Source organism: Schistocerca serialis, chromosome 4 (assembly GCF_023864345.2).
Source record: "Schistocerca serialis cubense isolate TAMUIC-IGC-003099 chromosome 4, iqSchSeri2.2, whole genome shotgun sequence".
In the NCBI taxonomy this organism is placed as follows: Eukaryota; Metazoa; Arthropoda; class Insecta; order Orthoptera; family Acrididae; genus Schistocerca; species Schistocerca serialis.
In genome coordinates this window covers 140,249,694-140,377,141 of record NC_064641.1, presented here as the reverse complement: position 1 = coordinate 140,377,141, position 127,448 = coordinate 140,249,694, and the positions used below count along the sequence as shown (strand labels likewise).

The 127,448-nt window shown below is 40.6% G+C and overlaps 1 protein-coding gene across 1 annotated transcript; it reads right to left on the bottom strand.

Annotated features, from left to right (window-relative positions):
• Positions 1-12,154: 12,154 nt before the first annotated feature.
• LOC126474182 (nucleotide exchange factor SIL1) lies at positions 12,155-125,178 on the bottom strand. The gene is made up of 6 exons (XM_050101644.1): positions 124,253-125,178; positions 81,851-82,074; positions 66,938-67,173; positions 64,790-65,105; positions 29,174-29,374; positions 12,155-12,490 (listed from the first exon to the last, which is right to left on the bottom strand). The coding sequence occupies exons 1-6, from the start codon at positions 124,401-124,403 to the stop codon at positions 12,194-12,196; spliced, it is 1,425 nt and encodes a 474-aa protein (XP_049957601.1). The 5' UTR covers positions 124,404-125,178; the 3' UTR covers positions 12,155-12,193.
• Between the last annotated feature and the right edge of the window lie 2,270 nt (positions 125,179-127,448).

Below are 127,448 nucleotides of genomic sequence, written 5' to 3'. Positions count from 1 at the left end.
TGGGCTTGTACAATGATATTGAATGCAATCTGGCAACATTCATTCTCCTAGAAGCCTCCAGACAGACAGATACATCCTTGATGATCTGTACATAGAATTGGGACTCATCTGAAAAATGACATAGTGTCAATCCTGTATTCATTGTTGTCTTTGGGCACAGTTTCCTGTGGGACCATGTCAAGAGAAATATATTTGGTCTCCTAGCTGACAGCCTGTGGTGTTCCAATCGTCTTGCTGCAAACAAGAATTTTCTGACTCTTGTAAATGATGCAGCTGTAAGATTCTGCGTGGTCAAGCAAATAACATGTGTGTCTTCTTGGACACTATTCACTCTGGCAGTTGAGATCCTGGATGACTATGGCCCCATGAATCTATCAGTTGCATACTTGAATAACAGTCATGGGATCCCATAGTGGAACTATACATCAGTCTTGATAAGCCATGATCCTCCTGCTGTTGAATTCTGATGTGTGCTAGTAGATAGTGTATCTGCAAAGTCATTCCACAGAGGTGAGCTCTGCATGTCTTGCCTTGCTGGACGTGTAAGGTTGGCAGTACATTCATGTCACTATACAGGGTGTTACAAAAAGGTGCAGCCAAACTTTCAGGAAACATTCCTCACACACAAAGAAAGAAAATATGTTATGTGGACATGTGTCTGGAAACGCTTACTTTCCATGTTAGAGCTCATTTTATTACTTCTCTTCAAATCACATTAATCATGGAATGGAAACACACAGCAACAGAACGTACCAGTGTGACTTCAAACACTTTGCTACAGGAAATGTTCAAAATGTCCTCCGTTAGCGAGGATACATGCATCCACCCTCCATCGCATGGAATCCCTGATGCGCTGATGCAGCCCTGGAGAATGGCGTATTGTATCACAGCCGTCCACAATACGAGCACGAAGAGTCTCTACATTTGGTACCGGGATTGCGTAGACAAGAGCTTTCAAATGCCCCCATAAATGAAAGTCAAGAGGGTTGAGGTCAGGAGAGCGTGGAGGCCATGGAATTGGTCCGCCTCTACCAATCCGTCGGTCACAGAATCTGTTGTTGAGAAGCGTACGAACACTTCGACTGAAATGTGCAGGAGCTCCATTGTGCATGAACCACATGTTGTGTAGTACTTGTAAAGGCACATGTTCTAGCAGCACAGGTAGAGTATCCCGTATGAAATCATGATAACGTGCTCCATTGAGCGTAGGTGGAAGAACATACTGACGAAACTAAAATGAGCTCCAACATGGAAATTAAGTGTTTCCGGACACATGTCCTCATAACATCTTTTCTTTATTCGTGTGTGAGGAATGTTTCCTGAAAGTTTGGCTGTACCTTTTTGTAACACCCTGTATAAACTAGGGGCCAGGTTTCATTGCTAGTGGCTGCAGTTATGTTGGGAGATGGGAGTGAAAATTATTACAATTAAAGCAATGAAATTAATTATTTTAATGACAAATACTCTGTCTCACCAATATCACAGTAGGTGCTGAATATGTTTTCCTCTTTCTTAAGGCTTAGTTCAGCACGTTACATTTATTTGTGAACACCTTTACCAGTGTTTAACATGCACTTGAATACAGCAGATAATCAGTTATTGCTTTCTTTAGTTCATCTATTTATTGTCTTTGGTTGGTTATGATGCACAAATCTGGTGAGCATGGGGGCCAGAGTTCCTTCATAATTACTGTGTCTCCAAAGATTCAATCTAAAAGTCATAGGGACTGGTGTGCCATAAGAACAGTAGTGTTGTCTTGTAAAAATGAATGATCTATCTCATTTTTATTCAACAGCATAATAAATGGATAAATTATCTGGGAATACTTTAACATTAGAAGTGACAGTAGTGCTGAAAGAAAATGGCTTTATAATTCACACTCTCAATCTGTATATTGAGCAAGCAGTGAAGGAAACAAAAGAAAAAATTGGAGTAGGTATTAAAATCCATGGAGAAGAAATAAAACTTTGAGGTTCGCCGATGACACTTTAATTCTGTCAGAGACAGCAAAGGACTTGGAAGAGCAGTTGAATGGAATGGATAGTGTCTTGAAAGGAGGATATAAGATGAACATCAACAAAAGCAAAACGAGGATAATGGAATGTAGTTGAATTAAGTCGGGTGATGCTGAGGGAATTAGATTAGGAAATGAGACACTTAAAGTAGTAAAGGAGTTTTGCTATTTGGGGAGCAAAATAAGTGATGATGGTCTAAATAGAGAAGATACAAAATGTAGACTGGCAATGGCAAGGAAAGCGTTTCTGAAGAAGAGAAATTTGTTAACATCGAGTATAGATTTAAGTGTCTGGAAGTCGTTTCTGAAAGTATTTGCATGGAGCGTAGCCATGTATGGAAGTGAAACATGGACGATAACTAGTTTGGACAAGAAGAGAATAGAAGCTTTCGAAATGTGGTGCTACAGAAGAATACTGAAGATTAGATGGGCAGATCATATAACTAATGAGGAGGTATTGAATAGGATTGGGGAGAAGAGAAGTTTGTGGCACAACTTGACTAGAAGAAGGGATTGGTTGGTAGGACATGTTCTGAGGCATCAAGGGATCACCAATATAGTATTGGAGGGAAGCTTGGAGGGTAAAAATTGTAGAGGGAGACCAAGAGATGAATACACTAAACAGATTCAGAAGGATGTAGGTTGCAGTAGGTACTGGGAGATGAAGGAGCTTGCACAGGATAGAGTAGCATGGAGAGCTGCATCAAACCAGTCTCAGGACTGAAGACCACAACAACAACAGTTCGCACTCATGTTATGGCAACCCACATTCCAATTTTCTCTGCATGCAATGATGTTTCCCTTAAGGCATATTGATTTTCTGGTGACCAAATCCGTGAATTTTGGGCGTTGATGTAACCAGATAGGTGAAACCAAGCCTCAAGTGTAAAAGGCTCAATCTAAAACAGCAACTCCATGTAGGTTAACAAATTGCTGAAACCTTTCAAAATACCTGTATGCCATTCATTCTCCATTGTCCATACAATGTAATTATTGTACAGCAGTAATTTTATATGGATACATCCCTAGTTCTATGGTTATGGTCTTATGTGCTGTCATAGAAGAGACTTAGCCTCTTGCGATAATCTCCTCTCTGATTTCGTTGGACCCTGTGATGTCAAAAATGTCAAGCTTCCCCTCTGTTAAAATTGTGGGTCTACCAGTTCGTGGTGCATCATGAACTGAACCTGTTGTCTGAAATCTGTGAATTAAACCATGTACAGTGTCACGATGTGGACACCTCAAAGCAGGAAAACGCAAATGTAAATTGTCGTCTCAAATGCTCTTTAAAGTTTCCTTCTGGACAGAAAACTTCGTCCATTATAAATGCTCTCTCTACAATAGTAAGCATTCTCGCTGAACTGAGCTTGCAGAAGAACTAGACAAAAGCTGCAATGCACACTCATCACTACTACGCCCACCCTACCACTGCAGGTCCATGGAACATGTGCAGTTGAGGGTTGTGTGTGTTGTCACCTTTATGTGGCCCACAAGGTGAGACATTGGAGGGTCTTGCCACTGCGGAGAGACTTTGCAGACACACGGTATTTCTTCTCTTTTACATGACATATAACACGATTTTCTCGCAAACAAATAACATTTATACACAATTTCTGAATGAGAAATTCACTACATAATCATTCCTTATTTATAGATATATTTGTAAATCACGTTACTCATACTTATTTGTGTAGATGCACAGAAACGTTAATCCTGAGCATATCTAAGAAGGCCAGTTTGGCTTTTTTTGCATGCCACTGCAATGGAACTGATGGGCAGCTGTGTAGTTTTGTAATGAACATTAGAGTTCTGTAATTGCTGAACAGTGCAACATATTTCCAATTAGTAATTTCAAACACAGTAAAACTCAATATTCTTGGGTCCAGAATGAATTGTCCTTTTGTGGTTTTAAACTTGTCAGTGTAAGACACACAGAAGTCAGATTTCTGAATTATGAGTATTACCTGAGACAGGAAGGTAAATCTATCATCATCTTTCATTCTCATGGAATACATGCAGAAACAAGCCATTGTTGGTAACTGTGGTAGAGACACATCTCAACTATGGGATACATAGATACTGAAAACATACTGCCAAATAATAATTGTTTTGTATCTTATCAGCTTATCCTTTTTTTTTTAGTCAAGCTGTGTCCTGAAGTTCTATTCTCTCCAATTTGATTCAGTGCCCCTTCATTAGACAAGGCAAACTTGTGATGAAGCAAGCTGGGATCTTCTTACTTCCTCTCTTGTTTTGCCATCTGCCTCCTGAAATTCATTTTATTTTCATTTTTCTCTAATTACCATTGACATACCTAAGTATTATATGCATTTTCTTAAAAGAGAAAGGTTGGCCATCAGTCTTAAGGACTTGAAGACCAGGTCTAATTTTGTGCATGTCATCAATTTCCTAATTTATTTTGACTATTCCTAGTTAACATCTTTTGTTATAGGGTGAAATCAGTAATTGTTTAGTGACTTAGATTTTATTGTTGACTAACAAACAAATATAAATTATGTACTAATTATAAACATTTTGGAGAAGAAGTACTATGATTCTTAAAGTATTTATTTGTCTACATTTGAAAACTTATTAGCATAGCCAGCCATTAATTATTTCCAAAATAATTACCAGGTTTGTCAAAAGTCTTGTTTGTATAACTATAGCTGTTAATTTTATCATTTAAACAAATAATTTGGCCTAACCCTTGTAGTAGAAGAAACTGTTAAAAAGAAGGAATTTTTCTATATATTCAGTTAATTGAATGAATTATGTTTTAATGGTAATTTCTTTAAGTTAAACATTGAACAGTGTATAGTTTCAGTACCTATTATAATGTGGATGTATAAAGGTCCGATTTTTTATCCCGACAGTCAGTCCATGGCCGATTTTCAGACAAGAAACTGTATTGGTTACGTCAACAACAATGCATGAATTTAACCGTGAAATAAGTGTAACACAAATAGGCCATGTGTTAAAATAATGGCAATGTGTTCAGTAGTGCCACACGTACCCTATTATTCTGCAAGAACTGTGTGGTTACGTTTTTACTGCTCATAGATGTTCAACGGTAAACTACTGTAGCAGTATGCTGATGTTTGCCTGCAAACTATTAATGAGGCTTATCAAAAGTTAACCAGTAGTGAACTGGCCATATTAACTGTGTAATATTGGGGGGTTGTGAACTGTGAAAGTAAATAACTGTGAAAGTAAATAACTGTGAAACACAACTGTGCAACTGTCGGCTACGTCATTTACAATAGTCAGTGTTGAACTTCCACCCCCATTCCCCATTTTTCAGCCAGTATAAAAATGCAGTATGTTGACACCAAGGACTATCAACAAATAAAGCAGGTAAACGTCACAAACTGAGTAATATTCAGCATTTTTCTGTTTCAAAAACTTCTACATTCTTCTTGTCTGTTCTGTTTATTGTCCATGTTCAACTTGACTGTAAAGCTACACTCCATACAAATATTTTCAGAGAATATTACATAACACTTACAACTTATATTTGATACTAGCTTCACTTGGTATTCTCCATTTGTTTCCTGAAAAGTGCACCTACCATATCAGTTGCATACCATCTAACTTATTCAGAGTATACTGTTATAAACTACAATTGGCGTTTTGATTTGGGCTATACAGTATACAGTTGTCTGTATGAGAAATACTGTTCTTTTAAATTTACTCTGCAACAATGGAATGTTTGCCCTTTTGTTTTATTGGTAGTTGTACACTAATCTTACCAAAAAGTTGAGCCTTTCAAAGTTGAATGTGAAGTTAATTGATATGAGTGAAATTTGTGGTACGAGTATGAACTTGCCGCCTTTTTCTTTTCCAGTTAGTATTTCCACTTAAGAACTTTTTTGGGTGGGTGTATCAGGAACCATGAGCAAATTTTGCATCCTTTTGGAAAGAAACTTCCTGGCACATTGCAATTGTGTGCCGGACTGGTCGCAATTTGCGCCCCCCCCCCCCCCCCCCCCCCCCCCCCCCACACACACACACACCTTATGCACACAAGACTTGTCTCCAGCTGCTCTAGTCTATAACACAAAAAATATCGTTAGGATAATTTTGAATAAAAAGCAGACTCGTGCAGAACTGCCTTGTGTGATCTAAAAATACTGACTTTTCCCGTCCATTTACAAGGTCTGTTCAAAAAATTCTGGAACATGCATAATTTCACACCAATGGTGTATTGCAGCGAAATGCGGTTCACATCCCTGCACATGTCTGTGTTTAATGTGTAACTGCTAGAAATTTCATTGTCATATGCCTGTTAGTTATTGTTCAGTGCTGTATTGAATAGAACATTGTGTCACACAGTTTGCAAATTTCGAGATAGCTGTGGTAGAGGAAAACATGTCTACAGTAAATTTTGTGGAAACTCATGGAAACCTTTACAGAGAGATGCCAGACAATGAAGTAAGCCTATGGTAATGACTGCTTCAGCCATACTCAGTGCTGCGAATGGTTTACACAGTTTAAAAATGACCAGATGGGAGCTAAAGATAACCCTCGTTCAGGATGCCCTTGGACATCTGCCAACAAAATTGTGTTTGCCAGTCAAACACTGACTGTCTGAGAGAGTGCAGAAGAATTTAACATCTCTGTTGGATCATGTCATGAAATTCTGCCACAGTATCTTGGAATGCATCAAGTTGATGCCGAGTTGGTCCCACAGCTCATTACTCACGACCAGAAAGTCTGTGAAGAGCTTTTGGATTGTGCAAATGAGAACGAGGCGTTCCTTATGAGAATCATAACTGGTGATGAGTCTTCACAATGATTTAGGAAAAGTTCTCCAAGACTAAAAAAGAGCTCATCAGGTCAGGTCAAATGTCAAATCTACGCTGATAGTTTTCTTTGACTTCGAAGGATTAGTTAATACGAAATTTGTGCCACAGGGGTAAACTGTTAATAGCGAGATGTGTTTGCGACACCTGCGAGGAGGAAACATCCTATAATGTGGTGAGACAATTCATGGCTCTTGCATCATAACAACACACCTGCACATTCATCCCTGTTGTAACTCTCATTGATTTCATTTTCTGTAGCTACTTGAATTTCTTCCTAGAATCTTCTATCAAATATGATATCTGTTTTGAGCTGCTCATCTAATGCACTGAAACCTATATTGCACAAGAAAAATGCTGTGACTATAATAGCTGCCACACAATTTAGTGTCACTCTGAGTACTAAATGTAAACAGCTTGGCATTTTGTGCATTAGCAATCAATGAAAGAGATGAAGGAAGTGGCAAATTGGAAAATAAAAATTCAGAGAACCGACATGGATCGAACCTGAGAGATCCTCTGTACTATGCTTCAGGATGCAACAACTGAGCCACCGCGACAATTTTCTTCACTTGTTCATGAATATCACTTTAATTGATTTAATTATGTTTACTAATATTATGTTTGTCAACATATGTGCATTTGTCACAGCAGCATAAGTACATATTCAGTACTTAAAAATGTAATACAAATTGTGTAGTTACTGTTATTGAGTCATTTCTGTAAGAGGTTTTCATTATTGGTAGCGGAAACAAAAAATGTGTTTTGTAATGTCAATAGGGCATGAATTCACAATTGCAGTTGAACTTGACTTGAGCCATAAATTTTGGCAGTGAAAGATGATCTTAACTTTCGATGATTTAGTCTGACATTAACATTTATGCAAGACAGATTTCAGAGTTCAGCTTGATTCAAGTTCATTTTCTGTGCTAATCTACAATCAACTGCTTTAAACAGCTAGCCTTTCGTGTGCAGCTTTGTTTATCACACCTTCAACAATGGGAATCAACAATATAAGGAAAAGACAGATTGCTACTCACCGTAAATATGACACATTGATTTGCAGACAGGCACAGTATAAAAAAACACACATTGTCTTTCGGCCAAAACCTTCTTTGGAAGAGGAAACACACACACAGACACAGACAGGACAGATACATTCATCCACAGAAGCAAGCACACCTCAGACACATAAGACCCCCATCTCCAGCAGCTCGGGCTGGGATGAAACTGTCACGTAATTCTATGTGAAAATTGCCTTCCAGTCCAGGTGCATGAGGTGTGCTTGTTTGTGTGAATAAATGTTTGTGTTTCCTTTTCTGAAGAAGGCTTTGGCAGAAAGATAATGTGAAAGTGTCTTTTTGTTGTGCCTTTCTGCAACTCAGCATTTCATGTTTATGATGAATAGCAATCTATCTTTTCCTCATGTTGTTGTTTATATCTCGTCTTACATTTTCTTCTATCCCTTTCCCATTTGCAGTGTTAGTAGATACTTATCCTTGTATTACTATTGTGGGTCTTAACTTTGTGTCTTGTCTTGACTATGATAAGCTACTCACTATACTGTCTGTAGTACTTCAATGGCATTCCTAGTTTGTTGTTGATTATTAGTCCTAGTCCTACACTGTCCATATTAATTGCATGTTGATAACCATGTACTCAACAGCTCAAAAATCCTCTTAAGCCTGCCATAGCAATTGACTCCTTCCCACTATATGTAACTTCAACCTGTCCACTGCCCTTTTAGTTCTCCAACATTCAGGGTGCAGCGGCATTCATAGTAGGATATTAAAAACAAACCATCAGGCAGTAACTGTAATTTATTTATTAGCTCTTATGTCAATTAATAGTTAAAGGTATGCCATTTACTAATGTGTAAGTCATTATCCATTGCATGGATTACTTTTTGAATATGACTCCTGTCAAATGATGCCCCCTCTGCACAACGGCAAGTTACAGCCAAACTGCTGTCATCCTCAAAGAAGTAAGGGCCAATAATCCCAAAGGAAGCAACTCCACATTACACTGTGACATGAGAACTGTGCAAGGGCTTGATGTGCATTTCATGCAGGTTTACATCGCTCCATAACACATATTCTGTTTATTCACTGAACCACATAATTCGAAATGAGCTTCATCTGACATCAGGCTGGTGTGCAACATTTGTGGATTTTGGCGTAGGAGATCATGCATGGTTAAGCAGAATGTTTCACGTGAAACCCAATTGCAAGGCCTAATTTCCAGATCTGCATGCAATATTCTCCTGAATGACAGCTCAGACATATTCACAGTTTGTGTATGACAACGAGCAGATCATTTTGGGCTACGCAATAGTGCAGCACGAACATTTTCCATGACTTTTGGTGTCCGCACAGTTCTTTCACTTCTCCCCCATTTGCCATTGCAAACAGAACCTGTTGTAAGAAAGGCATGTACCCGCTTCGCAATGGTCCATCCATCTGGAACTTTCCCATGACGTCCCAGGTTGAAATGTTGCCGAAATAGACGCTGGGTTGCAATAACAGAGTCAGTATTCTTTAAATAACTTTCAACAGCAAAGGCACGATGCTGTGCACTCGACCACTCCATATCACTGTCACTCTCGAAATGGCAGCTCAGTAGTACACGAATGCAGCTCGAGCTGGCATGCAGGCCTACAGTACATCATTGTACTACGCAAGTCAAATCATGCTATGAATGCAGCCGCACCCTGTACTTACATGATTAAGGCATCTAACATTTCACACTGAGGCTTATAAAATGTCAGTTTTTTTTCTAATGACATCCTCCTGAGTAGTCCCCACTCAAGACGTCAGAATACCAGGTGTACCTGAATGAAATGAGCGTTTTTTTGTGAAGATGAAACACTAATTTTGAATTGAAAAGTAAAAACATTTTATTCAAAGTACTGGCCATTGCTTTCTATACATTTTGACCACCTTTCTGGCAATTTGTGGACACCACACCAATAGAAATGTTCGTCTTTTGAAGCAAACCAATCAGACACCCAATTTTCGACTTCTTCGTAGGAATGGAAGTGTTCCTCAGCCAATGCGTGTTCCATTGATGAAAACAAATGGTAGTAAGAAGGGACCAAGTCTTGTGAATACAGCGGGTGGGGTAGCAGCTGCCGGCCAAGTGTTTTGATTGTATCCTGAACCAGTTTTGCTTTGTGTGCAGGTGCATTGTCGTGTAGAAAAATTACTTTGCCATGTCCTCTGGCCTATTATGGTATTTTTTTCGGTCAATGCATAGTTCAAATTGATCATTTGTTGTCTGTAGCAATTAGTATTCACAGTTTCACCGGGTTTTAGAAGCTCATGATACAACACACATTTCTGATCCCACCAAACACAGAGTATTGTCTTCTTGCCGAATCGATTTGGTTTTGCAGTCGATGTTGATGGTTGTCCCAGATTAACCCATGATTTTTCCCGTAGGATTCTTAAAATAAATCCATTTTTCATCGCTAGTAACAATTCGATGCAAAATTGATTTTCTTTCATGTCTTTGATGCAAAATTTGACAAACAGTTTTTTGGTTTTCCATCTGTCTTTCATGCAATTCATGTGGCACCCATTTTCCACACTTTTGGATCTTCCCATAGCTTTCAAACGGTCAGATAATGTTTGTTGTGCAACATTTAGCATTGATGCCATTTGCTTCTGACTTAAAGTATCATCTTCATCCAATATTGCTTGCAATTCGGCATCTTCGAACTTTTTTGGTGGTCTTCTATGTTCTTCATTTCTTACATCAAAATCATTATTTCTGAACCGTTGAAACCATCTTTTGCATGTTGCTTCTGATAGAGCACGATCACCATATGCCTCGACAGCACTTTTTTTCAAATGAAAACAAAAAATTAATGCTTTCCGTAAATCATCACGTTCTGATACACAATTCGACATTGTTAACATGATGAAAACATATGTTGTTTGTTACATGACTTGATGTATAGTGAATATCTTTGACAGATGTCATACCAACCAAACAAAAAAAAAAAAAAAAATTAAGGCTCATTCACAACAAATGTTCCCTATTGACACATTTGTATCTTAACACTCATTTCATATGGTACACCTGGTAGAGGACAATTTTACCTTTCGAATATTTTACACAGGAGGATGCTGTCATCATCAGACCATACAGCAGAGCTCCATATACTCAGGAAATACAACATTTATAGTTTTCACTTGCTTTTAACTGCACCACAGCAATATTTATTTACATGGTCATTAACATTGTTCTTAATTCAAAATTGGCCAAAGAATGAACTCAAAATGAGCAGATATGTGAATGACATACAATAGGAAATTCACGCAAATATCAAGGAAAAGTATCATATTACCTGGATCTGCACCCACTGTATGCCAATGGAGTTTGGGCATAATGATAGGGAAGTATGAGAGAGTCTCTCTCTCTCTCTCTCTCTCTCTCTCTCTCTCTCTCTCTCTCTCTCCACATCCCTCGTATTTCCTGGGATGCAACAAAGTCTCATAATTTTGCATATATTACTGGCATCGAACCCTTGAAGTGTTTTGTCTTGTTTCCAATACAGCAATAACACTTCAAAGCACTCATTGCAGGGAAACGTGAGGGAACCTAATTCACGGACTGGATTTCACTGAGCTACTACAATCACACACTAAGACTTGGGACTTTCTTGAGAGTGGAGGAATCTGTGGAAGCTGGATGACTTCAGACCAATACAGATCATTCCGAAACAATGCAGTGCACTACAGCAGTGTAACAGGCATTGTGTATGCAATATTGGATGCAGTGTGTTGCTTATCCTGTGATGTAGAGGCAGGTCCTGTTCCTCCCTCATCTCTCCTTCTCTGCAGCAGCCCATGAGGTAGGAAACAATCACCTGGTTACACTACAGACATTTCTCATGAAAACTTTTCTTGAGTGTGCTTTATATTTCTGTTGTGATAAAAAAAATAACAAATATGGACTCAGGATTTAAACTTGCTCATAATTGGTTCTACCCATTCTCTCAAAACTGCCTGTTCTCTGTCTTTTTTCAATGAATGCAGTATTCCAAATGAAAAGTCCTCAAAATGAAAAAGCTTAGTTCTCCCTTCAAAAATAAATTTAAAATTATTAGCTGCACAAGCTACAAAAAATAAATACATCTCAAATTTTAATAAAAAATGAATTCAACATACTTCCATAAATACTATTTCCATCCAAAACAATCTCCACTTAGCAGAGTGTCCCTTTGTTGTTTTGTATGCGGATCAAGTCTCAAATTTAATTGCAAAAGTCCACGTACTATTTATACAAACACATACACAAAAAATCATAAGACTATGAACCATGTCCTAGGAACTTTCATATAATGCACAATTTATTTCACACTCAATCACAGTCAAAGTTCATCTTTAGTTCCAGTTTTGATTCCAACTTCAATACTAAGTTGATCAAAAAGCTCAAAAAGACCAGAGAAGTACTGTCCATCTGGCTGTGTCTCTCGTGATGCTAGTTCACTGTACCACACACGGAGTTCATTAATTACTGAAATTAGCCGACTGTTTCCGCGATATTCTTTCTGACATGGTCCTCGTGCCAATGCAAGCACTGCGCCTGCGGCCTTCTCTACAGCATCATGGTGTGTTAAAACAGGCACTTCCTGGGATACTGCAGAACTGAAGTCATCCCGTCGAACCTGCACAGATAATACTGCAGTTGAAAACACTGAAAAAAAAATTGTGAAAGAAATATACTACGTTGAGTAGGCTTCATTGCGTAAATAATAACTGACTGACTGGGGAGATAAACAGGACCAGCCTCCATTTTTTTTTATCAAATAAGAAAATTACTAGTCTGAATTTCTTTATAAATTACAAAGAAAGCCATATACTTCATCAAGTCCCATTACAGAAATATGTCATATCTCTAATGAAGAGAGCAACCCATTTCTATTGCAATTGCTAGTGACTGCAAGTGTGGGAGGTTCGCTGTTTAATCATGTTGTCTCCAGGGCTTCTATTACTTACCATTATGGCTGGAAACAAAAAATATCCTATCTACAGTTCTTCTCACTCCTCCCATAGTGTTATTCTACTGCCCACCAAATCTATGAAATATCCTAGTCCACTCTCCCATCACACTACCCTCTGGAAGACCAAGGTGCAATTAGTGTTGGGAGCAATCGAAAGAAAATAATCGATTCAGTCGGTTGTCGGAAAACAACTGACTCATTCGGTTGTAGCTTTACGTATCAGTTGAATTATTCATTCGTTCTTTTGAGTGAAACAAGTCCACTGGAGCTACTGAATGAAAACAGTCGACACAATCCTGCGGTGTTTTGCGCACTGACTGAGTTATTCATTCTTTCTTTTCCAGTGAAACCAATCAGTTGTTTTAGTTGTATCTGAGCGTCCTGCACCCTCCACATCAGCATCCTACTGCTGCTGGCACGGGTTCTAGTAGTGCTACGCTTGCACCAGCCACTGCGCTACTTTCTCAGCAGCAGGAGGCAGCCATGGCAGCGGCACCATGTGCCCACCCCCCGAAAGACCCCCCCCCCCCCCACCCTGGGAAATGGCGAGAAAGTATGGGAGTGAATTACTCAAACCCAGAGACTGAGTGAAAACATGTATATAACTGATGTAACTGACAGATACTTATCTTAGTCAGTTGTCTCGCTTTGAATGAAACCACTCAAACCAGGCGTGTGAGTGAAAACATTCATATAACAGCCACAGCTGATGGAGTCTTGTTTCAGTCGACTGTCTCACATTGAGTGAAACCACTTGACCCAAGTGAGTGAGTGAAAACATTCATATAGCTGACATGGCCACGGAGACTAGTTTCATTTAGTTTTTTTTATTTGACTGGGGGAAAAAAAAAAAAAAAAACTGGATGGAGGAAACGACGATCGACTGACCAGTTGGTTGTTGAAAACAGTTGGTTGTCCCACCACTAGGCACAAAGCCTGTCTGATGGACCCATTCAGCAAATCATATTTCAGTTCATCACAGACCCATCATATCCTATTAAAGGCAGAACAATCTGCAAAAACACTCTTATCATATACCAGCTCTGCTGTTAACTTCTGCACAGCGCATTTTATGCTGACAATTACCAATCAGGAATAGACCAAAATGAATTACCATTGCCAAGTTGTGGCCAAGAGTGGAGTTGACCACACAGTCACAGAAATAACTAGCACAATTTCAATGGCTGCTCCACACGTGTGTAACTCCTCCTGCCTCATTCCTATTCTGTGAGTCTTCTGTGCCTCGCTCCCAGCCATCAGCCACGCTTCCCCAACCTTCCCTCCTAGTTTCTTTGTCCCCTTGCCCACTCTGCTGATACAACCAACTACAGTGCAAGCACAATGTAGTCAGCCAGGACAACATAGTCATGCAGCTGTATGAATATCTGTATGTGCATTCTATTATCTCTGAAGAAGGATTTTCCAGAAAACTTGTAACACTCTTGGTCTTTTTTATGTGCATATTGATCACCCAGTGTTTCATCTATGCAACAATGTTTTACATTTAATCCCATTATTCAAATTATCAATCACAATGGGCAGCAATTGGACCATGTTGTCTTGGTCGAATGTCTGATACTCGACATGCCTCCTCTTTTTTTTGTAGGAGATAAAAAAAATTAAAAAAAATAAAAATGTTTCAATGGAGAAAAAACAGATTTTCAGTACAACACATTATTAATATCAATGATATTTTTACAAACTGTTATTTACAAGGGTTATTCAATAATTAAACAGACAAATTGGTCTGGAGAAAAAAGCGTTTATTTTTCCAAAACAAAACTTTTTCTACTTTGCAACATAATCCCCTTGAACATTTAGACATTTGTTCGAATGGGCTACAAGCTTTTTTATTCCGGCTGCAAAGAACTCTTTATCTTGATGTTTGAACCAATTTCCCACAAACTTTTTCACGTCCTCATCCTGGAACCTCTTCCCACGTAATGCCTCCTTCAGTGCACCAAACAAGTGGAAAACACTAGGTGCTAGATCAGGACATTAAGGGGGATAAGGCAGTACTCCAGAGCCTAGTTTGTCAAAGGGTTCACGGGTTTGTTGAGCAATATGAGGATGTACATTGTCTTATTAGAGAATCACAGCTCACCTGTGAGATGTACGTCGTCTCTCTTACATGGCTGACTTCACCTTGTTTAAAAGCACATCCGGTAGTATTGGCTGTTCAGTGTACGCAGCTCTTTGAGATAACCACAAAAAATTCGACCTTCAGCATCCCAAAACACAGTCGACATGACTCTTCTGCTGATGCTTGGGTCTTGAATTTTTTCTTGACAGGTGAGTTGGTGTGCTTCCACTCCATGCTTTGATTTTTTGATTCTGGCTCATAATAGTGAATCCAAGTTTCATCACAAACTAAAATTTTGTTGAGGAAGTGCTCACCTTCTCTTTCATAATGTTCCTTTAACTCTGTGCACATTCTCAGCCTTGTTTCCCTGTGTAGCCACGTCAACTCCTTTGGGACCCATATTGCATGTTTTGCGGTACTTCAGCTTCTTACAGATAATGTTATGAACCATACCAGTACTAACTTGAACCTAATCAACTATCATTTCCACAGTCGCATGGCGGTTGGCACAAATAATGTCATCAATTCGACTTTCAAGTGAGGGAGTTGAAACTGCAACTGGTCGGCCAGAACAGTATTCATCAGTTACTGAGCTGTGACCATTTTTGAACTGCTCTACCCACTTGTACCCCCCCATGAACCATGGACCTTGCCATTGGTGGGGAGTCTTGCGTGCCTCAGTGATACAGATAGCCGTACCATAGGTGCAACCACAACAGAGGGGTATCTGTTGAGAGGCCAGACAAATGTGTGGTTCCTGAAGAGGGGCAGCAGCCTTGTCTTTAGTTTCAGGGGCAACAGTCTGGATGATTGACTGATCTGGCCTTGTAACACTAACCAAAAAAGCATTGCTGTACTGGTACTGCGAACAGCTGAAATCAAGGGGAAACTACAGCCGTAATTTTTCCCGAGGGCATGCAGCTTTTCTGTATGGTTAAATGATGATGGCGTCCTCTTGGGTATAATATTCCGGAGGTAAAATAGTCCCCCATTCAGATCTCCAGGCGGGGAGTATTCAGGAGGACATTGTTATCAGGAGAAAGAAAACTTGCGTTCTACGGATCGGAGCATGGAATGTCAGATCCATTATTCGGGCAGGTAGGTTAGAAAATTTAAAAAGGGAAATGGATAGGGTAAAGTTCGATATAGTGGGAATTAGTGAAGTTCAGTGGCAGGAGGAACAAGACTTTTAGTCAGGTGAATACAGGGTTATAAATACAAAATCAAATAGGGGTAATGCAGGAGTAGGTTTAATAATGAATAAAAAAAATAGGAGTGCGGGTAAGCTACTACAAACAGCATAGTCAACACATTATTGTGGCCAAGATAGACACGAAGCCCACGCCTACTACAGTAGTACAAGTTTATATGCCAACTAGCTCTGCAGATGACGAAGAAATTGATGAAATTTATGATGAGATAAAAGAAATTATTCAGGTAGTGAAGGGAGACGAAAATTTTATGGTCATGGGTGACTGGAATTCGAGAGTAGGAAAAGGGAGAGAAGGAAACATAGTAGGTGAATATGGATTGGGGCTAAGAAATGAAAGAGGAAGCCACCTGGTAGAATTATGCACAGAACATAACTTAATCACAGCTAACACTTGGTTCAAGAATCATGAAAGAAGGTTGTATACATGGAAGAACCCTGGAGATACTAGAAGATATCAGATAGATTATATAAGGGTAAGACAGAGATTTAGGAACCATGATTTAAATTGTAAGACATTTCCAGGGGCAGATGTCGACTCTGACCACAATCTATTGATTATGAACTGTAGATTAAAACTGAAGAAACTGCAAAAAGATGGGAATTTGAGGAGATGGGACCTGGATAAACTGAAAGAACCAGAGGTTGTACAGGGTTTCAGGGAGAGCATAAGGGAACAATTGACAGGAATGGGGGAAAGAAATACAGTAGAAGAAGAATGGGCAGCTTTGAGGGATGAAGTAGCGAAGGCAGCAGAGGATCAAGTAGGTAAAAAGACGAGGGCTAGTAGAAATCCTTGGGTAACAGAAGAAATATTGAATTTAATTGATGAAAGGAGAAAATATAAAAATGCAATAAATGAAGCAGGCAAAAAGGAATACAAACGTCTCAAAAATGAGATCGACAGGAAGTGCAAAATGGCTAAGCAGGGATGGCTAGAGGACAAATGTAAGGGTGTAGAGGCTTATCTCACTAGGGGTAAGATAGATACTGACTACAGGAAAATTGAAGAGACCTTTGGAGAAAGGAGAACCACTTGCATGAATATCAAGAGCTTTGATGGAAACCCAGTTCGAAGCAAAGAAGGGAAAGCAGAAAGGTGGAAGGAATATATAGAGGGTCTATACAAGGGCGATGTACTTGAAGACAATATTATGGAAATGGAAGAGGATGTAGATGAAGATGAAATGGGATATACGGTACTGCGTGAAGAGTTTGACAGAGCACTGAAAGACCTAAGTCGAAACAAGGCCCCAGGAGTAGACGATATTCCATTAGAACTACTGACAGCCTTGGGAGAGCCATTCCTGACAAAACTCTACCATCTGGTGAGCAAAATGTATGAGACAGGCGAAATACCCTCAGACTTCAAGAAAAATATAATAATTCCAATCCCAAAGAAAGCAGGTGTTGACAGATGTGAAAATTACCGAACTATCAGTTTAATAAGTCACAGCTGCAAAATACTAACACGAATTCTTTAGAGATGAATGGAAAAACTGGTAGAAGCTGACCTCAGGGAAGGTCAGTTTGGATTCTGTAGAAATGTTGGAACACGTGAGGCAATACTGACCTTACGACTTATCTTAGAAGAAAGATTAAGGAAAGGCAAACCTACGTTTCTAGCATTTGTAGACTTAGAGAAAGCTTTTGACAATGTTGATTGGAATACTCTGTTTCAAATTCTGAAGGTGGCAGGGGTAAAATACAGGGAGCGAAAGGCTATTTACAATTTGTACAGAAACCAGATGGCAGTTATAAGAGTCGAGGGCCATGAAAGGGAAGCAGTGGTTGGGAAGGGAGTGAGACAGGGTTGTAGCCTATTCCCGATGTTATTAAATTTGTATATTGAGCAAGCAGTAAAGGAAACAAAAGAAAAGTTTGGAGTAGGTATTAAAATCCATGGAGAAGAAATAAAAACTTTGAGGTTCGCCAATGACATTAGCAAAGGACTTGGAAGAGCAGCTGAACGGAATGGACAGTATCTTGAAAGGAGGGTATAAGATGAACATCAACAAAAGCAAAACTAGGATAATGGAATGTAGTCGAATTGAGTCGGGTGATGCTGAGGGAATTAGATTAGGAAATGAGACACTTAAAGTAGTAAAGGAGTTTTGCTATTTGGGGAGCAAAATAACTGATGATGGTCGAAGTAGAGAGGATATAAAATGTAGACTGGCAATGGCAAGGAAAGCGTTTCTGAAGAAGAAAAATTTGCTAACATCGAGTATAGATTTAAATGTCAGGAAGTCGTTTCTGAAAGTATTTGTATGGGGTGTAGCCAAGTATGGAAGTGAAACGTGAACGATAAATAGTTTAGACAAGAAGAGAATAGAAGCTTTTGAAATGTGGTGCTACAGAAGAATGCTGAAGATTAGATGGGTAGATCGCATAACTAATCAGGAGGTATTGAATAGAATTTGGGAGAAGAGGAGCTTGTGGCACAACTTGACTAGAAGAAGGGATCGGTTGGTAGGACACATTCTGAGACATCTAGGGATCACCAATTTAGTATTGGAGGGCAGTGTGGAGGGTAAAAATCGAAGAGGGAGACCAAGAGATGAATACACTAAGCAGATTCAGAAGGATGTAGGCTGCAGTAGGTACTGGGAGATGATGAAGCTTGCACAGGATAGAGTAGCATGGAGAGCTGCATCAAACCAGTCTCAGGACTGAAGACCACAACAACCTGTCTTAACATTCCTTGTGAGACCTGTGGCCACACCTGCTCTCTCAGCCTTGTGCTAAGGCGTAAGGAGTCAGTAGCCCATTCCCTCTTTCATTTTCTGCTCAGTGGCACACAAACCCATCCTGTCTGTCACTCTCCCTTCTGAGTGAAGACAGACCAATCAGATGTTATGTGTCAGAAGACACAGTGACAACCAGGTCACCAGGGGATTCCAATGGCATAAAGGTGTTGCAGCCTCATCACTGATGCCCCGATGTCACCACAGCTTTGAGCAGGAACCAGAAGCCTGTCAACCGTGCCCAACACACCATCCAACTGTTTACAGGCAGCAGCCAATTCTCTTCATGAATGCTCACAACAAGCATAGCCCATATCCGTATATAAATACAAAGCAGTCAGGTGTAACAGAGAAAGTACAAACACAGCCCCAAGAGGGTGAAAATTATCTGGCTGTGGCACTCCTGAGGTGAATGTATACAAAATATAAACTAGGAGGATAAACAGACACTAAAATCTGCTCTGCAGAATTTTCACTATTGCCTAAAGTAAATACTAGTCCACTGAACACAAGTGAACAGCACACAGGCAGACAACAAACTCAGACTACCAACAAAACGAGTTCAGTGTTTTTTAGATGGCATTGAAGGCGATACTAATAATCACTGTTACAAAATGAAATGCACAAACTGCTACATAGATACTAGCTCACTGATTACAAGTGGACAGCTCACACTCCGCATATGGTTTTAAAAAGGATTTTTAATGTCATTTTATCGAAGTATTGTCAGCACATGGCAGTTTTTACTGATGGTTCAAAGCAAGTGGACAATGCAGTGTTCTGTTATCTTCCCAGCTTTAATCATTAAAATCCCCCTACTAACTCACTTCTCAGTGTACTACGCAGAGCTCTGGGTGATCAAGAAGGCACTGGAGCATACGAGACTTCTCACTGTGGAAGGTTTCTTGTCTATGCAAACCTTCTTAGTGCTCTGCAAGCTATTCAGCAAATGTTCCCAGCAGATAGGATAGTTCAGATGGTCAAAGGCATTAGTCACCTGCTACACAGGCAAAATAAAGAGGTGGCCTCCTGCTGAGTGCCTGGGTACACGTGGGTCGAGGGGAATGAGAAAACTGACAGAACAGCAAAAGCAGCCTGCCAGGACAATACAACAATTCCTGTAACATCCCATATGTGCCACGGGTGACAGAGTGTTGGGAGAGTGGGAAAGACAATTGCTGGAAGTGGCCAAGAAAAAACTGCATCAATCAAACCAATTACTCACTCATGGTACACTTCCTTTCGATATCTGAGAAGGGATGAAGTGTTCCTCACTCACCTTCATATTGGACACAGCCCAATGATGCATCCTCACCTCCTGTGCATGGAGATCCACTGGAATGCACTGTTTTTGGCATCCCACTCATGGTGCATTAATGTCCTGTGTTTTGTCTACTAATAGGAAGCGGTGTTTGGTCTACTGAGGAACCTGCTCTCAATTTTAGGTATAAGTAAATCGTTCGCATTTTGCGTGGTGTCGGACTGCTGTGCAATTTAAATATGGCTTGCTCATCCTATTAGTTTTGTGATCAACCTGCCATCTACTGTTTTATTAATGTGTGACAACAGTTTGAACAGATACACTGGTGATTCCATGTGAAATTTTTTACTACTGTGGCTGTAGTTATAATACCTTTGCTTTTTATTTTAACTACTACTCATAAACCAGTACCACAATCTTGAGAAAGGGCACTACTGACCATGTTGTTTAGTGTCCAACAGTTTTGAATCAATCCATCAATGCATTCAAGGATAAAGCTCCTGACTAGCTGCTTTGTTAAGCAACAAACAAATAAAAACAATGAGGCAGGCAAAATTGATTTAGTAGAAACTTAACGCAGGAACGATGACACTGAAATCAGTAGCCCACCAAGTGTGATTATTTTCTTCTGGTAGTAACTAGCACATTATTAGTATCTGCTGTTACTTTGGCTCTGTCACTGTAATCAGATAGTGCTCAAGTGGTATTTCCTGACTGACAAATGTGCAATAGTGATTTTTAACCATAAAAACTGGGATAAGCAAATCACTTCTTATAACATGTCAGTTTTAATTTTCTAAGTAAGCGGACTATAACAAACCATTTAATGATTTTTTCACAGTATAATTTGTTACTTTCCTCTCAGTTTGGCTTTCACAAATAATTATCTATACATAAAGCCATATATGATCCACAACTCCTGGCAGAGCTAAAAAAGAAATACTATCGGTATACTCTGTGTCCTTGTTGAGGCCTCTGACTGTGTTCATCACAAAGAAAATTTACTTGGAAAACTTAAAGTGTTATGGCATTTACAGCACCCATGTCATATGGATGGAATATTACCTTCAGCCGGCCGCGGTGGCCTAGTGGTTCTAGGCGCTTCAGTCCGGAACCACACGACTACTACGGTCGCAGGTTCGAATCCTGCCTCGGGCATGGATGTGTGTGATGTCCTTAGGTTAGTTAGGTTTAAGTAGTTCTAAGTTCTAGGGGACTGATGACCTGAGATGTTGAGTCCCATAGTGCTCAGAGCCATTTGAACCACTTGTTACCTTCATAACAGGAAGCATAGTGTCACACTGATTACCCTAACCACATTAACAAAACTGAACTCTGAATTAGGGACAGGTTGAATAAGATAGGGAGGCACACAAATATCGGTATTTGGTCTAATGTACATAAATTACCTTAGACTGTCTTTACAGGACTGCTAAACAAAATCTTTTCCTGGTGGCAAAAGCATACCAACAAAGGACCTCAATCAAATTCAGACAAAGCCCAGACGACAACTCAACAAGCTTGTAAATGTTTCACAGCAAACAGTCAAATTTTAATCTCACAAATACTCATTTTGTGCTGCTTTGAAGGAATAAAAGTCACTTCTACCAGTAATAGACATCAATGAGAATTCATGAAATGAAATAGGATGTGTAAAATTCTTCAATGTTCAACTGTATCACAAGCTAAAACAGAGTCAATACTTTGCTGAATTGATGTGGAAAAGTATCTGAGTTATAAAAAACTAGAATTTACACCAGAAGCAAAAAATGTTTGCTGGATTGTGAAAAAAGAATTTTATTTGTGTAAACTGGTAACGAGACAGGCATGCAACGGAAGTCAAGTAATATAAATTAAATGAGTGTATCATGTTAAGAATAAAATATTAAAGGAAAGGAAATAGCATTAACAAGTTCTTGATAACTTACTTGCCCAAAATTTTTAATCCAAAAATTCCAGTGTGTCCAATAAATCTTCATTTTTAGGTTCACTAATCAAAGTCCTGCTCTCGAGCAACAGAAACAGTTCCGTGCCAATGACAGTGTCCAAGAAATGTCCTCTCATTCAGCTTAATAAATGCAAAGGATAGCTGTACGAAGATAACATTTTTTTTTTTTTTCTTTTTTTTTCCACAGTGGCTGTACTCAGGTGTTGCTTACCTGCCCTTGTCACATCTTTAGAAATTTCAGGTTTCATGGGGACATCACTGAATGACTGTGGCAAAGGTGTCATACTTGCTGCTAATTTCATCTTTGCAGAGCTGCAGTTATCTGCTAACTTCATGGTTTCATATCCAACTTTATGCATTACTATGTCATCTATCAAGAAGTCAGTTTTGTTATTCTGTTGCAAATTAAGCTTTCCCACAGGCAGATTTAGCTACATCAGGGCCTAAGTACTCAAGACTCATGAATCCCCTTTAAAAAATTACGAAGAAAGAAGAAAAATGTGGAGGTTAGCCATTTTTCAAAAAATGAAAAAAATATTAAGTAGTAGTAATAGTAGTAGTAGTATTCAATAAAATTTTGAAGTGATATGTGTATACTTGCTTTACTTCTTAGCATCTATCTCACTTCAGCAGGGTCAACTCATTTGCAAATGAGCTTACATCTTGCGCAATATTTGGTATTTTTAATGGTAACTCCCACTGTGGGTTTATCATTCTGTAATTGAAGTTTTCTGTCTTGGCTGTTTTTGTCAAGTATTCACTTTATTGTATCTTGCAGAATTGGCCAATTTCGGTCTTACAGTCCATTTTCAAGTGCTGTCGACAAGGAAACAGCTCAAAGATACAACAGGTATAAACTGACAAACTTATACTTGTTATAAACCTCTGATCCGTTTCTTTGTAGACTGCACTTGAAAATGATAACTGGTTAGGTTAGTACTATATTTTTTGCTGTATGGCTGAACATATGTAAAGTGTGCCAGTTGAGTACGTGTGCCGAGAGAATTGATCAATAGCAGGAAACAGTTGTGTATTTCAAACTGCTTCCCTGGGTTGTAAAGTCATCAAGGCATCTATCGTGAGAGTTGCGGTGCCTCCAGAGCTTTTAGCATTGCCTGGGATCCTTGACACAGCAGTGCCTTCTGATAAGCCTGTCTTACATGGTTGCCATTCACCTTAGGGTGAATGATGAACAGCGAAGCGTCATGATTTTCTGGGCATAAGTCAAAAGTGCGTACTGGCCATGTGGCTGACCCCTCATGCCTTAAAAACAGGTTTGGTGTAGAGCCCATTGCTGAAAGAACATCTGTCTGTTAGCGCTGTGGCTAATTTCCCTGAATGACCTGGTCAAGTGCAGAGAGTGGGTTCGCTAACTGAGAGCTCTAATGTTAAGTGAGTAATGAAGCTCCTTGGGGAAATAAGCACAGGCAGCTCATGAATGAGGGCCAGTGTCCACACTCCATACGGTATGTCCATCAGAGGGTGAAGGGGTTTCTGCAGGCAACCCTGTATGACCTGGTCAAGTGCAGAGGATGGTTTCACTAGTCGAGAGCTCCACATTAAGTAAGTAAAAGAGAGCTTCTCAGGGAAATCGCAGACAGCTCGAGAATGTGAAGGCCAGTGTCCACACTCCACATGGGATGTCTGTCAAAGGGTGAAGCAGGTTCTGCAGGCAATTAGTGGGTGGAATGAGTATAGCTGGCTGCAAGCTGTGGCTCATATTGGCACAAATGATGCCAGCTGCTTGTGTTTTGAGGCCGCCCTCAGTTCTTACATGCAGCTGGTTGAATTAATGAAGAAAGCTTGTGATATAGTTTTGTTGAATTTTCTGCTCTTTTTGTCAATCCAATCAATTTGCAAGCACTAGATCTGTGTCTAACTACCTACTTCAGTCAAATGTCCTTTGCTCGTCACAAACTTAATTTAGACAGTAAAAGTTGATTCCGCAGAGCTTTTTTTTTTTTTTTTTTTTTTTTTTTTTTTTTTTTTTTTTTTTATTTAGTAATGTGGTATATACTGGCTTTCTGGCTGCACAAGTATCCAACAAAGTGGTACAGTCTCCTAAAATTATGAGTATGATCAGCTGGGAAATCTGCATGTCATTTATCTATATGGAATGCTGGGAGACATGACAGGGAGCTACACATATACCCTCCTCTAGAATTCAGCAATGGTGGTGCTCTTGGGCCTGTGTTTATTTCTGTGTTCTGCAATACATGGCAAGTGGAAATACTCATGTAGGCTTATAACTTATAGATCCAAAGTGAGCAGATGGTTTTTGGATAAAATAGTTACTCACATATGATAGTTCTTCAACATGGAATTGGCAATTATTCTACTTGACAGTTTCTGACATTTCAACTCTTACAGTATGAGCTAGCTACGAGTGATCCTGTATTATTCTTGATGACAGCCTGTAGAAAGCTTACTGTCTACACAGTTTTGCAGATTGGATGCCTTACATGCTTGGGTTCAAATAGCTGTTATCAAATATGCCGAGATATTGTGTCTTGTCCTTCTCATGTGTGATCATCGCTAATGTGGTTAGCAGAACGAGTCTGTTGATACCCTGAAGATGCAGTCACTGTTTCAGGAACACTGCCTCTCCATCAGAGAGAGAGAGAGAGAGAGAGAGAGAGAGAGAGAGAGAGAGAGAGAAAGTGTGTGTGTGTGTGTGTGTGTGTGTGTGTGTGTGTGTGGGCGCGCGCACGCGTTCATGCGTGCTTTGTCAAATTCAGAAGGAGGCCTTTTGGCCAAAAGCTTACTTGTTTAACAGTCCTTTTGTTTGGCTTATCTGTGACTCAACATCTCTGCTGTATGGTGAGTAGCAATCTATCCTTTTCATAATATTGTCATTATTCCATCCTGGATTTTCCATAGTGACTGGACTACATTGTTTTAGGAATTTCAAAATGAGTTCTTTTTTTTCCCCAGTTTAAATTCTCATCAACATGGACGCCTAAAAATTGTGAAGTTTCCACTCTAGTTATTATATCCTCGTCATTGGTGTGGTACCTCCAGATGTGCAGAGCACTAGTGTCATCCACAAAAAGAACTAATCCTGTATTACATGGAAGATTGTTTAAATATATGAGATACTATAGTGCACCTAAGAGAGCACCTTGTGGAACCCTGTAATCGATTTCTCCCTGGTTAGAAGAATCTCCCCTGCTTACACTGTTTGAATTATCAAGTACCACTTTCTGCATTATTTTGGCCAGATATGACATTATCCCTTTTTTGCCTATACCATCAACGCCATGAAATCTTGGTTTATCTAGGAGAGTATTGTGATTCACACAGTTATATGCCTTGATAGGTCACCAAAAATAAATTTTGTTATTTAATGCCCACTCCTGTGCAAATGAATTCCACTTCACCCCCCCACAGCACCTTTGTGGAAAGTTATTATGGAGCCATTGTTGGTCCTGTAACACAATACTTTGATTCATATGTTACGTTCATCCTCTTACTCATAGGATAAAACAGTTTAGCCTAGGTTGAATTGGTTTATCGTAGTTAGAATTTACATGCTTTAGGATAAACTAGTATGTCCTAGTCTGAACTAATTTTGCATAGTCAGACCGCATGTCGCTGCCTGTATGAACAGGAATCCCCGAATCATCTCTGGCTCGCCCCTCGCACTTGTCAACCGCTCTTCACTTGCACTGTTCTTTGTTTTGAACGGTATTTTGCATTGACGAGTGCCAATCAAAAGCTGTGGAGAGAAAAGTTTCTGGAGGAAATTTTGCAGAGTGAAAACAAAAAGTCTTCTCATTATAATGTGTTATCAGTAGATGAATATGCAGATTTGGTTAAACAAGCAGAAGAGGCAGAAAAGTTGGAAAAAAGATCATTATTACAAGAAAGAAGACAAACAATTTGCTGTTTTGAAAATTAATGAAGTGAAAAAACTCATTGCATGGTGTGAAACGAATATAAAATACTTTGTTCCGGCTGACGAACTTAATGATGTGATTGACACAGCTCATGTAGCTGTGGCTCATGGTGGTCGTGATAAGATGTTAGCCGAGGCAGCAAAAATATTTGCCAATATCACAAAGGAAATGCCTCTATTTATCAATGTGTGATGTTTGTCAACAAAAGAAGACAAAAAAGAAAAGAGGGCTAGTTTCAAAGCCAATTCTCCATTCGGAAATGAATAGTAGATGCCAAGTCAATTTGATTGATTTCCCAACACAACCAGATGGGAATTTAAAATTCAATCCAGTATACCAAAGCCATCTCACAAAATATGTTTTCCTTCATGCGTTAATATCAAAGAGGACTGAAGAAGTGGCTTATCATTTGAATGACATATTCCTAACTGTTGGGGCGCCATGCATTCTTCCATCTGATAATGGCAGAGAATTTGTCAATAATGTTATACGTGAACTCGAAAAGCTTTTGTCAGAACTGAAAATTGTGCATGGAAAACCAAGGCACAACCAAAGTCAGGGTTCTGTTGAACATGCCAACCAAGACATTGAAAATATGATAAGGACAACAATTCGACGAAGTGGTCGGAAGGATTAAGGTATGTCCGATTCATGAAAAATTGACTAACCACACAGGCATAAAAAAAATCACCTTACAAAGCATTATTCAGAGTCAAACCTAGAGCAGGATTTTCCACTTCCTCGTCGTTGCCTCAACAAATCATAAATGATATTTAGGATGAAGATGACCTAAAGAAGGCAATCAAAGATGACAGCAATACTGAACAGTACGAAGACAGTGATGATGATAACATTGTGAAAATTGACACAAAAGGCATTCAAAATGCTAGAAAAATTAAAAAAACAAGTTAAAAGCATGAAAGCTTCCTATGGCAAATCCCATCCACCAGCTGCATTGGAGACAACGTAACCATACCTATCCCAGATGTAGATAAAGGCAGAGGTGACCTTCGAAACATAATTGGAGTAATACTTCAAAAGACTGATGAGGGCCTCTACAAAGTTGGCACCAAACACGACATACTTCAAAAACATTATTGTTGTTGTTGTTGTTGTGGTCTTCAGTCCTGAGACTGGTTTGATGCAGCTCTCCATGCTACTCTATCCTGTGCAAGCTTCTTCATCTCCCAGTACCTACTGCAGCCTACATCCTTCTGGATCTGCTTAGTGTATTCATCTCTTGGTCTCCCTCTACGTTTTTTACCCTTCACGCTGCCCTCCAATGCTAAATTTGTGATCCCTTGATGCCTCAGAACATGTCCTACCAACCGGTCCCTTCTTCATGTCAAGTTGTGCCATAAACTCCTCTTCTCCCCAATTCTATTCAACACCTCCTCATTAGTTATGTGATCTACCCATCTAATCTTCAGCATTCTTCTGTAGAACCACATTTCGAAAGCTTCTATTCTCTTCTTATCCAAACTATTTATTGTCCATGTTTCACTTCCATACGTGGCTACACTCCATACTAATAGTTTCAGAAACGACTTCCTGACATTTAAATCTATACTCGATGTTAACAAATTTCTCTTCTTCAGAAATGCTTTCCTTGCCATTGCCAGTCTACATTTTATATCTTCTCTACTTTGACCATCATCAGTTATTTTGCTCCCCAAATAGCAAAACTCCTTTACTGCTTTAAGTGTCTCCTTTCCTAATCTAATTCCATCAGCATCACCCCACTTAATTCGACTACATTCTATTACCCTTGTTTTGCTTTTGTTGATGTTCATCTTATATCCTCCTTTCAAGACACTATCCATTCCGTTCAGCTGCTCTTCCAAGTCCTTTGCTGTCTCTGACAGAATTACAATGTCATCAGCGAACCTCAAAGTTTTTATTTCTTCTCCATGGATTTTAAACCACTGCTTCCCTTTCATGTCCCTCGACTCCTATAACTGCCACCTGGTTTCTGTACAAATTGTAAATAGCCTTTCGCTCCCTGTATTTTACCCCTGCCACCTTTAGAATTTGAAAGAGTGTATTCCAGTCAACATTGTCAAAAGCTTTCTCTAAGTCTTCAAATGCTAGAAATGTAGGTTTGCCTTTCCTTAATCTTTCTTCTAAGATAAGTCTAAGGTCAGTATTGCCTCACGTGTTCCAATATTTCTATGGAATCCAAAGTGATCTTCCCCGAGGTTGGCTTCTACTAGTTTTTCCATTTGTCTGTAAAGAATTGGCGTTAGTATTTTGCAGCTGTGGCTTATTAAACTGATTGTTCGGTAATTTTCACATCTGTCAACACCTGCTTTCTTTGGGATTGGAATTATTATATTCTTCTTGAAGTCTGAGGGTATTTCGCCTGTCTCATACATCTTGCTCACCAGATGGTAGAGTTTTGTCAGGACTGGCTCTCCCAACATTATTGCAGGTGTAATTTTATTAAAATTTTTCATAATTTTTTGTAATAAAATATAAAAACTTCTTTTTTATTTTATTTTTTAGAGCTGATTTTGATGTCTGCATTAAGAAGTTTTTAGATGTGGGAGATATTAACCAGGATATTGAAATATCTTTAAGGATTGCAACCACAAAACATTCCGTTGGATAAGGCTTTGTGAAATGCAGTTGCATGAAAAACTGTACAACAAACAAATGCAATTGTAAGAAAAAATACGCTGCAATTCCAAGTGCCAAAAATAAGTAAATAACCAATTTGCAGATAAGTCGATCTAGTGATAAATGTGAAATTACTGATCAATTAATAAATAACTTTAATGAATAATACTGACTATTTTATTTCTATTCCTTTATTCAGTTTACTTTGAAAAGCTTATAGAAGATACAAACTAGGTGAAATTAGTTCAGACTAGGACAGATCAGTTTATCCTAAAGCATGTAAATTCTAACTATGATAAACCATTCGACCTAGGCTAAACTGTTTTAGCCTCTCAGTAAGAGGATGAACGAGTCTGAGGTAGGTGAAACTAGTTCATCCTGAAATTGGGTTTGGCAGGTAACACATACACATCAATGAAATCTGTAATTAAATTCATGTGATTTAATGATTTCTCCTGAAGTAAAAGAAATAACAAAAATATTCTCACTAATAATTATCCACCTTCATAAACAAATATGGAAATAAATCTAAATTTCCTTTGTCATCCTCATTAAACTCTTCCTATACCAGGAAACTTACCTTATTGAAGCCTTCTGCAGGAACTTGAGCCTGGCTTGCTAGCAACTGGACAACCCTCCGGCACCAGCCTTGTTCCGAGAGATGAGCCTCCAAACCAGCTTGTTCATACTGCCTTATTCGTTCTTCTCTCTGTTTATCTTCAGCCATAAGAGCATCGGTACGTTCTTGCAGTAGATCTTGCAGCAGAGTTGCAACTTTCAGCTTAAGAAGAGCAGAAACAAAAAACAATTACAGTCAACATTAAGTTTGATATTAGCAAGCATCTACTGCAATCGTACCTTCAATATACCTGCAAAAACTATGAAGCTTCTACGTTTTTCATTAGTATGTATCAACAGCATTTTCAAATACTAATGGTATTCTTTGAGAATATGAGCAAGCATTTCAAGAATCCAGTGAATTGCATAGGGACAGTGCTAAATGAATCCCTTACCCATCACACTTACTTGTAACCATAAATTTATATCTCAAATCACCTAGCAGTTTGTAGCTGTTTTTAAATCACAACAGGGATAAATTAAAAAACAATCTTTTTAAAACATTGAAGTTTTAACGGTTTTGGTACTTTTAACACATTAGCTCGCAAAGTGATTCCGTAATGTGCATCAATTATTAATAGAAACTGCCACAAAAGAATACAAAATTGTGTGATTGCTATCATAACTGTGTGCCAAAACTTGATTTGGATTACATAATTCATGTTTTTCAAAAATTCAAGCCTGCATAGCCAGTCATTAATTAATGAGTGCTTCAAATCTTCAGAAGAAGTCTGTGGTTCACTGAACTACAGCCTTAGTAGCAAATAACATTGGTATTATTTATATTACATATTTTCCAGTGGAGCACTGTTGGATTCTATTATTGTCATCAGATGTCAACATGAAGGAGAACATGGCAAGGAGACAGAATGACCAGCCAGGGGATGAAATGGTAATAATGCTGCTATTCGAAGCAGAAAAAACAATTTCTTATTTTCGGAACTGTTAGTTTCTTCTTCAGTGAGCCAAGAGGATTAGGAGGGGCAGGTCATTCAAAACAGAGGATGAGGGGAGACAAAGATTTTATAGTTTTTACAAGTGAATTCTGCATATGAAAGAACATTCTTGTAAGTAAATGTGTGTATAAAACTTCCCGGCAGATTAAAACTGTGTGCCGGACCAAGCCTCAAACTTAGGACCTTTGCCTTACATGAACATGACTCATGACCTGTCCTCACAGCTCTGATTCTGTCAGTACTTCGTCTCCTACCTTCCAAACTTCACAGAAGCTCTCCTGCAAACCTTGTAAGCCTAAAACTCCTGGAAGAAAGGATATTGTGGAGACAGCTTAGCCACAGCCTGGGGGATGTTTCCACAATGAAATTTTCACTCTGCAGTGGAGTGTGCAACGACATGGAACTTCCTGGAAGATTAAAACTGTGTGCCGGCCCTAGGCACAAACTTGGAACGTTTGTCTTTTGCGGGTAAGTGCTCTACCATTAGAGATTATTCATATTATTATCAATTTTAAGCTTTCTTTAACAGAAAGCTCCAAACCAACACCAACAACTATAGGTCAGGTGTACATGCTGATGTCACATGCAGAAGATGAAAATGAAATAATCATGGGGGACTCAAACTTTCAGTTACTAAGCAGAGAATTACTGGAGAGGAGAGAGGTTATGGTTTCAGAAATAAGAATGAAAGAGAAGAAAGAGTACTTGTGTTCTGCAATAACAGCAGATATTCACGTTCAAAAATCACTATACGACGAGGTACCTGAAAATGGCCAAAATACACAGGAATGTAACAGGAATATTAGGCAGTCTGCGGTCTGTGTCTGATGCTATTAGAACCTGTGGTTTGTTTTATGCTAGAGTGTCAAATGGATTGTAAATACTTGTTGGATGCTGAAAAAAGAAAACATAGGTGTGACATCCTAAAAGAGCAGTTCTGGCAAAAGCATTCATAAAATAAATTTTTAAACTCAATTGACAGTGTTTCAGTGAATGCACAGCATGACATTAAAGAATGTAGTGCTACTAAAGTTCCTTCATCAGTAGATAATTCTGAAGAACTGTATGTTTTGTGCAATAACTAGTGGCAGATGAAACTGTCCCGCTAGTGGAAATAGCTAATAATACTGTTACTGCAGAGGAAACTGCAGCATGCCAAGATCAAAGAAAATCATCAAAGGAAGGTAACAGCCTTAAGTTGATGATCTTAGCAAGCCGGGAATCTGGCTATATATTGCCAAAGACAATTTTAGGATAAGAGCAATTAAGGAAGATTCACAAGACATAAGTGAAAAGAGTCACATTTCCTGTGGGTAATGAGACAAGAAGGTTTTTTTACTGTTTTTCATTGCTTCCATCATCTTTCAAATGATGAAAAAGGTAAGCGAACATGGATTGTATATTCCCAGACAAAAGATACTGTGTATTGCTTTTGTTGAAAGTTGTTCAATTCAAGTGCTGGCGCTACCACAAGAAATGGTTTAAGAGACTTGCAAGGACTTATGAAAGTTCTCTCTAACTATGAACTGTCCCACAATCATATTACTGAATTGTGCATGTGGAAAGTGCTTTTGCAGAAAATTAAAATATAAAAATTAATTGATTATGCAACTGAAGATCAAAGAAAACAGATCAAGATCGATTTTGTTAAGGTTATTTTCCAAAGTATGTTTTCTTGCCAAAATAAATCTTCCATTACGAGGTGACCATGAAATGTTGGGAAATCCAGGTAATGAAAACTTTTTAGGACAAGTAGAATTAATTGCCAAGTTCGATCCTGTATTAAATAATCATATTAATCATGTGGTTAAACCTGATGATAGAGATTTGGTGAGAAGATTCCTCCGCAGCGAAAAACGCCTTTGTTTTAGTGATGTCTGTCTCAAATCCTGTATCATTTCAGTGACACTCTCTACCCTATTTTGTGATAATACAAAACGTGCTGCCCTCCTTTAAACTTTATCGATGTACTCCTGCGTTTGCTGCGTGGCAATTTTACGATGGATCCGCGAACAGGACAGTGCATGTGCATCAAATTCTGTGTGAATCTTGGGAAAAGTGCTACGGAGACCCATGCAATGATTCAACAAGTGTTCGGGGGACAGAGCATGAGCTGTACGCATGTGTTTGAGTGGCTTGCTCAGTTCAGGGCCGGCCGTACAGACACCGAAGATGATGCTCACACTGGAAGGCCCGTTAGCCGCACAACACCAGACATTGTTGCCAAACTTCAACAACTGGTTCATGCGGATCGACATCGAAGTATTATAGACCTTGCGGATGAAATGGGTATTGGTTATGGGACATGTCAACGAATGTTGACTGATGAATTGGACATGCATCGTGTTGCCACAAAATTTATGCCAAGGATCTTGACTGCCAATCAGTAGGCACAGCGTGTTGAAGTGTGCACGGACCTTCGCCAGAGCACATCTGATGATCCAACCTTCTTGTCACTAGTTATCACTGGTGACAAGAGCTGGGTTTACGGTTATGACCCAGAGACAAAGCAACAATCATCCCAGTGGAAGAGCCACGAGACAGGTGTAGACCAAAGTGAAGAGCATGATCATTGTTTTCTTTGATACCAAGGGAATTTTGCACAGAGAATTCATCCCACCCAATCAAACAGTGAATTTCGTGTACTACTATGACATTTTGCGATGGCTCCGTGAAAACGTGTGGCAATGACAGCCCGAACTTTGGCGTCAAGGAAACTGGCTGCTGCATCACGACAACGCGCCCTGTCACACGTCCTTGCTCACCAGGACCTTCTTGGCAAAAAACAACGTGGCAGTTGTACCCCACCCACCGTACTCGCCAGATTTGGCACCTTGGCGACTTCGCGCTACTCCCAAAACTGAAACTCAAGTTGAAAAGCCATCGGTTCGACTCTCTAGAGATGATTCAAAAAGCATAGCTGGCGGTGATAAACACCCTCAAAGAACAGGATTTCCAGAAAGCATTTGACCAGTGGCAGAAGCCCTCGGATCGGTGTGCACATGTGGATGGGAACTACTTCGCGGGTGATGGTGACCATTAGTCCAAAGATAAGGTTTTCAACAGATGGCAGCAGCAGTCCCAAAAATTTTGGATAGCACCTCTTACTCCGAAAGATGTAGGCAGTCTCCTTAGTAGACCTGTTACATTTTCTAAGTGTCCTGTCAATAAAACACAGTCTTTGGTTGGCCTTCCCCACAACACTTTCTACGTGTTCATTCCAATTTAAGTTGTTCATAATTGTAATTCCTAAGTATTTAGTTGAATTTACAGCCTTTAGATTTGACTGATTAATAGTGTAACCAAAGTTTAACAAATTCCTTTTAGCACTCATGGATGACTTCACACTTTTCGTTATTTAGGGTCAACTGCCAATTTTCGCACCATTTGGATATCTTTTTTATATAGTTTTGCAATTTGTTTTGATATTCTGATGAATTTATTAGTCAAAAAATGACAGCATCATCTGCAAACAACCTAAGATGGCTGCTCAGATTGTCTCCCAAACCGTTTATATAGATAAGGAACAGCAAAGAGCCTATAACACTACCTTGGGGAATGCCAGAAATCACTTCTGTTTTACTCAATGACTTTCCATCAATTACGCACTGTGACCTCTCTGACAGGAAGTTACAAATCCAGTCACATAACTGAGACAATATTCCTTAAGCACGCAATTTCACTACAAGCTGCTTGTGTGGTACAGTGTCACAAGCCTTCTGGAAATCCAGAAATACGGAATCAATCTGAAATCCCTAATCAATACCACTCAACACTTCATGTGAATAAAGAGCTAGTTGTGTTTCGCAGGAACGATGTTTCCTAAAGCCATGTTGACTGTGTGTCAATAGACCATTTTCTTCAAGGTAATTCATAATGTTTGAACACAATATATATTCCAGAATCCTGCTGCATATCGACATTAATGATATGGGATGTAAATAAGTGGATTACTTCTACTACCTTTCTTGAATATTGGTGTGACCTGTGCAACTTTCCAGTCTTTGGGTACGGATCTTTCATTGAGCTAACAGTTGCATATGATTGTTAAGTATGGAGCTAATGCATCAGCATACTCTGAAAGGAACCTAATTGGTATACAGTCTGGACCAGAAGACTTTCCTTTATTAAGTGATTTATGTTGTTTCACTACTCTGAGGATATTTACTTCCATGTTACCCATGTTGGTAGCTGTTCTTGATTCGAATTCTGGCATATTTACTTCATGTTCTTTTGTGAAGGCATTTCGGAACGCTGTGTTTAGTAACTCTGCTTTGGCAGCACTGTCTTCGATAATATCTACATTGCTATCGTGCAGAGAAGGCATAGATTGTTTCTTGCAGCTAACACACTTCACACATGACCAGAATCGCTTTGGATTTTCTACCACATTTTGAGACAAAGTTTCGTTGTGGAAACTGTTAAAAGCATCTCGCATTGAAGTCTGCACTAAATTTCAAGCTTCTGTAAAAGATCGCCAATCTTGGGGATTTTGTGTCTGTTTAAATTTGGCATGTTTGTTTTGTTGTTTCTGCTACAGTGTTCTGACCCGTTTTGTGTACCAAGGAGGATCAGCTCTGTCATTTGTTAATTTATTTGGTATAAATCTCTCAATTGCTACCGATACTATTTATTTGAATTCAAGCCACATCTGGTCTACGCTTATATTATTAATTCAGAAGGAACAGAGATTGTCTCTCAGGAAGGCATCAAGTGAATTTTTATCTCCTTTTTTGAATAGGTATATTTTTCGTTTATTTTTGGAGGATTGGGGGGTTACAATATTCAGTCTCGCTGCAACAACTCTGTGTTCACTAATGCCTGTATCCATTTTGATGCTCGTTATTAACTCAAGATTATTTGTTGCTAAGAGGTCAAGTGTATTTTCACAACAATTTACTATTCGTCTGGGTTCATGAACTAACTGCTCAAAATAATTTTCAGAGAATGCGTTTAACACAATTTCAGATGATGTTTTATGCATACCTCAGGAATTAAACATGTATTTTCACCAACATATCAAGGGTAAATTAATGTCACCACCAACTTTAATCATATGAGTCGTGTACGTGTTTGAAATCAAACGTCCATGCCACACAGCCCCTGCTATGCATGTAGCCGCCTCCTGCGTATAGTGGACACCTGACATATTCAGCGGAACCTGAAACCCAACCACCCTTTGGTGCAAGTAGAGGAATCTGCAGCCTATACAGTCGCAGAACCGTCTGAGCTTCTGATTCGGACCCTCCAATCAGCTCTGTACCAGAGGTCCACAATTGGTCCTGTCGACTATGGTGCAAATGGTCAGCTCTGCTTTCATCTTGTAAGCAAGACTGGCAGCCTTTACCACTTCTGTTAGCCACTCAAAATCAGAGAGACACTCTTCTGATACAAAGTAACACACATCATTGGTACCAATGTGAGCAACAACCTGCAGTTGGCTGCACCCTGTGCTCTTCATGGCATCTGGACGCACCCGTTCCACATCTGGAATGACTCCACCCGGTGTGCACTGCACATTGGTTTTCTTTCCCTTCTTGGCAGCTATGTCCCTAAGGGGCCCCATAACATGCCTAACATTGGAGCTCCCAACTATCAATAATCCCACCCTATGTGACTGTCCAGATCTTGCAGGCTGAGAGGTTTCCTCTGAAACAGGACAGGCGACAGCGTCTGGCTCAGCGACAGTGTCAGCCACAGACAGCACCTGGAAGCTGTTTGTCAGACAAACCGGGGAGGCTTTATGTGTGGCTGCCTGGGAAGTCTTTCGCCGCCTACTACGCCCTGGGGTGACCTCCCACTCAAACACAGGTGAGGGGTCAACCTCAGTGCAAGCAGTAACTGGGCTGGCCACCGGTGAGGACCGATCAGAGGACTTAGATTTGCTAGATGTCCGTTGGATCCCCACGGCCGGCCCACAACAGCGGCGCCCATCCACTGCAGCCTCAAGCTGTGTAACTGAAACCATCACAGCCGGAAGCTGAGAGCGAAGTGTCACCAACTTGGCTCACATCCACACACAACAGTTGCAGTCCCATAAGACCTTCATAACACATGCAAAAATGATCCAATGTGTTTCAGTGAAGTACCTAGCCTCTTGGAAGAAACCTCAAAATTTTAAGTTTTCTTTGTGTGCTGTGATATGGCATAATGTCTTTTGCCATGTCAACAGAGTAAATACAGTAGTTCAGCAAGAAGGTGTGCAATTACACACTGCAGTAAAATTAATAAAATCAACACTTAGTTTAAATGAAACAATACCTGAGAAGGAAAGTTGCTAATCACCATATAGCGGAGATGCTGAGTCACGACAGACACAACAAAAGGATTCACACAATTATAGCTTTCAGCCATTAAGGCCTTTGTCAACAGTAGACACACACACACACACACACACACACACACACACACACACACACACACACACACACCCCTGCAGTCTCAGAAAATTGAAACCACACTGCAAGCAGCAGCACCAGTGCATGATGGGAGTGGCAACTGGGTGGGAGTAAGGAGGAGGCTGGGGCGGGGAGGGGGAGGGATAGAATGGTGGGAGTGGCAGACAGTGAAGTGTTAGTGCCAACAGTTTTGAAAAGGCCAAGAAAGAAGCAGAGGAATTGTTTGCATCTTTAGGAAATGTTGCCGAGTTAACAGAATCCAGATCTGCAACTACTAACGGGCAATTTTCTCACAAAAGTTAGGGGAAGAGAACTGCTGAAGGGTAAACTACTACTATGTTGTGACAGACACCACTATTATGTCTTTGAAGGGAAGGTTTCAGCAGCTCAGTAACTGTTGTGACGTGTTCCTAGAAAGCCTGCAGAAGCTTTGAGAGACCCTAAAATGCATTTCGAAAGCATAAATTTGCAGGATCTTGCAAACGGATTGGAACTGTTGCCCCCTGTGCTTTCACAAACTACAGACACAAGTATTCAGTATGTCTGTGAAATGAACTTGCAGGACGTTTTTCCAAATGCAACAATTGCATTAGGAATATTCCTGCACATGCCAATGTCTGAAGCTTCTGCAGAATGTAGCTTTTCCAAGTTAAAGATCTAAACTATATCAGATCTTCAATGAGAATGAGCAGCTAAGAGGTTTTGCAATAATAGCAGTGGAAAGACAGATTGTGCATTCACTTGGCATGGAGAAACTGGTGAAGGTCTTTGTTGCTCAAAACACGAGAAAAATGAAGATTTAGGTCAGTAATTTTTTAACATAATGTTTTCATGATTTAGTAGGTTTTTCCCTGTTTTATTTATCATTAGACAGAATCTATTAACTTATATGCCTAAGTTTGCATGGTTGTAGTGGTGCATGTAATAATTATTAGTACCAAGGCAGCCAGGCTTAGCTTGAAACTACTGTAAATTACTACTAAAGTGTAGTCATCAATGATAAAATATGACAAAAACAAAATTTAAGAATGCTTGTAAATATAGTGTATTTCTACAACAGCTCTCATTGGCTGCTTGTTTTGACTGTAAACACAGATCAATGTTTCATGCACTCTGAAAACTGAGTGTTGAACCAGGTTCTATTGCTTCTTAAAAAGTAAAAATTACATGTCACACGCAGTTGTTATAGCTTCTGTAATATCTGTAGTAATCTGGCATTCCCTCAATGCATATGAAATACTGTAAGTAGGTTTTTTAGTTCATTTCAAAATCACCGTATACTTATTTGCTGTTAAATCTGTGAGTTAAAGAAAAACATTAAGTCTGGCATGATGATTCCGAACATTCTTTTCAAGAATTATTTTGCAAGGGACTTTGCAACAATGAAGTTCTTTTCCATACCATAATGTGGCACAAAGGAGATTTTTCCAAATGTGAAACTATTGTGGCAGATGTCAGGATGGCCTTTCTGAAAGATTAGGAAAAATATTTAGTACAGTAGAGCATCGATTATCCGAAGTAACTGGGGGACATGGGTGTTCGGAAAACTGGTTTGTTCGGATAATCAAACTGTACACGTTTATTTGCCCTACAAAGTAACATACAAAGGCAACTTCAGTAGGAATATATAGTATGTGGCACAGTTTATTAAACAAAAATATATACATATTACATACGCATTTTGCATGAACAATACACACAGTATACAAAATTAAAATTGGATAAGTGGTTGCAGATTCACCTTCTTCTAACCTTTTAATGATCTCGTACTTGTCCCTCATAGAAAGGACAACACGTTTATGTTTAAGCATTTTGTATCGTCAAGTTCACTTCTTCACGCAGCAGCACACAAGTGGTCCTAACAGAGAACAGAAGGTGACTGCACCGTGAGAAGCTCTTCTTGGGGGCCCGCAATCTTTCAAACTGCGCAGAGCGGCACGCCTCAACTCTAAGCTGGTGCAGCTGTTACTGTGAACAGTTTTGATACTGCCGCTACTTCTACTGCCAGTGCCAAGCTGATAGAAGTGTGCTGATTGTTGAAACACAGCGACTGGTGGCTTGGCCAGTCAGCAGCGCCTTGTGAAGGCCCCATTATAAGCAATGTTCTGCCAGCGGTGGCCCAGTGCGGCGACTACTGTGGGAAACTTGGTTTGGGAGTGAGGGGGATGATGGACGGTAGGATGGGAGAGTAACAGGTGTGAGCGAGTACACAGTTCGATTAAGCGGTCATTCGGTTGACCGACGCTCTACTGTAATTTACTACAACAGACACAATGAAAATCAGTTCAGAATTGGTTCAGTATTATCATACTGTGAGAAATGCCTATTATGTTTTAATTCCAGTTGGCATTGGTTTTTACATGCAGGTTAGTTTATTTTAAGTGCATGTTAGTATGTTTTTGGTGCATATTTTCCTTGTTTTAGTGTATATTTCAGTTTTTTTGTGCATATTTTAATGCCTAAGTGCTCACATTTAACATGGCAGGACCAGCAGGTGACCGAGCTGGAGCAGCAGCACAGTATGTTTACATTAAAAAAAGATGAACAGAGATATTGTGAAAGTTACACTATCTGGTATTCTTACAACTCGAGGTTAACATTCTACTCTCCATATAAAAAAATAACTAAATTTGTTTTTAGCAATAAGTACTGGCTTACCATGCAAAGTCGCAAGTAAGCGACTACTTAATAAACTCCCGGCCTGTTTCATACCCAACACACATTCATAACAGTCATATATAATCACAAAAATCACACAAGTTGTAAACAAAATTACTTTGCAGAAAAAGAGTGGAGGTCCCAAACTTAGACTTCGCAGGAGGGGTGGGGGGGGGGGGGGGGGGGTGGGGGGGGGAATTTCCTTAAACTGGCCCTGCTGATGCTGTATGCAGTCGGACTGTGATAATGAGTACTACAGTTGATGAGGAATGGACATGCTTGAAAAGGGTATCCATAGAAGTTGGACAGAGAAATGTGGGTACAAAGAAAGCAAATGTGAGCAATCTTTGGGTAACAGAGGAAATACTTCGTTTTGACGATGAAAGAAAGAAATGTAAAAATGTTCTTGAAAAGAGAGAATTTCATCAATATAAGCCACATAGGACATGATAAGTGGGGAGTGCAAGGAACTTTAAATGAAATGCACATCAAGTGTAGCGTGCATAGAAGAGACAGTGGATGCACCTGTGTCAGGTACTTCATTGACATCAGTAGCAGAATTTCTTTGTTTTCAGATGAAATTTTTTAATTCCCACTTTCTACCAGAATGAAAATCAAAAGCGGGGGAGGGGGGGACTTACGACTAGTGTGTAAATAGTCAGTATGTTTGACACATCTTTCACTTAGAAAGTTTACTATAATTGTAAAACAGTCTCATTTCACAGCAAATGAGAGGTCAAAACAATGATCCATGAAACATGCAAGCAATTAAGTAAGTAACACACAAACACACACACACACACACACACACACACACACACACACACACTCTACATATGTATGCAACTGTGTGCCACAAGTAAATAACAATAGACTACGCTCGTTACTGTATAACAACCTATAAAAGAAAGAGTCTATAAATGAGTATTATATTTAATACTCATTTAGACTCTTTCTTCAGTGGAATAGTATCTTACAGCTTGTTATTTGAAAACAACATATGGAAAAAGAAGTTCTGTTCAACAAGGAGACACCATAAGAGGCGTTTCCCAGATGGCTCTTCTGCACTGATGACATGATAGCATGTTCAAAAATACCTGAAAAGGATCCACTTAACAATGAAATGTAAAGGGCACTTCAAAAAACACAATGATTTTGAACTGTGAAAGATCACACAAGAAGAAACATTTAGTATTTACTGGAGATCTCAATGTAGACTTCTTGAAAGATACGGACAGCAATAGTTCATTAAAATCATATTTTGGTTGCTTTAATCCAATTTCAGTAGTCAGTTTTCCAACTCGTGCAGAAAGATTGTAAGACACAGGTTGACAACATTTTTATAGATAGATGTGAGGCTGAAACAATGTGTACCCAACTGTTTTGGACTATCTTATGATTCACAAAATTGTGTGTGTGTGTGTGTGTGTGTGTGTGTGTGTGTGTGCGCGCGCGCGCATGCCCAAAATCTTATGGAAGAGAAAGAGGGAAATTTATACAAAAGCCAGAATAAATCAAGGTCAGACATTACCTGCACACTACAAAAAATACTGTAATATTTCAAGGATAGTCATTAAAATGTCAAAAAATAGTACATCCTCACAAATTAATAATGCAGATAAGATTAAAACTACTGGGATATTGCCAAACAGGAGATTTGACAACCAGACTGTGTACGAAGTACCATAACAAACTAAATGACTTGTGTGACCGATAATTCACAAGCTGCAGGTACTTTTAACAATCACTTTCTAAATGTAGCAGCAAAAATATAATTAAATGGTTTAGTTGAAGTAGCAAGAGAATATATTAAAAAATGTCATTCCACAAAACTTTCAGCAACTAGAAGGTGTTCAAGGAATTTCAGACAGAATTGTTTTAACTTAATAAAGTAATGTCCTTACTTAATATATGTACAGTGCATTACTGGAACAGGGAATATTTCCAGACACATTAAAATATGGAATTGTTAAACCTCTTCACAATCAAACAATAGAAACTCCAGATTGGAGTATCAACAATATTAGCGAAGGGGTAGATTGCTCAGTGTTACCGAAAAGTGGCTCTGATGGTGAGTTGCAATCAATCCTTTTCCTAAACCTCTTTGTAAGAAAGATGACAAGACTTAAATAATTATCATCAAATTTTGGTATTTAGGCTTTTTTTTAGGAGTATTTGAAAATGTAGTGTATTCAAAAGTAGCCTCAAATATAAGTAGAAACAATGATTTACGTAGTAGATCACAGATTGGATTCCAGAAGGATTTCTTGACTAAGAATGCTATTTATACATTCATTCATCAAATATTACAAGCCTTAAATAAAAGTATCACCATTAGGAATTTTTTGTGATCATTCCATGGTGTTTGATTATGGCGATCACTTTACCCTCTCAGAAAAACTCAAGTTTTATGGAATCAATAGTCATACACACCACTGGTTTGAATCATTCTTAACAAACAGAACATTAAAAGTTGAGGTGAATAATTCAAACAATGGAAGGATGGGATATTTTAGTGACCATGGGGAAACCACAAAGGATGTACCACAGGGTTCAATTTTGAGTACATTCCTATTCATTACATACTGGAATGAATTGCACTTAGCATTTAACAATGAGAAGTGGTACTTTTTTGCAGACATACTAGTGTTATAATAAATCCCATTAGAGAGAAGGCAATAGAAGATACTGTTAATGATGTTTTTCAAATAATTATTAAGAGGCTGTCTGAAAATGGACTCTCCCTAAATTTTATGAAAACAAATTATATTCAGTTCTGTACGACGAAGAAACTAATACCAACAACTGAAGTGGAACATCAACAGCAGTTAGTAAGTAGAGTAGAATGCTTCAAATTTTTGGGCATATATACCAATGAAAATTTGAATGGGAAGAAGCATATTACTGAGGTGCTTAAACAACTGGGTTCACGTACTTTTCGTCTTCGTATAATTGCTAGTCTTGGAAACAAATGAATCAATCCCCTGACATATTTTGCATATTTCCACTCAATGATGTATTATGGAATGATTTTCAGGGGTAACTCACCACTTAGGAAGTACCGATTGCACAGAAGTGAGCAGTAAGAATAATGTGGTGTTCACCCGCAGTCATCATGTAGGTATCTCTTCAAGGGCTTAAGTATTTTAACTCCACAACCACAATACACATATTTGATAATGAAACTCATCATAAATAATCCATGACAATTTGAGAAGAACATGATAGCCATGCCTACATTTGAGGAAAAAAGATGACTTTCATTATCTGATGAATCAGTTGGTGGGGAGGCTTGTGGGCCTCTGCAATACAAGCAGCCGAACCACAGGTGCAACGCAGCCGAACCACAGGTGCAACCACAACAGAGAGGTATCCGTCAAAAAGCCAGACAAATGTAGGGTTCCTGAAGACTACTCAGGAGGATGTTTATCAAGAGAAACAAAACTGGCTTGTATGGATCGGAGCGTGGAATGTCAGATCTCTTAATTGGGCAGGTAGTTTAAAAAATTTAAAAAGGGAAACAGGTAGATTAAAGCTAGATATAGTGGGTATTAGTGAAGTTCAGAGGCAGGAGGAACAGAATTTCTGGTCAAATGAACACAGGGCTGTTGTTGTTGTGGTCTTCAGTCCTGAGACTGGTTTGATGCAGCTCTCCATGCTACTCTATCCTGTGCAAGCCTCTTCATCTCCCAGTACCTACTGCAGGGCTATAAATACAAAATCAAACAGGGCAATGTAGGAGTAGGTGTAATAATGAATAACAAAATAGGAACATGGGTAAGCTACTACGAAGAGCACAGTGAATGCATTATTTTAGCCAAGATAGACATGAAGCCTACACCCAGAGTAGTACAAGTATATATGCCAATTAACTCCACAGATGAGGAGCAGATTGAGGAAATGTATGATGAGATAAAAAAAAATTACTCAGATACTTAAAGGTGATGAAAATTTAATAGTCATAGGGAACTGGAATTAAATAGTAGAAAAAGGAAAAAGAGGGAAAAGTAGTAGGTGGATATGGACTGGGGGAAAGGAACGAAAGAGGAAGCTGACTGGTAGAATTTTGCACAGAGCATAATTTAACTATAGCTAACACTTGGTTTAAGAATCAAGAAAGAAGGTTGTACAAGTGGAAGAGACCTGGAGACACCAGAAGATTTCAGATTGATTATATAATGGTAAGACAGGTATTTAGGAACCAGGTATTAAATTGTAAGACATTTCCAGGGGCAGATGTGGACTCTGACCACAACTTATTGGTTATGAACTGCAGATTAAAACTGAAGAAACTGCAAAAAGGTAGGAATTTAATTAAGGAGGTGCAACTTAAATAAACTGAAAGAACGAAAGGTTGTAGAGAGTTTCAGAGGGGGCATTAGGAAATGACTGACAAGAACAGGGGAAAGGAATTCAGTAAAAGAAAAAGGATTAGCTTTGAGAGACAAAATAGAGAAGGCAGATTAGGATCAAGTAGCTAAAAGAACGATGGAAAACCAGTCCTAAGCAAAGAATGGAAATCAGAAAGGTGGAAGAAGTGTATAGAAGGTGTACACAAGGAAGATGTACTTCAGGGCAACATCATGGAAATGTAAGAGGACATAGATGCAGATGAGAAGGGAGATATGATATAGCGCGACGAATTTGACAAAGCACTGCAAGACTTAAGTCAAAACAAGCCCCTGTTCCATTGGAGCTACTGATAGCCTTTGCAGAGAGAGCCACGACAAAACTCTTCCATCTTGTGAGCAAGATGTATGAGACAAGTGAAATACTCGCAGCTTCAGTAAGAATATAGTAATTCCAATTCCCAGGAAAGCAGGTGCTGACAGGTGTGTAAATTACCAAACTGTCAGTTTAATAAGTCATGGCTGCAAAATACTAACACGAGAAAACTGGTAGAAGCTGACCTTGGGGAAGATCAGTTTGGATTCTGAGAAACATAGAAATTCTTACAAATTCTAAAGGTGGCAGGGGTAAAACACGGAACAAAAGGCTATTTACGATTTATACAGAAACCAGATGACAGTTATTAGAGTAGAGGGGCACAATAGGGAAGCAGTGGTTGAGAAGGGAGTGAGACAGGTTTGTAGCATATCCCAGATGTTATTCAATCTGTATATTGAGCAAGCAATAAAGGAAACAAGAGAAAAATCTGGAGTAGGAATTAAAGTCCAGGTAGGGTTGCCATAATCTCGGAATCCAAAACCAGGACAAAACTTACGGTCACCGTAGCCGATCGAAGGAAATAAGTGGAATAAGGAGTCCTCATACCCATAAGCTAAGGAAAATGTGCATTTAATTAATGATCCAGACTTTAGGAAGGACTGCTTCATTAAGAAAGCATTTATTACAAAAAATAAGAATATGCATTACATTATTCAGTACACGAAGTTCTATTGTCATCATTAGAGCTTTTCTTATACCAATCGTATTTCTCAGAACCTTGAATAGATGAAAGGAACTTAATCTGGTTCTCAATCAGTTTATGAAATTCACTGCAACTTACATTTTTCATGTTGTACTGTATTTGCATCATTGCATTAACTGATTTTACTGTTAACCTATTCCTTTCTTATGTCCACTGAGAATTCATGAGGGAAAAAGACTCTCTCTACATTGGCGTTATGACTGGGAATGGAGAAATAAAATTCCACAATTTTCAGCAACTCTGAATACTGCTCACTAGAAATACAATTATGAATGAAGAACACCCATTTCTTATGTGACATCATATTCTCAAAACTTTCATCTTTGACCTCCCCCAAAACACACTTTAATTTCAGTACTTGGAAACTGTTCAGTATATTCCTCCCTGTACTTAACGTTCCGTCTAGCTGACATTATTAAACCACCAGGCAAATAATAACAACTATTTAATACAATATAACACAACGAAATCGCAAGCACAACAAACCATGCGAACATTCAACAAGCTAATCAAAGAGGATAATACTCTTCATTGCCTGAGATGACTGACCGCCCACTGTATCAACAACTCGCAATCTCGCAAATCGAAGAGGATGTACCGTATGCCTGAGCCTGACAGCCCATTGTTTCCATATCTCGAAAGCTGTTCTATTCTGTTCTGTTTGGATTTTATATACTGTGAAGGCAAAGAGATAACATATTGATGCTTCTTTGACAGCAATTTTTGAAATTACTGGAAGTTGACTTCAAATCCAGCAAATATCGCGGACATTTGCCTTTTCGGCTCGGACGTTTTCATTTACCCTAAAATCACAGACTGTCCATGAAATCCGAGGCGTATGGCAACCCTAAGTCCAGGCAGAATAAATAAGAACTTTGTGGTTTGTCAATGACATTGTAATTCTGTCAGAGACAGCAAAGGACTTGGAAGAACAGTTGAATGGAAGGACAGTGACTTGATAGGAGGATATACACTGAAGAGCCAAAGAAACTGTTACATCTGCCTAATATAGTGTAGGGGTCCCGCGAACACGCAGAAGTGCCCCAACACGACGTGGCATGGACTTGACTAATGTCTGAAGTAGAATTGGAGGGAACTGACACCATGAATCGTGCAGGGCTGTCCATAAATCTGTAAGAGTATGAGGGGTGGAGATCTCTTCTGAACAGCATGTTGCAAGGCATCCAAGACATACTCAATAAGGTTCGTGTCTGGGAAGTTTGGTGGTCAGCGGAAGTGTTTGAACTAAGAACAGTGTTCCTGGAGCCATTCTGTAACAAATGTGAACATGTGGGGTGCCACATTTCCCTGCTGGAATTGCACAAATCCGTCAGAATGCACAACGGACATGAATGGATGCAGGTGATCAGACAAGATGCTTAGGTACGTGTCACCTGTCAGAGTTGTATCTTTGTATCTATACATATCAGGGGTGCCATATCACTCCAACTGCACATGCTCCACACTATTACAGACCCTCTACCACCTTGAACAGTCCCCTGCTGGCATGCAGGGTCTATGAATTCATGAGGTTGTCTCCATACCCGTACACGTCCATCCGCTCAATACAATTTGAAACAAGACTTGTCTGACCAGGGAACATGTTTCCAGTCATCAACAGTCCAATGTCGATGTTGACGGGCCCAGGCAAGGCATAAAGCTCTGTGTTGTGGGGTTATAAAGGGTACACGAGGGGGCCTTCGGTTCTGAAAGCTCACACTGAAATCTGCAGCAATCTCTGGAATAGTTGCATTTCTGTCATGTTCTTGCAGGATCTTTTTCCGATCACAGCGATGTCAGACATTTGATGTTTTACCAGATTCCTGATATTCACGGTACACTCATGAAATGGTCATACTGGAAAACCCCCACTTCACTGCTACCTTGGAGATGCTGTGTCAAATCGCTTGTGCGCCTACTATAGCACCATGTCCAAACTCACTTAAATCTTGATAACCTGCCATTTTAGCAGCAGTAACCGATCTAACAACTGCACCAGACACTTGTTGTCTTGTGTAGGCACTGCCGATCGCAGCACCATATTCTGCCTGTTAACGTGTCTCTGTATTTGAATCTGCATGCCTATCCTAGTTTCTTTGGCACTTCAGTGTAAGATGAACATCAACAAACGTAGAACAAGGATAATGAAATGTAGTCAAATTAAATAAGATGATGCTGAGGGAATTACTTACAGTAGTAGGTGAGTTTTGCTATTCAGGAAGCCAGATAACTGATGATGGTCGAAGTGGGGAGGATATAAAATGTAGACTGGCAATGGCAAGAAAAGCATTTCTGAAGAAGAGAAACTTGTTAACATCGAGTTTAGATTTAAGTACCTAGATGTCCTTTCTGAAAGTATTTGTAAGGAGTGTAGCCATGTATGAAAGTGAAACTTGGATGATAAACAGTTTAGACAAAAAGAGAATATAAGCTTTTGAGATGTGCTACAGAAGAATGCTGAAGATTAGATGGATAGATCATGTAACTAATGAGGAGGTACTAAATAGAACTGGGGAGACGAGAAATCTGTGGTAAAACCTAATAGGGGGGGATCAGTTGGTAGGACATATTCTGAGGCATCAAGGGATCACCAATTTAGTACTGGAGGGAAGCGTAGGGGGTAAAAATTTTAGAGGGATTCAGAAAGATGTAGTTCGCAGTAGTTACTCAGAGATGGAGAGGCTTGTACAGACTAGAGTAGCATGTAGAGCTGTAGCAAACCAGACTTTTGGCTGAAGACCACAACAACAACACCCATTATTAAAACTATCAGTGGCTCAGAAACGAGTTCAATATGCAACAACAAAAATCATTTGCCAAATAACACAGAATGTCTGACAGTAGTAAAGCATGTTTAAAAACTAACTTAAAATCATGTCTTCTTGACGACTCATACTCCATGGACAAATTTCTATTTAAAAACTGGTAACCCAAAAAAAGCCTTGCTTTTAAGTGCAGAGATTTCCAGAATGCTTGTAACACCAGTCCTCACTAGGGACTGCTAATCTAATTGCAAGCACTTTGATTGTGCGACTGGATTCATGATTTGCTATCATAAAGATCATGGTATGTAGTAATCAATGGAAAGTCATAGGCTCTCTGCTGTTCCTAATCTATATAAACAATTTTAGAGAGAATCTGAGCAGCCCTCTTAGGTTGTTTGCAACTTATGCCATCATTTACCATCTAGTAAAATCATCAAAAGATCACAAACAATTGCAAAATGACTTAGACACGATATCCATATGGTGAGAAAAGTGACAACTGTCTCAGAATAAAACAAACTGTGATGTCACCCACAAGGGTACAAAGAGTAATCGGCTAAATTTTGGTTACACAATAAAGCAAGCAAATGTAAATGTCGTCAATTCCACTAAACACCTAGGAATTACAATTACAAACAACTTGAACTGGAATGATCACACAGATAATGCTGTCAGGAAGGCAAATCAGAGACTGTGTTTTATTGGCAGAACTCTTAGAAGATGCAACAGTTCTACTAAAGAGACTGATTACACTACACTTGTCCGTCCTCTGCAATAGTATTGTTGTGCGATATGGGATTCCTACCAGATGGGATTGACAGAGAACATGAGATAAGTCCATAGAGGGGTAGCTTGTTTTGTATTATTGTGAAATAGGGAAGAGTGTGTCATGAATATGATAGGCAAGTTGGGGTGGAAATTATTAAAATAAATGTGTTCTTCTTTGTGTTGAAATGTTTTCATGAAATTACAATACCAACTTTTTACTCTGGATGCAAAAATATTTTACTGTTGCCAACCTACACAGGGAGCAATGACAATCATAATAAAGTAGGAGCTCATTTAGAAACATTTAAGAATCCATTCCCCCTACCTGCCATTAGAGAGGGAAATGGTGGAGAAATAGTCTAATGGTGGATCGAAGAACACTCTGCCAGACACTTGGTGTGAACTGTGAGGTACATATGTTGTTGCACGAGTACGACTAGAAATTATAATGTGTTCGTTAATTTTAACACTAAACATGTATACATACCTCGTGAACTGACTCGTTCCACAACATACCAATAACAGAATCCTTCAAATGATCAATGGAACATGAAATATAAATAAATAAAACAAGCAGCTTTTCAGTTGACATCACAAGTGAATAGACCCCCCTTACAGACCTTTCCACCAGAGAAAAATCTGTAATGGCACCAAGGATCAACTTGAGACACTGGCATTGCTAGCCACAAATGCTAACAACATGGCCACTTATCTACTGCTACTGTGACATGAGCTTTTACTACTGTGATGTTAGAAGACTTGGTATGCTGTGTATCACACCAAAATAAGTGTGTGATGATGACAGGAAGAAAGATACTTTGATAGGCAAGGAAAATGAACATGTAACAAAATCAGTTGGCACAGATTCAAACAAGGAGTCAGCATTATATCTGCGAGAAAGACAGTGATATCATTGGGTGAGGTAGTTTTATGGATACTGCCAGCAATGTATCATGAGCAGCCAATGTGAGATACACTGTATGCTGTGCTTCTGCTCTTTTTAGTAATGGGCACTTTAATCAGTGATATTTACATATGTGTAGTGTGGTGAAAACACTCTGTGCCACTCTGGCCAGGCAACCAGTTCACTTTGTTGGGTGACACACCACTACTTTTCATACAGTTTTACAACAAACGCTGCTACTTGGCATGAAGCTAATAGAACTTTTCAGTCCAGGAATGTAAATATTGAGATAATTTTTAAGAAAGAGTGGCTAATAAGCTATGTTTCTAATTTTCTTTTGAAGCAGTAGGGATTCTAATTTCTTGCTTTATATTAGATAGCAGATAGTTGCATCACACCAGTGCAAGTTTATATGCCAACTAGCTCTACAGAGGATGAAGAGATCTGAAGAATGTACAATGAGATAATCAAAATTATTCAGACAGTTAACGGAGATGTAAATTTAACTGTGATATGGAACTCCCGGTTGTAGGAAAAGAAAGAAAAGGAAAAAAGTAGGAGACTATGGACTGAGGAAAAAAAATGAAAGGGGCAGCCATCTGGTAGTATTTTGCACAGAGCATAATTTAATCATGAAGAAAGCTTGTATGTTTGGAAGAGACCAGGAGTCACCGGAAGGTGTTAAGACTGATTATATAATAGTAAGACGGATTCCAAAACCAAATTTTAAACTGCAAAACAATTCCAGGCACAGATGTGGACTCTGGCTGTAATTTATTGGTTATGAACTGAAAATTAAAACTCAAGAAAGTGCAGAAATGTAGGAAATTAAGAAAATGGAACCTGTACGAAACTGGATGGTTTTGAGAGATGAAATAGGGGAAGCAACAGAGGGTCAAAAATATAAAAAGGGCCCAGCAGGAATTCTTGTATATCACAATAGATATTGAATTTAACTTATAAAAGGAGAAAATATGAAAATGAAGAAGGAAACGTAAAAAATGAGATTGACAGAAAGTGCACAATGGCTAAGCAAGAATGGCTAGACATCAAATGCACAGCTGTAGAAGCCAACATTACTAAAAGAAAGATAGATGCCGCCTATAACAAAATTAGAGAGACCTTTGGACAAAAGAGAAGCACGTGTATGAATATAAAGAGTTCAGAGTCAAGGAATATACAGAAGCCCTATGCGAGGAAAACAAATTTGATGCGTTATTATAGAAAGGGAAGAGGAAGTAGATGAAGACGAGGTGCAAGATGCTACACTATGAGAAGAATTTGACATCATCTACATCTAAATCCACATGGCTACACAGTAATTCACAACTGCCTGACAAATGCTTCATCATACCTTCTTTAGACTATGCATATCTTATTTCTTTACCACTCCACAACATTTAAATCTTTCTGTGCAAGCTCTGATTTCTATTATTTTATTACTAAGATAATTTCTCCCTAGTTTCTCCCTATGTAAGTGACCGCCAACAAAATATTTTCGCATTACAGAAAAAAGCTGACGATAGAAATTTAATGAAAAGATCTCACCACAATGAAAAATAGTTTGTCTTAATGATTGCCACCCCAACCCGTGTACCATATCCATGACACTTTCCCCCAATTCACAATAATACAAAACAAACCACCCTTCTTTGAACTTTTTCGATGTCCTCTGTCAATCCTATCTGATACGGATCCCATATGACACAGCAGCACTACACAAGAAGCAGACAAGTGTAGTGCATGCAGTCTCTTTAGTAGGCCTCTTGCACCTTCTAAGTGTTCCATCAATAAAACACAGTCTTTGATTTGCATTCCCCATAACATTATCTATCTAGTTGAACTGAGAGCCTTCAGATTTGGGTGATTTATCACGTAACTGAAATTTAACAGATTCCTTTTAGTACTCAAGTGGACGCAGCACTATCCTGCCCCACCACATCCATGCATGTTCCCACAAGCAGCACAACACCTTCCCTCACCCTTCCCTGCTATCCCTCTCCATTCCTACTCACCATCCTCCTGACCCCTCCCATTCTCCCATTACGGACAGTTGCTGTATGCAGTCAGGCCTCAATGGCCAAACACAGTGGTTATGTCTCTGCGAGTTGTGATTGTGTGAGTGTGTGTGTATTTTCTACATCAGAAGGAGGCCTTTTGGCTGAAAGATAAAATGAACAGCAATCTTTTTATTGTGCCTGTCTGCGACTCAGTGTATCCTCTATATAGTGAGCAGCAATCTATTCTTTTCATAATTTTGGATTTTTCTTTGTTTAAACTTTAAATTATGATATCATTTCTGTGATATAATTTTTAGGAAATAAAGCCTTTACGTTGTAAAAAGTTATGCTCAAGTTACTGGTGAAAACGCCATGAAAATTTGTCAAGCAGTTTTGGAGATTAGTGTGTTCAGACACACACATGGCTTTACACATTTATTATTAGTACAGATATCTCTCAATTGCTGTCAATACTATTTCTTTGTATTTAAGCCACATTTATTCCACACTTACATAATTAGTTTGTATAGCATGGAGACTGTCTCTCAGGAAAATGTCAACTGAATTTCTAACTGAAATAAACAGACCAACATCAACTTTATTTAATCTATCTTTTCTGAACAATATTATTCCCTTTGTAAAATTTCAGCACCTACACTCCTGGAAATTGAAATAAGAACACCGTGAATTCATTGTCCCAGGAAGGGGAAACTTTATTGACACATTCCTGGGGTCAGATACATCACATGATCACGCTGACAGACCCACAGGCACATAGACACAGGCAACAGAGCATGCACAATGTCGGCACTAGTACAGTGTATATCCACCTTTAGCAGCAATGCAGGCTGCTATTCTCCCATGGAGACGATCGTAGAGATGCTGGATGTAGTCCTGTGGAACGGCTTGCCATGCCATTTCCACCTGGCGCCTCAGTTGGACCAGCGTTCGTGCTGGACGTGCAGACTGCGTGAGACGACGCTTCATCCAGTCCCAAAGATGCTCAATGGGGGACAGATCCGGAGATCTTGCTGGCCAGGGTAGTTGACTTACACCTTCTAGAGCACGTTGGGTGGCACGGGATACATGCAGACGTGCATTGTCCTGTTGGAACAGCAAGTTCCCTTGCCGGTCTAGGAATGGTAGAAAGATGGGTTCGATGACGGTTTGGATGTACCGTGCTCTATTCAGTGTCCCCTCGACGATCACCAGTGGTGTACGGCCAGCGTAGGAGATCGCTCCCCACACCATGATGCCGGGTGTTGGCCCTGTGTGCCTCGGTCGTATGCAGTCCTGATTGTGGCGCTCACCTGCACGGCGCCAAACACGCATACGACCATCATTGGCACCAAGGCAGAAGCGACTCTCATCGCTGAAGTCGACACGTCTCCATTCGTCCCTCCATTCACGCCTGTCGCGACACCACTGGAGGCGGGCTGCACGATGTTGGGGCGTGAGCGGAAGACGGCCTAACGGTGTGCGGGACCGTAGCCCAGCCTCATGGAGACGGTTGCGAATGGTCCTCGCCGATACCCCAGGAGCAACAGTGTCCCTAATTTGCTGGGAAGTGGCGGTGCGGTCCCCTACGGCACTGCGTAGGATCCTACGGTCTTGGCGTGCATCCGTGCGTCGCTGCGGTCCGGTCCCAGGTCGACGGGCACGTGCACCTTCCGCCGACCACTGGCGACAACATCGATGTACTGTGGAGACCTCACGCCCCACGTGTTGAGCAATTCGGCGGTACGTCCACCCGGCCTCCCGCATGCCCACTATATGCCCTCGCTCAAAGTCCGTCAACTGCACATACGGTTCACGTCCACGCTGTCGCGGTATGCTACCAGTGTTAAAGACTGCGATGGAGCTCCGTATGCCACGGCAAACTGGCTGACACTGACGGCGGCGGTGCACAAATGCTGCGCAGCTAGCGCCATTCGACGGCCAACACCGCGGTTCCTGGTGTGTCCGCTGTGCCGTGCGTGTGATCATTGCTTGTACAGCCCTCTCGCAGTGTCCGGAGCAAGTATGGTGGGTCTGACACACCGGTGTCAATGTGTTCTTTTTTCCATTTCCAGGAGTGTATAATGATCTGAGCTTCAACACTTTCTATTAGCACTTCACTTCAAGCTCTGGTTCTTTAGCACAACTATGACAATTTACAGCTACAATACCACTTGTTCAAAGGTCTAATGCTCATCCTCTGTTTGCTTTGTACCCTTTGAGACTGGAGCCCTTTCTGTACTTCCTTGAGACCTTCTAACCTAAAGAACCATCCAGTCCACTCCACAAAAACCCCACTATCTGTATAGCTGTCTCCTGAGTATAATGGACTCCTGTCCTATTAAGTGCAACCCAAAACACCACTATCCCATGGCAAAAGTTAAGGAATCTCCAGCCTACACAGTCACAGAACCACCTGATCCTCTGATTCAGACCCTCAACTCAGCTCTGTAGAAAAGGTCTGCAATTTGTCCTGCCGATGATGCTACAGATGGTGACCTCTGCCTTCATCTCACAAGCAACACCGGCAGTCTTTACCACTCCACATAGCTGCCCAAAACCAGAGAGAATCTCTTCCGACCCAAGTGACACACTGCAGTTGGATGCACATTGATTGCTTAATGGCATCTGGAGGCACCCATTGCACATTTCAGATGACTCTCCATGGTATGCCCACAGAGTGCATACCAGACTTCTTCCCCTCCTTGGTAGGGCAGCCGTATTCCTATGGGCCTCATTAGGCATGAACATCGTAGCTCCAACTAGCAACAATCCCACCCTCTGTGAATGCCCAGATGTTGCAGGCTGAGAGGCTTCCACTGAAACTGGGGAAGATACTGCATCTGATTGATAATTATGCGTTTAAGGGACTAAACAATGGGGTCATCAGTCCCTCCTCAACATGAAAGAAACATGTCAAAAGGTAAAAACCGAAAACAATGGGGACTAGGCTGCTCAAACTATATAAGCAAGTTGAAGAGTTTAAAAGGGTGTGACGGTAGTTGTACCATAATAGGTAAAAGAAATGGGATAAATGAGGCACCATCTTGCATGGGGGGCTAAGAGTATAACAAGGTGAGAGGGTAAGAAAGGAATCTGCAGTTGCTCGGTGGGTACCCACCACAGGGGGAGGCTCTCACCCCCATAACCACCCCTAACACTGGAAGTGGAAGATCACTATAGGTTACAGTGAAATCTGCTTTCCCTCTTGAAATGCATCACTTTGGTAGTGTCTGTCATGTTATCCACAAGTGAGATGGGCAAGCTGAGTGTGGGCAGCAGATCAGCCAGCAATCCGCACTCAAAAGAACATATGCTATCATTAGTAGACTACCACAGCTGCAGTGAGGAGGATCCTCCCTATGCAAAACGAGCTCATGCTGAGTCTCACGTGGCCAATGTGTAGTCAGCACAATACAGTGGCATCTTCCGGAGAGGCCTGGAAAGATGTATGTCACACCTTAGTGGATCTTTTAATCACTCTCAACTTCTTTTGGGTTGTAATAGCCAACTATTCCAATTACCAGAGCATAAAAATATTGCATCGGAGTTGTAATCGTAAGGCTGAGCCAGGTGTCCTGATGTGAAGTTGATCTCCTGTAGTTGCTAGGTGGTCAGAGAGTTCATTTCGTGATATGCCTACGTGGCTCGTTGTCCAGATGAAACTCACCATCTTTCCAGAGCTATAGAGGTCAGCCAGTATGTCCTGAATGTTGGCGACCAAAACATCTTTGGGATAGCACAGGGTTATGCCTTTTAAGCAACTCATAGAATCACTACAGATCAGAAAGTTCATTGTGGCCTGGGATTTGACATACTGCAAAGCCTGAGAGACGGCAATCAACTCTGCAATGTATACACTGCAAGCACTCAGCAGAGAGTGCATCTTGTGTCCCCTTGCATGTGCAAAAGCATAACTGACTCTGCCATTGACTTTCAATCCATCTATGTAGATGCATACCGAATAATTGTAGAGGATTGAAAGAAAGAGGTGTTGGAGAAGGGTAGGATCAGCATCCTTCTTGGGGCCACAAAAGAGGTCCATTAATATCACAGGACATGGTAAGCCCATATGGGATGTTGAGAGGGAGCTCTAGGAGGTTCTTCAGTAGAAAACTGAGTCGGCTCCCAGATGGTCTCCCCAGTTTTGAGCAATGCGCAAAGAGTCTGAACTGCTGGTTGTGGAACAGTGTTGAGTGACATGGATGGGTAGGCATCTGACAGACTGTGACTGTGTAACTTGCCACAAGCTGCTGTCAACTAAGCCACAGTGGTGGCACACCAGCTACCGCTAGGGGGCTGTCAACAGGGCTCGTATGGAAGGTTCCAGTTGCCAAACGCATGCCAATGTTGTGAACACAGTCCAGCAGTCTCAGTATGGACAGTGCTGCCAACCCTTAGGGAACACATCCATAGTCCAAGTGGAATAAAATCAGTGCTTTGTAAAATATCAGGAGAACTGTGCGGTCCGTGTCCCACAAGGAGTGACTAAGAAAATTGAGAGCATTCAGCTTCTTCATACAAGTTGCCTTGAGCTGGTGGACATGTGGCAGCCAAGTTAGCTTGTGGTCAAATAAAACACCTAAGAATTGGAAAGTGTCAATAACTTTGTGTAACTGGTGACCAAGATAAATTTCTAGGTGTGGGTGCACAGTCCTGAGTCGACAAAAATGCATAACTCATGATCTTCCAGGAGAAAATTGATAGGCGTGGTTCAGGGTACAATTATGGACTCTCCAGACAGCCTCCCAAAGCTATCGCTCAGTGGTGCACAGTGAACAGTGATGCAGAGGCACAGTACAGGCAAAGATCAACCACGTACAGTGACAGTGGGGCCCACTGCATTTACGCTACCACTGATGGCGATAGCAAACAGCATTATGCTCTGAACTGATCCCTGAGGGACTCCAGCTTCCTGTACATAGTGGTTGTTGAGAGCTGAACCTATCCGGACCTAAAAAAATTTGAGAGCTAGGAAATTCTGGATAAAAATGGGTAAACTGCCCTCGAAACCCCACTCATGTAGTGTAGAGAGGATGTGGTGTCACCAGGTGGTATCGTATGCCTACTTTAGGTCAAAGAACGCAGCAATCAGATGTTGGCAATGTGCAAAAGCATTGCGCACTGCAGATACCAAACAAACCAGGTGATCTGTGGTGGACCGGAAAGCCCAAAAACCCACTTCAGAATCATGCTTTATAAAGCTACTACTATGCAAGTTTTCAAGGAAAAATACAATAGGGCCAAGCAAACTTATAAAACTGAAATTGTCAATCTAAGGAAGCAGATTAACAGCAAAACAATTGAACAGTCTGACAACATAAGCAAAGCATCTTGGAATTGATTGACAAATACCGAAAAAAAATGAACATGGAACCGCTCAGCATAAGACATCATGGTAACATTATAAAAAAAAAACAGATACTATATGTAATATTTTTAATAACTACTACATTTCTGGTGAACAATCAAGCCATATTACAGATTCACAGATAGAGATCCGGTGCCATCTCACCCAGTGTACTGAATTTGAATTTGTGGAAGTGAATGAGCAGGAGGTTCGCAGGGCAATATACATGCTAAAGAAAAAATTTTCATCTGGATGGGATGGTGTATCCAGTGCTATTACTAAAGCATGCTTAAAAGAAATTTCTAAACCTCTTACTCACCTGATTAATTGCAGCATTAGAGAAAACATTTATCCAACGGTTCTGTAAATGAGTGTAGTGAAACCAGTGTATAAAAAGGGAAGTAAGGAAGAAGTCTCCAACTATAGACCAATATCATTAATTCCCACTTTTAGTAAGATATTCGAAAGCATTATCCTTTCTCAGCTAAGTGCCTTTTTCACAAAACATAAACTGCTTGTAGATTTGCAGCATGGCTTCAGAAAAGAGCTAAGTACAACCACAGCAGTTACACAGTTCATCCATGACGTTTACTGTCTGTTGGACCAGAAGATGCAGACTGCAGGTATATTTTTGGACTTGACAAGAGCATTTGATACGGTAAACCATAGGGTACTTCTTAAAAAGCAAAAATCTTATTGTATTGGGGATCAAGCCATGAATCTTCTATCCACGTACCTGTTGAATCGTAAGCAAAGCACTAAATTGTCATACAAACTAGATAATAAAATCATGAACTCCCAGACCACCAGTGAACCTGTATTACAAGGTGTACCACAGGGCTCAATCCTTGGACCCTTTCTCTTCCTTATATATATCAACGACATTGCACAACCCATTAACTCCCATATTGTAAGCTATGCAGATGACACATCAATCTTATTCTATGGGAGCGAATCTAAAGAGCTAGAATCTCTTGCTACTAGTGGTGTAACAGAAGTAACAAAATACTTCAATGATCAGGGACTCAAGGTGAATGTCACCAAATCTCAACTACTGACATTTAAAACAGGCAGTTCTCATCACAACAATATGAATAGTGTGTGTAATATCTCTGCAACAGAAAATGGTAACTGTAAATTCCTGGGTGTATATATTGACCACATTAATTTCGTATGCGGAAAAGTCAGTAGTGCCATATATCTCCTCAGCCAGCTCGCAAAGATAGTTCCTAGCCAAGCACTGAAATTAGTATATTATGGAACACTTTACCCCTTTCTCAATTATGGAATTGAACTATGGGGCTGTGCAGCTGATGCACATTTAAAAAGAATACTACTACTACAGAAAAAAGCAATAAGACTTATACATGGGATGGGATATAGAGATTCATGTCGTGAAGTGTTTGTGCAGCACGAATATCTGACAATATATTCTCTGTACATCTTCAAAATAGTTGTATTTTTTATAAGTCAACCAACAGAAGCTATCAAGGCCAGTGATGTACGTGATCACAACACTAGAACAAAGTGTAACTATTTCCGTAACAGAACAACGTTAAAAATGACTGATAGAAGTCCATACATCAGTGGTTTTATTTGGTATAACAAGCTACCAAACTCTCTATAAATGTACACAGGAAATGTTTTTAAAACAAAATTAAAATCTTTTCTAATAGAAAAATGTTTATATTCTTTCACTGAATTTTATGGTAGTGATTGTAACATGAGGCATTAGCATATCAGTTGTAATGTGATAAATGTAAAAAAATAAACATAAGAAGCAACAGCTACAGAATATAGTGTATTTTATAAGTATAAATATAACCATAGCATTAAGTCTGACATTTGCAAAATCCATCATTACGATGGCTCCATGCAAAGAAAATGTAAATAAATAAAAAAAAATGGTATGTGCCTTCTGGCTTCAAGGCACCAACAAAGACAGTGATTGACCATTCGTTCGAATAGCTTACACAGCCCATTCGTTAGAGAGATTGGCAGGTAATTTGTTAAAATATATGGTTCCTTTCCCGATTTCAGGACAGGAATAATAATACCTTCCCACCATTGAGAGAGAAATACTTCCTCTTGCCAAATGCAATTAAAAAGCCAGAGGATATGTTTCTTGCTGTCAGCACAAAGGTGTTTGAGCATTTGTATGAGATAGAGCCATGTGCATGGAAAGATAACAAGTCACACTCAGTAAGATGTTTTCAGGCCAAGAAATGAGGATGGCAATTACTGCAAGTGGACACTTCAGTGATGTGCGCCGCATAACATTCAGCAAGTACCACAGGATCAGAGCAGATATTGCCATTTACAAGAATGCCAGGAGCTGCCATGGATGATGGAAGGCCGCAAATGTGGCGGAGTTTAGTCTGTACTTGGGACGATGGGGTGTAGAATCACATAGTTGAGACATGTTCTCCCAACACCCCTGCTTCCTTTTCTTTATTAAAAACCGCACTTTCGCCCAGATTCTCTTGAATTCTATTAAATTATCCATAGAGGGATGGAGCTTGGGCTGTTTAAGTGCCCTGTGGCATTACCTGATAGCTGTGGCTATATCTTCAGACCACCATGGCACATGCAGTCATCTGAATGAGCCGGAGGAGTATGGTATTGTACCAATTTGTCAATATCCATCACACAACTAGCTGAAAAAGCTGCAGAGGAGAAAGCCTGCCAATCAGCTTTCCAAAGCTACCCAAATGGAGCATGTTCTAGATGTCCGAGCAGAGAAGGAGAGAACAATAAGAAAATGGTCACTGTCAAAAAGATCACTCTGGGCTCACCACTGAATCAGGGGTAAAATACTCAGGCTGCAAACTGTGAGATCAAAAGCTGAAAATGTTCTGGGGGCTATACTGAAATGGGCTGCAGATCCAGTGTTGAGTAGGCAGAGGTCTAATTATGAAAGGATGTGTTCTAGTACTTGGCCTCTGTGAGACATAGTGTCGCCGCCCCACAGAAGATTATGGGCATTAAAGTCCCCCAATAAGAGGAATGGGGCAGGGAGCTGTTCTCCTAACTCTTAACAGCTCGTGATAATGGAAAGGTCCATCTGGGGAAATAAACATTACATATTGTCATCCCAACTGACAGGTAGACCCTGAAGGCTACGGCTTTTAGTGCAGTGGTAAGGGGCACCTGCTCGCTGAAAATATCGGAGCATATGAAGATACAGATATGACTGGACGCTCTCTCGACATTAATGTAATTAGTCCAGTAGGGGTGGTAGTTTTTCAGAGCAGGGAGCTGCGTTCCCTAAACCATGTTTCCTGAAGCACTATGCCAATTGCAGAATAAGTAGCCATTAGATGACAGAGTTCAGGCAAATGGAAATAGTAGTCATTATAGTTCCATTGCAGGAGTGTTCGTGTGTCAGCTCTGAGAAAGTGGTAAATGGAAAATATGAGTGTGATTGCTTTGCCAGCTGACTGCATGATCTGTTGTCGTCCATGTGCAGAGGCTCAACTACAGCAAGGCTGGGAAGCAGAAGGTCCGAAGCCTCAGAAAGTAGTTTGCCTTTCTGCTTATTCTTCTGGGACAGATTTCTGAGAAGATTTCCTCATTTTATCTTCTGGGAGCAAAGAGAACCATACTTTTCTTCAGCTGCAGGCTGTGGCTGTTAGTCCTTGTCTTGAGAGGAGGGGATCTTGACAGGTGTCATCATCCCTAATGCCAGAGGATGACTAGGCACCTCTGGCTGCACCAATGGTGTGGAAACCACCAGTGGTATAGATGTAGGGAATGAAGAAACTGACACTCCCTCCCCCAACTGGAGGACAGCCCCTGGAATACAACCAGGGCCTGGACGTGTTGTGCGAGACACTCTCAATGCGTGAGGTGTGGATTGTAACACGACAGTCACAAAATTGGAGACTATGTGAATAAGGAGGTATAGGTCCGGACAGTCTACACGCTGCTCCCCTCCACCCCTCTAAAAGTCTTTTGCTGTCTGCCACACTGTGAAACAATCTCCCAGTTGACCACGAGTGAGAAGTCAACCTCAATGTGGACTCTGAAAGTTCAAAGGTGAAACAATGCACTGGAGTAGACAAAATTACTTCAGGATTACTGACAGAGTCAGCCATGACAAAACTATTCCACCTGATGTGCAAGATATGTGAGACAGGCAAACTACACTCGGGATTCAAAAAGAATGTAATTATTCCAATTCCAAAGAAGGCAAGTGTGAATATTTTGGAACTCTCAGTTAAGTAATCATGGTTGTGAACTACTGCCACAAATTACAGAAGAACGGAAAAAACTGACAAAGAAGCTGACCTTGGGGAGATCAGTTTGGGTTTCAGACAAATATACGAACCTGGGAGGCAATACTGACCCTACAACTTAACTTAGAACATAGGCTGAAGAAAGGCAAACTTAAGTTTGTAACATTTCTAGATTTAAAGAAAGCTTTTGACAATGCTGACTGGAATACACTCTCTGGAATTCTCAAGGTAGCAAGGACAAAATACAGGGAGCAAACAGTCATTTACAACTTGTACAAAAAACAGACTGCAATTATACTATTCAAAGGAATTGAAAGGGAAGTATTAGTTGGGAAGGGAGTGAAAATGCATTGTAACCCACCCCAAAGTTATAACGTTATTCCACATGTAGACTGATCAAGCTGTAAAGAAAAGTACAGAGAGATTTGGAAAGCAAAGTTCCAAGAGGTCTGCTGATGGCATTAAAATTCTCTCAGAAACAGCAAAGGATTCAGAAGAGCAGTTTGCAGGAATATATAGTGCCTTGAAAGGATATAACAACATAAAAATCAACAAAAGTAAAGTGTCCTTCAAAAAGTGTGTCATTTTGAATTGTGCAGTACATTTTTATTTGTTAGTTGATCACTCTGAGGTGTATCATTTTGGTTTCCATAAACATTCAGATTTCTGCTTCAGTTTGGATTTCTCACATTTCTTCACAGTATGCCTGATCGTGTAGCAGTTTACTACTGTGCAGCACGTGCCAATAGTGAAAACATTTTATCAAAACATAGAAAACTATACAACAACTGTGCGAAATCTTTGGGTGATTCTACTGTGCAATGTAAAAAAAAAAAAAACTCACCAATTTGCAGACTTATTGCAAAGTTCAATTAAATTGATTCAGCAGAGAACATTAAGTGTTCTGGGTATCCTTATTCTGGCCAATCTGTGCAAAATATTGTGGTGGTTTGTGACAGTGTGGCTGTTAGTCTAGTGACATCAGTTTTTCACTATTCCCAAGAACTGGGCATAGTACAGCAAATTCTCCAGTATGATCTCTATTACCACTCTTACAGTATTCAGTTAGTGCAGTAGCTGAAAGAATCTGATCATGAGAAGAGGCAATATTCTGTTCAAGGGTTTTTGAGAAGACAACAGTTTTGCAAGTATCATCATCTTTAGTGACAAGGTTCACTTCCACTTAAATGGATTTATGAATCAACAGAGCTGCCATATTTGGGGTGTAGGAAATTTTTGCATGGTTCATGAGAGGGAAATGTATTCACAGGAAGTGGAAGCATGGTGTGGCTTTCAGTGGGTAGCATCACCAGCACTTATTTTTCTGAAGATGAGACAGGACAAGCTGCGATAGTTAAATGGAAACTTATCCATGTGATGATTAGAGATTTTTATGGCCTCATTTCAATGTAATGGACAGTCAAGAGTTGTGATTTCAGCAGTATGGTGCCACTTGTCATTCTTCCCATGAAATGATTGAATTGCTCCAGGAGCAGTTACCAATGCCACATCTTGTGTAATGGCAACCAACCAGGTCATGTGACTTAACCCCTTGCAATTTCTTCTTTGGGGTTACCTTAAGGGGACCACACCCTGCCTATCTAACCCATGTTAATTTAGGCAGTATTTGACCCATTTCAGAAAAAACATTTGATGCAGGACCGTAATATTTTTACTGTATGTTACATGGTGCTAATAGAGTCAGCTGTACTAAAATCTACTTTATCCATTTTATAGTTTTTAAAAAATACTTTTTTAAATTTATTAACAAAAAATATTAAGTTTTTTCCTTCAGAAAATATTTTTTTGTGAACTTCCTAATGGGGGACTATTCATGAATGTAGTACCAGAGTCTCTGAAAATTTCATTCATTTATCTATGATAGTTTCTGATATAATGGGGCATATGTACTGAAAATTTTAGTTTGCGGGAAATTGACTTTAAAGAAAATTTTGAAATTTGTTACTTACAGTTAATTAAAACTCTCCTGTTGCATATGATGGCCCTTCTTTGGCCTTTAGCAGGTCTTCCAGTTTCTTTTTCGCCTTCCTGGATGTTTGTCTTGCTTTCTTGGCCATATTAGATGCAGACCTGTCTGCATTGGCTATCCTCATTTTATTGCAATGTTGCAGCCCAGTGATCATACTTTCACCAGGATTAGCTTTTTCAGTACACAACACTTTTCAATATAACCACTACTGAATGTAATATCAGCATCATGAACTCCTAGTTTCATTGTGTGCATGCCTACAAATGCAGTTTTAGGAAGGCGGTTCCAAATTATGCTGTTGAAACATTCATTTGGGTTCTGTGTCTGCCCATGCAACCAGGTGTCTGAAAATAGGTTTAATTGCTGTAATAACAGCAGCAGGAAGAGAATGCTGGTGAGAATAAGACTCTCCAGTTGCCTGAGCCCTATTGTATTTGCACCACAAATTTTCTCCTGATGGACACAATCCATGACATGTCTTATCATCAGTTGAGGACTTATGGAAGAATATGGCCCAAACATCTCTCATCATTGCCTCCAGATTTTCTTTATTCCTCCTAATTGCCTGCTCACAGTATACCTGCAAGTTTTCTATTTAAGTTTTAGTTAACCGACCCTGTCCGGTCAACAATTTTCCATCTTCTAATATTTTTCCTCTCATATCAACCGTTAGTTTTCTCAGCCTTGTTCCCAAACACTTTTGAACATGGCCTGCACATTCTATTTTGCGAATAATGGCATCTCCACATGGCTTAGAGTTGACAGTGTGTTGGTTGACAGTGGGTGACAGAAAAGTGGGCATGGCACAAACACATGCTGTAGGAAAATGCTCTTTAAATACTCGAAAAAAAAAAAAATTTTTCAGCAAAATCCTTTTCAGAGTACTTAAATATAACCTAAATCTATCGAAATATGATGAAAACCGAAAATCGATTTTTTTCGACCAGAACCAGTGGAGTGGAGCGTTGCACAGAAGTGAAATGCAGATGATAAATAGTTCAGACACGAAGAAAATAGAAGCACTGAAATGTGGTGGTTCAGAAGAATGCTGAAGATTAAAAGGGTTAATAGAATAACTTATGAGGAACTGGAGAGAAAAGAAATTTTATGGCACAACTTGACTAAGAGAAAGGATCAGTTGATAGAAGAAGTCTTGACACATCAAGCTATGGAGAAAAGCAGGAGGGAGCAGGATTGTAGAGGGACAGAATATTTGAACAAAATAATCAGGTTCAAATGGATGTAGACTGCACTAGTTATTTGCAGAAATGAAGAGGTTGGCATGTAACAGAGCAATGTGGAGAACTGCATTGAACCAGTCTTTGTACAGAAGACCACAACAACAATATACTGATGAGCATAAAAGTAAGTGAGTAGTTGTATCTTTAAATGTTTTGGGAATTTGCTTGAATAAAAAAATCTTAATACTGATGCAAACTGCAACAAGAAATAAAAACTGTGGTCTTAATTGTGTACATTTGAGCAAATGTCAGTTATGCTTCTTCTCTAATCAGATCACAAAAGATAAAGATTCAGTACCAAAATACATGGAATCATTTCTGAAGCAGAATGGTTTATTCCTTATCTTTTTTTAATCTTAAACTAACATATTCAGTGAAGCTCTATGCAGATTGTGATGGCAGTTCAGAATTGTCAATGTGCTCTTCTATGAAAATGCCTCACCACAAGTGAAATTGCAATTTCTCCCAACAGTTTCAACTCTGAAATTTTTGGTCACCAACACTATAACTTTGATTTGGCTTCTTGCTTATCACAGTTTCATAAAATTGTAAGATTTTCCCAATGAACAATATTTCACAGTGATGAAGAGCTGAAATAAGTGGTCACTGCCTTTCTCAATCATCTGGCAATGGAGAAGGCATGAATATAAAGCAGGGATAAAAAGAGACCCTTACTACACAATACAGCTAGTGTTTGAATTTACTGAGGATTATCTAGAGAAGCAATACAAGTTATATAGTTGTGATATAAAATATTTTTACTAGTTATATTGTGATTGTAAAAGGTGTATTACTTTCTGGAGACCAACTATGATTACATGGTCCAGGATAAAATAATTCTGTAACAATGACTTTTCTGTTTTTAACATTTACAAAACATACCTGGAGTTTTAGTTTGTCATGGCTATCACCACCAGCAAACAATTCTGCAAGGCCTGACAAACCTCCTTCAGTTACAAACTGTGCCTGAGCAATTGGAAAATTGCGAATAAGGCAAGATAAGGCAAACAGTGTACGAGAACGAACTGTGGGATCTGTGTCTAGTGCAACAGCACGAACGAGTGCTGGAAGTGCACCTGCCTCTAGCAGAGCAATCTGCACTCTAGGATTGCTCTGCGCTGCTGAGCCCAATAAGTGTGCTGCGACTGAACGTAGTCGCGGAGAGGTGGCATTCAGCAATGGCAGTATCTCCAAAATCCTAAAAACAAAGGGAAGGTTTTGCCATGTGATCATTTCTGTGGAATAATAAAACACACACACACACACACACACACACACACACACACAAACAAACAAAAAATAATCACACTTCTTTGCTCATTATGATATGCTAGATTTTTTATTTATTTCAGATGGTTATTCTTCTGCTCTACCAGATCTGTGACTAAAATAAATGAAATGTAATTAGTTTATTATTATTATTATTATTCATGGAATCACTTTTTACTATGCATATTCATATGTAAATATGCATCTTTATAAACATCTGATGTTTACGGTTTACTGCAGCGGAACTACATTAGATAAAAGTCAACAATAATGACAGGTGCTAACCATAAGAAATCAAAACCAACAGATTTTATTCCCACACAAATGCACTCCACTACTCCTTATCCCAAGAATCCTGCGAATAATCAATGTCTATACATAAAACCTTTACAGTTTGCTAATAGAGAGACAGAGGTACAGTCATAGAAAAAACCGTAACACATATAGCATTACTAGCCTGTCAATAGACATGGAACAATGGCGTTGATGATAATCTTAGAATTAACTCTTATGCTGAAGCAAGAGGTCTTACAATGGAGTATCCAAGCTCAAGAAGCTAAAATGAAATAAAAATGATTTCAAAATACAGATATGTATGTGTGTTCTACTACCCATCAAAGTTATTTACCTGCAAAAATAGGGCATTCATGTCCAATCGATGCTAGAACGTTACTTTTTTTAAAACCTACAGAAGCACAAGCAATTTTCAAATTGACAAACCACAGGTCATGCCACATGATCAGTATTTCATCATATGCCTTCATTTTAGTATCAACAACTAACTTTCTGTACTGAGATAATGAGCAGCTTAACATGTATGTGGCACAGATTTGATTATGAAGATGATATTCCTTTTGGATCATTTGATAATGTGACTGCTGTGGTTTCTGATACTGGATTACTGCAGTCTGGATACAATGAAAAAGATGCAGCCTTTTTCAAATCTGTGCTTTTTACCTGTGTTTTAATCGCTTCACTGAAACACCACATTTGCACACCAGTGACAAGGGAAGACAACACAGCAACTTCTATTTTGGGAAATATTACTCTTTAAATAATTTGTTCATGAACATCTAATGTTTCAAGCAAATGTTAAGCTTTTTGCGAAATAACACCTTATTCATGATTCACATGAATATCCTGGTCACAGCTGTACATCACACAGCACTGCTTCATCAGTGACTTGTGCTTCCGGAGTCCTTAGATTCGTTAACCTTCAAACATTGATTGTACACACATGTAGAATTTTGCTGATAAATAAACTTGGTGGGTGACAGAACACTCATCTTCATACTTTAAAATAATTTTTATTCAGTTTCAGCCATTTAAGCAGAAGTTACAACAAGGATATCACTTCTTGGGACCACGTGTAACAAAGGAAAAAAGGAAAACAGTTTGCAGAAAGTTAAATCAAGAGTAAATGAACAAATCAATTTCAGTGAACTGCTTTCATCTCCATTTTTTAAAGATCCTTTTTCAATATCCATTTGTGCAGACAGCACATCATCGTTGCTGCCTCTGCCATCTTTATAAAAATTTATTGCATACTATAATTTATTTACTGCAATAATGTGCTCATACTTTTTACCAGGTAGAAGTGTCACACTGAAAGCACAGAGATTGATAGAGATAATCCAACCAAAAACTAATTCTTATTGTCATGTAACAATATTTCTTAAACTATTTAATTTAAATTATAGATTTCTATTAATTCATTAAAAAATTCAGTGAAATTTTATCCAATTTAGAGTAAGTACTCACCCTCCTGCTTGAACAAACTCCTTTGCGTTGTCCACTTGGTGCACCATATATTCTAGATCAGTCAAAATAGCTATTAATTCATCTTCACCCTCATCCTCTTTCAGTTCACTTGCTCTGAACTTTGCAAGCAACTCATTCAATAATTCTAGATCAGTTTTTATATTCAAGTTTAATTCTTCAAATTTCTTTTTCAATTCATCATAGGATCTAAATCTCTTCCGCACTCGTTCAATGTCCTGCAAATAAATGTTATCCACTAAATGTTTTGTCAGAATGTTGCTATCACACTGATATCTACTTCATAAAATAAAATTTACCCCTAAATTTCTTGCCAAAAAGTGCTGTTTAAAAATTCTGCACAGGAGCATGGAACAAAAATTATAGAATCTAATTTTCCATCAGGTGCAGCTGATCAAAATTTTTTGTCAGTTATTTGTAAACAGTCAACAGCAATGAAACCTTCTTGTTAGTACTGTTCTGATAAAAGCAAGTGAATAAGCAACCTGAATAGTTTGATACCCACACCTGATCTCAGACTGGAGAACACCGTGCATGACGGAAGATTAAAAAAGCTGTAAAAATGTACAAGTGAATAAGCAATATGAACAGTCTGATAGTTATGCCCAGTTTCAGTGCAGAGAACAATGTGCACAACAGAAAAACTGTAGGAGTACTAGTAGGGTGGTGATGTGAACACAAAACCCATTGCCCAGAATCCATGTGACCAACTATCAGTGTACTCTGCTTAGCGAACAGGGCTCTGGAGAATTATTATTGCTTTACTATCAATATTTGGTAGTCAGAGGAAATGCTCTACCTCTGTTAAGAGTATGAATTGTATCCGGAATTTGAGGTTTGTAAATCGTCCAGGGACATTAAAACTACTTACAATACTCTGTCTTGGCAATATCAGAAGGATCTCACAGAAGATAAATAAACCATGAAGAATCACTGGTGATTCTGGATTTCTAACTAATATTGAAGCCAACTAATGTAGTAACAATTTCCATAACAAGAAGAAAAGCCAAGGGGACAAATATTTAGGGGAATATTTCTTGACAGTATAACACGAAGAGTAAGTAACACGGTAATGAAGCATATATACATGAAGTGGGAAAATAAAATAAAAGGCTGTACCAGTTTACACTACCACTGACATGAAAAGAGCATGGAAGGAGCCTAATAATGATTATGTTTTGTGCAGCTGAAAAAAATAAAACAGAAGAATCCAAAGTTGTCTATAATGTACTTCAACAAATGCTAAGTAAATAAAATAATAGTCATAGGTAATTTCATTCTGAGATAAGAGTGCACTAATTGGAAAGTTATCAATTCAACACATAGCAGAAGAATGGGAGGACATACTATTAATGAGAATGGAAAAGTATCAAGAAAGTTTTTGACTTTCAAGGGATTGAAAATAACTAACTCATTTTTTCAGAAATGCAATATCCCACAGTATATGTCCCTTATGGACTATATTATCAGCAGGAAAATGGATGGAGAAGCAAGAGACACATAAGTATCTTGATGATGTGTTACAGCATCTGATCACTACTTTGTAATATTGGAGGTATTCAATATGCAAAAGGAGGAGTGATACGAAAAGGAAAACCACGAAAAGAGGCTTATAAAGTATTTTTGCTCAGTGAAGACATGTGACACAGGCATGTCCCAAAAGAGATTGGACAACAAACTTGCACAGTTAAAATAAAAAATAAAAAAGGCAATGATGGTGAAGAACGGTGAAATGAAGATTAGGCTTTAATGTACTACTGAAGACAAGGTCATTATACACTACATGGATTAGAATAACAAAGTGACTGACAGTTAATTGTTTACACAAGATGTTAAACCTATAATATCCATCTGCTCCAAACTGAAGTGGCTTAAGACATGTTTCACCTTGCACATGTCATTGCAGCTCACCTAACTTGCAGCAATTTAAGCTGCACTCTTAGATTCCTGCCTAACTACACACTCAGAAATCACCATGTATTCTGAAATAAACAGCAAAATATTTGTGATAATGAAGAATAAGCTGCTTGTTTCACCCATGGTTATTTAAGTTGTTCTTAAGTCCCCACCTAACCACACACACTCAGAAGTTACCACATATTCAGAAATAAACAGCCAAATATTTATTTCAGTCACTTTCTAATCAGACAGAAATATAAATAACTTTGAATATTGCAAAACATACCTGTATAGCATTCTTAAGAAAGTCCCAGGATGCATTAACAATGGTAAGATGTAGAAAGTCTCTCATGAAGGCTTATATTGTTGATGCATCATTAAATGACATTTAGTGATAAGGATGAGTTTTGTGATAAATCTTCACTGTGCCATTACCTTGAAATGGCATACTGCAGGTTATAATACAAAACGGATAGATATGCCAAAATAAATATGGGGTCTGCCACAACAAGTGACTTTCATTTTGCAGCAGATGCACGTTACAGGTTTAACATCTTCAGTTGTTTACAGGACAGCTACCATAGCAACAATCAATTTGTGATCAGAGCACAAGTTTGGTCCCATCTTCTGTTCTGTCCACAGTTGACATATCACTCTACTACCCAGCTGCTGTTTATCAGTCAGCTGTGAATAACAATGAGGTCTTAAACATAATTGTTGTGTTTTGTTCTTATGTGCTTTGTTTGCCTGTGAGGTACGTTTCTTTTATGGAATGTGCAACGGTAACTGTAAAATTGCTTAAAGAAGTGATAAGACTATTAGGGTCTTGTAAATCAAACTCAATACTGTAATGCGAAGTTCTCTGTGAAATGTGTAAACGGGGCATGAAAGCAACTGACACTCTTGACATGGAAGTGCTAACAGAAGTCACAAAAGCCTTAAAAAACAGGAACATGTGAATCGTTATTGTTGTAAATGCGACCATTCCAGTTGTGGGGTGGCCGTGAATGAAAGTGCAGCGGGACCGAACGGGAGCGGCCCGCAAACAAACAAGATGGGCGAACGGAAAAGGGTGGACACACACAATGACAGATGACTGAGCAAGGCACCAAGAACAGCAACACACAAGAAGCAATGGGGTCACAAGAGAAAACCTCATGAAATCAACAACATCCACTCGAACACGGAAATAAACAAAGTAAACACGATGTCTGTAAGCAAGATATCGAGAGACTCACGCGAATATCAGACTGCCTGGCTAAGTGATAGGCAGGATAGGGTACATCGCTACTGGCTGCTGGGACCACGTGCTCCACAGTGGCGCCCTCACATTATACACGGGCCAGAAGCGTGCACAGCCATGGCTTATGGTGCGATGGCTGTAGAGACCTCTAGTGGTAATCGTGGTCCATGCCGTCTGGCGCAGATTCAAAACCCGCAGCACTCAGTACCCGAGTTATATTTATTTAGCATACAGTCAAGTGGTTGCTTCTTAAATAAATAAATACATACTGATTTAAAAACTGCTTCCTCTATTGCATATGATGGCTAATATTAAAAACGAATATGTTATTATAAATGGCATAAGTAAGGAACTTTTAACCTGCTATGGTTTGATCTCTCATCTCAGAGTGTTGCAATTATGTTACCATGTGCTGGAAAACTAACAGTGCCGAAGTATGGCAACAATCCATAGTCATTGTGATAAGAACTGTGAAAATTATGGGTGGATAATTCTGCTGAATACTGCATGCAAATTACATGCCACAAATTTGAATAATGTACTGTAAATTATATCCAAATGTCTGCTATGTGATGAAGAAATGGGCTTTAGTTAGAGAAAGTCTGCAGTAGCAACTGCAGTATTTGTGGTAACAAAAAAATTAAATATGATGAAGAAGAAAATCATCTAGCTTCATAATCTACATAAAAGCTGTAGATAATTTTAATAGAAGAAAAAACTGTTAAATATAATGGAAATAAGAGGTTGTCGTTTACATCTTACAGATGCCCTGAGAAGCCTGTATGAAGATTTAAAGATTTAAATGGTAAATTAATTCAGCTTAAGTTGGAAAAAACAAAAATGATAAATTAATTCAGCTTATATTGAAAAAAACAAGGGTGCAGTGTATGACCAACAGTCTTAAAACGTACCTGGATTATGCATTAAAAGAATGGAAAGCCCAATTTGGCACAGGTGTTTTGAAAGACTGGCACACTTTTAAACATGCCCCTTATAGAGAAACAATCTGACATTTTTGGCAGAAAGAGATGACAATTTACAAAAAAGAATTTACTCATGGGGCAGAATATGTAAAAAAATATCATTTGCAGGTACCAAAATGAAAAAATTAAACTATGATTTTTAAGGTAAAAACACCCCATGAGCATGAAAATTGCATGATGAAGTATTTAAACTAGTTAAATAACTTAATTACTTCAGTTGTGGCATTAAAAATGGTAAAGATGTATAGGTATTGCTCACAGCACAATCTACAAAACAGACACTCACAGGACACCATGCAGTAACCATTTATTTTACTGAATACAACAGCAAATTATCACTTGACAACTGATAAACTGAAAACTAACTGACTGACAGATTGTGAATGCTATACTGGCTTTCGCACTACATCTACACATCTTTGCCATATCTAGCCAGCATTTTTCAGTCGATATGGCACATAGATGTGTTCAAATAGTCCGAAAGGCGCTCATAAAATCTTGCAAGTTAAGTATGGGATAGCGGTTCAGTAGTGTTCATGCATTCAACGTCCAATAATCCCCACTGGGCCTCCATTTGTCATCTCTCTTCCTAACAAGGTGCAGGGGTGATGCCCATCAATCAGGTAACATCAATCTGACTTTCTGTCCGTCACTTACAAGCGATGGGACAACATGAGTGGGGGAGCTTGCTCAGGTGTCTGCATGTGGATGGATGTATTGCCTTTACCAACATACTCTGCCTCTTGTCCCTACAGCCTTTGCTTGTTTTAACCAGGCGAATGTCTCCCTACTTTACCACTCTGCATGCTGTCTCGTCTGTCCGATTCCAGCACTGATAATTGTTTCTGCATTGCGCCCAACAGTAGCTTTAGAATGCGGAGCTGCTCATTGACAGACTTTCTTGGCTCCTGTCATATAACCATGGCTTCTGCTGGGTTGCGGCTGTCAGCTACCTGTGTTATTGCTAAGGCAACTGTCTGCCCCACTTCTAGTGTACTTTGTCAGCGATTGGCACAACAGAACTAATGTCATCCTGCCCACAAGTGACTAAAGCCATTTTCACTGACGGCGGCAGCTGCATGAGCCACAAATGCAGCAGCATCTCATCTGACATTGCTGCCTCCTTCACAGTATGCCGGAGGTGCCACCAGAATTCGGAAAGCATCGTCACTAATTTATTCTGACTGTAGAACCTGCTTGGTCTAAAGATTTCCCCACGTGCTGGATCAACATGTCTCAAATGCTAATACTGATTGTGTGTAGGAGACTTCAAAATGACATCCAATACTGTCTCCACTGCTCGAGCCTCTACGCTATTAACTGCCACTGCTAACTTTGTATAGTCATTTGTGACACTGTTCTGCATAAATACTAGCTCTAACATTGCAAACTAAAGTATGGGCTTCTCCAGCAGGAACTTTGGCATTTAAGTTTTCATCATCAGTTTGGCGGACATGCTGGACTTCGCAGTTCCTTTGTCTTTGTCTAGCTCCTCCAGTAAGCATGTTGTTGTTGTGGTCTTCAGTCCTGAGACTGGTTTGATGCAGCTCTCCATGCTACTCTATCCTGTGCAAGCTTTTTCATCTCCCAGTACCTACTGCAATCTACATCCTTCTGAATCTGCTTAGTGTATTCATCTCTTGGTCTCCCTCTACGATTTTTACCCTCCACGCTGCCCTCCAATACTAAATTGGTGATCCCTTGATGCCTCAGAACATGTCCTACCAACCGATCCCTTCTTCTGGTCAAGTTGTGCCACAAACTTCTCTCCTCCCCAATCCTATTCAATACTTCCTCATTAGTTATGTGATCTACCCATCTAATCATCAGCATTCTTCTGTAGCACCACATTTCGAAAGCTTCTATTCTCTTCTTGTCCAAACTATTTATCGTCCATGTTTCACTTCCATACATGGCAACACTCCATACAAATACTTTCAGAAATGACTTCCTGAGACTTAAATCTATACTCGATGTTAACAAATTTCTCTTCTTGAGAAACGCTTCCTTGCCATTGCCAGTCTACATTTTATATCCTCTCTACTTCGACCATCATCAGTTATTTTGCTCCCCAAATAGCAAATCTCCTTTACTACTTTAAGTGTCTCATTTCCTAATCTAATTCCCTCAGCATCACCCGACTTAATTAGACTACATTCCATTACCCTTGTTTTGCTTTTGTTGATGTTCATCTTATATCCTCCTTTCAAGACACTGACCTTTCCATTCAACTGCTCTTCAAAGTCCTTTGCTGTCTCTGACAGAATTACAATGTCATCGGCGAACCTCAAAGTTTTTATTTCTTCTCCATGAATTTTAATACCTACTCTGAATTTTTCTTTTGTTTCCTTTACTGCTTGCTCAATATACAGATTGAACAACATCGGGGAGAGGCTACAACCCTGTCTTACTCCCTTCCCAACCACTGCTTCCCTTTCATGTCCCTCGACTCTTATAACTGCCATCTGGTTTCTGTACAAATTGTAAATAGCCTTTCGCTCCCTGTATTTTACCCCTGTCACCTTTAGAATTTGAAAGAGAGTATTCCAGTCAACATTGTCAAAAGCTTTCTCTAAGTCTACAAATGCTAGAAACGTAGGTTTGCCTTTCCTTAATCTTTCTTCTAAGATAAGTCGTAAGGTCAGTATTGCCTCACGTGTTCCAGGGTTTCTACGGAATCCAAACTGATCGTCCCTGAGGTTGGCTTCTACTAGTTTTTCCATTCGTCTGTAAAGAATTCGTGTTAGTATTTTGCAGCTGTGATTTATTAAACTGATAGTTCGGTAATTTTCACATCTGTCAACACCTGCTTTCTTTGGGATTGGAATTATTATATTCTTCTTGAAGTCTGAGGGTATTTCGCCTGTTTCATACATCTTGCTCACCAGATGGTAGAGTTTTGTCAGGACTGGCTCTCCCAAGGCCGTCAGTAGTTCCAATGGAATGTTGTCTACTCCGGGGGCCTTGTTTCGACTCAGGTCTTTCAGTGCTCTGTCAAACTCTTCACGCAGTATCATATCTCCCATTGCATCTTCATCTACATCCTCTTCCATTTCCATAATATTGCCCTCAAGTACATCGCCCTTGTATAGACCCTCTATATACTCCTTCCACCTTTCTGCTTTCCCTTCTTTGCTTAGAACTGGGTTTCCATCTGAGCTCTTGATATTCATACAAGTCGTTCTCTTATCTCCAAAGGTCTCTTTAATTTTCCTGTAGGCAGTATCTATCTTACCCCTAGTGAGATAGGCCTCTACATCCTTACATTTGTCCTCTAGCCATCCCTGCTTAGCCATTTTGCACTTCCTGTCGATCTCATTTTTGAGACGTTTGTATTCCTTTTTGCCTGCTTCATTTACTGCATTTTTATATTTTCCCCTTTCATCAATTAAATTCAATATTTCTTCTGTTACCCAAGGATTTCTACTAGCCCTCGTCTTTTTACCTACTTGATCCTCTGCTGCCTTCACTACTTCATCCCTCAGAGCTACCCATTCTTCACCTATTGTATTTCTTTCCCCCATTCCTGTCAATTGTTCCCTTATGCTCTCCCTGAAACTCTGTACAAACTCTGGTTCTTTTAGTTTATCCAGGTCCAATCTCCTTAAATTACCACCTTTGTGCAGTTTATTCAGTTTTAATCTACAGTTCATAACCAATAGATTGTGGTCAGAGTCCACATCTGCCCCTGGAAATGTCTTACAATTTAAAACCTGGTTCCTAAATCTCTGTCTTACCATTATATAATCTATCTGATACCTTTTAGTATCTCCAGGGTTCTTCCATGTATACAACCTTCTTTACAACCTGTAAGGATAAAAGTTGTTTTTCCATCCGGTCTCAACCATCACCATCACATGAAGTCACCATCTCACTTGCGCTATGCTTCAATTTGCTGTTTTCTTTTTTGCTTTTGGGGTCACCATTTTATAGGTATTGCTCATAGCATAGTCTAAAAAACACACACTTATAGAATACAGTGTAATAACAGTGTATTTTTTTTACTGGTTACAACAGAATATTATCACTTGACAAACAGACAAATAAAGAACTAACTGAAGAAACTCACAAAGAATAAACCAGTAAACACTATTCTGCTGGTCGACCAAAGAAATATTATGTCTCTTCACTAGTTGTCTGTAACTGGTGCTTCCCACATATGTAAAGAAGAAACTATCAGAATTCAGAAATTGAGGTAGGACAGTGAAGTCACTTTCAAGAATATATATATATAATATCAATGAATATGTAGCAAAATGAAAACACATTAACAAAAATCATCAAAGATTAGGCCTACCTTGAGGTACTCTCTCAGTACTTCAAATACAGAATAACAGTTGTGTGATGATTCGGGAAAGTATACGTAGTTGACCAAGGCTGAAATGCTCTTCTGAAATTACTACACTACTAAATTGTATTCATAATTAATGTTCCAGTTACTAAATGCTGCAAAAAGAGAACTACTGTTCTGAATGACATCAAATTAGAAAAAAGCATATTATTGATGAAAGGAGAAACACCATGGACCAAAAAAAATGTAATGAAAATTTCACCAACTGATGACACTTTAAGTGTCAGAATATGTGCACCAACAGACATACAGCACACAGATGTTGCTCAGTTTGAATCCGAGATGCCCAATCTGACTGTCTCCATGAAGGATTGCATGATGCTGGTAACACTCCTTACAAGGACAGTGGCTGTGTGCGAGTAGTCCTGCAGAAGTTCTGGACACTCAAGGGCATGAAAATAGGCATTGGTCTGACATCTGCTGGGGTCTGGAGAAAATGATTACAAAATTCGAAATGATAGGTTCTTCTGAAGTACAGTGTGGGAGAATGAGGAAAGCAGTTGATCCAGTGACTGTCAAATACGTGGCCACAGCACTGCAGGAGGGGTCAAGTGGTGGTGCACAAACATGTAGTCCACAGGAAACTGCCTGAACATTGGACATGCTCGCGAGCTTGGTGCATAAAATCCTGCGAAAAATTCTGCATTGCTATCCATACATAATCAACCAAGGAGCTGCTTCCTGCTGACCTGCCAGCAAGACAAATGTTCACTCTGGAATTTCTTGCTCACATGGAAGTGAACAGTGAATGGCAATGGAGTATGTTGTGGACAGACGAAGCCCATTTCCATCACCAAGAACATGTCAATATGCAGAATTGCAAAACATGGGAATTCACACACATCTCCACCAGTACCACTTCTCTCTGCATAGGTGACTGTGTGGTGCAGGTTGACAGCATTGTTTATTATAGGGACACTTTTTTTTTAAGGAGATGAGTCCTGCGGTCTCGGTCACTGGTAAATGCTACGAATGTTGTTTGCACAGCAATGTCATTCCAACCCTTCAACAGCATGGATCTCTGCATTTTTATGCAAGATGGCTCTCCTCTGCACCTTGCATAGCCAATGAAGTGGCTGCTGCAGAGGCATTTTGGAAATGCTAGATTTAACAGCCATCATTTCCTTGCAGCCTGGCCACCCAGATCATGTTCAGTGCTCCAACTAAATGTAGCTGAATTGAAGCACGCCTTGTACAACACATTCTGAATGTGACCCCTGAGACCCTGCGATCTGTTGTGGAACATGCTGTTTCTTGATTTCCAGTTGTGACAGGAAACTATGGACAGCTTAATGTACATGTGTTGCATCAGTCTCACAACAATTAGAAACCGATATATTTTTGCTTTTTCTCTAGTTTTTGGTCACAGTACCATTAACAATCAATGTTGTTTTGCCTTTTATGCAGTTTTTGGTCCTGGGGCAATTAAAAACTGATCTCATTTTGCTTTTTATGCAGTTTTCAGTCTCATGACAGTTGAAAACCATTTTTTCCCATCTGCTGTGGTACAATCTTGCCATAGTGGATGGGGCTAACCTAACTAACAAATGTTGACTGCCGAACTTGTGCAGTCATGCACACTGAACAGTTGGAGCGGGGTAAAGTGCAACTCAGACCACAGCTGTTATACTGTGATTCATCCCCGATTTGTAGCCATCATCCCCATTTACATTAAGACACTTACAGTTCCATTATTGGTAAAATTTTGTTCAATTATGTTTCTGTTCCATGATGTTTCCTCCTGTGCCAAAAACATGTTGTTCAACTTTGACATCATTCTGAGCAGTGGTTCTCTTTCTACTGACTAACACAAAGTCCACAGTAAAATTTCAAGGATGTTTCTGTAAACTCCTTGAAGTCATAACAGGAGGTTGCCCAAGAGATGGAGACTTGCCATTCTTTTTCAATTATGTGTTGAAAAAATAATACGAAAACGGCGCAAGGAATTAAAACTTCAGAACGTGTGTATACCTTTCGGGCATTTGGACTGAGAAGAATGGTGTGGGAATAGGCTGTTTAGTTTATGTGGATGATGCAGCCATAATGACAGAAGATTTTGAAATGGCAAACGAACAAATTCATGTACTGAAAGATGTAGCATAATAACGGGTTTACAACTATGTTTTGGAAAAGCAGAAATAATGTCAGATATCAAGGTCAATACACGCTAATTAAACACCAGATACAGAAAATGTGGGTCTATCTGTCAATATCTGGACAACGGATTACAGCTAATGGGCTAGATAAAAATGCCTTCAAAGCAGTAGCCAGAAAAAAGAAAACAGCTCTACACACTGTATGTACCATTTACAATAAAAAGTGCTTTTCAATGAAAACTGAAATGCATCGTAACAACTCTGTCATAAAACAAATGTGTGTATATATATGAGGGCTGTTTGAAAAGTAACGTGACTTTTCAAATTGCGTGGGCAATATACATTCGATTACCTATATTTCTTTTCTTTTCTTTGTTATGTTAGCACACACATCCCGAACATATGTACACAGTTTTAAGAGTACAGCATACTTCGTTTGTGTTTGACAGATAGAAAGGTTAGAAGTATTTTAGTGTGCTTGGTGATTTTTGATTTTTTTTTTTTTTTTAAAAAAAAAGAAGGAGCAAAGAATTTGCATCAAGTTTTGTGTGAAAAATGGAATAAAGTGCTCTGAAACACTTGAAATGTTGACAGTGGCATACAGTGAGTCTGCTCTAAGTAAAAAAAGGGTGTACAAGTGGTACAAGCTCTTCCAAGATGGCCGTGAAGATGCCAACGACAAACCTCGCTCTGGATGCCCCATCATATCAACAACAGATGATAACATCGAAGCTGTAAAGAAAATTGTCTTCGAAAATCACTGAATTACCATAAGAGAAGTTGCTGAGGATGTTGGCATATTGGTCAGCTAGTGTCACACAATTTTTTCAGATGTTTTGAGCGTGAGACGTGTCAGTGAAGTTTGTTCCAAAACTTCTCAATTTTTATCAGAAGAACTGTCACATGAGCACCACTCAGGAGCTCTTTGAATGACGTCAATGTTGGTAGTGCACTTGTCCGCGAAAGGCAAAGGTCCTGAGTTCAAGTCTCAGTCTGGCACACAGTTTTAATCTGCTAGAATGTTTCACATCAGCGCACACTCCGCTGCAGAGTGAAAATTTCATTGTGGAAACATCATCAGGCTATGGCAAAGCCATGCCTCCGCAATATCCTTTCTTCCAGGAGTTCTAGTTCTGCAAGGTTTGCAGAAGGGCTTCTGTGAAGTTTGGAAGGTAGGAGACAAGGTACTAGCAGAATTGAAGCTGTGAGGACAGCTTCGAGTCTTGGTCCGGCACACAGCTTTAATCTGCCAGGAAATTTCAATGCCAATGATGATCCTGCTTTGCTAAAAATGGTCATAACTGGTGACAAAAGATGGGTTTATGGTTACGATGCTGAAACCAAAGCCCAATTGTCCCAACAGAAGCATCCTGGAGAGCCAAGACCAAAAAAAGGAAGTTCGATCAAATGTCAAAGTTTTGCTCATTTTTTTTTTTTTTTCTTTTTTTTTTTTTTAATTACCATGGTGTAGTGCATCATGAATTTTTGCCTCAAGGTTGTACGGCCAATAAAGAGTATTACCTTGACGTTGTCCGCCCCAGTAGCTGAGTGGTCAGCGTGACGGATTGCCGTCCTCTGGGCCCGGGTTCGATTCCCGGCTGGGTCGGAGATTTTCTCCGCTCAGGGACTGGGTGTTGTGTTGTGATCATCATCATTTCATCCCCATCCGGCGTGCAGGTCGCCCCATGTGGCGCCGACTGTAATAAGACCTGCGATATGGCGGCCGGACCTGCCCCGCGAGGGGCCTCCCGGCCAATGACGCCAAACGCTCATTTCCATTTCATTTCCATTTACCTTGACGTTATGCCCCACTTGCAAGAAGCAATACGTAAAAAAGTCCAGAATTGTGGGAAACATCATGACAATGCACTTGATCATTCATCATCGCTTGTATGAGATTTTTTGGCCAAAAACAACACGACAATCATGCCTCAGCCACCATATTCACTGGATTTGGTCCCCTGTGACTTTTTCCTGTTCCCAAAACTGAAGAGACCAATGAACAGATGAAGATTTTCAATGTTTGAGGAGATAAAAATTGCATTGCTGGAAGTTTTCAAGGCTGTAGCAAAAAGTGCTTATGAGAAGTGCTTCAAGGATCAGAAGAAGCATTGGCACAAGTGTATTGTACCTGACAGGGATTACTTTGAAGGGGACAACATGAATACTGATGAATATACAAACTTTTTTTTTTCATACAAATAGGAAGTCTCCTTATACACTCCTGGAAATTGAAATAAGAACACCATGAATTCATTGTCCCAGGAAGGGGAAACTTTATTGACACATTCCTGAGGTCAGATACATCACATGATCACACTGACAGAACCACAGGCACATAGACACAGGCAACAGAGCATGCACAATGTCGGCACTAGTACAGTGTATATCCACCTTTCGCAGCAATGCAGGCTGCTATTCTCCCATGGAGACGATCGTAGAGATGCTGGATGTAGTCCTGTGGAACGACTTGCCATGCCATTTCCACCTGGCGCCTCAGTTGGACCAGCGTTCGTGCTGGACGTGCAGACCGCGTGAGACGACGCTTCATCCAGTCCCAAACATGCTCAATGGGGGACAGATCCGGAGATCTTGCTGGCCAGGGTAGTTGACTTACACCTTCTAGAGCACGTTGGGTGGCAAGGGATACATGCGGACGTGCATTGTCCTGTTGGAACAGCAAGTTCCCTTGCCGGTCTAGGAATGGTAAAACGATGGGTTCGATGACAGTTTGGATGTACCGTGCACTATTCAGTGTCCCCTCGACGATCACCAGTGGTGTACGGCCAGTGTAGGAGATCGCTCCCCACACCATGATGCCGGGTGTTGGCCCTGTGTGCCTCGGTCGTATGCAGTCCTGATTGTGGCGCTAACCTGCACGGCGCCAAACACGCATACGACCATCATTGGCACCAAGGCAGAAGCGACTCTCATCGCTGAAGACGACACGTCTCCATTCGTCCCTCCATTCACGCCTGTCACGACACCACTGGAGGCGGGCTGCACGATGTTGGGGCGTGAGCGGAAGACGGCCTAACGGTGTGCGGGACCGTAGCCCAGCTTCATGGAGACGGTTGCGAGTGGTCCTCGCCGATACCCCAGGAGCAACAGTGTCCCTAATTTGCTGGGAAGTGGCGGTGCGGTCCCCTACGGCACTGCGTAGGATCCTACGGTCTTGGCGTGCATCCGTGCGTTGCTGCGGTCCGGTCCCAGGTCGACGGGCACGTGCACCTTCCGCCGACCACTGGCGACAACATCGATGTACTGTGGAGACCTCACGCCCCACATGTTGAGCAATTCGGCGGTACGTCCACCCGGCCTCCCGCATGCCCACTATACGCCCTCGCTCAAAGTCCGTCAACTGCACATACGGTTCACGTCCACACTGTCGCGGCATGCTACCAGTGTTAAAGACTGCGATGGAGCTCCGTATGCCACGGCAAACTGGCTGACACTGACGGCAGCGGTGCAAAAATGCTGCGCAGCTAGCGCCATTCGACGGCCAACACCGCGGTTCCTGGTGTGTCCGCTGTGCCGTGCGTGTGATCATTGCTTGTACAGCCCTCTCGCAGTGTCCGGAGCAAGTATGGTGGGTCTGACACACCGGTGTCAATGTGTTCTTTTTTCCATTTCCAGGAGTGTATTTTGAACGTATCTTGTATTTGTTGTGTCTGTTCTTGCAGATGTATCCAAAGAAACAGACACAATTTTGATCCAGCAGCCACTATGAATTAAGACACAAAGAAATTACAGACATTGTCTACGAATGGGTACTGTTTTAAATCAATAAAGAAAGTTGAAAATTTGTGCTGGGCCGGGATTCAAACACAGGTCCCCTGCTTACTAGGCAGATGTGCCATTCGGACACAGTGGTCACCACTACTCAAGCACATTTCCCATCAGACCCTAATTCTCCAATTATCCGCAAACTACTAATGTAATGCCCCTTGCCAATTATCCTCATTCCTTATGGCATTTCGCAAGAGACCCAGGTTCGAATCCCGGTCTGGCATAAATTTAAATTACAGACACAATGGGCCACCACAGAGTTTGTTTGTATGGCCGTATCCAAAGAATGAATGATACTGAATGAAAGAAAAACAGAACATAACAACAACACTATGGTACATGAATATCACAACAATGATTATACAACTGGAAGAGGTGCAAAACCATGATATCTTTAGAATAGCTGTAGTGTAGGGACTTTCTGATATGAGAAACAAATAACTGGTGCAAATGGTCAGAGGAGCACACTGATGGATAGCATGGCTTTAAATGAAAAATCAAAAATTGAGAACAACTTTTAGAATGGACAATAACCTCTTCTGTTGTTATAGAATCTTCAACACTTTCTATATTCAAAATAGACTCCCTAATTCGTTCTTTATTTTCGGTAATATCGGAGTTTTCATCCTTGGCTGCTTCATCATATACAGGTGCAACAGCAGTAGCCCCTGGTCTCTCACTTGGATCAAGAAGTTTCGCTTCTGTCTCTCCTGTCTCCAGATTTAGTCTCACATGAAGCCCACTTGGTACAGACTGGCCTGGAATGAAAGAAAATAAAATACTAAAGAGTTACCTGGTGGCATATGTATTGTGCATATGGATAAATGGTGTATTCTGTCCTCCTTTCGGGCGAGAGAGAGAGAGAGAGAGAGAGAGAGAGAGAGAGAGAGAGAGAGAGAGAGAGAGAGAGAAGAAGAAGACGAAGAAGAAATAATGTCATGTACGACAAAACATTGTGCTAGGAATAAAAACCCAACATTATAAGTTTCCACCTTTATTTAGTACTGACAGCTGAAGTGAAACAATTGTAGTGTTTCAGCTGCTTAACAATTCCCTGCCATATAGTGAGCACTTTAATGTTGGAGCACTTTAATGTTGGAGCACTTTAATGTTGAAGATGTTTGCTTAAAGGTTCTCAGCAATCTGGATGTGTGACTTTGTAATTAAAAACTTAACGATACTTCAACTATTGATGTAAATTTAAAATTTAGATTCACATTCTTTCACTCATTCATAGTATTCTATAGATCCCATTACGAAGAACATTCTGTGGTGTGGAATGAATTAAGATATACACTAACAAAGGTAGGCAGATCATAGAAAAGAAACTCAACATATACACCGCTTACTATTTGTGCTTACGCCAGCTAATTAGAAGGATAGCTTGCTATTTTGAAAACGGACTGCTGCTTCTTCATCACATGGAATAGCTGGTGTGCATCTCCTACCAGAATGAAGGCAGCTCAAAACCTCTGCATAATCAACACCAGATGTCAGCACTAGTGCGACAAGGTTCCTGTGTAACAATAGGTCATCCTTAGCAGTAAACATATGATGCATCAATGCTCCGGGTAAATATATTTGGTGTGAACATCTTTTGATGTTGTTTCCATGTAGTGATTTGTGAAGATTTGGGGGGGGGGGGGGGGGGGGGGGAGAACAGAGATTTGAGCAGTGATTAAGTACTCTGTAAAGGAAGGGATGAAAACAAAGGAAATTCATGCCAATTTTCAGAACACACTGGGGTACTTTGCTCCTTCAATTGAACTCTTGCCTTGTAGACAAATGAGTTTAAATTTGGTTGGGACAGCTTAGATGATGATTCATATAGTGGTTGGCCTAGATAGACCGCAACCCCAGAAATTATTGCAATATTCCATAAAATAGTCGTGGAGGATCGCCGACAAAGCGTGAGACATTGCTGAAGCTGTAGGGATATAATTTGGATGACCATATAACATTTTGACAGTGGAGTTGAATATAAGAAAATTATCTGCTATATGGACACCACAACTCTTAATGAAGGATAAGAAATATATTACAATGGAAATGTCAAAACAGTATTTGACCCATTTTCAGAGCAGCCACCAAGATTTTTTGTGTCAGTTTCTGACTGCTATTACACTCCATAGACAAAACAACTGTCAAAATAGTGGATACATGCTGATTCACCACCAAAAAAGAAAGCTAAGGCAATACAGTCGGCTGGAAAGGTCACGGCAGCAGTTTACTGAGATGCAAGGGATCCTGGTGACAGATTGCCTTCCCACTGATCAAGCAATTATGAGACAATTATACGCTAACCACCTGGACCAACTACAGCAAAAGATACATGAAAAAAGCCTAATTTTGGCAAGAAAGGAAACAATTGTTCATCAAGACAATGCCTGCTCACACATAAGTGTCATTGCCATAGCAAATAAACACAAACTAAGATATGAATTGTTGCCACGACCACCTTATTCACCTAATTTGGCTCCATCAGACTTCCATCTACTCTCCAAGTGAAAAATTTTCCTCAGTGGATGGAGATTCTGTTTAGACAAAGAACTGATAACCGAAGTTGCAGGCCTGGAGGAATCTAATTTTTGAGATAGGATCAAGGCATCTGAATACTATTGGGCCAAGTGCACTAGTGTACAGGAAGACTACATTGAAAAATAAATAAGTTTCACTGAGGGAAGTAGTTTCTTTCTATTCCATTCTGAGAACTTTTCAAATTCCTCCCAGTTTATACTTACTTGGTTAAATTGGTATTTTTTCCAAGTAAATAGTTATCTATATCTATAATACAGAGACCCTTCCACAACACACTGGTACTTGACATGCAGCACTACACTGAACACTTCAACTTGCCACGTTGTTAACAGAAAACGCAGGTTACCTGGAAAGTTTTCCGATAGTTTTGAAAATTGGTATTATTATAGATTTTGATGTGCAGTTTTTGATTTTTCACTTTGCCACCTTGCATCTTTGCCACTCATACCACAACACTGCAAAAATGGTGCGCCAAAACAGTTTTTTGACAATATTTCTGACGCACTTTATGATGAAACAGTCATGTAATAAATTAAACTATTGAAAATTTCCTGTAATTTATGCAACAACCTTTCTTGCCACAAGTTTAGAGGGACAAGCTGCATGTGTCAAGGAACATGTAGCTTAGTGTTGCTGTGCATCCTTCTACGAAATTCTGCCAACAGAGCTGAAATACTCTGTGCCTGAATCATCAGTATGAGTTTATCATTCTACTGTGTCATTTGCATTTCAGGGCCATGGTTTCTAAGGAAATGAACTGCTTTAAAATAAATTTCACTGCCAGGAAGTAAGGTGACTGAAGAGAATCAAAAAGAACTGGAGACATTTCGTAAGTCAAGTGTTCAAAGGAAAGACAACTGGGGTAAACTCTTGGAGTGACTGAGTCCGATACTGGTTCACGATGTGTGTAAAAAATGCTGTAATAATGAGAAATTAATCTCTGCATCTTTGCAAAGGGGGAATGGTGTCTCATTTTCCCATCCACAACCGCAATCCACTACCACAGTATTCTTATTGGGAGATCAAATATGGGGTATACCGTGTATAAATTGTCAATGAAAAACAGCATTTCAGAACTCACTAGAATTCATAATGAAGACTGGGGTCAAGCAGTTGTGGAACATCCCAAACATGTCAATGGTTGCACAATGTAATAAACAACAAAAAGGAAGTTCAAATAAATAGATAGGGAAGCACAGGAGGAAGCATTAAATTTTGTAATATTGCATTACATGTGGATCATGCCTGATGGGGATACCACAAAAAAACTGTACCACTGTACCTCATTGATGGTACAGAAATGAGTTTTTTTGCCCAGAATACATGTTGGCATAGACTTTGTGATGCTCTTACGCTTAAGTATTCATTTCTTGCAAAAAAGGTTACCGCATAATTTATAGGAAATTTTCTGTAGTTTCATTTATTACATATCGATTTTCATCATAAAAGATTAAGAAATTAGATACTGTCAAAAACATGTTTTTGGGCACCATTTTTTTCCATATGATGGCATGAAGAAAAGATACAAAGTGACAAAGAAAAAATTCAAAATTACAACACTGAAATCTATGAAAACACCAATTTTTAAAACTCCTGGAAAACTTTCTTCTAGTGAAAACTTTCCTCATAAACTACCAAATGACTGGACTAACACAGGAAATTAGAAACAACCTTTGGTGAAATCAAATGCAAAAGCTTCTACATTAAAGGTGCAGTGGAAATTCCACTGTTAAACGTGGTAGAGTGAACAGATGGATGAACAGAGTACAATGACGGCCTCTACTAGGGGGAGGAACTGGCTGATGGTGTGACGAGAAGAAGATATTGAAGTCATATTGAAAACACAGGGCCTCCTGTGTTAGAGTCAGAATTTAACAGAGCCTTGGACAACTTGTCATGATATAAGGTAGGGTACATACAAAACATTCCTCTGAAATTTCTAAAATCACTTGGGAAGTGGTAACCAAATGACTATTCAAGCTGGTTGGTAGAATCTATGAATCTGGACTTCATACTTTTGGAAGACTATCATCCATACAATACTGACCATAGTAAGGACACACAAGTGCACAAACTACTGCACAAGCAGCTTAAGAGCCCATGCATCCAAGTTGCTTACAAGAATAATGAAGATCTTTTAGATGACAATCAACTTGGAGTCAGGAAAGGTAAAGGCACTAGAGAGGCAGTTCTCATGTTACATTTGATAATGGATGCAGGACTTAAGGAAAAATCAAGATACTTTCCAAGGATTTGATGACCTAGAAAAAGCATTCAAAAATTTAAAATGCTGCCAGATATTTGGAATTCTCAGGAAAATTGGTGTAAGCTGAACGGAAAAATAGGTAATATACGCTCTAACTTGCATGGTTATCCAAACAGGTAACTAGACCAAGAATGAAGTAATCAGATTAAAAAGGGCGAGAGACAGTGATGAGGTATTTCTCCTCTACTGCTCAGTCTGTACATCAAAGAAGCAATCATAGAAATAAAATACAGATTTAGAAACACAATTAAAATGAAAAGATATCAACGATAAGGTTTACTGATGACACTGCTATCCTCAGTGAAAGTGAGGAAGAGTTGCAGGGCCTGCTGAGTGGAATTAACAGTCCAATGAGCATAGAATATGGCCAACAGTAAACTGAAGAAAGACAAAAGCAATGAAGAATAGCAGAAATGAGATTAGTGATTATATAACTTAATATCAAAATGGGAAGCCAGGACATAGATGAAGTGAAGGAATTCTGCTACCTTGGAAGCAAAATTACACACGATGGATGATACACAAAGGGCATAAAAAAAAAAGACTATCACAAGCAAAGAGGGCATTCTTGACCAAAAGGAGTCTATGGTATCAAACATTGGCCTTAATGTACAGAAGACATTTCTGAGAATGTATGTTTGGAGCACTGAATTCTACGCAAGTCCTTCATAGATTGTGTGAAAACGAAAAAAGAAGTGAAGAGATGCGTTTGAGATGATGCGGTACAGAAGGGTGTTGAAAATTTGGTGGACTGATATGATAAGAGATTATAGGGTTGTCTGCAGAGTCAGTGAGGAGAGAGAGATGAGGGAAACATTGACAAGTAGATGGAACAGGTTGACAGGACATGTGTTAAAGACAACAAGGAATAACCTTCATTGGTACTTGAGGGAGCTGTAGAGGGTAAAAACTGTAGAAGAAGACAATGATTGAAATATATTCAACAAATAGTTAAAGACTTTAGGCCCAAGTGTTACTCTGAGATGAAGTTGTTAACACAGAAAATAATTAGAGGAAGGCTACATGCAACCAGTCAGAAGACTGATAAGCCCCACCCCCCTAAAGCATGGAGGAGGGATTCTGATTTCTTTCTTTGTGTTTGATGGAAGTTTGTTGAATACCTCTACAACAGACCTCAAAACTTCACTTTTAATCTAGATAAATGAGTGAAGTCTACTGGAAAATTATTTTTGCGCCTTGTATATTGATAGCACAAGTCACAGTTCAACTGAAACTGATTTTCAAAGTCGGCTACAAAAAGTATTAAGGAGAAAATGTACTTAAAAAGTGAGTGTAAGAAATACGTGTCAGAGATCTCTGCACGCTGTATGGCTATCTACTTTTTATGATATTCTTCAAACTTCCCTCCACTGAATAAATACTTAATTGATATTGCTAGTCGTAAAAGTGCAACACCATGAAGGCAGCATGCAACGTATGTCAAACTGGTATTAAGCATACTACACACTTAGATATGCAAATGGTTAGTGTTTCAGCAGAATTGCACAAAGTAATTAGGGGTAAGTCCATCTACTGCATATAATAAAAGGTCACGCAGTAGTTTCCAGTCAGAAATCACATCTGAAATTTGGTTATTTATGGGAAGACCATGTTTATGTCTCAAACAAGAAGGAAAAATGTCTACCGTCACGTGCCGCAATTCAATAGCAACAGGGTCGCCCCGTGTCAAGATAGCAGTTTATCTTTTGGTGACACTGCTGCTCACAATGGTCTGTATCCCATGATAGTGATGCAAATATGGAATCGGTGGGTTAAGGAGGGCCACAGTCAGTGCTATGCAGTATGTCAATAGTCCTACAAGACTAGCATCCAAAGAGGACATACTTATTGGTCACTTGGCCATGCAGGATCTGATGTTCAAGTCAAGTACCTCCAGTCAGGAAATGTGGTAGTCTTTAGTAAGACAGGTATCCACATGGACAGTGCGACTGGAGCACCGTGGTTTATCAACAAAGTGGCCATTGTTGCAGCTTCTCTTACTGCAGCAGCAGAGAAAGGTGGGCTAGTGGTGGTGCACCCAATGAGAAAACCGGACACAAAAGTGGCACAATGTTCCCCCCACACCCCCATACCCCTCAGATGAGTCCCAGTTGTGCGTGTGGCATCACAATAGACAAAGAGTGTGTGGAGGCTCAGAGGAGAATGACCATTGCCAGATAGCATTCTTCATCATCATCATCATACCATGCTCAGCACTTTGCATGACCTTATGGGAAGCCATTAGGTACACGACATGATCACCTCTGGTTCCCACAGCCAATAACTTGGACAGCAACCATTACATTTCTGATGTTTTACAGCCAAAGATTGCGCCCTAACTCTGAGGTCTCAGGGAAGTTATACTTCAACAAGATAATGCAAGATTATATGATGCCCCTGTCATGATGTACCTTCATGCAGTGAGTGTTGGACTGTTGCCTTGGCCAGTACGTCCTCCAGATATCTCACCTTTTGAAAACATCTGGTCATGGGCTGTCAAAAAACTGGGATGCCACCATCGCAATTCACGACAATTGACAAACTCTGGCACGAGTTGAAGCAGCATGGTATGACACACCCATATCTGTCACCCAAGCTCGGTCCAGCTTAATTCTCAGCTGGGTTAGTGCCATTGTTTACTAAGTTTCACACCCTGTATGCAAACAACAAGTAAAATTTCATTATTTTCTGTCTTTTCTGGTGTTACAATTTGAAATACACATGCAAGTGCTGACTATATTTTAAATTGCTTTCAAGTTGGAGCCTAATGAGTTTCACACAGCATGTTTCATTTAATGTATGAACATTAATGTTAACTTCTAGCTCAAGCAAGACTTCCTTGGTTCTTCGAAACTGTATATCATGAATCGAATGCCTGTTCAGCTCTCACCTGAGCAGCTTCTGGCAAGTTTGATTTCGGTCCTTGATTACTGTGCTTGTGTCATCAGCAAACGTTACAGTTTTCGAACTACTTTTTAAAGTCTTGAAAGATTATTTTCATAGGTCAAAATCATACTGAAGGGACTGCTGATGGGAAGCACATTGTTCAGGAATGGATTCCTGATCACTGTGGTGCAACTAGCAATTAGGTTAACAAAATAGCAAAATTAGTTTGAAATATGCACCAGAGATCAAGCTGTGGTTATTATTTACCATCTTTGTGCAAATATAAAGTGATCAGTGTTTACAAACATGGAGATTCTTGGAGTGAAAGGTATGACCAATCAAAAACAATTACATGCTCAAAAAAGAACTTTGATACGTTTAGCAACTGTACCTGTCATTTTCAAGCAAGAACAAGTCACTTTGCCGTATTAAAACAGTTCAAGATATTCAGCTTAGCTGAGTCAGTATTTCCTTGTCATTCAGTGTTCAGTGATAGGGTCAGTGCTTTCTAGTAGCTGGCACTTGTAATTTTAAGACATCTGGTAGTGCATATTTGCATCTAAAAGACAACAGGGTTAATGTTTATTTATTTACTGTTTTCTTTCAAATTTTAGTATTAGCAGGGAGCATGCTTTTATGCGATTGCAGGAAGAACAGCCCACAGTTAGCAAGCAGGCTGAAGCTGCTGTTGGCTACAGTTAACTACCTGAAGGCTGCTGCCTCTAGATGTAACAACAGCGCAGAAACTGGTACATTGCATGGAACACTCTTGTGTCACTTGTTTTGCCAATGACCTCTGCAGGTTGTAACCAGTTTGCATCATTTGAGACGGATGATGAATGTCGGGACTTTCTGTCTGACATTCCATTCACCTTAACAATGGAGAAAAGCCATATCCTTCAAGATGGAGAAATAGGAGCATGGGGGAAATGGTTTTTTCATTATTGAGAGCTTCAATGTAGAACACATTACAAAGCACTTTAGGGAAATAGTGTTTAGTACTGAAAATAAGTCCAATGTGTGCTCAGTATGTCTGCTCGAGTGCTGCATCCGAAATGTGGACGAGGCCCTACCTGCAGCTACTGAGGATGGAGGTTGCAGTCTTCAGCAAATTGTGGCTCATGTTGGCACCAGTCACTCTTGTCACTTGGGTTCTGAGGTCACCCTCAGTTCCTACATGCAGCTAGCAGAAGTGCTGGTCTGGGTCTCAACCAGAGACTACTTGGCTGCAGATTTCTGAACCTGCATTACGGGTTAGAGAACTGTGGGGTTCTCCTAAATAGATCAGGGATGCACTACACAGAGGAAGAAGTTACTCAGCTAGCACAGTACATGAGGAAAGCATTTTTTTTTTAGGCTAGTCTACAGTTTAAGGTCCTCCGATGAATGCTCACACTTGGTACAAAATCCCTGAATTTACCATCCTACAAGAAAGTTGTCAAACTTAAATCATACTCAATATAATGGAAGGAAACATTCCACGTGGGAAAAATTATATATAAAAAACAAAGATGAGGTGACTTACCGAACAAAAGCGCTGGCAGGTCGATAGACACACAAACAAGCACAAACATACACACAAAATTCAAGCTTTCGCAACAGACTGTTGCCTCATCAGGAAAGAGGGAAGGAGAGGGGAAGACGAAAGGAAGTGGGTTTTAAGGGAGAAGGTAAGGAGTCATTCCAATCCCGGGAGCGGAAAGACTTACCTTAGGGGGAAAAGAGGACAGGTATACACTCGCACACACGCACATATCCATCCACACATACAGACACAAGCAGACATATTTAAAGACAAAGAGTTTGGGCAGAGATGTCAGTCGAGGCAGAAGTGTAGAGGCAAAGAAGTTGTTGAAAGACAGGTGAAGTATGAGTGGCGGCAACTTGAAATTAGCGGAGATTGAGGCCTGGCGGATGACGAGAAGAGAGGATATACTGAAGGGCAAGTTCCCATCTCCGGAGTTCGGATAGGTTGGTGTTGGTGGGAAGTATCCAGATAACCCGGACGGTGTAACACTGTGCCAAGATGTGCTGGCTGTGCACCAAGGCATGTTTAGCCACAGGGTGATCCTCATTACCAACAAACACTGTCTGCCTGTGTCCATTCATGCGAATGGACAGTTTGTTGCTGGTCATTCCCACATAGAATGCATCACAGTGTAGGCAGGTCAGTTGGTAAATCACGTGGGTGCTTTCACACGTGGCTCTGCCTCTGATCGTGTACACCTTCCGGGTTACAGGACTGGAGTAGGTGGTGGTGGGAGGGTGCATGGGACAGGTTTTGCATCGGGGGCGGTTACAAGGATAGGAGCCAGAGGGTAGGGAAGGTGGTTTGGGGATTTCATAGGGATGAACTAACAGGTTACGAAGGTTAGGTGGACGGCGGAAAGACACTCTTGGCGGAGAGGGGAGGATTTCATGAAGGATGGATCTCATTTCAGGGCAGGATTTGAGGAAGTCGTATCCCTGCTGGAGAGCCACATTCAGAGTCTGGTCCAGTCCCGGAAAGTATCCTGTCACAAGTGGGGCACTTTTGTGGTTCTTCTGTGGGGGATTCTGGGTTTGAGGGGACAAGGAAGTGGCTCTGGTTATTTGCTTCTGTACCAGGTCGGGAGGGTAGTTGCGGGATGCGAAAGCTGTTTTCAGGTTGTTGGTGTAATGATTCAGGGATTCCGGACTGGAGCAGATTCGTTTGCCACGAAGACCTAGGCTGTAGGGAAGGGACCGTTTGATGTGGAATGGGTGGCAGCTGTCATAATGGAGGTACTGTTGCTTGTTGGTGGGTTTGATGTGGACGGACGTGTGAAGTTGGCCATTGGACAGGTGGAGGTCAACGTCAAGGAAAGTGGCATGGGATTTGGAGTAGGACCAGGTGAAACTGATGGAACCAAAGGAGTTGAGGTTGGAGAGGAAATTCTGGAGTTCTTCTTCACTGTGAGTCCAGATCATGAAGATGTCATCAATAAATCTGTACCAAACTTTGGGTTGGCAGACTTGGGTAACCAAGAAGGCTTCCTCTAAGCGACCCATGAATAGGTTGGCGTACGAGGGGGCCATCCTGGTGCCCATGGCTGTTCCCTTTAATTGTTGGTATGTCTGGCCCTCAAAAGTGAAGAAGTTGTGGGTCAGGATGAAGCTGGCTAAGGTGATGAGGAAAGAGGTTTTAGGTAGGGTGGCAGGTGATCGGCGTGAAAGGAAATGCTCCATCGCAGCGAGGCCCTGGACGTGCGGAATATTTGTGTATAAGGACGTGGCATCAATGGTTACAAGGATGGTTTCCGGGGGTAACAGATTGGGTAAGGATTCCAGGCGTTCAAGGAAGTGGTTGGTGTCCTTGATGAAGGATGGGAGACTGCATGTAATGGGTTGAAGGTGTTGATCTACGTAGGCAGAGATACGTTCTGTGGGGGCTTGGTAACCAGCTACAATGGGGCGGCCGGGATAATTGGGTTTGTGGATTTTAGGAAGAAGGTAGAAGGTAGGGGTGCGGGGTGTCGGTGGGGTCAGGAGGTTGATGGAGTCAGGTGAAAGGTTTTGCAGGGGGCCTAAGGTTCTGAGGATTCCTTGAAGCTCCGCCTGGACATCGGGAATGGGGTTACCTTGGCAAACTTTGTATGTGGTGTTGTCTGAAAGCTGACGCAGTCCCTCAGCCACATACTCCCGACGATCAAGTACCACGGTCGTGGAACCCTTGTCCGCCGGAAGAATGACGATGGATCGGTCAGCCTTCACATCACGGATAGCCTGGGCTTCAGCAGTGGTGATGTTGGGTGTAGGATTAAGGTTTTTTAAGAAGGATTGAGATGCAAGGCTGGAAGTCAGAAATTCCTGGAAGGTTTGGAGAGGGTGATTTTGAGGAAGAGGAGGTGGGTCCCGCTGTGACGGAGGATGGAACTGTTCCAGGCAGGGTTCAATTTGGATGGTGTCTTGAGGAGTCGGATCATTAGGAGTAGGATTAGGATCATTTTTCTTCGTGGCAAAGTGATACTTCCAGCAGAGAGTACGAGTGTAGGACAGTAAATCTTTGACGAGGGCTGTTTGGTTGAATCTGGGAGTGGGGCTGAAGGTGAGGCCTTTGGATAGGACAGAGGTTTCGGATTGGGAGAGAGGTTTGGAGGAAAGGTTAACTACTGAATTAGGGTGTTGTGGTTCCAGATTGTGTTGATCGGAATTTTGAGGTTTTGGAGGGAGTGGAGCTGGAAGTGGGAGATTGAGTAGATGGGAGAGACTGGGTTTGTGTGCAATGAGAGGAGGTTGAGGTTTGCTGGAAAGGTTGTGAAGGGTGAGTGAGTTGCCTTTCCGGAGGTGGGAAACCAGGAGATTGGATAGTTTTTTGAGGTGTGATGTGATGATGTTTTGGTTTGTTGGGCGCTCAACTGCGTGGTTATCAGCGCCCGTACAATTATCCAATCTTTGCTCAGTCCAATTTCGCCATTTTCCTGGATGATGATGAAATGATGAGGACAACACAAACACCCAGTCATCTCGAGGCAGGTGAAAATCCCTGACCCCGCCGGGAAGCGAACCCGGGACCCCGTGCTCGGGAAGCGAGAACGCTACCGCGAGACCACGAGCGGCGGACAGTTTTTTGAGGTGGAGGGTGGCATGCTGTTCTAATTAGAATTTAGAATTAGAACAGCATGCCACCCTCCACCTCAAAAAACTATCCAATCTCCTGGTTTCCCACCTCCGGAAAGGCAACTCACTCACCCTTCATAACCTTTCCAGCAAACCTCAACCTCCTCTCATTGCACACAAACCCAGTCTCTCCCATCTACTCAATCTCCCACTTCCAGCTCCACTCCCTCCAAAACCTCAAAATTCCGATCAACACAATCTGGAACCACAACACCCTAATTCAGTAGTTAACCTTTCCTCCAAACCTCTCTCCCAATCCGAAACCTCTGTCCTATCCAAAGGCCTCACCGTCAGCCCCACTCCCAGATTCAACCAAACAGCCCTCGTCAAAGATTTACTGTCCTACACTCGTACTCTCTGCTGGAAGTATCACTTTGCCACGAAGAAAAATGATCCTAATCCTACTCCTAATGATCCGACTCCTCAAGACACCATCCAAATTGAACCCTGCCTGGAACAGTTCCGTCCTCCGTCACAGCGGGACCCACCTCCTCTTCCTCAAAATCACCCTCTCCAAACCTTCCAGGAATTTCTGACTTCCAGCCTTGCATCTCAATCCTTCTTAAAAAACCTTAATCCTACACCCAACATCACCACTGCTGAAGCCCAGGCTATCCGTGATGTGAAGGCTGACCGATCCATCGTCATTCTTCCGGCGGACAAGGGTTCCACGACCGTGGTACTTGATCGTCGGGAGTATGTGGCTGAGGGACTGCGTCAGCTTTCAGACAACACCACATACAAAGTTTGCCAAGGTAACCCCATTCCCGATGTCCAGGCGGAGCTTCAAGGAATCCTCAGAACCTTAGGCCCCCTGCAAAACCTTTCACCTGACTCCATCAACCTCCTGACCCCACCGACATCCCGCACCCCTACCTTCTACCTTCTTCCTAAAATCCACAAACCCAATCATCCCGGCCGCCCCATTGTAGCTGGTTACCAAGCCCCCACAGAACGTATCTCTGCCTACGTAGATCAACACCTTCAACCCATTACATGCAGTCTCCCATCCTTCATCAAGGACACCAACCACTTCCTTGAACGCCTGGAATCCTTACCCAATCTGTTACCCCCGGAAACCATCCTTGTAACCATTGATGCCACGTCCTTATACACAAATATTCCGCACGTCCAGGGCCTCGCTGCGATGGAGCATTTCCTTTCACGCCGATCACCTGCCACCCTACCTAAAACCTCTTTCCTCATCACCTTAGCCAGCTTCATCCTGACCCACAACTTCTTCACTTTTGAGGGCCAGACATACCAACAATTAAAGGGAACAGCCATGGGCACCAGGACGGCCCCCTCGTACGCCAACCTATTCATGGGTCGCTTAGAGGAAGCCTTCTTGGTTACCCAAGTCTGCCAACCCAAAGTTTGGTACAGATTTATTGATGACATCTTCATGATCTGGACTCACAGTGAAGAAGAACTCCAGAATTTCCTCTCCAACCTCAACTCCTTTGGTTCCATCAGTTTCACCTGGTCCTACTCCAAATCCCATGCCACTTTCCTTGACGTTGACCTCCACCTGTCCAATGGCCAACTTCACACGTCCGTCCACATCAAACCCACCAACAAGCAACAGTACCTCCATTATGACAGCTGCCACCCATTCCACATCAAACGGTCCCTTCCCTACAGCCTAGGTCTTCGTGGCAAACGAATCTGCTCCAGTCCGGAATCCCTGAATCATTACACCAACAACCTGAAAACAGCTTTCGCATCCCGCAACTACCCTCCCGACCTGGTACAGAAGCAAATAACCAGAGCCACTTCCTTGTCCCCTCAAACCCAGAATCCCCCACAGAAGAACCACAAAAGTGCCCCACTTGTGACAGGATACTTTCCGGGACTGGACCAGACTCTGAATGTGGCTCTCCAGCAGGGATACGACTTCCTCAAATCCTGCCCTGAAATGAGATCCATCCTTCATGAAATCCTCCCCTCTCCGCCAAGAGTGTCTTTCCGCCGTCCACCTAACCTTCGTAACCTGTTAGTTCATCCCTATGAAATCCCCAAACCACCTTCCCTACCCTCTGGCTCCTATCCTTGTAACCGCCCCCGATGCAAAACCTGTCCCATGCACCCTCCCACCACCACCTACTCCAGTCCTGTAACCCGGAAGGTGTACACGATCAGAGGCAGAGCCACGTGTGAAAGCACCCACGTGATTTACCAACTGACCTGCCTACACTGTGATGCATTCTATGTGGGAATGACCAGCAACAAACTGTCCATTCGCATGAATGGACACAGGCAGACAGTGTTTGTTGGTAATGAGGATCACCCTGTGGCTAAACATGCCTTGGTGCACAGCCAGCACATCTTGGCACAGTGTTACACCGTCCGGGTTATCTGGATACTTCCCACCAACACCAACCTATCCGAACTCCGGAGATGGGAACTTGCCCTTCAGTATATCCTCTCTTCTCGTCATCCGCCAGGCCTCAATCTCCGCTAATTTCAAGTTGCCGCCACTCATACCTCACCTGTCTTTCAACAACTTCTTTGCCTCTACACTTCTGCCTCGACTGACATCTCTGCCCAAACTCTTTGTCTTTAAATATGTCTGCTTGTGTCTGTATGTGTGGATGGATATGTGCGTGTGTGCGAGTGTATACCTGTCCTTTTTTCCCCCTAAGGTAAGTCTTTCCGCTCCCGGGATTGGAATGACTCCTTACCCTCTCCCTTAAAACCCACTTCCTTTCGTCTTCCCCTCTCCTTCCCTCTTTCCTGATGAGGCAACAGTCTGTTGCGAAAGCTTGAATTTTGTGTGTATGTTTGTGTTTGTTTGTGTGTCTATCGACCTGCCAGCGCTTTTGTTCGGTAAGTCACCTCATCTTTTTAAATCATACTCAAAACCACGAATTGGATAAATCCTGGAGTATAAAACTCTGAAATACATTGCTCTGCAAAACTCAAGGATGACCTCAGTAAAGTAACTTAACATTTAAATGAAACTTCTGATACCATTTAACTACTTGGTGGAAGCCAATTAAACTGTGGGAGCATGTTGTCAGCGTTCTTCCAGTCATACAAAGAGCTGGACATCAGATGGTGTGAAGTCAACGTAGCACCACAACATGTGGCAGTTGAAGAAACAGGAAAAGACAGTGTGTGTCAATGAGTGAACATTTACAGCATGCTGTGGTGGTGGTCTTCAGTACAACTTGGTCTGGAAACACATCTGGATGATTTCACACGAGGAAGAATCATTGAGAAACTGGTAGAAGGACAAAGGTGACTAGTGTTTCCAGAAGTTTGGCATTTCTCACAACAGAGTTTCACATGCATGGCGAGCATTCCAAACGACAGGAACTGCTGCCCAAAGGAGAGGAGGTGGTTGACCACAGTCAACTATAGTAGCAGCTGACTGATATATGTATTGTGCAACAGCCAAGAAGGGATCCAAGTCAAACATTGGGTGCAATTGCAACCACCTTTAACAGGATTGCAAGGCACGCAATCTCAGGCTTCACAGCTGCATATGGACTGCACAGACGTGGTTCAGGGAACTATCGTAAATTGTAGTGACTTCAGTATAATTATTGTCTTTGAATGAAAGTGTCATTTCTGTTTGTCTCATTGCATATTTGTTTCAGTTCCCTTCTGTAATACACTGTAGTAGTTCTTTCTATGTATAGTCCAAGTTTCATCGAACTACATTACTTGGCAGTGACACATGTGAAAGTTAATTTTGTGCTTAAGGTTTGCACACCAGAGTACTTAGAGAGACATGGAACACACAATGGGGAAGACAGATTATAAATCAGAGGAGGGAGTATTCATTGCAATTGTCAAAAACCTTACGTCTATTGAGGTTGAAGCTGAGTCTGTCAGTGAAGTTATCTGAACCCAGCTAACTTGTCTAGGTGAACTCAAATTGATCATGGAATGTTTTTACCAGGCTCCTCATTCCACCATAACAGTTGTAGGATCAGATGCAGCTGATTAAGGGTTTGAAGAGACTAAACTTCTACAGTCAATAGTCTATTATTTGCCCCTGCCAGTCAGTGTGTAGAGTTAACCCAATGTACAAATGTGAGAATGTTTTCCAAATGTTTGCTTAGCATGTGTCCAAGATGGAACTTCGGTATCAGGCCGATATTCACCTAGAGGGACGTGGAAAACTGCCTAAAAACTACATCCAGGCTGACCAACTCATCCCCCTCATTAATCCACGAAGCAGGCTCAATGTGAACCAAGCTCGCTTTCCCAAGTTCCAGAAGTGGTGCATTATTGCACTCTGAATTGTAGAATTGTTCAAACAATATCTATGATCAGTAGTGCAGAAATACCCCAATCATACAAAAATTGGTTGGAGGCAACTTTAATCTATGGAGTATAGACTGGCACATCTGCAGATTCGTTGCAAGTGATATTGATAGACTGTCCTGTAAAGTAGTTCTGAACACTTCCTCCAAAAACTGTCTTGACCCAGTAGTTTAACAATTCACACATAATGGAAATATTGTAGACACTGCAGCTACAAACAAGTCTGACCTTATCAACAGTATCAGTAGCCTACAGAGAAAGGGATTGTTATTGTTGTTGTGGTCTTCAGTCCAGAGACTGGTTTGATGCAATTCTCCGTGCTACCCTATCCTGCGCAAGCTTCTTCATCTTGAAGTTTAGTTTAGTTTGGTCTTTGTCATGTTCCGTAGGTAATTTTCATGATTATTTTATCAATATGATGTGGAACAAGTTAGATTACAAGATATATACACACACACATGAATAGTGCAAATATTACTATTACTGAAATTTTTAGTTCTACACAAGCAACTACATGAGAGGTATAAACCTTTTCTTTTTTTTTTTTTCCCTCCCCTCCCAGTTCTGAAACAAACTCATCCGTGGAATAGAAGGAGTTGTCCAAATGAAATTATTTTAAGCTAGATTTAAAACTTGATCTGCTACCTGCCAGACACTTAATGTTGTTGGGCAAATGATCAAAGATTTTTGTTGCTGAATAATGTACTCCTTTTTGAGCAACTGACAGCTTCAATAACAGATAGTAAAGGTCATTTTTCCCTCTAGTGTTGTAAGTATGAACTTAACTGTTCTTCGCGAATTGAGATGGATTATTTATTATGAATTTCTTTAGTGAATATATGTACTCTGATGGTGCAGTTAAAATACCTAACTTCTTGAATAGGTGCCTACATGGCATCCTTGGGTGAACACCACTAATAATTCTCACTGCTCTCTTTTGTGCAATCAATACTTTATGTCTAAGTGGTGAGTTACCCCAAAAAACTATTCCATAAGACATTATTGAGAGGAAATATGCAAAGTACATTGTGAAGCTGATCTGTTTATTACTAAGCCTAGTGATTATATGAAGAGCGAAAGAAGCTGAACTTAATTGTTTGAGAAACTCTGTAATATATGCTTCTTCCAGTTTAAGTTGTCATCAATGCGAACACCCAAAAATTTGGAGAATTCTACCCTGATAACTGAGCCCTGTTCATATGCTACAATATTGTCGGTATGACACTATTCGTTGTACAGAACTGGATATAGTGAGTTTCTTCAAAATTAAGGGAGAGTCCATTATCTGAGAACCACTTAATAATTCTTTGAAAGACATCCTTAACAATATCTTCAGCTGCTTTTTCTGGAATTGGATTTATTATAACACTCATGTCATCTGCAAAAAGTACTAGTTCTGCTTGCTGAACGTTAAGTGAGAGGTCACTCACATGAATAAGGAACCGCAGAGGACCCAAAATTGAGCCCTGTAGGAATCCCTTTTTGATAGCTCCCCATTCACTAGAATTTACCACCCGCCCAACATTATTTGTGTTATTCAGCACAACTTTTTGCTTTCTGTTCATTAAGTATGATTCAAACCAGCTGTGGGTATAGCCTTCTATTCCATAAAACCTAAGTTTTTCTAAGAGTGTGACATGATCCACACAGTCAAATGCCTTGGAAAGATCACAAAAAATACCAACTGGCCATAATTTGTTATTTAGGGTTTGTACTATTTGATGGGTAACTGTGTAGATAGCATTCTCAGTCAAGTAACCCTTCCGGAATCCGAACTGAGGCATGCTGAGTAAATTATTTTCACTTAAATGTGAGACTACTCTTGAATACCTAACTTAATCGAATATTTCAGAAAATGAAGTCAGCAATGAGATTGGTCTATAATTATTTAAGTCACTCTTGTCCCCTTTCTTATGAAGAGGTTTGACAATTGCATATTTCAATCTGTCTGGAAAAAGTCCCTGTGCTAGCAAATCATTACATATATCACTAACGACTCCACTTATTAAACTAGAACAACACTTCAAAATTCTGTTAGAGACTCCATCAATACCACATGAGCTCTTGTTTTTCAGTATATTTATAATTCCCTTAATTTCATTGGGGGATGTTGGTGCTATTTCTAAAGGGCTAAAGTCCTGGCAAATGATTTTTAACATATTTTTTTGCTTCTTCAGCTGAACTCTTTAACCCTATTTTTGCTGCTACATTGAGAAAGTGATTGTTAAAAATACTTGCAACTTGTGAATTATCACTCACAACATTGTCATTTAGCCTTATTGCTATGGTATGCTGTGCACTGTCAGGCTGCCCCGTCTCCTGTTTGACAATATTCCATATAGTTTTAATCTTATTATCCGCATTATCAATTTCTGTCAGAACACACAGCTTCTTGACTTCTTAATGACTTTTAAATCTTTTGTAGTAAGCAAGTAAAGTCGGATCCTGACTTATTCTGGCCTGTACATATATTTCCCTCTTCCTCTTACACAATATCTTAATTCTCTGAGTAATCCATGGCTTACATGACTTTGTAATGGCTTTTTTGGATAACGTTTCAGGAAAGCAACTCTCAAATACTGAGACAAATGTACAGTGGAATAAATTGAATTTGGCATCAGCATCATTTTCTGTGTATACTTCATCCCATTCCACCTCTTCTAGGCTGCTCTTAAAACCACCTCTTCTCCATCCCTCAAAACTCTGTACCCTGTTCGCATTAAATAAGCCTCCCTGCCTTGTATGAACCTGCCTGAAGTCTGTAAGGTGCTACATGTGTTATTTCCATTAACTGTGCATCGTGATCAGATAGCCCATTAACAACTGGGTGCACATTAATTGTTTCTGCCTGAGCACTGTCTATGAAAATGTTATCGATAAGTGACCTACTGTCTTGCTGCACACGAGCTGGAAAATTTACAACAGATACTAGATTGAAACAACCAAACAAAAATTCTAGCTCATTTTTCCTATCCGTATCTTTTAAGAAATCTACATTAAAATCATCACAAACCACTTTTTGTCTGACAGGTAGCTCAATAATGCCTCTAGATTTTTCATGAGTAGCTGAAAGTTACTTGAGTGGATCTGTAGATTGTTGCAATTACTATAGACGTATACTGCAGTAGCAACTCACAAGCACATGCTTCAAGGATCTGATCTACACAAAAACTACTTATTTCAATATTTTTGACTTTGTGTCCAGTTTTTATATAAGTAGCAACTCCTCCTTTATCCATGTTGACTCTACATGAATAAGATGCTAGTCTGTAATCCCTTAAATTCAATTTCTCCATCCCTGCGGTTACATGGTGTTCAGAGAGACACAAAACATCTATACCTTCAGAATTTACCCCCATTTTATAGGCATACAAGAAGCTCATCTATATTTTTCAATCCTCTAATGTTTTGATGAAACACACAAATTTTATTTCTTTGAATACTGCTACAGACATTATGGCACTGTTCTGTTTTGATCTCTTTCAATACTCTCTGTCTGTAACCTGATTCTAACCTAAAAAATGTATCCCTCTGACACCAGCAATCACAGGTATTTTGTCTTGTGTGCATGTGGCCCCCCCTTACAGTTTCTGCAAGAACATCAACTAATCTATCCTTCCCCCTCCTATTCAGGTGTAGGCCATGACTAGTGTAACCCCACCTCCCAATTGCATCAACAGGCACAGCACAGATATGAGATTGTTTCTGCCAACAGTAACCCCCGCCCCCCAAGCTCTCTGTTAACACGGCTGAAAGCCGGGATAACCCAGGGCTGGTCATGGGACTGCAAAACATCCACAAACCCCACACGAGTGTGAGCTGTTGCTGCTCCTATTACATCCAGGTCACATGTAATACTATAGTCTGAATTGCTAGCTAGGCTGTTTCCTACTCCTCCTACTATAAGAACATGGTCCTCACCGTCACAATCTTTGCACAAGGCCCCTAGGTTTCCTGCAACCTGGCTACGCTTAGCACTACGTTTCACAATACTTGTGACCTGGTACTTGACTCCTAGCCTATCCTGTAGCAACTGGCCTACACCTCTCCCATGACAGCTACCTAACAGCAGGACTCTTTTCTTTCTGCTTGACTTTACTCCTGACCTAGCATTACAATTGTTATTACGAGTCTGCTGCACCCTACTTTGCTCAAAAACTGTATGAGGCTCTTCTACTTCAGGTAACAAATCAAACTGATTGCTCACTGGAATCTGAAAAGTGATTTCTGGGGTTTTCTCCTTCTGACTACGACTTGTTAGCTGTTCCCAGCTCCCATTGTCTCTTTCCCCCTTCAACCTGTCTAATTCAAAGTACCCCATTTCTAGTTCAGCCTGAAGGGCACAAATCTTTTTTCCCTGTTCCAAGATTTTCTTGTCACGGCTACATAATCTACAACTCTATTGGTGAGCCTCATCTGGCACTATAACAGCTTCCTCGCTACAATCATCCCAGTGAAACACCAAACCCACAATCCTGACATTTCACTCCCGTGCTCACTAATCAATGACAACATCAACATTTGTCGCATATGATGGCAGATTAAACAATACAAATTACACTACAAACAATTCCGCTACGCCAATTAATAATTAGTAGAAAGTAACTTAGCTTCAAGTGAGATGAGCAGAGAACTTCTGGACATAAGGCGAATGTAGCAGCAAGCGAATGTAAACAGCGCGAAGTTAACTGCTGGCGGAGGCTATAGTGGCGGAAATCACAAAACGAGTAAAAAACAAGAGGCTCGATATTTTCAAATGACAAATTTGAACAGGTGCTATCACTGCAACCTACATCCTTCTGAATCTGCTTAGTATATTCATCTCTTGGTCTCCTTCTACAATTTTTACCCTCCACGTTGCCCTCCATTACTAAATTGGTGATCCCTTGAAGCCTCAGAACATGTCCTACCAACCGAACCCTTCTTCTAGTCAAGTTAGGCCACAAATTCCTCTTCTCCCCAATTCTATTCAGTACCCTGTCATTAGTTACGTGATCTATCCACCTAATCTTCAGCATTCTTTTGTAGCACCACATTTTGAAAGCCTCTATTCTCTTCTTGTGAAAACTATTTATCATCCATGTTTCACTTCCAGACATGGCTACACTCCATACAAATACTTTCAGAAAAGACTTCCTGACATTTAAATCTACACTAAGTGTCAACAAATTTCTCTTCTTCAGAAATGCTTTCCTTGCCATAGCCAGTCTACATTTTGTATCCTCTCTACTTCGACCATCAGTTATTTTGCTCCCCAAATAGCAAAACTCATATACTACTTTAAGTGTCCTATTTCCTAATCTAATTCCCTCAGCATCACCTGATTTAATTCGACTACATTCCATTATCCTCAGTTTGCTTTTGTTGATGTTCATCTTATATCCTCCTCTCAAGACTCTGTCCATTCCGTTCAACTGCTCTTCCACGTCCTTTGCTGTCTCCGACAGAATTACAATGTACTCGGAAAACCTAAAAGTTTTTGTTTCTTCTCCATGGATTTTAATTCCTACTCCAAATTTTTCTTTTAATTCCTTTATTGCTTGTACAATATACAGATTGAATAACATCGGGGATAGGCTACAACCCTGTCTCACCCCCTTCACAACCACCGCTTCCCTTTCAAGCCCCTCAACTCAAAACTGCCATCTGGTTTCTGTACAAACTGTAAATAGCCTTTCGTCCCTTATATTTGACACCTGCCACCTTCAGACTTTGAAAGAGATTATTCCAGTCAACACTGTCAAAAGCTTTTTCTAAGCCTACAAATGCTAGAAAGTAGGTTTGCCTTTCCTTAATTTATCTTCCAAGATAGTCGTAGGGTCAGTATTGCCTCACGTGTTCCAACATTTCTATGGAATCCAAATTGAGCTTCCCCCCAGGTTGTCTTCTACCAGTTTTTCCGTCCATCTGTAAAGAATCTGTGTTAGTATTTCACAGCTGTGACTTATTAAACTAATAGTTCGGTGATTTTCACATCTGTCAACACCTGCTTTCTTTGGGATTGTAATTATTACATTCTTCTTGAAGTCTGATGGTATTTCACCTGTCTCCAACATCTTGCTCACCAGATGGTAGAGTTTTGTCACAGCTGACTCTTGTAGTTCTAGTGGAATGTTGTCTACTCCCGGGGCCTTGTTTTGACTCAGGTCTTTCAGTGCTCTGTCAAACTTGTCACGCAGTATCATATTTCCCATTTTACCTTCATCTACATTCTCTTCCATTTCCATAATATTGCACTCCAGTACATCGCCCTTGTATAGACCCTCTATCTACTGTACTCCTTCCACTTTTCTGATTTCCCTTCTTTGCTTAGAACTAGTTTTCCATCTGAGCGCTTGATATTCATACAAGTGGTTCCCTTTTCTCCAAAGGTCTCTTTACTTGTATTGTAGGTTGGTTGGTTGGTTTAAAAGAGGGAAGGGGGGGGGGGGGGGGGAGAAGGACCAAACTGCTAGGTCATCAGTCCCACAGTTCAATCAAAATAATTCCACAAGGGTGGGAGTAAAATAATCGAGACATACAAAACACAGCTGGAAGAAAGGAGAAAACCACAAGAACGACAGAAGGGCAACAAACACTAAAATGGACAAAATTGGACAAGAAAACCACAGGAGATGCAAGAAACAAGTAGAAGAGATCAAAACAAGAGAGCAGATTACCATGGCTGGCTGACCACAAGAATAAAAACGAGAAGCCAACCACTCTGCAACACATTAAAACCTCCACCATTAAAGCACTAGGGTGGAGGACACAGAGGGACAAAGGACATGTGCTAAAACTTAGATCAAATGATAAAACCCACCCTCACAAATAAAATGTAAAACTAAAACGGCTGTTGAGGCATTGTCGCCCAACACCGAAGATAGGCTGCTGGGACAGTTAAAATTCCACCGTAGAGTGGCTAAAAGAGGGCAGTCCAGCAAGAGGTGGACGACCATCATTAATGAGCCACAGCGACATCAAGGTGGGTCCTCGTGATGTAGGAGGTAACCATGCGTTAGCAACATATGGCAATGCAGAGCCGGCAGAGGACAACTGATTCTCTGCGAGAGGACCACATGGAAACTTCCACACATTTGTAGTCTACTTAATGACATGCAGTTTGTGGTGCATACTGTTATGCCATCCTGTCTCCCAAAGCTGAAAAACCCTGTGGTGTAAGACAAAACGCAGGTCAGTTTTAGAGATGCGCTTCTCCAGGAGCAAATTCCGCGTAGCCTGTCTGGCCAGCGAGTTCGTTGCCCAGGATTCCGACATGTCTTGGGGTCCACACAAACATCACTGAATGACTGGACTGTTCCAGGGCAGAGAAGGTCTCATGAATGGATGCTACCAAAGGATGGCAAGAGTAGCTCTGGTCGACAGCTTGTAGGCTGCTCAAGGAGTCAGTACACAGGAGAAATGACTTGCCAGAGCATGAGCGGGTGTACTCAAGAGCACAAGATATGGCCGCCAGCTCTGCAGTAAAAACACTGCAGCCACCTGGCAAGGGGTGCTGTTCAATACGTGCTCCATGAACATACGCAAAGCTTCTGTGACCATCAGCCATCAAGCCATCAGTGTAAACTACTTCATGGCCCCAGTACATGTCGAGAATCGAGAGGAAATGATAGCGGAAATCTGCAGAGTTAACTAAGTCCTTAGGGCCATGCGAAAGGTCCAGAAGAATCTGCAGCCTAGGTGGACACCATGGAGGTGTACGTGAATGTACCTTGAGGAGAGGTGGTAACAGGAAGGACTCCAGTTCAGACAGAAGGAACCAGACGCAAACCGCAATTGTAAGCCCTGACCTGGGCCACTGATGTGGAAGATGAACCGCGTGGTTGGGAAAAGGAGACAGTAATTCGGACGCACAGGAGAACTATGAATGTGTGCAACGTAACTGGCAAGCAGTTGTGCATGCCTAACCTTCAATGGAGGGACTCAGGCCTCCACCAGGACACTGGTCACCAGACTCGTTCTAAAAGCTCCTGTCACTAGGCGAACGCCACAGGTGCACTGGGTCGAGTAAACGCAATGCTGAGGGTGCCGCTGCACCATACACCAGACTCCCATAGTAAAGGTGGGATTGGACAAGGGCTCTGTAGAGCTGCAGCAGTGTTGAGCGATCTGCACCCCAGTTGGTGTTGCTCAGGCAGCAGAAGGCATTGAGGTGCTGCCAGCACTTCTGCTTAAGCTGACGAGGGTGAGGTAGCAAAGAGAATCAGGTGTCGAAAACCAGTCCAAAGAATCGATATGTCTTCACTACAGTGAGTGGATCGTCATTAAGGTAAAGTTCTGATTCTGGATGAACAGTCCGACACCGGGCTAGACTTGTGGATGGCTCCCTGTAGGCACCACTCAGTAACACTAGTACTGGAAGAGCAGTACGAAATTCAGAAGTCATCTGCATATAGAGCAGGTGAGACCAACGGCCCTACAGCTGCTGCTAGACCGTTAATAGCTACTAAAAATAGACACACCTGCGGAATGCCATTCTCCTGAATATGGGGGTAAGTCAAAATGGACAGCGATCTATTTGATGTTGACATCTGGAAAAGGCTGCTCGGATGGCAGACTCGAGGGACACAAGATTATGAGTGGTAAAGTGACCTTGGCGGAAGCCACCCTGATATTGAGCCAGTAGGTCACATGACTCCAGGACCCAACCCAACCGCTGACACACCATACATTCCAGTAGCTTGCAAAGAAAGTCGCTGAGGCTGATGGGCCGGTAGCTATCAACATCAAGTGAGTTTGGACCGAGTTTGAGCACCGGAATGATGGTGCCCTCCCGCCATTCCGATGGAAAGACGCCATCACACCAGATCCTGTTGAAGATGATGAGGAGATGTCGTTTGTAGTCAGACGAGAGATGTTTAATCATTAACTGTGGATCTGATCAGGCCCAGGAGCTGTGTCGGGGAAATGTGCAAGGGCTCTGAGGAGCTCCCACTCTGTAAATGGGGCGTTACATGGTTCACTGTGGTGTGTAGTGAACAAGAGGACTTTCCTTTCCATCTGCTGTTTGTGGGTGCAAAAGGTTGGGGGGTAGTTCTACAACACAGAGGTTCCAGCATAGTGGTCAGCAACGTGCTTAGCAATCACGTTTGTGCTGGTAGATAACACACCATTGTTGTTAATGCCAGGGACACCTATTGGGGTCTGGTACCCAAAAAGACATCTGATCTTCGTCCAGACTTGGGAAGGCGACGTATGGCACCCAATGGTCAACACGTACCTCTCTGAACACTCCTGTTCCAGTCTTTTATAAGCTGGTGAACATGGGCATGGAGCCACTTAAAGGCTATTAGGTGCTCTAGGGAAGGGTGCCGCTTATGTCACTGTAGAGATTGCTGATGCTCTTTAATTGTCTCAGCGACTTCCAGCGACTTCGCCGAGGGGACCCTAGAGAATGAGGGATCGCGTTTTCTGCCGTAGAAACGATTGTTCTAGTTACCTGCTCAATGACAACATCGATGGCACCATGTGGGGGAGGTTCAGTGGTGACAGCAGAGGTGAAGGCTTCCCAGTCTGCCTTGTTTAAATCACACTTGGATAGGCGTCCGTGGGCACGACACCAGGGGAATGGCAGGAAGATGGGGAAGTGTTCACTACCACACAGGTCATCATGTGCTCTCCAGTGGATAGATGGGAGAAGGCCAGGACTGCAAACCGAGAGATCAATGGCCGAATACGTGCCATGTGCCACACAGACATGTGTTGGGGCACCTATATTTAAGAGGCAGAGGTCAAGTTGTGACAGTAAATTTTAGACCTCCCTACCTCAGCCAGTATGCATGGTGCCACCCAACAAGGGGTTATGCACATTAAAAATCTCCCAAGAGTAGGTCAGGTTTAGGGAGTTGATCAATCAGTGCAGCCAATACGTTCAGGGGTACTGCACCACCTGGAGGAAGACAGTTATTTCCTGCGTCACCCATATCCTGATAGCCACAGCTTCAAGAGGGGTTTGAAGGGACACTAGTTCACTAGATATCAAGTTCAGAACATAGACGCAGCTCCATCTGACACTATCATAGTCGCTAGGGTTCCTGTAATATCCCTTATAGCCACGGAGGGCAGGGGTCCGCATTGCTGGGAACCAGGTTTCCTGGAGGGCAATGCAGAAAGCAGGCGTAAAGCTTAAAAGTTGTCGTAGCTCAGTCAGGTGGTGGAAAAAACCGCTGCAATTCCACTGGAGGATTACGTAATCGTGAGACTGGAAGGCATGAAACACTCAATGAGGCAGTCTACGCCTCAGGGTCACCTGCTGCCACCAGATGAGTACCTGTGCGATTGACATCCATTGTCTCTGAGGGCCCAGTGAGATCTACGTCCTCAGCAGACGCCAGAATAACCACCTCATCCTCAGACACAGAGCTTATAGGTAGTGGTGGTGTGGGTGCCACCACAGTGCTTTGGTTCTAGGAGGTCATTTCACTTTTAAGTTTCTTTTGCTGCTCCTTAGGTTTGTCTGATTGGGAGGGCTTCACTGATTCAGTCTCAGGGACTAAGGAGAACTGTGAAGCCCTACAACCAGCTACCTGTGGCTGCTTCAGCCAGTGGCGGATGTTAGCTTTGCCACTGGTAGGAACCTGGGACAGGAGTGAACCAAGGGATTCCCTCCTGGCGAGAGGAGCCGAAGAAGAATTACGCTTCTCTGGCTGAGAAATGGGGACTGATGTCCCCGATAGTTCGGGGGCGGGTGTTGCTCCTGAAGCAGGTTGTGCAGGAGCAACAGGGAGGGAAGTGCCCCCCATCATCAAGGGGGCAGGTGGAGTCTGACAGCTCTGAGAGCCAACTGTACGCAGCAGAATGGAAGATGGTAAAATTGTTGTTGTAGAGGCAACGTAGGTTGATGTCATATGCACAGGATGTGGCCTCTCATATTTTCTCTTAACCTCAGTGTAGGTCAGTCGGTCCAGGGTCTTGTATTCCATTATTTTTCTTTCTTTCTGAAGAATCCTGCAGTCTGGCGAGCAAGGTGAATGTTGCTTTCCGCAGTTGACACAGATGGGAGGCGGGGCACAGGGAATATTGGGATGTGAAGGACGTCCACAATCCCAACAAATGACACTGGAAGTATAGCGGGAAGACATATGGCCGAACTTCCAGCACTTAGAGCACTGCATCGGGGGAGGGATATATGGCTTTACGTCACTGCGGTAGACCATCACCTTGACCTTCTCGGGTAATGTGTCACCCTCGAAGGCCAAGAGGAAGGCACTGGCGGCAACCTGATTATGGCTTGGACCCCGTTGGACGTGCCGGATGAAGTGGACACATTGCTGCTCTAAATTGGCACACAGCTCATTGTCAGACTGCAAAAGAAGGTCCCTGTGAATATGATACCCTGGACCATATTTAAGCTGTTATGAGGCATGTTGGAAACAGAAACATCCCACAGCTTGTCAAAGGCGAGTAGTGCTCGTAACTGAGCAGAGGATGCTGTTTTGATCACGACCGAGCCTGAACAAATTCTGGGCAAGCCCTCCATCTCCCCAAACTTGTCCTCTAAATGCTCCACAAAAAACTGAGGTCTGATTGACAAGAAAGATTCCCCATCAACTCTCATACATACAAGGTACCGGGATGAATAAGCTTCGCTGCCATCCTTAACCTGACGTACCTCCCATGGTGTGGCCGGGAGGGGGGGGGAAGGATTTGTAGTCATATTTCTTAGCATTGAAATTAGACCTTGACTGCTGGTGTTTGACCTGCAGCAAGAGATGACGTACTATGCTTCATGGCGTGTCATCCACCCTGATGCCACCCACTCCGACCAGGTGCCCTCCCCATGGGTGCCACCCCGCCGCAGCAAAGGCCAACTGGCAGGATGGCCTTGCCAAGAGTCCCGATGCCCCAGGGTGACAGGCATCTACTCCTTGGCATATGTGGGGAGTTAACAGCGCAGGCATCAGCAGAGCACTCCCTATGTGGTTAGGGGGCTACAACCAACAGGGTACATGGCAGCCCCACCATAATGGGCTGGCTACTGTGCTGGATATTGGGCGCAAATGAGCTAAGAAGTCCATTATTGTCGACAGTGCAGAAAGCGATACTGCACAGAGGATGGACAAAAATGCACCTTGGAGGGTGACCTCGTTCAACAGCTAGAGAACGAGCAGAAGTGCAGATCCACGTTGATGAAGGACGCGAGACGTCTCAGCACATAATGGACACTATGCACCATGTAAGATGTCCTTCCCCAAATGGCTCACTCTTCAGGAAAATTTTGAAAAATTGAGGTCAAACCCTACAGGGGACCATCACATAAAGGCCAAAATGTGAGAGACTCCTTTTAGTCGCCTCTTACGACAGGCAGGAATACCTCAGGCCTATTCTAAGGCCCGGACCCACAGAGGGATTTACTGTAGGAGTATCTGATTTACCCCTAGTCATATATGCCTCTATATCCTTAGATTTGTCCTCTAGCCCTCCCTGCTTACCCATTCTGCACTTCCTGACGATCTCTTTTTTTGAGACGTTTGTATTCTGTTTTGCCTGCTTCATTTACTGCATTTTTATATTTTCTCCTTTCATCAATTAAATTCAATATCTCTTCTGTTACCTAAGGATTTCTACTAGCCCTCGTCTTTTTACCTACTTGATCCTCTGCTGCCTTCACTATTTCACCTCTCAAAGCTACCCATCCTTCTTCTACTGTATTTCTTTCCCCCATTCTTGTCAATTGTTTCCTAATGCTATCTCTGAAACTCTGTACAACTTCTGGTTCTTTCAGTTTATCCAGGTCCCATCTCCTTAAATTCCTACCTTTTTGCAGTTTCTTCAGTTTTAGTCTACAGTTCATAACCAATAAATTGTGGTCAGAGTCCACATCTACCCCTGGAAATGTCTCACAATTTAAAACCTGGTTCATAAATCTCTGTCTTACCATTATATAAGCTATCTGAAATCTTCCAGTGTCTCCAGGCCTCTTCCACATATACAACCTTCTTTCATGATTCTTGAACCAAGTGTTAGCTATGATTAAGTTATGCTCTGTGCAAAATTCTACCAGGTGGCTTCCTCTGTCATTCCTTACCCCCATTCCACATTCACCTACTACTTTTCCTTCTCTCCCATTTCCTATTATCGAATTCCAGACCCCCCATGACTATTAAATTTTCATCTCCCCACACTATCTGAATGATTTCTTTTATCTTACGATACATTTCTTCAATCTCTTCGTCATCTGCGGAGCTAGTTGGCACACAAACTTGTACTACTGCGGTATGCTTGGGCTTCGTGTCTATCTTGGCAACAATAATGTGTTCACTACGCTGTTCATAGTAGCTTACTTGCACTCCTATTTTTTATACAATATTAAACCTACTCCTGCATTACCCCTATTTGATTTTGTGTTTATAACCTTGTATTCACCTGACCAAAAGTCAGCTTCTTCCTGCCACCGAGCTTCACTAATTTCCACTGTATCTAACTTTAACATATCCATTTCCCTTTTTAAATTTTCTAACCTACCTGCCCGATTAAGGGATCTGAGATTCCATGCTCCGATCCATAGAACGCCAGGGATTAGCAAACACAATGCCATCATGACCATGACGGTTAAGAAAGTTGATATATCTGTCATGAAAGCAAGGAGAGTTTTTATGCTGGAAAGAGCAAGTAAACAGTTGTTAGGATCCTACTTAGGCAATGAAAGAACATCACTTAGTTTCAATATGATGGATGTAGAGGAATTATGGGCAAAGTTTAAAGTGACCATTAATCGCACTCTAAAGAAAATCAATTCACAATGCACGCAATTTCCACCATCACATGTTAGATCTTGCCACAGGCTAGAAAATGGACAATCACTAAGAGGGTTAAAAAAATAAATAAGTTGTCAGGTCCCAGATAGGGTCTCAATTTGGTTTAACAGGAAGTACTTTTTACTTAGCTCACGTTTACAATAAATACCTCACCCAGCAAAGTCTTAAATGACTGGAAAAAAGTACAGAGGACTCCCATAAGAAGGGTAAAAGATTAAAATTGGTTTGCTGCAGAATTCTTGAGAATGTCCTAAGTTTGAATCTAATAATAATAATAATAATAATAATAATCTGTGCCTTCTTTGACACAGAAAAATTTCTATTCACAAATTTAATTCTGAAAGCATTGTTTGTGTAAAACTCAACTTGCATTTTTCTCGAATGATATCTCGTGAACTATATACGAATGGGAACAGGTATAGAGTCCATATTAACAAATTTCCAGAAAGTAGTTGTCAGTGTCACACTCAAGACTGTCAATTAAGGTCTCAGCATACAGAATATGTTCTCAGATAAGTGAGTGGCTCGAAAAGTTGTTAAGTAATAGAGCACGTTGTCCTGGACAGCAAGTGTTCCTCAGAGAGAGAGGTATTGTCAGGAGGGCCCCAGGGAAGTGTAATAGGACCATTCTCTCTTTATATAAACTGCCTGACAGTTAGAGTGAGCAGCAATTTGCAACTCTTTGCCAATGACATTGTAGAGTATGAGAAACTGCTGTCGTCAGGGGACTGTAGGAGAAAACAGGATGACTTGGATAGAATTTCTACTTGGTGCAATGAGTGGCAGCTTGCTCTCAATGTTGAAAAATGTAAGTTAGTGCATTTGGGTAAGAAAAACATTCTTGTAATGTTTGAATAGTGTTAGTGGTCTGCTGCTGCTTGCAGGGCTCTTATGGAAATGTACTGACAATTGCTTCTCACTGCTCCATTTGTAAATAGAACAGGAAAGGGAATGACTAACAGTGGTACAAGTACCCGCTGCCACACACACCCTGTGATGGCTTGTGGAGTAAGCACAAAAATTTAGATGTATGTCACAGAAGAAGAATGGAATTCTACTATTTCCTGTCTCTAATCAAGCAAAATCATTGAAATATTCAATGTTCCATATTGTAAATAATAAGGCTGAGTGAAATTTGAGTAGGACACTTTACTGCAATTGGGTTGTTATGATGAAGGGCATTAATTTAAAAAAAAATAATGTAAGTGTGCATAAATATATATAAATAAAGTGGAGAAAATTTTGTGGGCCCATACTTATACTCCAGGTCTCTTCTCCTGTAGTTTTCATAGTATTCAACAGTTTTACCTCTTGCAAGGTGAAGATAAATAAGAAATCACTTATAGAACCCAGACAATACTGATCTAAAGCATTCCAGGAAATGAATTCAACTTGATGTGTTTTGGCTCAGATTCACCCACTTCCACCACTGCTATGATTGCTGTTTGACTTACAGCATGAAATAATTGGCTCAAGTGTCATCCTCAGTGACAAAACTATGCATAGAATGTATTGCAGTCTTTCTAAAAGTAATCAGTTAGAATCAAAGCTGCAGACTAGAAATGGTTGACAGTGTGAAGACTATGTGGTTTTTCATGTTGCCACAGGCAGAATTAAATATTTTGGAAAGGATGACATTTCTGTTGAGCCAAAGAACACAGTGAGTGACTGTTTTGAAAATGACTTACCATCCAGCACAATCACAGTTACAATGAAATGACCAATTTTGGCAATCGCCAGATCACAAAATACAGACCATGGCTCAATCATAACATACATAAATGATGCTTTCAAACAAAAAATGTGGTTTATACATGGTATGATTGAACCACAGCATGTATTTTATGATCTGAGAATGGACAATGCCTTCTCACTAGAAATACAAATATAAATGTGCCAGGTAGTGAGTTATTTTCAGAATTAGAGCATTTAACAGCTGTAATTGGCAGCACCAAGGTTAGGAATGTGGTAGGTGACTGGACTGCACACAAACCTGCCAAATTCGGCAAGAGGTTTAAAGAAAAATTTGGAAATTTGTGGTAAGGACTATGGGACAAAACTGCCGATGTCATCAGTCTCTAGGCTTACACACTACTTAATCTAACCTAAAATAACTTACACTAAGGACAACACACACACACCCATGCCCGAGGGAGGACTCAAACCTCCGACTGGGGGGTAGCCGCACCAACCGTGACAAGGCGCCTCAGACCATGCGGCTACCCCATGCAGCAGGTTCAAAGAGAAACAACTGCAAGTCTGCTAGCTTTAGCCAAGACATTCCCACAACTTTGCTGCTCTGGACACTGATAAAAAGCATGTAGTCAACTCACAGAATTCAGGAAACACTGGAAAGTAAAGGGATGATGGAATTCAAGAAATGTGATGTGTGAGTGAATGAATGCCTATAATTGTTGACTGTCCAAATCATATTATGCATAGGATAGTTCCCACTACAAGGCCATGGCAGATGACTGGCCTATCCTCGTCAAACTAGATCTGGAAGGATGTGCCTATAAAATATGAATTTTTAACACAATACCCCTTGTCCAATTATCTCGTAAAAGTAAGTCAAGGATGAAAACAACTGTTGCTGTTGTTTTTACTGCTGCTGCTACTCATATAGAGTTCCACTTTTGGGACCTACTACTGCCAATCATCCTTCAAAAAAAGTATGGCTATGTTTGAATTACATGCAATATTATGTGAAGGAAAGTTGCTACACACCATATAGCAGAGATGCTGAGTCGCAGATAGGTACAACAAAAAGACTCTCACAATTAAAGCTTTCGGCCATGGGCCTTCGTCAACAATAGCCACACACACACACACACACACACACACACACACACACACACATATGCACAGAGAGAGAGAGAGAGAGAGAGAGAGAGAGAGAGAGAGAGAGAGAGAGAGGGAGAGAGAGAGAGAGAGAGATGCAACTCTCACACACAACTGCAGTCTCAGGCAACTGAAACCACACTGTTGTTCTTATTGCTATGTTCTATCCCGGATTTTTCCATTGTTTGAATTAGTTGCCCATTTCCCAACTGTTGAAAATGAAAGAAAGGGCAGGCTCCTTATTTTGGATGATGATGGTGATTAAGCAAACAAAATAAAACATTTTGTGACAGCACAGTATAAGAATTTACCCATCTTAAAAAAAAAAAAAAAACACCAATTGTCTGAAAAATAAAAAAAAATGATTACTTTAGAAAAATGGAAAATCCAGGGTGGAATAATGATAATATTATATTATGAAAAGGATAGACTGCTATTCAACATATGCCCAACACAACATTCTTCTTTTTAATGACTGCTTCACTGTCTGTGCCCTCTGGATCCATCCTACCAATACCAGATTTTTTGAATTGCTGGTGGGAACTCTCCCTGCAATACATCCTACATTCCCGTAACCCTCCTGGCCTCAATCTTCATAGTCATTGTCCTTCACCCACCTACCTTTCCCCACCCCAGCACTACACAACCCTCTATTCCACCAACACCCCCACAGTCTTTATTTCTTTCCTTTTCTACTGCCCCCCACCCCCTCTCCCACTTGCCCTCTGTCTAGCCTCCTGACTGCACTTAGCTGCCCTACCTTCTCTCCTCTCTCCATCTTGACCCTGTATGCTCCTACAAACTGCACTTTAATGTCCCCCACCTTTACCCCACTATCCCTCTCCCTCCCCACCCCAGCCAGCCTCCTCCTCACCCCCACCACCCAGACTGCTTCTCCCATCAAGCACAGCTAATCACAGTCAGGCCTTGGCAGCCACAGGCAGAGGTCGTGTGTGTGTGTGTGGGGGGGGGGGGGGGGGGGCTGTGAACACTTGTGTATGTGTATGTCTTATCTAATTCAGAAGAAGGCCTTTCTGGCCAAAAGCTTACTTGTTTGAAAGTCTTTTTGTTGTACCTATCTGCAACTCAATATCCTCACTATATGGCGACTATATCTATCCTTTTCATAATATTGCGATTATGTTAAAAAGCTTTACACATAAAAAACTATTCCACATACCAAGTTAACACTTTACCTACGTCCTACTGCTGTATGAGTGATTCTAATAGGATACAAATTTCATTGAAATCATCATCATCATCATCTCTGTAACAAGCTGATAAACTCTGATTTCTCTGATAGTAGTTATTTGTTCACAAATGTCTGATATGAAGGCCACAATTCTTGTTTAGCACTATGTCTGTACTCTACAAGTCACATTACTACGTGTGAGGAGGGTGCTTTGAAAGCAGCTATAGTTTTCCTTTTCTTTTTGTTCCAGTCACAAATGGCATGAGGGACTGCCTGCAAGCCTCTGGACAATCTATCTACTATTTCCATTGTTGTCATTTAATGAGTTGTATGTGGAAGGAAATAATACACCGCCTGACTTCTTTAAACGAATGCTCTCAGAATTTTAACAGGAGACTTCATGATGCACAGCACCCCTTTTAATGAAACTACACAGTCTCATGACGATCTCCATGAAGTTTTCACTATAACAAAATTAATCTATGTTGAAACATACTCCTCTTCTTTGGATTTTCTCTCTCCTCACTAAATGCAAACAGCAGAACAAGCTTTTTGTAAACATCCATGAAGGTAAGTGTCAAAAACTGCAGAAGATGCACATCAATCACACCTGCAAAAATCTTACATATAATGTCAAAATCAGGTAGCTAAAACTGAAACTTCAAGTTCACAAACTGTAAAAAAAATAAAGAAGGGTCAATCCAAATGAAGTGGTCCAATAAAAATTAAGTTGGTTGCTTGACCATTTTTAAATATTTGAATTTTTTTATATGTGGTTACCCTATAATAGAGAAGTTCAAAACAGTTTTTAAAAAAATTTACCTTTCACCTTTACTGAATAGTGACCATTTTTGTTTTTAAATGTGCGACTGTTTCAATTTAGAGACATTAGCAAAAATATGAATATCTCCGCACTGGGTTAAGTTACAACATTGCAATTGACATGATCGCTTTTAGAAAAGTGTCCTCTACAACACTGTCTATTACACAAACTACCCTAAATTAAAAAATAACCAGTCAAAATGACCTCCAAAGTTTGGTATCCAAATTTTCCAAAATCCACTTTTTAGGTCCAAAAATAACAAACAAGGAGTGATTTATGAGACACTATCTTTTTTCCTATAGTTATATATCATACACTACTAGCCTCATACAGAACTTACAAATGTTTCCTTAATTTTTTATGAATTTTTGAAATTTGAAAATTTTCATTTTTTTGGAAGTTTGGGATTAGCTATCTCAGGTGGGACTGAATATAAAAATATGGTTTTTGGTCAGTTTGTACACCTATATGATAGCAACGTACTGTAAAAATTTCAACATTGATATCTTGACTGTGAACAAAGATATGAATTTTTGAAAATGAGGAGATAATTCACATTAGTCTACAACTGATCTGGGCTGTTGCCTATTCATGTATGATATTGGCGGGATATAATTAGTTATTATTGAAGTAAGGTACTGAATTATTTACAAAAAGTGGAAACATCGCTGAAATTAACATTTATATTCTTTTGACATACTTAAAATAAATATTTTCAATTAACATCCTTCAAGATGCGACTGTCCCTAAGCCTGGTGGTGAATGTTAAGACAGCTTCTGTGGTACAGAATACGACCTCCCAGTTGCTGTGGTAAGTTCAAGCACTGAAAGTTTCCTTAAAACATTTTTCATTGGTATCCAAACTTTGTCACTAGTAGATTTCTTGAATGATGTTTTTGGGCCAGCAGGGTGGTAAAAATGCACAAAACATCATTGTTTTCCAAACTCATTCTTTCAACCTCTGCAAGCCACCACTGTCCATCATACACACATGCCACTGAGTCATTCAACGTTAAAGACAGAGATGTAATTTTACTGACACAATGATCCTCGTAAATTTCAGTTTCTGATGTTACACAGCATCAAACTAAGTTTTCTGCAATGATAAAGAATTTGTGGAAATGCCTTGTCGTTTTTATTGCTATACAGTTTACAAATCTGGTTTGAAGTGTTAATTTCATATGCAGAACTACTTCTTCTTTCTTGATAGGAAAATAGGTAATGCCTTAAATATTCTACTTGAAAAAGACATACATGTCCTGTACTTTGAGAATTTGGTCTGTGGTTGGTCTTTGTAGGCTGGCTTTAGTTACGGTACTTCACATTTTGTTGTACCTCCTACTCCACCACATGCATTTTTACCATGGCAAGATGCAAAAAAGTGCTATTCAGCCTCCAACCCAAAGTCTACTTTGTGGTTACACAGATTTGAAGAATTATTATTGTTCTTATACTGACTACCACTTCCATTTGAAAAGTGTATCCGCTTCTCAACCTTGGGAAAATTTTCTTTTATGTAATTTATTACACACTTTTGAAACACACGTACAGCCAAAGTGTTGTGCTCCAAGTAGTCGCTTAGAATGCAAACTGAAGAACTTCATCTTTCTCATTTTTAAAGTAGAGAATACATGGATGCACTGTTGCCTGGTCATTGACCCAGTGCTACCCTTGTATTGCATCCTGAATCACAAATGCAAAATCAGCTACCTTTATGCATTCAGTTTCATGAAGTTGTGCTTTTTTGTCCTTTAAAAACTTACTTTGGATTTTAGAAACATAGTGGTGACTTCTGAGTTTATGTAAGTTATCAAATAAAGGTTCTAAGTACTCTTCCAGAGATTTAACCAGCGTTATCATTTCTGCCCTGTCAGTTGTGACCCACTGTTTGAAGGTAATACTGTCTGGCATTACCTCGTCATATTTGTGAAACAATTCAAAAAATACTAACAAAGAGATAGAGGGGTTGGCCAGTACTTACCTCAGCTCAGTACAGCCGATAGATACACAAAACAGAACAGAAAATTTATGTTCCTAGCTTTTGGAACTTTGTTCCTTCATCAGGGAGGAGAGAGGGGAAAGAAAGGGAAGAAGGGAAAGTGGATTCAGTTACTCACAACCCAGGTTATGAAGCAACAGGGAAATGAAAACAGGGAGGGTAGCAAGGATGGAGGCATGGTTGTCAGAGGGAAGCCAAAGATATTCTACTGTAAGTACTGTGCCAGCTTCAAACCAAAAAGGATGCATACAGAAGTAAAGAGGTATATAGTATAAAGATAAACACAACTATGTAGGATGAAAAGATGCGTGAATGGCTAAAGAGGAAAGGGAAAGAGGAGAAGACTGAAGAGTAAATGGGAGTGAGATTGTTAAACGTAGGTTCAGTCCAGGGGGATGGCGGGATGAAAGGATGTGTTGGAGTGCAAGTTCCCATCTCCGCAGTTCCGAGGGACTGGTGTTGGGTGGGAGAAACCAAATGGCACATATGGTGTAGCAGGTTCCTAGGTCCCTAGAATTATGCTGGAGAGCATGCTCTGCTACTGGGTAATGGACATCTCCTAGGCGGAAAGTTCGTCTGTGTCCGTTCATGCGCTCAGCCAGTTTAGTTGTTGTCATACCGATGTAAAAGGCTGTGCAGTGCAGGCATGTCAGCTGATAAATGACATGTGTTGTTTCACATGTGGCCCTGCCTTGAATTGTGTATGTTTTACCAGTAGCGGGGCTGGAGTAGGTGGTTGTGGGGGGGATGCATGGGGCAGGTTTTGCAACGGGGTCGGTTACAGGGGTAGGAACCGCTGGGTAGAGAAGGTAGTCTGGGAATATTGTAGGATTTGACAAGGATGTTACGGAGGTTTGGGGGGCGATGAAAGGCAACTCTGGGTGGTGTGGGGAGAATTTTGTCAAGGGATGATCTCATTTCAGGGGTTGACTTGAGAAAGTCATATCCCTGGTGGAGTAATTTGTTGATGTATTCGAGGCCAGGATAATATTGGGTGACAAGGGGGATGCTTCTGTGTGGTCTGGGGATAGGAACATTGTTGTTGGACGGGGAGGAATATATTGCTCAGGAGATCTGTTTGTGGACAAGGTCTGCAGGATAGTTGTGAGAGAGGAAAGCACTGGTCAGGTTATTGGTGTAATTGTTGAGGGATTCATCACTGGAGCAGATACGTTTGCCACGAATACCTAGGCTGTAGGGAAGGGAGCGTTTGATTCCACATCAGGGACACGTACAGCACAAAAGAGTACAGGCCGACCTCATCTGGTGACAGACAGAGACTGCCGACAATTAAAGAGCGCCGTAATGTGTAATAGGCAGACATATATCCGTACCAACACACAGAAATTCCAAACAGCATCAGGATCCACTGTAAGTACATGACAGTTAGGCAGGAGGTGAGAAAACTTGGATTTCATGGTCGAGCGGCTGCTCATAAGCCGCACATCACGCCAGTAAATGCAAAACGACACCTCATTTGGTGTAAGGAGTGTAAACATTGGATGATTGAGCAGTGGAAAAACATTGTGTGGAGTAACGAATCACGGTACACAATGTGGCGATCCGATGGCAGGGTGTGGGTATGGTGAATACCCGGTGAAAGTTATCTGCCAGCGTGTGTAGTGCTAGCAGTAAAATTCGGAGGCAATGATGTTATGGTGTGGTCGTGTTTTTCATGGAGGGGGCTTGCACCCCTTGTTGTTTTGCATGGCACTATCACAGAACAGGCTACACTGATGCATTAAGCACCTTCTTGCTTCCCACTGTTGAAGAGCAATTCGGGAATGCGAGTGCATCTTCCAACATGATCGAGCACCAATTCATGATGCATGGCTTGCGGCAGAATGGTTACATGACAATGACACCCCTGTAATGGACTGGCCTGCACAGACTCCTGAATCCTACAAAACAACTTTGGGATGTTTTGAAACGGCAACTTCGTGCCGGGTCTCACCGACTGACATTGACACCTTTCCTAAGTGTAGCACTCCGTGAAGAATGGGTTGCCATTCCTCAAGAAACCTTCCAGTATCTGATTGAATGTATGCTTGTGAGAGTGGAAGCTGTCATCAAGGCTAGGGTGAGCCAACACCACATTTAATTTCAGCATTACTGATGGAGAGCACCACAAACTTGTGAGTCATTTTCAGCTAGGTGTCCGGATACTTTCGATCACATAGCGTAGTTTCTTAGCACAACGGATTTGCTTAATCATTTCAAAGGGGCATGTTAAATGTAATTTGTCTTTGCTGAACATCCCATATCCAGTAGCCAACAACAACTCACCGTTAGAAACCTAATGGTTTTACATCATGTTCCCAAAGGGAAGAGACCCAATGGTCTCGAAGAGACTGAAATTGTTAAATATTCATAAAGTCTTCCATGATTGTATTTTACCATTTTTTAAGAGTTAATGACTTTTTAATTCAACTTGTTATTTAAGACCAAGGCCTCTGTTTTCCACCATATGTATTTTATTGTACTTCATTTAAATTTTTTTATTTCATTTTAGCTTTATATTTACTGTCAATTTTTTTCTTTTATTAGTGCTTTTCTGAATTTTAGTTTTATTGTACTGCACTTGTGACTACGAGCCTTTCTGTTTATAACTCCACTCACAGTTTTTGATCTTATACATCCTGAACTATGTATACTTGCATTTTTATTGTAATGTGGTTTGCATTTGTTTGTTAATTTGTTCATTATTATTTTATGATTTTTTGCTGTTACTGCACTGCAGCCGCACCCTCCACCCATTTCCCCACTTCCAGCGATGCTTAGTGCCTGTCATTACTACTTGCCCAATACATTGCTGATGCTCTTAACATGCATATGGATGCTCTGTGCAGATGGGACTCCAGCAACGTTTTAGTCTGGGGGCACATTTTCAGTTTGTGCGCATGTCCTTTTCTGTGCTGCTATGACTGTTCTCACAAACACTCATGAGGTAACTCTCTTATTATTATTATTATTATTATTATTATTATTACATACATGATCATAGATCAAATTTGGTGAGGTAGTGTGTAACTGGCATGCTTAGTTGAGCAACTCTTCTGCAATCCAAACTATGGTTTACTGGGGATATTATCGTTGCACAAGTGGCAAAAATACATGACCATCACAAAGTTTTGGCTAATGATGTCAGTAGTGAAACCGGTTGGTAGTTAATGATGATCTCTCCTATCACCTTTTTTTGTAGACTGCTTTAACATTAGCACATTTCAACATCTCTGGAAAAATGCCCTAAGATAATGATGCATTACATATTTTAGAAAAAAACATTGTTTATTATGTGGGGCCAAGTCTTTAGTACTTTGTTGGAAAACCCATCAAATCTAGATGAGCTTTTATTTTTGAGAGAATATATAATTTTCTTACTTTCAGAAGGAGAATTGGGTGAGATGGCCATATGTAAGATATGTTTGTTCAGTATACTCTTTTGATTTTTCTTCTTGAAGTGTCTGTCCCTATATTTCCTACTACATTTAAGAAATGATTATTAAACAAGTCTGCTACCTGGGACTGATCATTTACAGTCCTCCCATTTACATTACCAGTGGTGTTATCCTGCAGCAGTCCTTGGATCAATGTTGTGTTTAATGTCAATCAGAAATCTTTTGAGTCAAATTTTAAATGGAGAAGTTGTGAGGCTATTTTCTTTTCTGACAACTGCCACAGCAGAGAACTTAATTTATTCCAGTATGCGTAATGCAACAGATACCGAAGAGGCAAAACAAGCCTTGCCAATGTTATTTGCAGATACGATGCAACTATGGCCATGATTAGTCTTATTTCTAATCTCTGAGCTCATCCTCAGATAATTTTGAAAACTTTTATTCCATTTGTCCATATTACACATAAAAATTACCCCAATGAAGATGATACTCTTGTACACAATCCCATTTTTTTCCAATTGCAGCTAATGAAAAAAATGAAGGAAGATTAAGGTGTTACATACCGTTGACAAAAAGGCCATTCAACACAGAGCACTAGCTCAGATTTAGGAAAGATGGTGAAAGAATTCTACCATGCTCTCTCGAAGAAATCATCCTGGCATTCACCTTTGCTCTAGAACACTACAGAGGGGAAAATATTACATTGTTCCAAAATCATCGTCAATTTTACTACTCGATACATTATTCAAATAAAGTCCTAATTTATAGTTCATGTACTAGCTAATTACAATTGTAAGGCCTGTAGTGGTGTTTCACACACAAAATATGTACAAAATGTTCTGTTTTATACTCTATACTGACAATACCAGATTGCTGAGAACTGCGAATTGGTATTAACTGTATTCGTAAATATTACGTGGGTTTAAATCAAACAATGGAAAGTCCAGGATGGAATGTAACAATAACAGAGAAGGAAAGTTGCTACTCACTATATAGCGGAGATGCTGAGTCGCGATAGGCACAATAAAAAGATTCATACACTCATAGCTTTCGGCCATTAAGGCCTTTGTCAGCAGTAGACACACATACCACTCACACACACACTCACGCAAATGTAACTTGCACACATGTCTGCAGTCTCAGAGAGCTGAAACTATTTGTGCCTACTGCGACTCAGTATCTCCGCTATATGGTGAGTAGCAACTTTCCTTCTCTGGTATTGTTACATGGGTTTAGTAATAGAGGGTTAGTACATTTACAGAAATCACTGAAATCCTTCCACAATGTGCACTCGAGTGTTACAAAGTACCTCACGTTCAATTTAGAGACCCACAGAGTTATAACAGTATGATTTCTACTAAAGCTTGATTTTAAAACAACCATATTTAAGAATAGCTGATCATTTATATATAAAGATTTTACTGCTTGTTGACAAAATCTATCCAACAGTATAGGACAGTATAGGCCCTGTCATATAAATCTCTTTACAAGGCTTAAAAAACTGTCTGCACAACGCATAGGACATTATTTTGGCATAAAAAATAATAGGTTGCAAGTATTTTGCACTGATAACTTCTGTTACAATAGGTTTGACCGTTTAAAATACACCCATAAATAGGATACGATTGTGACCTATTTGTCACCTCATTATGCAAAACTGATCTGTACAGATACGGTATAATGGAATTAAAATTACAAGTGAAACAGGTACTCACAATACAGAGTGAATTCATTTAGCAACTAATATATTTAGAAGAAATCGATACACTGAATTTTATAGCTCCCTCTGTGAATCGGTGGGAGGAAAAATATCTGGCTTCAATATGCTATAGGCCTGAAACTGTAATATTATACAGCTGTGTGTGAAGATATTAAAAATTTTAATATACAAAGGCTACAATGAGGAAGCAAAAAAAATGTCATTTGTTACGCATATCACACAATCCATCAAAAGTTATTACAAGGAAAATTATTATCAGCATTCATTTTTCATTCACTCACAAACGTGTTTCGTAAATCCCATCATGCAGGAGAGCCTTCAGATACTGGGAAGCTTTATTTGCACATAGTAGTACTCAAATACGAACTTCAGCACTTGTCATGAGAGCAGTAAGCGGTCTAATTGAAATGCATTATCGTGGATCTTTCTGTTTGTATCGCTTATATTGTTTGTTGCCTAGTCGCGTGAATTCTTACAAGACAACATCTTAGCATAACGGTGTGATTCGTATTTTGAACGGAATATTTTCTGCAAGTTGTGGCTGATATCAAATACAGTCACTTTAATAATTCTTACGAGAGAGAAATAAAAGTTTGATACCTTTTTTCACTGTTTGCCATTCTTCAGTAGCTACAAAATCATCGTCTTCTTCGTCATCTTTCACAACAACACTCTTCATTCGCACGGTTGCAAATTGTCCGATGACGGCTTCGACGAAAAACAGCACAGCAAACACGACACATAACCTCATAATGGAATACTGATTACGAACAAGTTACAAATAGAAATTTTCACATTGGTTCAACAGCAAAACCTGAGGCGTGTGTATTCGTCACTCGTGTTGGTTATATTTACTCAGGAAAGACAGCGTAAACATCGAATCAGATTTTTCCACGTGTATCAAGGGGAAAATTATGTACGATTGTGATTACTTACGAAACCATACGCAACCAAAATTTAATTCAAAACTAAAAATTGTTTCTCAGCACGGAATAATCTCTGAACCGAGACAAGATAATTCGCATGCTTATATTCCTTTTAGGGAAAAATGTGATATTATTTCGCACTGTCCTGGCAATTTTATCTATTTCATATATACGATTTCGAATTTGAAAAATCTATGCACTACAAATACTTTATTGGAAACTCTTGCTCTCATAATATATACCGTAAACGAGTAGAGAAACTGAAAGGTGCGCTCGTCTCAAGTTATCTACATGAACATTTTTAATAATTAAAGTTAAAAGGGGAAATATCATACAAGGGGTATAAAACTCATAACATAAGTACGCAGCAACAAGTTTAACTCGATGTGTTACACCTGCAATAATGTCTTTCGTTCTTATTAGTGAAGCACACAACTGTATATGTACATTGTTTGAGTCTAGAAATAACGTTGTTTGAGCAGAGGTAATAATTAACAGTAATCATATGAGCTCGTTATTGGCAGTTTTATTTTAAGTCTTATTCCAATCTTCGCTCGCCAAAACTTGCATTTATATTTTGTGATGTACAAACATGAACTATCGTCGTGACAAGTGTAGCCAACCTGACCCGGGTGATGTGCATCCAAACGATGCCTTTTGAGTCTAATCTTTGTTTCCGATTTTTAGTCAGGTCGACTAATACTTAACGGGAAGGAACGCCGAAACATCCCACAAAATGTTTCAAATGGCGTCATTCGAACAAGCTATCAACGGAGTGAAGGACAGTCAAGGTTTCTCTACATGAAAGTTTTGATGTTGACGGCGGAGACGGTGTCGTCGTCTGTTAACATCGGAAGTCAAATCGATTTTGCAACGCTCACTCAATATATAAAAGTGGAATTTGTGCTTTCTTGTCATCTTAGTCTTTATTTTATTATTTTGCTTCGTTTTTGTGACACATAACGACTTGAATATTTCTTCCATTAAGGATGATTCATACTTGACGCAACAGAATGTCACGTCAAAACATTCCACTTTGTATTTCAAATGGCGGCATTCACACACGCTATCAACGCCACAGAACGCAAAGGAACGTCACTGTCAAGGTTTCTCGGGAAGGAAGTTTTGACCTTGACGTTGATGAGGGAAATGGGTTATCGAAAGTTAACCTATTTTCGCGATTCTCACTCATATTACAGTACTGGATTTTCTGCTGTTGGGCCTTCTTAGCCTTTATTTTATTATTTTGATTTGTTTTCGTAGTGAATTGCAAACGCACCGTGATGACATGAGTATTTTGTTCACTGAGTGTTCCGCCACAACAGAGGTCAGGTATCTAAAAGCGAAAATTTGTTTTACAAACTGTGTTGATGCCAACACTACATGTAAAACTGAGAATATAAATTGTTGAAGCAATTATTAAATAATCTTTTGTTAAGTGTAAAAGTCAGCTGTACTGAAGGAGAAAAATACAGTTTTTTTTATAGCGTATGCTACACACGAAAAAAACATAATGGATAAGATAAACATAACTTGTGTATTCCTCTATAGATATTGTTTGACATGTTTGTATGTATTGTGTTATCGCTGGTGAGTAAACTTCGATGCTTTCAAATGTTGTTTCATCACTCACCATTTTATAGTACAAAACAGATGGAGAACATCCATTATGAAGTTTTCTTTGGCCATTAATTAACTTGGCACTTTTTTGTTCCTTAATTCCAGTACTATGCTTCGACATTTTGTAATACAGACGGTATCTCTTAACTCCACTTTTTCTGTTTGATACTGATCTAAGTGAGCTACAGGATGCGCTGCAGAAATGGTGAGTATCGGAAGGGTGGTGTCAAAATAAAAGAGCCGATTAAAGGAAACTTTGGATATATTCTCAGTGATGGAATATATAAAGAGTTCACCCTGGGTGTGAAGGCAGAGTTCAACTGCCAGTCTAGGAAGAAATTTATAAAATAAGACACAGGAGAAGTGCCGGTTCATGTTTGTGTGCCTGGCAACAGATCCCAGTGAGCAGGGCCAGGGATGGACAGTGTCTGTCCTGGTTAAAATGTGGGGTACAAGAGAACATCTGCTCTCTCTCAAACATGGAAAGCAAGTCAGAGAAGCAACCGCATCCCATCCTCCAAGACTCTCGAGTGACCACACATGTCACTCACCTCCCAAATTCCCCATTGGTCAACTCGCTGGTGTTGGCATGCCAGTGCTTTCAGCAGAGGCTGAAAGTACACCCTGTCAGTTGCTTTTAACTGCTTCTGTCCTGAAGGACAGTCTTGGATGTCACCTAGGCAGTGCAAAGAATTCATGCTGGTTGCTTCGCTGAAAGGTAAATGAGAAACGTTTTAGAATGAAATTTTGTTATGAGGTCTAAGATGTTCTTGGTTCAAATGGTTCAAATGGCTCTGAGCACTATGGGACTTAACATGTATGGTCATCAGTCCCCTAGAACATAGAACTACTTAAACCAAACTAACCTAAGGACATCACACAACACCCAGCCATCACGAGGCAGAGAAAATCCCTGACCCCGCCAGGAATCGAACCCGGGAACCCGGGCGTGGGAAGCGAGAACGCTACCGCACGACCACGAGATGCGGGCTAAGATGTTCTTGAACTGGCCAGCCACCCTATATATCTTTCCTCCTTTCGTAAGAAGTGATGGCACACATTGTTTAGAAATGGCACCAGACGCTCCCTCAGGACATGGGTTACCCAGACAGGAGACCTACAGACTGTGGGAGGTCTTTGTTAAAATTGTTGTGTAGTGTTATCAAGGAGAAAATTTACATGTAGTCATAATATTCCCAAAATTTATCAAAAAATTGTTATAAGAACTTTCCTTTTAAGTGAGGTATTTC

What these genes read in the sequence shown, in the direction of transcription:
- LOC126474182 (XM_050101644.1), bottom strand. Translation starts at nt 124,403, where the DNA reads ATGAGGTTATGTGTCGTGTTTGCTGTGCTGTTTTTCGTCGAAGCCGTC. An exon ending in ATGACAAACTAAAACTCCAG is followed by an intron (nt 29,375 to 64,789) that starts GTATGTTTTGTA and finishes GCTCTTCTTAAG; the next exon opens with CTGAAAGTTGCAACTCTGCT. An exon ending in CTGCAGAAGGCTTCAATAAG is followed by an intron (nt 12,491 to 29,173) that starts GTAAGTTTCCTG and finishes TTATCTGTGCAG; the next exon opens with GTTCGACGGGATGACTTCAG.